Below are 139,756 nucleotides of genomic sequence, written 5' to 3'. Positions count from 1 at the left end.
TGATTGATGAAACACAGACAAACAAAATGCTTTAGACTATGCTATATATAGACCCCATCCCCCAGCTTGTGTAAATTTCAGGCAGAGCATTTTCTCCCTTTTAGGTTCAGAAAGTTATGAGTTATGAAATCAGCCTAATATGTAGTTTAGCTTTTATGTATGTCGCACTACTTTTTTTTGTTACTAATTACACAAATAAAAAACTTTGACACCCGTAATTATACTTCAACAATTAATTATACTCCAACAATAAAGGAGTTGGAGTAACTGTGGGAAATATTGGGTTGCATCCGTGTTTGGGAGAAAAAAAAAAGAGTAATTATACTTCAAATGGAGCGATCGTACTCTTGAAACTATAATTAGAAATTATGTTTAAATGGAATTCGTTAGGATGATGTTAAGGTTTTCCCTCAATTGTTTCCTTGTTTCCGTGGACCGGTCAATTTCAGAGGAAGGATTAGGAGTGTTATTTCTCTTGCATGAGTTTTTGTCCAATCTTGCATATCATCAACGAGATGAATCCTTCCGGTTGGGGTTGGAAGTTCAACTGTTCATATTAATACCTTGTGACTGATCAGGTATTAAAAGAAAATGGAGAAATCCAAATATGGAGGATTGACATGCCTATAGTTAAGAAAATAGAATTAGTGGAAATAATTTGGCAGGAAATAATATGTTGACACGTGGCTAACAAATCCTGATGATAATAATGGAAGGAAGATTTAGTGAAGTGGGGCCGGGTGGTGATAGAGGGAGAGAGCAAGACGCCCGCGTCTCCCGCGCGATATTGTCGTGTTGAGGGGAAAGGAGGGTGAAATGGGTCAATATCAAGCGTCCGATCATGTCTCCCACATCATTCACCGAATGGGGTTTGGTTTGATTGATTGATGATTGGGGAGTAGTCTGTCTGTCAGTCTGTCTAACGTCACTTGTCTTTTCACTTTTAGTTTTTTTTTTTAACATCGATATGACTTGTTTTCTTGACGTTGTTTGCATCACCCACCGGTGGAAGATAAAAAAAAGATTCCTAAATTACCGCACTTTCTTTCTTTGGTGGGTCCCAATCAAAATCATCGGCCCACGCCCTGCCCTGCCCTGCTTGGGCTTAACTTTGAGACATTAAAGCTGAAGCCCAGTCTCATCACTTGTGCTCAATTAGGACAAAAACTAGGCCCAAACAATCAGGCCCCAGGCTGGGCTAACCCAGCCAAAATCATCCAGATTTATTACATTATATTGTAGAAGTAGAACCCATCTTTAGCAAACCCTAAATCACACACCAACCCACATTAATTTAATTGTTCAACTAAATTAAGCATTCAAACGCGTTTGTTACACCAAAACTCATGCTTCAACTGCTAAGAATTGATGATTTTTGTGTGTGTGTGTTCTTGGTGACATTGTTTTATTCCAATCTCGGTGGTTTTTGTAGGAACACAAGACTTGTGTGAAACAAATTAAATAGATGGCTTCCAAGTTTGGATTGAGTGATGATCAAAAGATGAGATTAGACCGTTTACAAGTCAACCATTACACAAAAAAACCCTACATTTGATGAAACAAAAAAAGAGATGCCTTTCCTTGTCAAAGCAAAAAACTAATATTTACTATTAGAGAATGACAAGACAAGAATGTCTATTATTTAATTCAAAACCCCTCACACATCCATCCTGAACTAACAAACAGTTGTTTGTCCTATATATATGTAAGTACAAGAGGTTTTGTTGGGGGGTTTCTTTCAACATTAATTAATTTATAGAAACCTTATTGGTTTCTCCATAAGAAGCAGTCAAGACGTGAGAGAATGGATAAGTGGGAATATATATTATATATATATAGGAGAATTGAATGTGTCACTAATTGGTGAATCAGAGAGGACAAATTAAATTGCTCACTAATTAGAGGCTTTGGACCATGTGATCTGCTAGCTAGCTATTATAATACTCTACTCATTAGTAGTCAATCATATATTTTGTCTTTCTGAATGAGATAAAACTTGAAATCTGCAGTACTACTGGTGACAATAATTTATTCTTTGCATTCCAAACACAATAATCAAACAAATCCAGAGAACAAATCTGTATGACAGGACCAATTTGGTTCATCTAATATTTTACTGCAAATGCGAAGACTTTTGATGTGTATACCTTCAATTGGAATCCACCAACATGAACCAAATTTTCACCTTGAACTCTTCACCGGTAACACTCACGATTGTTAATGTTGGTAACACTTAATCTACCTCTCTCTGACTTAATACATTTTATCACTCATCACTTGATTATCAGGAGGAAGCAGAGATACATACAAAGCTCTTATGCAGATATATCAAAATTGATTGTCACTTGCTTCGATAATTTTTTCCACATCATCCTTGTGTTCTTTTTATACATGATCTGTCTAAAGAGATATGAATTGAAAAACCAATCTTCACAACTAGAGATAAAAACCATTCAGCAGATTTATAGTATATCACCTATCACGATATAGAGAATTTTATATGAGATAACAATAAATTAACACAAGAAGTTTAATCCTCATACAACCGTTGCGACCTACACGATTCTTGTCTCATTTAATCCACAGGATATTTAAGACAACAATTAACTGATAAAAGCAACTCACTATCGTTAGTTAAATAACCAGGTACCATAATCTGCTACTTTTGAAATAACATGTTTCAAAGTTACATTGATGTATTCAGTGCAAATAATGTGAAAATTGTTCAAGAGTAATCTAGTTCAAGGTTACATTGCTACGGGCAGAACAAAAATAAAATAACATAGAGATCATGTACTTCTCATTCAAACATTAGGATTTAAATTTTTACAGATGTAGATGAAGAAAAAGAAGACCATGAATTAAGTTCAATTAATGCACTGAACGGTTGATCCAAGAAAGATTTCAAGGATAGGATATATAAAAGAGGTGTAATGTAACATCAAATCAACATTTAATGTTGTCATGGCAAACTTATCTATCTTTTGTCACTATTATTTTCTCCTCCTAATAAATATTTTCTTACTCATGGGATTAAACATATTTGTAAAGTAGAAACATTCATGGTCAGGATAATGAGGTTCAAGATTCTATTCTCATCAGGGATTGAGATTTGAGTAGTTTTCATCCATTGTGGTGACATTCATACCCTTTGAACATAGCTTAGCGTGTGCGTTGTCTATGAGTCTTTCAAAAAAAAAAGTTGAAGCATTCAAGCATGACTACAAATAGATTGTGTAGCAAAGTAAATAACATTAATGATAAATAGCTAGGGATCAAAGATTGTGGAGCAAATCTGTCCACAACCCTTCAAGTTAAAAAATGGAAGGGGAGGTCCACACAAAAAGGCGGAGTCAGGAGTTAATGTTGAAAGGATTGTTAAAAGTTCACAAGGATCCCGATATAGCGTTCTCGGAATTTTTTTTTAGGACTATTTAAAAGGAGACAACCCTTGTTTTTCTTATCCAATAACCAATTTCATAAAAATTAGCAAAAAAATATATAAAATAAAAAATGGGGGAAAAGCAAACACAAAAGAATTGATCGATAAGAATCAAATTATTATAATGTAGGTACAGGGCTTGCAATACAAGATAAGGAGACAGATACTGTTACATGTTTGTTTGTGCTTGGTTATAATTAAACAACGTGTACATGCCACCACTATATATATTTTATATTTAAATCTTTTAAGTTTGACAAAGCTACCTTGTTCACTAATTCATGACAATTGTATATTTTTTCAATATTTAGTTGGGCAATTTTTCTACCTCCATGTGTTTGGTAGAAAAGGTAAACATCCTACAAGTAATTTTTAAAACTGGCACATTTAAAATGATCCTATATATGTGTGTCAACTAGCTAGCTAGGTAAGAAAAAGTATGCGTAAAATAAACACATGATCATCAACAAAATAACTTTAAAAGTCTCTTCACAAATTATTACATTTGCACTAGAGAGCGAGAGATGTGATGGATTCTTGATGATATTCTCATAAATTCATGTAACCAACCTCATATTTTAAGGATAAAATGAAAATGTGATGTCTTCGGGTGTAAGCAAGTTGACATGATTGAAGCTACACTCCACCTGAAGCATCTTATATTCCTTTATGTGACACTTAACATAAGTGTAATTAAAGGGTTGATTTGATTCTACACCTTAAAGGCTTTTGCTTACATAACTAATCTGTTCATCTTTCAACTCTGTTGGACGTTGCTTCAAGAGGTAATCTTGTTGTTTTTCCTGATTAATTATCCTCACAACTTTAGATCTTTTTTTTTTCCCCTTAATTTCAAAATAATTTAATTAAGAGAAATCTAATTTTATAAATCAGCTTAATTATTTCATAAATCTCTCTCCACAAAACTTGCCTCTCACGTGCAAAAGAAAGGAATCAAAGTTGGAAAATGACAATAATTGAACTAGACAATACAATTATAAATTCCCAAGTTGGCCATTCTCTTAACCAATCAAGAATCAAGATGGTTGGTGCCCTCATGCATGATGCAATCACCATCTTCACCCCTAACCAAACACAGGATCTTCAAACTAGTTAAATTCATACACACACACACACCCACCCAATTGTGCTATATATATATATATCCAATTTCAACTAAACAAAATCATCATCATCACAAACACAGAATTCATGGGGATCAGGTTTAAATGAATTATATATGTGTTAGAGCATAAAAATGTCTCATTCCTTGGAGAGTTTCAAATGATGTGTTATATAAGATGGACTCAATATCTTAACACTTGAGATGCTTTTTAAAGGGAAAAAAAAATCATGTTGATTTTAGGCCTAAAACGAACAATACTCAAATGGATTGGGAGTAACCTTTTTCTCACCTCATCTTCTACTTCTTCTGCTTCTCGCCTCCTTGATCAAATTATAACATTATGAACATAAAAGAAAATTAATGGTAAAACTAGGCTTCCATTGTTCATCCATCACAACACAGCAGGTGAAACACATGATAGTTCAGATCCACATGTCAGCCTTTTTCTTTTTCTTCTTTTTAACATTTAAGTGAAAACAAAAAAAGAAATACTAAAAATAACTGAATATCAATAAAATTGTAAATTAAATTTAGAAAATAAGAAATGAAGTACCCAGCCCAATAAATGTGAATAAAGAAAGGACGCGTGGTCTCCCGTGAATTGCTTTTAAAAGTCTTCAACCTCCCTCTCCGTCTCTCTTCACATCTTATAAGTTATAACCACCATCCCACTTACACCACCACCACCATTTTAAACCCTAAACACTCTCTCTTTCCTCCAATCACCGCCGCCACAGCCACCGCATATTGTATCAATTCCAACGCACAACGGTACAATATCCTATTTTTGGTGCTTAATCAAATTCGCAAGGTATATATGAACCTATACTTGTCTAACAAATCATTATCTCATCATTCTCATTCTTCAGATTCTCATTCTAATTTGGCTTTTCTATTTGTGCAGATTGTTCAATATATTCCAGAGACGTAATCAAGTTATGGAATCGATGATCGCAGACCTGGAATCGAATCATCAGCGGAAGAAGCGGAGAAAAATCGAAGACGATCACAACAACGACGGGAACCAGCAGTTGAAGAGAAGATGGAGGACGAGAAGAGAGCAGCAGATCTACTCCCAGAAGCTTCTGGAGGCTTTAAGGAGAACTCGGCGGGGGACATTGAGAGGCCGAGAGATAAAGGAAACGGCCGACCGAGTCCTGGCCACTTCCGCTAAGGGCACGACTCGGTGGAGTCGGGCGATTCTGACGAGTCGAATCGGTAGGTTGAGGCTAAAGAAACGAAGGCGCACGAGAGTGACGGGCCAGCGCCGGTTGAAGAGGAAGGAGGAGTTTGCCGGAGTGAAGAGGAAGTTGCCGGGTGCGGAGAGGAAAGTGAAGGTTCTTGGGCGGTTGGTTCCTGGTTGCCGGAAATTGTCGTTTACGAGTCTTCTAGATGAAGCCAGCGATTATATTGCAGCTCTGGAGATGCAGGTGCGAGCCATGACTACTCTCACTCAGATTCTCTCTGGCGCGCCGACGAGCCCCCTTCTCCAAGCTGATGGTGAAGCCACGACTCGTTATGAAAGATGTTAATTATTTTATTTTTGATTCTCTATTAACTTGGTTTGTTTTTTTTTTTTCTTCTTTATTTTTGAGTTGATGTACATTACTATTCTATTGCTTATTTCTCTTTGTGCTTCAATTTTTACACTTTTTTCGTCAGGTGGTTAAAATTTATGTATTAATTGAATTGGACTTGGCAACTAATTATCATGTTAAATCGGTAAGTTTAGAGCACATACATTTTAAAAAAAAAAAAAAAATTTATATACAATTATATGGATAATCTATCTAATAAAAATGTGCATAAGATTAAATATCATATTCTCTATTTAATCCCCTAAATGGCACGAAATAAAGAAGTAGAGTTAATATTTTTGAGGTATAAATTGGATATTAGTTGGGCAAAATTGCTTTAAAAGTTATGTCGTGTCCCGTATCCGTGTCAGTGTCGGTGCTTCTTGCCTTCTTGGGTGGATATGTTGGCAAGTAGGATCATCTAATAAGGAGATATGAGAGGTGGATATGTAGGATCATCTAATAAGGAGATATGAGAGGTGGATATGTTGGTAAGTAGGAGATATGAGAGGTAGAGAATATAAAAGTGGGGGGAGGGAGATCCATCCATGTAGTCATCTGGGCAAAAGCTCTAACGTTTCATGTGGGTGGATGGGGCTGTCTCATAACATGTGCCTCGAGGGGCCTACAAGTTTTGAATAGCACAGCATTAGCACCCACCAACCCCTGTACCCATATTGGATTGCATGTGATCGATCATGTGAGCATGAACTCTGAATCCTCCTGAAAATATTAAGATTCACATGCCCGCCGTTCACAAATGAATCAATCATCAATGTTTCTAGCTGCTTGGCTAGCCTAAGCCTAGCATTTAAATATCTTCTTAGATTTAAATAAAAAAAAAAAAAAACATAGGATTAGGAAGGACTGGAGGAGCAGCTTAAGACAAAACTTGAACCAACCCCACTATTTTGGAATATCATATTTAAGGTTTTCTTCTCTGTTTTTGGTTTAATTTTCTGCAAACCATTTTGTATTTTATGAAAATTTAGTTGCGATAAGGACTACTCAATTGCCACATATATATATATCTATTAGGAATTATCCCTTTATTACAAATGGAATTTAGAAAATTTGAACTAGTAGTAATAAGGAAGAAACAACCAAATGAAAGCCACAACTTTTGAGCCGTCAGAATCCGAGCATGATATTCTCTTAGTGCGCCCGAGGAACTGGGTCAACCTTACCTTGGCCCAAAATAAGAGAAAGAGGACAAAAAAATGTGGGTTTTGCTCACATGTGCCGTGCAATAAATGAAACCTATATTTATTTATTTATGATCCCTTGACTTGGACAAACAAACATCTTCAATGTAAAGCTGGTCTCAGTATTTGGTGAAGCGTTCCTACACTCTTTTAAACACCTCAATCATTAGCTTCTGATGATCATGTGCGCTGGGGACTTCAATGAAATCCTCTATGACTTTGAAAAGCAAAGTGGGAATCCTAGACAGGGCAGTTAAATGCAACAGTTCATGATTCTTTGACAGTCTGTAATCTGGATTCGTTGGAGTCCAGTGGCCCTCTTTTCACTTGGTCCATTGGTAGAAAGGCTCCTCATAATATCAGCGTACGGCTAGATAGAGCCGTGGCTAATGTGGAGTGGCGACAGAGTTTTTCTCAGACCATAATCTTGTGGTGATTATTCTATCGGAAGTGTCTCAATCTGCTGCTTATAGGTTTCGAAAGAAGGAGGTTTAGATTTGAAGAACCCTGGACCCGTTCTCCAGATTGTAAGGAAGTAGTCCGCAATGCTTGGGGGTCTAGTCATTCCAGCTTCCTATCTAAGGTGTGAAGTACATGTGCCCAATTATCTTCCTGGAGCAGGGCTACATTTTGGGAAAGGCAACGTAAAATGAAGGCCTTAAACTCAGAGCTGTTAAAGATTCAAGATGCTGCTAACCATGCTGAGTTGTGCGCTAAAGAGAGGGAGCTTAAAAGAGAAATCAATGAGCTTAGCCTTCGAGATGAGATGATTTGGAGACAGCGGTCTCGGGTTGACTGGCCTATATTGGGGGATAAAAAAAAACCTCATTTTCAGGACCTCTTCTCTCGATCAGATAATCTGAATCCGAGTTATGTTACAGATTTTGTTACCCCGGCCATCTCTTAGGCTATAAATGCCGATCTGATCAAGCGCTTCACTGCGGTTGAGATTGAAAAAAGTTTCTTCCAGATGCACCCTTTAAAGGCCCTGGGCCTGATGGCCTTAATGCCTTATTCTATCCAAAACACTGGGATATTGTGAGGCAAGATGTCACAGATTTTTGTTTGGATGTTCTGAATAATAGCAGGCCGATTGACAGACATCAACTTTACCAATATTGTTCTTATTCCGAAGATGGCCAACCCTGAAGACATGACCAGATCATTTAGACCAATAAGCTTGTGTAATGTCATCAGATTATTGCTAAAGCCCTCACGAACCGTTTGAGACGATTCATCCTTCAATTATTTCAAAGTCTCAAAGTGCCTTTGTTCCTAATCGCCTCATCTTGGATAATATTTTGGTGGCGTATGAGCTTTTGCGCCTTAAAGCTTGATATGAGCAAGCGTTATGATAGAGTTGAGTGGAGCTTCATTGAGACAATGATGACCAAGCTTGGGTTTCATCCTTCATGGGTTTCGACTGTTATGAACTGTATCTCATTAGTCCGGTTATCGATGTTGATTAACGGGAGCACTAGATATCCCAACAAAATATATCCTAAATGCATCATAATCTATGTAGCATTGACACATCACTATGTGACATGGAAAATAGGTGTTTTGTCATTTTTTGGGACAAAAATACCAATTTTTTGGTGTAATTTCTTTTTCTTACAAATACTAACATCACATGACGTGCCATTGATTTTTTACTTTCTATTTTTTGAAACAAAAATTCAAAACTATTTATCTATCAAAATACATGTTACATATAAAAAAAAAAATTACATATTTGGAATCAACATTTAATCATCTTTAAAACAAGATCCATTGCCAATATATTTTATCGGATTGTTCTTAATTACATTGTTTTTGAAATAAATGTAATCACTATTTTTCACTATCGGATTGTAATTACATTGTTTTTGAATTACACATACTAGTATTACATAGTTTTCCATTATCACATACTCATCTCAAATAATGTAATTATACTATTTTTCATTATTAGACTGTAATTATACTATTCTTCGAGTTATCCATACAATTATTAAAAAAATAATGAAATTAATATCTGTACTACCAAAAACAATGTAATTACTGTCTAAAATACATAAAATAATGTAATTACATCCAAACTCACTCGAATAATCATAAATACACATTCACATTTTTTTAATAAAAAGACAAGGCCTTTATATTGTTGAACACTTGATGCACTATTGTCCAGATCAATGGTACCCAAAGCATTCACATTTTCTTTTCAAGAAAAAATAAATTCATTTTATGTGAAAAAACAACGATTACGCAACCATAAAATGAGAAAGAAAAACAACAAATTTTTGACATGATGACTTGTCAACAAATAAATCACATCACATAATCTTTACCAGTTTTTACCACGTGAAAGAAGACTTTGGAGGACCAAAAATGCTACTAGTCCTAACAAAATTCATCCCAGCAATCACAATGCCTATGTGACCGCTGACATGGATGAAATATGTGGGTCCCATTTTAACTCAAATTAAGCCCATCCCTCAACCATGGTTTTGTTTAACCTAGCTATCGATTTTATCCCCTTCTTCTTCTTCTTCTTCTGTAGCCACATTGCTCTCAACCTAGGCGCTCTCTCTCAATCCCGACGTTGACGTTGACCACCCCACCAGGTTACAACCCGATGCACTTCTCCTTCCCAATACGAGGTAAGTCCCGACCGAAAAGTGCTTCACATTCTATTCTTCTTCTTTTGTTGGTGTAGCTTCTAAATGAGATAGTCGTTCATTTTCTTGTAGGTAGACGCTCATTTTCTTTCAATTTGAACAATAGTGCTGCTGCTATATGAATTTTTCAATAGAGGTTAGTGTTGCTGGATTTATAAATTATCGAGTTCTTACTCATTCTTCATATGGTTGTGTTCTGGATGAGTAAAATTTGTTGATTAGCCCATGGAAAATTATTTAGGTGGATGCAAAATTATCTGTCAAGTACGAGATGGTGGTCTTCTATCTTTATTTAGAAATGTATTAGAGGTAAATTTTCTTAAAAAGCTCATTTTAGTGGTATGAATTCTCTTGAATGTGAGCAATTTTGCTTACTATCTGATTGTTTATTTTTTAGGTTGGTGAAACTTCAGGGAGTGGAGGGTATCAGTCACTTGGGGATGGAATTGATGAAGATATGTAGCTTGTTTATTAGCTACCTTTGTGATTTTTTGAGGTGCAACTTGTTTATCAGCTACCTTGATGAAGACATGTGACTTTTTTGAGTCGTATTTTTTTTAGTTCAATAGGGGTGAAAATAGAGTTATATTGAATATGATTGAATTTGCAAAGTGACTTGCTAAGTTGATGTATAGCAAATGCCTTATCTAGGAAGGATTGGAATGAATTTTGTTTGTTTATTTGCTCTTCCACCAGCACAAAAAATAAAAGAAGACAATATACAGAACAAAGGGAGCAAATTGGCTCATTCAAAAGAAATTACACTCATTAAATGCATTGTTCTTCAAGTAGGAACAATACACAAAACATAGGGAGCAAATTGGCCCATTCAAAAAAAATTATACTCATTGAATGTCATTCTCCATGTAGAAACAACATGCTATACTACACAACCTGCAATTGCATAACCTGCTATACTGTACACCTTGCTTGCTTCACATACAACACCTTTCATCTACTCAAATGACATTAATTAGTTGAACCAACACAGAACATGTAATTTTACCCTCCATTCTATTGGCTTGCACCAACACCACAAGATTATGAAACTTTGGCTTTTGGTTGAATCTTATTTATATCGCACCAAAACTACGATCGCGTCTTTAATGTTAGCCACAACATTTAATCGCACGTTTTGTGTAAAGCAAAAATTCTGGGTTGAGAGAGATAAGGAGATCGGCGTCTGGGTTGAGAGAGATGAGGAGGCGAGGAGATCACCCTTATCGACATTGGGAGAGAGGAGAAGGGGCTAGGTTAATCTGTGAATGAAAACCATTGCAGCTTGTTGAGGGGGCTGGTCGACGTCGGCGTCAACATCGGGGTTAAGAGAGAGCATCTGGGTTGAGAGCAGATGTGGCTACAGAAGAAGGGGCTAGGTTAAACAAAACCATGGTTGAGGGATGGGGTTAGTTTGAGTTAAAATGGGACCTATATATTTTATCCATTTCAGTTGTCAGGACCAGTAGCTTTTTTGTCGGAAGACTATGCTCTTGGTATCCGAAAAAATAGGTCGTATACTTCATACAGCTATTATGACTGGCGAAGGGCTGGGCTATGTGCTCCTCACCGCGGGGAGTCCAACGTCAATGACGACGTGCAGAGAAGACACTGAAGATGGCTGGATTTGCTGTTTGAAGTAACGGAGGGCCACGATTTTGTAGGCTTTGCGCGATGAAATCCTTCGCCGTTGCTGTTAGTGGAGGGCCAGGGTAGCTTCCCTCTGACTTGGCTCTTTGTTTGGCACGAGCCATGGCCGAACGGTGAAGAAGCCATAGTTGGTTGTGAGGTGAGGTGAGGCGTGAGGGAGGAGGGAGGAGGAATGAGAGAAATAAAGCAAGGGCATGTGGGTAAATTTGGGGAAACATAAAATTTTCTTTTAAATTAATGCCATGCTGACATGCACAGTTAATATGCCATATAGACTAGTACAATGCTGGGATGCAAATTTGCTGGGATATAATATGTTTGAAATTACACAAAAACGTGAAAAGCTCGTTTATGGAGAGAGTTGAGTAGTTCCAAAATATTAAAGTGGATCGTTATACTCTATTTAGTGTTCTTAGAATTCTAACTTGCTAATGGAAATGTTCAGGGGTTGTTTAGTCCAGGTAGAGGGCTACGTCAGGGGACCCTTTATCTCCTTTTCTCTTCCTTATTTTTGCTGAAGGTCTATCGACTCTTCTTGTCGATGCGGAAAGGAAGCATCTTATTAGTGGTGTATCTGCCAGTCGTAATGGGCCTAGAGTTTCCCACCTGTTATTTGTGGATGATAGCTTGCTGTTTTGTAAAGCCAATATTTGAGAATGCTCAAGCTTTCGGTTGCTTTGAATAAATTTTGGTGGAGGAGCAATGAGGACAAAGGTTTTTGCTGGTCTAAGTGGAAGGATTTATGTAAGCCAAAGGCTCTGGGTGGTATGGGCTTTCGTAGCCTAGATTCTTTAAACCTAGCCATGCTAGCAAAGCAAGGCTGGTGGCTGCTGCAAAATAAGAACTCTCTATGCTTTAAAGTTATAAAAGCGAAATACTTCCTTGGATGCGATTTTATAAGAGCTCATGTCTGGTCAAACCTATCTTGGTCTTGGAGAAGCTTATGTGCTAGACGTGAAGTGCTAGATAAATGGCTCATTTGGCGGATTGGTAAGGGTTGTGACATTTCAATGTGGTATGACAAATGGGTGCCCAGGCCTTGGAATTTTAATCTTGTAACTCCAATTAATCCTAGTAATGAATGTTGGAATGAACCCCTTTTGCGGAAGATTTTGTTACCAATTGGTGTCGAGGCCATTTTGGAGATACCGTAGGGTGATGTTAAAGCAGTTAATATTCGAAGATGGAACTTCGATCCCAAAGGCCTCTATTATGTTAAATGTGGTTATAAGGTCTATGAGCAATGACTTAATTTATCTCGTGAGGCCTCTGGCTCTAGTTCTTTATGGGCTTTGTGTGTCAGCACGTGTGTGTGACTCCTAAGAGGGGTACAACGTGTGGTACAAGAGGCATGTCCACTATCCCCATCGGACAATGCTTGAGGGGAATTGCATAATATAATAGGCCAAACTCTAAAACTAGTAACAATTATTTTTTCTTAGAGTGGTGGCACCAAATCCCATAAAAACACCGTAGTTAAATGTGCTTTCGCGTGAGCAATATTGGGATGAGTGACCTCCTGAGAAGACAAAGTCGCGAGGGCCAGTTGGGCCTAAAGTGGACAAAGTATTATTGGACTTAAAGGGGCGGGTTGTTACATTCCTTGTCCGATAAAGATATGTGGTCCTTAATGTGGGCAAGTGAAGTGCCCCCCAAAGTAAAGGCTTTTACTTGGAGGGTGTGCAACAATTTCATTCCCACCTTTGCCAACCTTCAACGGCGAAACATAGAGGTTCATTGTCAATGTTTGTTATCTGAAAATGGTCCTGAATCGTGGAATCACTTGTTGGCTGATTGTCGTTGGATTCGACATGCATTTCTACTGGCAGTGCTTGATTCACTACCTTAGTTCTCTGAGAGAGAGTTCTATATTCAGTGGTTTAGTGAATTATCTCATTCAGTTAGCTCAGTGGTCCTAACTCACATTATGATGTGTGTGTGGCAAGCTTGGGTAATGAGAAACCAAATTCTAAATCATAATGTGATAAGGAGTAAGCCAAAAGAATTGGGCATTCGAGCTGAGCAATTATGGAGTGATTATAAGGAGGCTCAGATAACTCAACCCTGTGGTTATAGGAGGACGACACTATCTCTTAATCCAAAACGATGGTGCCCCCCACCTCCTGTTTTAAAAATCAATTTTGATACGGCTTTGAAGAAGTCTATGCTGGGCATTGGGATGATTGTGGTAGGTATATTACCTTCAAGTTGTGTGTGTAAGTGGCCCTCCTAATCCTCTCTTTGCTGAATGTCTTACTACAAAGGAAGCCCTAGTTCTTGCTAAGGATCTTAACTATCATTCTTTCATCCTGGAAGGCAATTCTCCCTTGGTTATTAAGGCATTAAAGAATAAAAACAGTAACCTTTCTGAAGCTGGGTTATGTCTTGAGAGTGCTAAGGCTTTGTTTCCTCTTTTTGACAATGTTAGTTGTTGTCATGTTAAAAGAGATGCAAACAAAGTAGCTGATACTCTTGCTAAGTGGGGACTCTACTGTTTGGGGACTCGAAATTGGGTGAATATATGCCCTGATTTTCTTGTCCATGTAATTACTGTTGATTGTATCCTTTCTTCTGGTTATTGAGGTCTTCTTTCAGAATGGTCATGCAAAAAAAAGGAATTTTGATGATGAGCGACCAAGAGGGCTTCGTCGAACCTATGGATGATGATGACCCCACGAATAAAGTGAAACAACGAGATCCAGAGATGCAAGAGAAGGTGAATGAGGTGGAGAACCAACATTTAAGTTATCAAGATCTATTACAGAAATGCATGAATGGGGAGGGCAAATTGCTATGGGAGTCATGAAGCAGTCTAGAAAGGAGATATCCAGGTCTGTGCATACGAAGATAAATAAGTTCTCGTGTTATCTAATGGTTTTAAGGAACAATTAAATAAACAATGGGAATAATCTGTTATGGTTAAGCTTTTAGGATGATCCTTGGGCTATAGGATGTTGTGCAACAAAATCAAGATGCTATGGAATCTATTGAACCCGTATCGTGTGATCGACATGGAGAATGGGTTTTATCTAATACAATTTAATTCTATGGCAGATTATAATCATGTTTTGACGGAGGGACCATGGATAATTATGGGCAGTGTACTTTCAGTGCAATCTTGGATGCCTAATTCCCATGCAAACGCGGCCTGTATGACGAAGGCTGTGGCATGGATTAGATTCCCGAATCTCCCAATGCACTTCTATCATCCGTATTTGATTAAGGTCATGGGAGATCTAGTGGGACGTATGATTAAAATTGATAGTATCACAAAGACTGGTGAAAGATGGAAATTTACACAGGTAGCAGTTGAATTTGCTTTGAGCAAACAATTGTGGAGCGTGATTATGGTGAATGAGAATGTTCAGAGGGTGGAGTATGAGGGTATCCCTACCATTGGTTTTGCTTATGGGAGGGTAGGCTAGTCAAATCATGTTTGCCCATATGCTTGTATGTAGGAGGATGTTGATGGTGGTACTGGAGGAAAAACCAGTCATAGTCACGCAACAATGTTAAGCCCTGGTGGGGAGGATGCTAGTTTGTTGTCGGAGAAGGGAGCGCTTGGCCCATGGATGCATGCCCAGACCTGGATTCGAAGACACCCAAATTTTGGTAAGGCAATACCAAAAATTAAGGAGTCTGTTTCGAAATCTAAAGAGAATATGGGTACAAGAAATCGTTTTGATATTTTGGGAGATATGGAAATTGGGGAGATGATCGAGATAATAGCACATTTAAATCCCATTTATCAATAAGAAGGTGTTTTGCATGATGTATCAAACAATCTGAAGCAAGGCTTTAGTCATAGAACACGGCCCACTACTGGGCTCTCTATGGCCCATAAAAAAGATGTTGTGATGAATTTCTCGGGTGGCCCTAGTGAGCCCAAGGAATCTTCAACACAGTATGCATATGGGCATACAGGTAGGCTAGGAAAGGATAACAAAGGGGAAAGGCAAAGTTGTGCCTGCTAAGAGGATTTCTTTGGCTCATATGGCGATAGAAGTTGGTGATAATGATGATTTAATGAGTGAGCCTGTGGATGATGTTTCTAGCCTCAAAGAATTTGTGCCTCACTCACAGGATTGAGGGGAAGAAGGGATCCATGGTTCTGTAACACCTATTGATCATTCATTTGAGCCCCCTGATGGTAATCACCTACTACAACAAAGTGCAAAGTGCCTAAAAAGCCTCTAATCATCCCGATTTTCAATGGTTTACAGAAGGCATCATTACCAGTCAAGAAAAAAGGCTTACTTCAAAATAGCTTCTTCAAAAGATAGTCGTTGAGGATGGGGAAGGTCGTGATGAAGCAGTCAAGGACTCTGTTATGGCCTCTATTTGAAAGGGGAAGAAGATTAATTTTTTGCCTCTGTTTGAAGTTCTAGAGATCTCATAGAGTGGAATGGCATGGTTTTTCTTAGGGAATTTGGATCCTTTGGGATGTTCAAACGTTCAAATGGATATTCTTCAAAATCATAATTAATTTATTCATACAAGAGTGTTGTGTGATGGATGCTTATTTTTATTCACAACAGTCTATGGAAGTCCTAATGCGAGAAATATAGAGCGTCTTTGGAAACATTTGAGGAGACTTAGTCAGCAAAATTCTTTACCTTAGTTATTGGCGGGCGATTTTAATTCTATCATTAGTGTGGATGAAAAGAGAGGAGGAGCCCCTTGTTGGTTGAGAAATAGGTATAGCTTTCAGAGTTGTGTTTTGGATTGTGAGCTGATGGATTTGATTTTTTCTGGCCCAAAATTTACTTGGGTTAGTGGAGGAGTGTGGGAGAGATTGGATAGAGCTTTATGTAATCAAGACTGGCGAATTGCTTTTTCTGAAGCTATGGTATTGCCGCAACCCTTTGAAAAATTGGATCATAGACCTCTGCTTATCAAACTTCATTCGTCTACTACTCCTATACGACCTGTTTTCGTTTCCAACAGACTTGGGTAACAGATGAGTGTTTTGACCCTTTTGTTGCTCAATCTTCGAATCGGGACTTGCCTTTTGGAGATGCCATAAATCAGTTTATGAAACAAGCCAAGATTTGGAATCAGAAGATTTTTAGTAATATCTTTAAACATAAGCGAATATTGTCGGAGAGGCTTGCTGGAGTGCAGCGAGCGATGGATTCGAATGGGGCTGCGAATTTATTTGCTCTTGAGGTGAATTTATAGTCTGAGTTGGAATGCATTCTTTTACAGGAGGAGACTTTTTGGTTTCAAAAATTGCGGTGTGTTGTGAAATTATTCGCAAGCGGACAAATCGCACAAGTAATAAAGGATGAGTAGAGTATCGTTCCCACGAGGATATTTTGGCAAATTCAAATTCAAAGTCAATTCAAACAACTATTACACTAATTGGCAATGCGAATTGTTGATTATAGTTTATGTAATGCTAACAAGTACTTAGAAGATGACTAAGTAAGTAACAATTTTAACAATTAACCAACCACAAATAACAATTTAATTTCCAAGAAGGTTAAGCACTAGGGTTCCTAATTTCACCACCTCTCATCCAATTGAACTCCATTGATTCATTAACTCTCAATTCTCAAATTAGTTGTTGACAATCAATTTCCCACTCTATTCAATGTTCTATTCCTAGATACATCGAATGTGTTTTCAACATAAATCCGGGTTATTCCTAACACTCGGATTAGTACATTGTAAACCCATTAAGATCAATGGAAATCACTTAACAATTGCATAAGTCATAAACCTATATTTCTATGGTTCATTCAACTTATGTTTTCTATGGATTCTTGCAACCTTAGGCCTATCCTTCCGGTCTCAACCCAAGCTAAAAATCATTCAAATGGTGATCAAGCATTTGAAAGCAATAAGTGTATCCATAGAAAATCAACAACAATAAGAGAGATTAAAGACTAACAATCAAGTTCATTCAACATTCATGGAGGGGTTCCATTAGGACCCCTAGTTAGAGGATTAGTTCCTCATAATCATGAAATACAACTTGAAATCCATACTAGCAGTCATTTAATACAAGAAATGAGAAGAATTTAGATGAAACCCCTGAATTTCGAGCTTGAGCTTCCAAGGGCTGCCGTCCAAGCTTGAGAGAATTCTCCAAGGTTCCAACCCCCCAAAACCTACAGGTTTTATGCTTTTATACTCCCAATTAACCCCAGAGTCGTTTATCTCACGCTTCTCTGTCGTTTTGAGTTGGTGTTTTTTGACTTTAGGTTAATTTCGGACAATTAAAGGCCCCAAAATTCACGAGGTTACTTTGGCCGATCGATCGGAAGAAATCCCGATCGATCGGATTTTTTCTCTGACTCATTTCTGATTCAGCAGGGTCCGATCGATCGGGCCTTCTTCTGATCGATCGGATTTCTTCAGTGTCCCTTCTTTCTGGTTATTTCTCCCCAATTTGCTCATTTTCTTCCATGATTGCCCTTACACCTGAATTACAAAATTAAACACTCTTTAGGCAGAATTAATCCAAGACAACTCTAAAACAATGCAAGATTTCATGTAAAATGATGCACAATTATATGAATATAATTGGCATATCACGGTGTCAATGGAACATGCTTGGTGATCGTAATACCAAATTCTTCCATACATGCTTCGACCATTATGAATCGCAAGAAGAATGTTGTGACTTGTATTAAAGATAACAATGTTAATTGGGTCACAGATCAATATGCTCTTATTCAACAAGTTTTGAATTTTTTCTCAAATCTATATTTGGATACTGATGCTATTAATGATACTCAACCATGTGGCATGAACTATCCCTTGATTGATGAAGACTTGATAAAAACTCTTGTTGATACGGTTTCTTTTGATGAGGTGAAAGATGCTCTTTTTGATATGAGTCCTCTAAAGGCTCCTGGTCCTGATGGTCTTCCAATTTTTTTTCTAGGATCAGTGGGGACATGTGGCTGGTTCTTTATATTTGTTTGCCAAAAAGGCTTTTGATATGGAGGAATGGGATGAGAAGATGAATCAGATTGTGTTCGTCCTAATTCCAAAGGTGGATTGTCCTATACGAATGAACCAGTTTAGGCCTATCAGTTTGCGTAATGTGGGGTATAAAGTGCTTACTAAATTAATTGTTAACCGTATTAAGGGTCTGCTTCCAAAATTAGTGGCTCCAACTCAATGCAGCTTTGTTCCGGGCAGGCATATTATAGACAACATAATCATTGCTCAAGAAGTGGTACATACGATGAGGCGCAAGAGACATGGTAAGGGTTTTTGTGCTATTAAAGTGGATTTGGAGAAAGCCTATGATCGCTTACGTTGGAGCTTTATTCATGAGTCTCTTTTGGGGGTCGGGTTCCCTACTAGCCTGGTAGCTGTTATCATGCAGTGCCTATCTACAATCTCAATGCAAGCATGTTGGAATGGAAATCTCTCAGCTAGTTTCAAGCCTGAACGAGGTGTTCGATAAGTGATCCTCTTTCTCCTTATCTTTTTGTTTCATGCTTGGAGCGTCTCGTCTCACATTATTGATGATTTAAAGCTTGTAATGTAGGGTAAAGGCTAGATGAGAAGGGCAAAGGGTATAGAATTTTGAATTAGTGGAGGATCACTATACAAAGAAATGTCATTCAAATTTTTCTCCATACGTCACTAACTTTCCATTCTTCCATCATTCCCTTTCCTTCACAATCAATTCACAAATATAGAGTCACATGCAATTGCAATTGGTTTTTTTTTTTTTTTTTTTTTTTTTTTTACAATAAAATTGCATGCTCCTGTTTCTTCTTTTCTATCAGTCAATACCCCCCCCACACTTCTTCCAAAAGAAACTACAACATCCATCCACACTCCCTTGATGACCAAAATAAATTCAGCATATATCATCCCAATTTTTCATTTAACATAAATAATTCTTTCTCCACAATAAGAAGCAGGGAAATTGGTTATGAATAAAAGGTCAGTGTTTGGCTTCAAAAAGGGTGCAATGGATAGCATGTATAAAATATGATGAAAGGAAAAAAAAAAGTATTTATAGATCCAAAAATGGCCTTACTCTCATCTTTCAAGAACACTATTGAATTTCCCACATGAAAGTGATTTGGATGTAATGTTATGTAATGAGTACTTAGCAAGCAACCGAGATGAAGAATAATGAGATCAAGCAAATATTATAGTGAGCGGAATAAAAACAATAGAGTTGATTTATATCACTCATTGAGAAACGAATGGCTCAAAAACTCACATTGGTTCAAGTCTCCACAATTTGCTAAATAATGGATGTGCACTACCAAAAAGTTTTCAATTTGATCCTTTGGCCACAAGTTTTTGAAAAGCAACAATATCAACTTTCTAAGCCACAATTCATCAATTCATCTCCAATGCAATGAACACATCAATAGTAAGCATCATAGAGGGGAAAAACAACACTAAAAGTTTCCAAAGAAAAAGTTACACTACCATAAAATTCAAAGGTTCTAAAAGAGAAGAAAAACACAATAAAAGGACTAACATAATCTAATAAAAGTTTTCCCTTCCCACCCCCACACTGGATGTGAACACTGTCCTCGGTGTTTCAAACTATGACTACACAGTAGGGAAGAGAGGAACAAAACAACCTGGGCGATCTCAGAAGGAACGACGCCTGGATGGAAAAGAAACAGTGGATGGCCCAGCAGAAGCAGGTGCAGGAGCAGCTGGCGCGGAAGAAGACTGCATGGACAGCTGGCGTAAAAGAGCAACCATCTCCGACTGCTGAGCACGAATAGCAGCCAGCTGGTCACGTGTCTCTATCTGAAACATCTCAATGGCCTCTAACCGCTCCTCAGTAGAGCGAACATGTGATGGATCAGCCGGACTGGACGGGGGACTGGAATCAGCCGGCTCAGCAGCCGGATCAACAGCTGGAGGGAGATGACCATAAATTTTTCTTCATCATATTGTCAATAACCCATAGGTGGGAGGGGATGGAGCCTCTCGTGGCAGCATGCCTATTTCGCTGACGTACCGCCGGATCGGGAGCTAAAGTGTGGAACATGGTAGTGTGATCCACCTCTACCGGAGGGCCGACTGGAAGATCCTCTGAATAAGAAGCAGGATAGCCAAGAGCAACACAAATATCAGCAGTAGTGAACGTATAAGAAACCGCTCCTCTGTCTATCTTGGGTATTCTCACAGTGTAATGCTCGGGGCCGTCGTCGCCCTCGCGGGAATCAACCGTGCGCAAAGTATGGTAAAATGCCCGGATCAAGGTGGGATAAACAACAATCGCGGTCGGAGCATAGTCCCATAAGAAATCTAACCGGGCGCGATGTAAATAATTCCTGGCCCACAAGTTCAGCTGCTGCATCATGATAGCAATATCAATCCTCCAATCTGGCTCAATACGGGCAGAAGCAAAGTTATCCTCCGATGGCCGCGGACGCGGAGGTGCCAAAGTTTTCTTCTTAGTGCCCCGCACCCTCTTGGGGGAGGGTGGTGGTGTGGTGGAACCGGACGCCTCAGCTGCCTTGCGTCGTCCCATTCTGCAAAAGACGAAAACAAATGAGAGCACAATGCAAAAATATGGAAAACACAAGGACAACAAGGTCGGATACATCTAACAAGCTCAAGTTCCCACAGGCATCCATTTCAAAATAGTAATATCATTCAAACAAACCCCGCACTTCAAATGTGGAAGACCTAATCTCACCCAATACCACTCGCATTAGAAACTTTGCGCAAAAATCAATAATGGGCAAATAAACACCAGAATTCCTCAATGCACGACCCAACATGATATATATGTATATAATGGAACACTGGACGTGAGCAGACAAAGAAACGTGTATGAATTTGCAATTTCAAACAAAGAAAAGTTGGTGAGACATTTTACTAAACACGTCATGCATGAAAATGAGAACTTGAGCGCGGGCATATTGCAATAGTGAAGAACAGTTCAAATTGGCAAGAAAACACTCATACAGGTCGCTAGAGCATATCAAAAGTGGAACGTGATAATTGCAAGCACTCAAACATGGTTGAGACATTTCATCGAACACGTTGTGTGCATAATGAATACAAGTCAAGAACAAAGTGCAAAATAGTCATGGCTTCCCTTGTATTCTAGAAAGAATGATTGAATAAGAGCAAACAAAACATGCAGACACTTCGAATCCATGCTCAATCAACCCCCACAGCCAACCTCCAACAACTCTCCAATTAATAAGAAAAATCAATATTTGGCAGCACATAATCTCAAAAGTACAATGCGAGGGAAGAGTAAAGGAATCATACCTGAGATGTAGATTAACCCAAGTGAGGAGAGATGACTGAATGCAAAGAGAATTGAAAGAAAAGTGATGGAAAAAAATAAAATAAAAAAATGGGTGAGGGAACCGGGCTCGGGTGAGAGAACAAGAGAGAAAAAATGAAAGGGGAAGGGGCGCGGCGCGGGCTGGGGTCTTTAAAAACCCTGGCCAGCTCGTCCGATCGATCGGACTGAAAATCCGATCGATCGGATTTTCCCACGGTGCATTTTTTACTTACCCGCTCCGATCGATCGGATTTTGCTACTGTCCATATTTTCACAATTCTGCATATCCTGCACCAAAACACTTCCAATCCAACCCAGGCAGTTTTCAAAACAAGCAAAACAAATATGTACATGAAAATAAAGCAATGCAAAAGAAATTAGGGAACGAAAGTACCCCGGTTGGGTTGCCTCCCAACAAGCGCCTAGTTTATAGTCGATGGCCCGACTATGGCTTGCTCATTGTTGTGGATTTTGGAGAGGAAGAGTGACCTTCCCTCCAGAAAATTCAGCTTCATAATAAGGCTTCAATCTCTGCCCATTCACCTTGAATGAAGTTCCCATTGTTTCATGCTTTATCTCAACGGCGCCATGAGGAAACACCGCGGTAACTAGAAAAGGTCCGGACCATCTCGATTTGAGCTTGCCCGGAAATAGACGGAGTCTTGAATTGAATAACAGCACTTGTTGCCCCACCTTGAACTCCTTCCGAACAATATGACTATCATGCCATTTCTTGGTCCGCTCCTTATAGATTTTTGCATTCTCATAAGCATCAAGGCGAATTTCATCAAGCTCATTCAATTGCAATAACCGTTGTTCTCCCGCACTAGCCATGTCAAAATTCAGAAATTTAATAGCCCAAAAGGCTTTGTGCTCCAATTCAACCGGGAGATGACAAGCTTTCCCAAATACCAAGCGGAAGGGAGACATGCCAATAGGAGTTTTGAAAGCCGTACGGTAAGCCCACAAAGCATCATCTAGCTTTAAAGACCAATCCTTCCTTGAGGCATTGACCGTTTTTTCAAGAATTTTCTTCAACTCTCTATTAGAAATCTCCACTTGGCCACTTGTTTGAGGGTGGTAGGGAGTAGCTACCTTGTGAGTAACGCCATATTTGGCAAGCAAGGAATTGAATTGCCGGTTGCAAAAGTGGGTACCCCCATCACTAATAATCGCCCTCGGGGTACCAAATCTTGTAAAAATGTTCTTCTTCAAAAACTTCAACACCCCTTTTGAATCATTGGTGGGTAACGCCATGACCTCCACCCATTTAGAAACATAGTCAACCGCCACAAGGATGTAGTAATTTCCCAAAGAATTAGGGAATGGCCCCATAAAATCTATACCCCACACATCAAAAAGCTCCACCTCAAGAATATTGGTTAAAGGCATTTGATTTCGATTTGAAATATTCCCGGTACGTTGACATTCATCACAAGCAAGAACAAATGAATGGGCATCTCTAAACAAAGTAGGCCAATAAAAACCGGATTGCAAGACTTTAGCCGCCGTTTTGTTACCGCCAAAATGACCACACATTGCTTCCATAAGAAAGGCTCCTCCCAATAATAAAACTGAACGAGATAATGGAATCTCTTCCTTTGTGAGTGAGATAAATCCGGAGGAAGGATCTCCTTGGCCAAATAATTTCCAAAATCAGCATACCAAGGAGTTGTAGAGGAGTGAATAGCAAACAATTGTTCATCCGGAAATGTTTCTTTGATAGGAATGGTGGCTTCTTCCCGACCCTCTAATAATCTAGACAAGTGATCCGCCACAACATTTTCGGATCCCTTTTTATCTCGAATTTCCAAGTCAAATTCTTGTAATAGAAGAATCCATCGAATCAACCTCGGCTTGGCTTCCTTCTTCATCAATAAATAGCGCAAGGCTGCATGATCAGTGTATACAATGACTTTAGAACCAATCAAGTATGATCGGAACTTGTCAAGAGCAAAGACAACCGCTAAAAGTTCTTTCTCCGTTGTTGTGTAATTGAGTTGAGCATCATTTAGAGTACGGCTAGCATAGTGAATAACATACAGAATTTTATTCTTCCTTTGACCGAGAACGGCTCCCATAGCGTAGTCACTAGCATCACACATGAGCTCAAATGGAATGTTCCAATCCGGAGAAGTGATAATAGGGGCTGTAGTAAGCCTTTCCTTGAGAGTGGTATAGGCTTCCAAGCACTCCTTTGTAAAATGAAACTTAACATCTTTCAACAATAATTCACACAAAGGCTTTGTGATTTTTGAAAAATCCTTGATGAAACGCCTATAGAAGCCCGCATGCCCCAAGAAACTTCTCACCTCTTTGACCGAAGTTGGTGGAGGGAGTTTCTCAATAAGTTCAATCTTAGCTCTATCCACTTCAATGCCCTTTTGAGAAATTCGATGCCCTAATACTATCCCTTCTTGCACCATGAAATGGCATTTCTCCCAATTGAGCACTAAATTAGTCTCTTCACATCTTTGGAGCACCATAGATAAATTTTTCAAACAAGAGTCAAATGATGAGCCAAAAACAGAAAAATCATCCATGAATACCTCAATTGTGTGCTCCACCATATCACTGAAAATACTCATCATACACCGTTGAAAGGTGGCCGGCGCATTGCATAAGCCGAAGGGCATCCTTTTATAAGCAAAAGTGCCAAAAGGACAAGTGAAAGTAGTCTTTTCTTGGTCTTCCGGAGCAATGGGGATTTGATTGTACCCTGAATAACCATCCAAGAAGCAATAATAAGAATATCCCGCAAGCCTCTCTAGCATTTGATCAATAAAGGGCAAAGGAAAGTGATCTTTCCTAGTGGCATTGTTGAGCTTCCTGTAATCAATGCAAACTCGCCAACCGGTAGTAGTCCGGGTGGGAATCAATTCATTCTTCTCATTCTTCACGACCGTGATTCCACCTTTTTTGGGGACTACTTGCACCGGACTTACCCAAGAGCTATCCGAAATAGGGTAAATAATTCCTGCATCAAGAAGTTTTAAAATTTCAGCTTTTACCACATCTTTCATATTGGGATTCAATCGGCGTTGATGTTCCACTGAAGACTTGTAATCCTCCTCCATTAGAATGCGATGCATACACATAGTGGGGCTGATTCCCCGAATATCCGCTATTGTCCACCCCAAAGCCATTTTGTGCTCCCTCAATACTCTTAAAAGTTTGTCCTCTTCTTCCGTATTCAAATTCGAAGAGATAATAACCGGCAAGGTAGTAGAATTTCCCAAGTAAGCATACCGAAGATGAGATGGAAGAGGTTTCAAAGTGAGTGTTGGAGCTTCTACAATACTTGGTTGTGGTCTTGAAGGCAAGACACCAAGCGGTTCAAATCTCTGGAATCTTCTTGGTTTAGCCTCTTGCATCGATTCTAACCAATTCATAAACTCCACCATTTCATGATCGCCATATTCGAGAGCATCTCTATTCACCAAACAAGACTCAAGAGGGTCCTGGCAAGAATTTATGGAATAGGTGTGAGCCAAGATATGATCCACCGAGTCTATGCAAAGACAAGATTCCTCGTCGTCCGGGTACTTGGTAGTGTCAAACACTTTGAACGTGACTTCTTCATCCGTAATTCTCAATACCAAAGTACCTTTTTCCACATCAATAAGAGTCCTCCCCGTACGCAAGAAAGGTCTCCCCAAAATAATTGGAGTATTAGAATCCTCCTCCATATCAAGAATTACAAAATCCACCGGAAAAACCAATTTGTCTACTTTGACAAGAACATCCTCAATGATACCACTAGGATGTTTAATAGATCGATCCGCCATGATAAGAGACATTGTAGTGGGGCTGATTTCATGCAAGCCAATGAGCTTGGCTATCGATAGTGGCATTAAATTGATACTAGCTCCCAAATCACATAGTGCCCTTTCAATCACTGTACTGCCAATAGTGCAAGGAATGGTGAAACTTCCTGGATCTTTCTTCTTAATTGGAAGCTTTTGCTGCACTATTGCACTACACTCCTCCGTCAACTGGACACTCTCATAATCCCTCAACCTCCGCTTCTTAGAAAGAATCTCCTTCATAAACTTGGCATAGCTGGGCATCTGCTCCAAAGCCTCTGCAAAAGGTATGTTTATCTGTAATTTCTTGAACACATCAAGGAATTTTGAGAATTGAGAATCCTTCTTGGTGTTTTTCAACCTTTGTGGGAAGGGAATTGGAGGTACATATGCTTTAACTGGAGGTGCTGGCAATGAACTATCAGGCCAATCCAGTTCGACTGCATACCGGGATTGCACATCCTTGCTTTTCTGCATTTTTTCAACACTTTCATTTTGGTCTGCAGTGGTCCGATCGATCGGAATTGTGGCCGATCGATCGGAATTGTGTCCTGTCTCATTTTCAACATTAGCTCGAATAGAGCTCCGATCGATCGGGTATGAGGTCCGATCGATCGGATTTGAACTCTGTTCTTCCTCAACTGCATTTTTCTGCAATTCTGCATCTTTCAATTTTTCCGCTTTTTCAGCATCTAGATCAGCAGCAGTTTTCACTAGATTCCCATTCCGTAAGGTAATAGCGTAACAATGATCTTTACCTTTCGGATTCACTTCCGTTTGGCTAGGGAGTCCCCCTTTTTCTCTTGATGATAAAGCATTAGCTAGTTGCCCCACTTGTATCTCAAGATTTCTAATGGATGCCCCTTGATTCTGAATCAGTGATGCTTGAGTTTGTAGTGCAGAATCAGTTTTGCTAATGAAATTGTTGGTGTTGTTGGCTAATGCCTCCATACTTCCGGCCATTTTAGCAAACATTTCATCGATGTCCCTCTTTTTCTCTTGTGGCTGAATTTGTTGAGGGGGAGGGTTTTGCACATTTTGATTGTTGCTCCAAGAGAAGTTTGGATGATTCCGAAACCCCGGATTATAGAAATTTGAGTATGGATCATTTCTTGGCCGATTGTAATATCCACCTCCAATAGCATTAGCTTGCTCACTTTGAGACGAAGATGCATTAGTAATCAAGCATTCTCCGGTTTGATGGTTAGCACCACAATACTCACAAGATACAAATGGCATTCCTTGAACTGCATGAACTCCTTGGCGTGAATTCACTGCTAAAGCATCAATCTTTTTAGCCATAGTGGCCAAAGCGGTCATCACATCAGCATCTCTCAAATTTCCTTGCCTTTGTGGTAGCCTCTCCGTAGGCCAAGAAGTATTTGTCCTGGCAACTTTCTCCAGCAAATCTCGAGCCTCGTCCTGAGATTTAGTCATAAAAGAACCACCTACAGCTGCATCTAATATTTGCCTCATTGACATGCTTAATCCAGAATAAAAAGCTTGATAAACAATCCACTCCGCAAGTCCATGATTAGGACAACTCCTCAAGATAGCTTTGAACCTCTCCCAAGCTTCATGGAAAGATTCAAGATCAAATTGGGAAAAGGTCATGATATCATTCCGATTTTGAACCGCTTTCGCTGGAGGGAAAATTTTTGATAAGAATTGCTCCGAAAGCTCATCCCATGTAGTAATGGAATTGGGGGGAAGGGACATCAACCATGCCTTAGCTTTATCCCTCAATGAAAATGGGAATAATCTCAAAAGAATTGCATCACGAGAAACACCTTGAATATCAAATGTAGCACAAATATGCAAGAATGAAGCCATATGCACATTTGGCTCTTCATGAGGAAAACCATGGAACACGACGGAATTGGAGATCATGGTGATAATAGCCGGTTTGATCTCAAAGTGAGTGGAGTTGATAGGTGGATACTGGATACTAGAGGGAGTGGTATCCCAAGTTGGTCGAGCACATTCCTCCAAAGAACGAGGATCAATTTGTCTTTGAGGTCCATCCGCCTCATTGACTCCGTTTCCACCATTGGCTCCCACACCATTCCTTCCTTCTAAATTGTCTCCCATGCCTTCAACTTGATTATTATATTGCTCCCGTATACGCCTACGAAACGTTCTCTCAATCTCCGGATCCAAACCAATCACACTCGAGCGAAGAGCACGTCTTCCTAAGCTCATACAAGAGAAAGAATTTCTCTGCAGAAAATTAAAAACCAAATTAGCACAAAAATTACTTAAATTGACACAAAAATGAAAATTTTTCCTCAATCCCCGGCAACGGCGCCAAAAACTTGTTGTGAAATTATTCGCAAGCGGACAAATCGCACAAGTAATAAAGGATGAGTAGAGTATCGTTCCCACGAGGATATTTTGGTAAATTCAAATTCAAAGTCAATTCAAACAACTATTACACTAATTGGCAATGCGAATTGTTGATTATAGTTTATGTAATGCTAACAAGTACTTAAAAGATGACTAAGTAAGTAACAATTTTAACAATTAACCAACCACAAATAACAATTTAATTTCCAAGAAGGTTAAGCACTAGGGTTCCTAATTTCACCACCTCTCATCCAATTGAACTCCATTGATTCATTAACTCTCAATTCTCAAATTAGTTGTTGACAATCAATTTCCCACTCTATTCAATGTTCTATTCCTAGATACATCGAATGTGTTTTCAACATAAATCCGGGTTATTCCTAACACTCGGATTAGTACATTGTAAACCCATTAAGATCAATGGAAATCACTTAACAATTGCATAAGTCATAAACCTATATTTCTATGGTTCATTCAACTTATGTTTTCTATGGATTCTTGCAACCTTAGGCCTATCCTTCCGGTCTCAACCCAAGCTAAAAATCATTCAAATGGTGATCAAGCATTTGAAAGCAATAAGTGTATCCATAGAAAATCAACAACAATAAGAGAGATTAAAGACTAACAATCAAGTTCATTCAACATTCATGGAGGGGTTCCATTAGGACCCCTAGTTAGAGGATTAGTTCCTCATAATCACGAAATACAACTTGAAATCCATACTAGCAGTCATTTAATACAAGAAATGAGAAGAATTTAGATGAAACCCCTGAATTTCGAGCTTGAGCTTCCAAGGGCTGCCGTCCAAGCTTGAGAGAATTCTCCAAGGTTCCAACCCCCCAAAACCTACAGATTTTATGCTTTTATACTCCCAATTAACCCCAGAGTCGTTTATCTCACGCTTCTCTGTCGTTTTGAGTTGGTCTTTTTTGACTTTAGGTTAATTTCGGACAATTAAAGGCCCCAAAATTAGCGAGGTTACTCTGGCCGATCGATCGGAAGAAATCCCGATCGATCGGATTTTTTCTCTGACTCATTTATGATTCAGCAGGGTCCGATCGATCGGGCCTTCTTATGATCGATCGGATTTCTTCAGTGTCCCTTCTTCCTGGTTCTTTCTCCCCAATTTGCTCATTTTCTTCCATGATTGCCCTTACACCTGAATTACAAAATTAAACACTCTTTAGGCAGAATTAATCCAAGACAACTCTAAAACAATGCAAGATTTCATGTAAAATGATGCACAATTATATGAATATAATTGGCATATCACGGTGTCAATGGAACATGCTTGGTGATCGTAATACCAAATTCTTCCATACATGCTTCGACCATTATGAATCGCAAGAAGAATGTTGTGACTTGTATTAAAGATAACAATGTTAATTGGGTCACAGATCAATATGCTCTTATTCAACAAGTTTTGAATTTTTTCTCAAATCTATATTTGGATACTGATGCTATTAATGATACTCAACCATGTGGCATGAACTATCCCTTGATTGATGAAGACTTGATAAAAACTCTTGTTGATACGGTTTCTTTTGATGAGGTGAAAGATGCTCTTTTTGATATGAGTCCTCTAAAGGCTCCTGGTCCTGATGGTCTTCCAATTTTTTTTCTAGGATCAGTGGGGACATGTGGCTGGTTCTTTATATTTGTTTGCCAAAAAGGCTTTTGATATGGAGGAATGGGATGAGAAGATGAATCAGATTGTGTTCGTCCTAATTCCAAAGGTGGATTGTCCTATACGAATGAACCAGTTTAGGCCTATCAGTTTGCGTAATGTGGGGTATAAAGTGCTTACTAAATTAATTGTTAACCGTATTAAGGGTCTGCTTCCAAAATTAGTGGCTCCAACTCAATGCAGCTTTGTTCCGGGCAGGCATATTATAGACAACATAATCATTGCTCAAGAAGTGGTACATACGATGAGGCGCAAGAGACATGGTAAGGGTTTTTATGCTATTAAAGTGGATTTGGAGAAAGCCTATGATCGCTTACGTTGGAGCTTTATTCATGAGTCTCTTTTGGGGGTCGGGTTCCCTACTAGCCTGGTAGCTGTTATCATGCAGTGCCTATCTACAATCTCAATGCAAGCATGTTGGAATGGAAATCTCTCAACTAGTTTCAAGCCTGAACGAGGTGTTCGATAAGTGATCCTCTTTCTCCTTATCTTTTTGTTTCATGCTTGGAGCGTCTCGTCTCACATTATTGATGATTTGATTGCTTCGGGGGCTTGGAAGCCCATTCATTTCTCTCGAAAAGGACCTCCAATTTCCCATTTATTTTTTATTGATGATCTTTTCTTATTTATGGAAGCTAGTTTGGACCGAGTTGCAGTTGTTAATTCTTGCCTTAATAGCTTTTGTGCGGCTTCTAGGCAGAAAGTCAATCAAGAGAAAATGGTCATGTATTGCTCTCGTAGTGTCTCAGATTGCAAGGCCAGAGAACTAAGTCGGGCTTTTGGCTTTAAGTTGACAGACAATTTAGGGAGGTATCTTGGAGTTCCCCTTTTTCATGAAAAAATTGGATCTCATCCTTTTCAATATATGGTAGATAAAAGTTAAAGGGCAACTAAGCAATTGGAAAGCTTTTAGTGTATCTTTAGCGGGAAGGACTACTCTTGCCCAAAGTGTGCTAGCTGCTATGCCAATTTATACAGTGTAAACAGTCAAGCTTCCGATTGCTGTTTGCAAGAGTCTGGAGCAATGTCGCCGCCAATTCATTTGGGCTTCCCATGGAGATACAAAGAGGCCTCATTTAATTAAATGGGATATGGTTTGTAGCGACCGTAAGGTGGGTGGGCTCGGTATTAAGAGGTTAATTGACCAAAATGATGCTTTGTTGTTAAAGCATGGTTGGGCGTTGCTAACTAATGTGGATTCGCTTTGGGTCCAGATTGTTCGACATAAATATGGTATGGGGAACGAGAGGCTTCCCAAGGTGCTTCTCGGATATGCTGGTTCTAATCTTTAGAGAGGGCTTCAGCGTGCTTGGCCTCGATTGATAGTAGGTATTCAATGGGCCAGGGAATTGGGGATGGAAGGCTTGTGAAGTTTTGGGAGGATAAGTGGATTGATGATGATGTGGTCTTAGCAAATTTTGTAACCAGTCCATTGTCGGAAAGTGATTCTCAGAAAGTTGTTGCTAATTTTGTTAATAATGACGGTATGTGGAACTGGCCGGTGATGATTGCTAGAATCTCTAATGATTTGTGTGCAAGGATTGCGGCTATTCTCCTCCTTGTGATAGTGTTGGTCCGGATTATTTTTTTTTTAGTGGTGATACTTCTGGTAAGTATACGTGTAAGTCTGGGTATAGGATGTTAACCCAGATTAATACCGACACTTATGAGCGTGTTTGGGATAAGATTTGGGAGTGGGAAGGCCCTCAGAGGATTCGTAGTTTCCTTTGGTTGTTAACCCATGAGAGATTTTTCACTAACAGCGAGAGACAAAGGCGAAGTATGGACACTGATGGTGCTTGTTTTAGATGTTTGAAACCTGTTTACATGTTGTCCGGGACTGTGTTTGGGCTATGTCTGTTTGGAACAGTTTTGGGGGGCATGGGATTGATGATTTCTTTGGTATTAGCAACTTGAAGGACTGAATTTATAAGAACCTTTCTTCTCCCCTTATTACCCCTTCAGGTGTCTCTTGGACAATGGTTTTTGGGGTGACTTGTTGGATAATGTGGAGTTGGAGGAATCGGTGCCTTTTTGAGGAAGGGTTTATTGTCCCTCCCAACCCTTTGCATGTTATTGTGCAGAAAATTGACCATTTCATGTGTACTGCTGATGTTGTTGGTAGATTGGTAGGTCAAAGAAGGATTAAGTTTGAGAAATTGGTTCGGTGGATTCCTCCGGAGGTTGGGTGGATTAAAGTGAATACGGAGGGAGTTGTTCGGGCCACAATGAAATGAGCTACAGTTGGAGGCATTATTAGAGATAGCTCTGGAAGGTGGTTGGCAAGTTCTGCTATAAACATAGGTTTATGTTCTGTACCTTGCGCTGAGATGTGGGGAGTTCTTATTGGTTTGAAGCAAGCTTGGGATTTGGGCTACAGAAAAGTAGCAGTGGAGGTGGACTCTAAATTGGTTGCAGATATTCTTACTAGTTCTTTTTCTCCTGCTAATGCTCTGATGCATCTTGTGAACGGTATTCAAGGGTTTCTAAGCAAGCCGGAGTGGCAGGTAGTGATGGGTCATGTTTATCGGGAGGTTAATCAACATGCTGATAATCTTGTGTCTCATGCTTTTAGCTTACCTATGGGCATTCATCATCTTACAACTCTCCCTTCTTCTTATTGTAATGATCTCATTCGGGTTGATATTGTAGGGATTGCCTATCCTAGAATGTTCTGAATAAAGTTGATCGTACTTTCCATTAAAAAAAATGAATTCTTCTTTCTTCTCAAAAAAAAAAAAACACACCTCAAATCAATAATACTTTACATACTTGTTGCCTTATTATTAAGAATCAAGATAGGAGAGAATTCTAAGGGTAGCAACTAGCAAGTGTGGTATAGGTGATGTCTGTGCATGTTCTGTTGCTAGAAGAAGCAAGCTCCTGGAAATACCTTTGATCAATGGACTATTTTCGCTTAATTACTTAATTATAATATCTTATGTAGGATTTGGGATTGGAATCTTATGAGATAGGTAACATATATATTCACTTTTACAGATGTAGCTGGTTTGTGCTTACTTCTTTCCTTATCAACCATTAATGCTGTCAAATTTTCTTCTATAACAATCATAGCAAGGAGCTGGACTGTTATTATATGATACTAAGTTAAACACTGTCGAAGAAGTAAAATTAACTTGCAATATGAGTAATAACTTAAGGTTTATCTAATCACATTCTCATAAAATTCCACATGTTATTTGAGATAATTAACACAACAATGTGCACAGCTACAATACTAAACTAACCGGTTTGCTTGGCTAAACTTATCACAAACTGCATTAACTCTGACCTAAAGTACTCAAATGCTATACTTCTAAACAGAAATCTCCATCGGTGACACTATCAGACTTGGTCTCGGTGCTCTAAGCACAAGCTGCTCAAACTTTTCACGCTTTCACCGGTTCAGCTCTAGGCCTCCATAGTCCCAGTCTATATTTGTGGGTGTATTTCAACATCAGCTTTCTCTGCAATAACAAAATCAGGGATTATATATTCTAAAAGAATTAAGGCCATGGAGAGAACTTAATATAGTCATTATGGATCACACTTGATAACAGAACTTAACTTATAATTCTTAAATTCAATAGCAAGTTTTGAAAAGTATGGATATGCCCTGTGGTACGTTGAACTACATCAATGGGTTCAAAACTTCAAATACTTGACAGTAGTGGCAGTAAAGCAGTAAAATCATATCCCATCCAGTACAAACTAATATCACAAAGAAGTAACCATAAACTCATAGATATGCAAAATTCCAAGTGATTTTTACATTGATATTTTCGAAGAAAGAGGATTACAACACAAGCCTTGCAAACCTAAATCATGGGGGATCATTTTTGGGGGGGGATCAGCAAAATCCATATATTATTAACCAGAGCTAAGATACGAGAGAGAGACCAAAATTTTAGCAGAATTATACATTCAAACAGGAAAATGCTCAAATGAAAACACATGAAGCCAGAAGAGACTAGAAGAATGAAATATTACATGCTTGCAGGGGATGCCAAGTTTCTTGAGTTTAAGTGTACGAGTAACAAGCAGCTTCTGAAGGTCTCCAATCTCAGATTCAAGCTTGGCCACATGGGCTTCAACCCCTCCCCCTATTCCATTCAGAAATTCTGGTATTCCAACTTTGACTGCATATACAAAAATGTTAGGCTCTAAAAACCAGTATATTCCAAAACTGCAGGCATAACAATGACAACAAGAATCATCGAAACAAAAATAACGGTGACAACTCGCAAACAATTACTACAAATAAATGGCTGACTTTAGGTGGTTCTTGTTCTTCAATTTTTGCAAATCTAACTATCTAAGCAGCAGTGAGAACAAGATTGAAACCCCTATCATCCTCTTTTCCTTGCTTCAATTCAACAGCAACCCAACAAGTATTAATACTCTATTAGCTCGCTAAAAAAATTAGCATACATAAGAAAATCCAAGCCTGAAAAGTGAAAACCATATGATTCATTATCTACAATAGCAAAAATGCAGGAAGTTTCCTGCTTAAATTAACCCCAAACACCCATGTTAGATTGATAATGAGATATGTCATTGCTTAAATCATAAGATGCAAAAATTCAGTTTCTCATAGCTAAATGTACACAACATATTAACTAATGTGAGCAAACGTTTCCCATTACTTCCTACTAAATTATTTTTCAGGAAATCAAACACACAGCCAAAGTTTAGTCATTCGGTATGTTTCATTCAACTCACGCCTATTCAACTATTCACATCTCTTTCATCGAGTATAGTTTCTCATCCTGGAAATTAGTATTATCTCCAAATCGCATTACTTGTTCAATTATAATTCAGGAAACCAAAAAGAGAGCCAAAATCAACTCATGAAAATATTCAGTTGAACTCAACGCTTTACAGTTATTTGCATATCATAATCTTAGCTACTGTCATTGTCTAATCCCGTATCACAAGGTAAACAGAATCCCCAAAACTTTTCCTTTAGTTTACGTTCCCAAAAACCCGATTCGGAGCCAAAGATTGAATAAAACAAAAAACCCTAAAAGAAATGCAATGGCGACGTTTACCTATATACGGAGTTGTGGACTTGGAGAAGAATCTAAGAAACCCAGGAGTCGATTGTGGCGATTGTGGAAGGATTGGAAATGGTCTTGCTTTGCAGATTATTTGCCTCCATGCCATCTCCAAGCTTGCTTACACTCGCAGCCTCTCTCTGTTTCAGGGTGTCCGAGGGGCTTTGTGGGGGCACCTTCAGAGTTTTGTTGATACGGAGTCGTTTGCTTGGGTTCACAAGCAGCTATTCACCTGCCTGCCAAATAAACGGTCTGGATTTACTTATCTTGTCCAAGTAATTGGGGAGTTTAGGGTTGTCCTAGTAATTACGGAGTTGTTACAGACTTACAGTTTGTTAATATATTTTTTTTTTGAATGACCCACAAGTCACACACATGCTAAGCCATGCCCGAAAGGCATAAATGTCACCACAGCGGATGAAAAACTACCCAAATCTCAAACCCCCGTTAAGCCATGCCTGAGGAGCATAAAGGCCACCATAGCGGATGGAAAACTACCCAAATCTCAAACCCCCTGATGAGAATAGAACCCTGGACCTCAAAGTCCTGGATAGACAACCTAACCAACCAGACTATTTACCATTCTCACAGTTTGTTAATATCTAGGTGTACACCCACGTGTTGCGCAGTCCGTGTTAAGAACTTTACTATTGAGATGGTCCATGTTAAAACTTTACATTCTCACATAAATCAACATAAGGAACATATAAGCACTGTTTAAAAAGTAACAGGCTATAAAAAGGATAATAGTATTTTATTAACAGCACCAATTAACAAATAATACCAAGGCTCAAGCCCTCACATAAGAAACTGTTTTCGGATCCTAGAATTGGTTAACCAAATTACCAGTAAGACAAATGTTAAATTTAATATTGTGGAAAAGTTTATTTTACGCTACTTCAATAGAGTTGGGACATCACGTTGTTAAAACTGTGATTAAGAACTCCGTTTTCATAGTGGCTGCACATTTTACCAGGCTGTTCCGGGAAGCTCAAGTCACTCCAATTAGATGGGAAGGGTTACCATTCAAGTCTTTATCTTATGAGATGTCTAATAGTCTCGAAACCCCTGTCCTAAAGGAGGAGATCAAAGAAGCAATATGGAACTGCGAAGGCTCAAAAGCCCCTGGACCAGATGGCTTTAATTTCAATTTTCTAAAGAAAAGCTGGAGTATTATAGAGAATGATGTCTGCAGTATGGTTCATCTTTTCTATACTACTGGGAAACTCCCTGCAGGTGTAAATTCCTCTTTCATCACTCTGATTCCAAAAATCAAAGGATCGTGCAAGTTAAAAGACTACAGGCCTATAAGCCTGGTAAGCAGCTTGTATAAAATAGTTTCGAAGGTATTAGCAACAAGGCTAAAAAAGGTGCTTTCGTTGGTTATAAGTGAGACTCAATCAGCCTTCTGCAAAGGAAGGCAAATCATGGATAGCATTTTAGTTGCAAATGAGATAGTCCATCGAATGAAGAAAAGAAGAAAAAAGGGCTTATTGCTGAAGCTGGATATGGAGAAAGCTTTTGACTCAGTCAATTGGAACTATCTAGACAAAGTTATGCTGGAAATGGGCTTTGGTGCAAGGTGGAGGAACTGGATAAGAGAATGTATTTCATCTGCAAAGGTATCAGTGCTGGTAAATGGGTCACCAACCAAAGAATTCTCCATGGAAAAAGGAATAAGACAAGGGGACCCCCTCTCTCCATTTCTGTTCAATTTAGCAGCTGAAGGACTACATCAGTTGCTGGAAAAAGCAGAAATGTCTGGCTTGATAAAAGGGATTGCTGTGAGGAAGAATGGGCTCAGAATTTCACATCTACAATATGCTGATGATACCCTCATCTTTCTTCAGGCGAAAGAGAAATATATTCAGGTGGCAAAGAGAATTTTAAGATGCTATGAAGTAATGTCAGGTTTGAAGATAAACTTTCATAAAAGCTCTCTAGTGGGTATTGGCGTGAATAAGGTATGGGCAGAATCACTAGCAGTCAGATATTACTGCAAGTATGAATCCTTACCTGTTAAATGTCTTGGAATGCCACTGGGTGCAAACTTTAATTTAGCAAAGACTTGGAAACCAGTATTAGAGAAATTTCAGGACAGACTAGCAAGCTGGAAAGGTAGGCAACTTTCAGTTGGGGGAAGACTCACGCTCATCAAATCTGCTTTGTCAAACTTACCCATATACTTCATGTCCCTCTTCAGAATGCCTTCATCGATTGCCAGGAAAATTGAACAGATGCAAAGGAATTTTTTGTGGGGTGATTCTGATGAAAAAAGGAAAATTCACAATGTAAGCTGGCAGCAGGTAATCAAAGCCAAAAAATTGGGAGGTCTTGGAATTGGTGATATCCTAATAAAAAATCAAGCACTATTATGCAAATGGTTGTGGAGGTTTTTAACTGAGGAAAATGCTCTATGGAAGAAAGTCATTCAGGAAAAATACCATCACAGAGATCATGGACTAATACCTTTCCCAATCTCAGCCTCATCCCCTCTGTGGAGGAATGTTCATAAATGCATGTCAGATACCGAGTCACAGATGGGTAGAATTGTGAATGCAGGGCTTAAGTTTTCCTTAGGAAATGGCAGGAAAATAAGATTTTGGCTCGATAAATGGGTAGGTGATGTAACCTTAAAAGAGAAATATCCGAGGTTGTTTAACTTATCCTTACAACAATCTGAAACAGTATGGACAATGGGATATTTAGAAAACTAAACATGGTTTTGGTCCTTTCAATGGAGAAGAAGATTGTTCATTTGGGAGGAGACACTAGTAACAGAGTTGAGATCACAACTTGCTCCTTGCATCTTATGTCCCAGAAAAGCGGATAGGGTAATCTGGAGTTATGACTCAAGAGGAATCTTCTCAGTTAAATCACTCTATTATAAATTGCAAGAAGATGCCTTTCCCACAGATGGTTCAGTGTGCTATCAAGATATATGGAATGGTTACTGCCCACCAAAAGTAGAATTCTTTGTCTGGACATTGCTACAAAAGAAGATAAATACAAGAGACAAACTGACTCACTTGAGAATCATCCAACCAGCTGATAATATTTGCCCTTTCTGTTCTACAGAACCAGAATCAGTAAATCATGTATTCCTTCAGTGTGTTGTGCCAAAGTCAATGTGGTATCAGTTTGTGTCTTGGTGGGGACTAGATTGGTGCCCCAATGGTGATATCAGTGCATTCTTCCAACAATGGAAAGGGCTGGTAAGGGGAGGCCTCCAGGAGAAATTATGGACAATATTGTTCTTTGTCATTGTTTGGTCGATATGGAGGGAAAGAAATGAAACTATCTTCAGGGGCAAATCAGTGGAGTGGAATAATGTGTATTTGATTATCTTTGTTAGATTGCACCATTGGTTAACAATTTTGGTGCCAAAATTTCCTTACACAAGTTCACAAATGTTACAATGCGCATCTACCTTAAAATCATGTTTTGATGCCCTAAAGAGGAACCGCAGGGAAGAACTACATTGGCTGCCTCCCTTAAGTGGTCATTTGAAATGGAATGTGGATGGTTCTGCATTAGGAAAGCCTGGTCCTGCTGGAATAGGTGGAGTTCTTAGATCAAATGATGGCACAATAATATGCCTTTTCTCCTGTCCTATTGGCATTTGTGAATCAAATGAGGCTGAAATAAAAGCAATCAAAAAGGCACTAGAGATCACAATATCCTCAGGAAATTTGTCACAGATTTGCATTACATTGGAAACAGATTCAGCAAATGGTTTCAAGTGGATTGTGGATAGTGGTATGATGCCCTGGAGACTAGAGCAAATTGGTAACGCAATACAAAATGCCAAAGAGCAAATCCCCAATCTGTCTGTGAAGCAAATTGTGAGGGAACAAAATGGTATGGCTGATATCTTGGCAAAGGAAGCTGTAAGAAGGAACTATGATTTTATATCGTGGTTCTGAAGTATTGGGTGAAACGATCAATATCAATGTGGACTATGGTGTGTTTATCTGTGCGGGGGCAAAAGTGCGTTTTTTTTTTTTTTTTTTTTTTTTTTTTAGTAAGTGTGGGCAAACACTGGTGTGTGTGTGTGTTTTCAGGGGGTTGGGGGAAGTGATGTGAAGTGGTATTTGTGCGGCGATTATCTTGAGTGAGTATATACTGGGTGTGTGTGTAAACACTATTGGGGTGGGGTATTTAGGTCCTATGAGAGATTTGGGTGTTGTGTGCCCTCTAACTAGTTTTGTGGGTTTGGGGCAACTTTATAAGTGTACTTTGGGTGTGTCTTAATCACTGGGTGTGTTATGTTATTGGGTGTGTTTTGGCTCTTTGGGTGTGTGCGCTTCGGTTGCTCTCACGGTTAGTGGTTTTTCTCCCTCCTCTCTTTGTTTCTTTTGGCCTTCTCCTCTTTGTGGGTGTTTTCTATCTAGTGGTTAAAAGTCTATTGTGAGCAGCCGAGTACTGGGGTGTTGACCTTCTGTCTTCTCCCCCTAGGGTCTGTGAGTCTTCTTCTTTTTTTCTGAGTGCTTTTTGGGCTGAAGGCTTTATGTTTTCTCCCCTCGGGTGTGTGAGTTTTTCTCCTCCTTGGTGTGTTCTCTTGTTGTGGTTAAAAGTCCCATGTGAGCTGCTGGGTTTTTGGGCTGAAGCCCTTATGTTTCTCCCCCCTTGGGTGTGTGTGCTTTCTTCTTCTGTGTGTGTATTTTTGTTGTGGTTAAAAGTCTCCTGTGAGCAATTGGGATTGGGGTTGAAGTCCTTATGTCTTCTTCCCCTTGTGTGTGCGTGTTTTCTTCTTTTGTGAGTACACTATCTTGTTGAGGTTAAAGTCTGGGTTTTGGGTTGAAGACCTTCTGTTTTCGCCCTCTTGGGTGGGTGTGTCTTTTCTTCTGTGTGGGTGTGTTTTTGTTTGTGGTTTTAAAAGTCTCTTGTGAGCAGCGGGGTTTGGGGCTGAAGACCTATGTTTTCTTCCCTTTGGGTGTGTGTGTTTTTCTTCTTCTGTGTGTGTGCTCTCTTGATGTGGTTAAAGTCTCCTGTGAGCTGCTGGTGTGTGTTTTCTTCTGTCTGTGTGTGTGCCTCTATGGGACAAAGGATGAAATTGATGGGATTAACAGCACTCTTGGAAAGTGGAGATTGTGTCTCAGGAGGTTTTGAAATCTCATGGACCGAGATATACGTATGAAGAAGATATCTCAAAGGATAGTGACCAGCTGTGCTGGTCATCATTCATCATTTGCAGACTTTTATATCTCATATGCAAAAAAGGAGGGCAAACTAATAAGTCTATATGTATACTCATGTACCGAGTCATCTTCACCTTTTTTTTTTTTTTTTGGTCATATTTTTATCTTTTATCTTGTATTTTGGATTCTGGATTTGGGGACTGTCCCTTTTCCTCTGTTTAGGCCATCACCTGAGATGTCCTTTTGTTTTCTCTTTATTTTGTTTTAATATATCGTGGTTTATCAAAAAAAAAAAAAAAGAACTCCGTTTTCATGTTGGATACTTGGTTTGTAGTAAGTAAGGCATCACAATCGTATCAATATCCCAAGGTGGGACGATCAGAGAATTGCACCAAAAATGCAAGAATCAATGAACCTGCAAGTTTCACTTTCATTTTTTTGAAGCCAGGCTTTACCCCATTGCACTCCCAAAAGTGCTTAGCCGTCCAACACTGAGCACTCTAGGCCATGAATCCGTTAATCAAACAGTTCCTATTATTCCTCCCTGAAGAATCATAAATACCCCCGTTGTTCAAAGAATGCCTCGCAAGCAGGTTGTTATATATGTATATGAGACTCAATCAGGTAATCTATGCAACTCCTCACGGACAAAAAGTCAATATGATAAGCCAATGGTTGATAACAAATATATTTATATAATAAATGATGCAGGAAAGATACTTGATGTTAAACCAATACTATAAAAAGCCCAGCCCCATAACAAAATAGCTCTCTGAACCTGACTTACCAAAAAAACACTTGTAAAACGGATCCCAAGTAGTTGTTGGAAGTGGCATAACAAAAAGTGGAAAACAGCAAACAAAACAAAACTTGCTTAATTTTATCACTGTGTTCTTTTTCTTTATTTGTATCCTATCATTGTATGGCATAGCAAATACGAGAAATTATCAGTTTCATTATGGTCATAAGTGATCAAGTTAACTTGTATTTTAACTGGCTTAAGCATCCGTCAAAAAAAAGGAAAGTCAAACAAAGGGAAAGTCTATTATGCAGAAAAAACCAAGATGAAATGCAGTATTTAAAAATCAACTCAAAAAAAACAATAGGTGAAACGAATGGGATGGAAAATTTTGATTGCCCTCGTGAAGAATCCCAATAAGAAGAGTTTCAGTGGCACAACACCTTGAGATGCCATTGCTGTACTCTCGAAGCATTCACAAACTCATTAATTGATGCAGGGAATAACAACCGAAAATCCTAATATGAGATATAATCCCACTACACCAAGATAGATGGCCTTGCCGACAACTCTATCTGCTCCAACATCGTCGTTAGAGCCAAATGCTGTTCGAAAGCGGAACTGACACACGAACACTAATAACATATCCGATCCCGACGACGTTCAGTTCGCCATAGCTCGTACCGTGATTGGAAATTTAAAATACAGAGGGACATAAGAGAGGAGGTATTGTAGTCCCCAGAATCAAAAACTCAGAAGATGATCTGGCCTAGTTTTCAATCCACTAACCCCTTAAATATTGATTGAAGATGAACCTAGACTAATCTTGAATCATCATGTCCTTCCCAAACAAAAAGAATGTAATGACTGTATGCGTGAATCAAAGAAGACTAACCTAAATGGATGTGAATCTCTATTAAAATCGATACATGCACAGTAGCAACAGTGGCAGATCTACCGTTGGGTTAAGGTGGGTTTGAGCCCGTGTGAAAAAAATCAAAAAAATTTAGCAAATATACTTAAACCCACTAACTTGCCACTAAGGTGGGCTGGCTCAAGAGAGGTTGATTTGGTTCCCAATTCCCATTCACCACACCTTCATCATCATCTCAACTGATCTCATCGAGATTCGCGACGACGAGAAGAATTTCTTCGTTTCTTCGACTCTGTGTCTAGGACCAGCCATCCAGCGTTTGTGAATCATTGATTCTCCAGGGCCAAGCTCCAGTCGTCCAGCTTCTGTGATTCTCTAGAGTCTAGGCTCCAGCCGTCCAGATCTCCGATTTTGTCTCTAGGACCAGGTACTGCCCTCATCGCAGCCCCTCACTGATTTGAGTGATTTTGAAATACTGACATACTCTGCAACTCGTTTCGCCTGGCTTGAAAGTTGAATATGATAATTAGGTCTTTATTTCACAGAATCACAATGGTTGTTTCAAGATCATTCTCAATTTCTCTTCAAATGCAATCCTTGGGCAGTCTTTGAGTTTTTTTTAATTCACAAAATCACAATGGTTGTTTACTTGTTTCTTGTTACTTTCTATTTTATTAGGATGGAAAATCGAGGACGGAAAAAGGGAAAACTATTATCTCCTTCTTCAACAAGAAACGTGGAGAAGAAACATCAACAATTGGAACATCAACAATTGTCGATATTCCTATGATTACTACAGAATCTCAACCTCAAGCCAAGGTTCCTATGATTACTACGTATTCCAATATGGATTCATCCGGTTTATAATAAAGATGAAGTTAGACGTGCTTATATCAAATGGGGATCAAATCAACCTGTCTTGGCAAAGTATCCAAGGACTAAAAGCGGAGGTCAAAACCGACGATTTCAACAAAGTTGGTTCATAAAATTTCCATGGTTAGAGTACTCTATTTCAAAGGATGCATCATTTTGCTTTCCATGCTTTGTTTTTCAAGATCGTGAACCTCTACATCCTGCTTTTACTGTTAATGGTTTCACTAGTTGGAAGAGAGTGAACAATGGGGCCAGATGTGTATTCTTAGCACATATGGGAGGTCCTACTTCCCCCACACAATAATGCAGTGAGAAATGTTGAGGCGTTGAAGAATATATCTCGGCATATCGATAAAGTCATGAATGTTCGAAGTTTGGAAAATGTTGAGAAAAATTGGTTGTGTCTTAAGACTACCATTGATAGTGTTCGGTGGCTTACTTTACAAGGATGCGCTTTGAGAGGTCATGATGAATCTTTAACGTCAAAGAACCGTGATATCTAGTTGAGTTGATTAGTTTGATGGGAAAGTTGAATGTTGAGATTGATGATGTTGTCTTACTTTAGAGATTCTAACGTGAATGCTCAAATCCTCATGTTACATGTTACGCATAAAAAATAAAAAAAATAAAACAAGTCCATCAAATGAATCATTACATAAAGTCAAACGACATGAGATCGTAGAAAGGATGCTCGGGAATGAGATGACAAATGAGGTCCAGTGCTTTTGTGAAGAATGTGTTGTTAGCAAACAACATTGAGATGTTGTTCCAAAAAGGATATCATGGAGGGCTAAGAAGATGCTGGAACTAGTGCATTCTAACTTGTGTGGGCCAATTACACCAACTTCAAATGGAGGCAAACGATATTTTATATCGTTTATTGATGATTTTAGTAGGAAAACCCCGGTTTATTTTTTACAGAAAAAGGTCAGAGGCTTTCTCTGCCTTTCAAAGGTTTTAAAGCATTGGTTGAAAAAGAAATCGACAACCCAATGAAATTTTGTACACCGACCGTGATGGATGTTGACGTGATGTTAAATTAGAAGAGATTAAATCTTTAATAATTTAGTAACCAAATATTTATTTATTACCATACTTAAAGTATTTATTACTTTATTTAAACTTAACTATTAAAACTTATGTAACTCATGAAGACATTAACTACTAACCCACCTATATAAACCTTTCTACCCCGAGTTTCATAACACACACAACTCAAAAAGCTCTCTTCTCTCTTAAAAAAGTTGTCATCTCTAATGTTCTCTGGGCAGAGAAAAAGGGTGTTCTTGTTGGGGCTTCGAGCTAACCAATTGAGTGCAGGTCCGAATTAGTTACACGACCGAGTCAGGCTGTTGTATCCTAGAGAGGTCCAGCCAAGACAATTCTAATGCATCGATTCTGACGAAAAAAAGAATTGTAGAGGGCTCGAATCTCCTTGGAGAGAGCGAGATACCCGTGTCTCAATCCGCTACGATTGATTTTCATTTTTTCTGTAATTTTATATTATTTTTTGAACTACCAACAGTGGAGAATACAACTCACAAGAATTTAAACATTTTTTGATAAGAGTGGAATTAAAAGGCAGCTGACTACATCTTATACACCTTAACAAAATGGTGTGTGTGAGAGGAAAAATCGTACTATTCTTAATATGCTACGAAGCCTTCTACGAAGAAGTGAATGTCCTAAAAGTTTATGGGTTGAAGCTGTACGTTGAAGTGTTTATATTTTGAATAGATGTCCCACACTTGTGGTTCCAAATGTAACTCCCGAAGAAGCATGGAGTGGGCATAGGCCAACTGTGGATCATTTTTGAGTGTTTGCGTGTATAGCATACGCCCATGTTCCAGATGAAAAAGAAGAAAGTAAGACTCACTTTGTGTGCTTGGTGTAGTGCTTAATTTGTGAAATTGATATAAGGGGATTCCTATTCGGAAATTGTGACCCCCCTCTTGTGAAACCTAGGTCCAACAGCCTTCTCATGTGAGAAGAAGAATAAGATGTATCAAAGATTTAACAATCTAGAAGACAAAAAAGCACATCTGGATAAGTCTTTATGTTGCGATCTGTAGCTGTTTCGTCGTCATCAAAGAAGTAGCCACTAGTCACTCTGTCAACAATAGAAGTTGAGTTTGTTGTTTGTTGTTTTTTTTTTTTGCAGCAGCTTCTTGTGCTTGTAAACGCTTTCAATTCGCTGAGGAGAATTCTTGAAGAACTTCAGTTCAAGCAACTAGACTCTACTCAAATTTTTTGTCATAACAATTAATCTCTTAAAAAATCATGTTTTTCATGGAAGTTGCAAGCAATATAGAAAAGAGGTATCATTTCTTGCGTGATCTCATATAAGGATGAAGTTACTGATCTTGTTTATTGCACAAGTGAAGATTAAGTTGCTGATAATTAAAAGAAAGACTGCAAAAATAACTAAGAAACACATGAGAAATTAAGGAATCAACGAAGAAAATTAAAAGAACGCAAATGAGCAATAATTATTTTTTCTTGGAAGAAAAGAGAAAACACCTAGACAACTTTCCGATGCTGGAGAAACCTCGTCAAGAGATAATCGAACAAAATACGGAACCCAAAGTATAGAAGGCCCATATCGCACCACTGGAACCGTTTGTAGATCCGCTGCACCAAACACACTGGATTATATAGATTTAGCTTCTTTCTTCCTTCATTCTTTGCCGAATTGTTTTTTGTTGCATCCAATGGTCCCTGTAATTGCAAATAATCCCTCACTGTTTACTTGGGCTATAAGGTAAGATTCATCCATATAGGATTTGTATATAGCAAGATGTTAATAATTATTTCAGTAATGCTAGGTAGCTCATCAGAGTCCAAGTCTCTTAAACAAAATTTTAAAATGCTTTAAATCTCAAAATACATGTTAGATTTAAAAAAAAATTATATATTCAAAATCAACGCATAAAGCTCTTTCTAACAAGATCCGTTGTCAGATAAGTTTTATCAGGTAAATCTCAATTCCATTGTTTTTTCAAAAACAATGAATTTAGAACTAAAACAATGAATTCTAAATTGTGTTTTAAAAACAATGGAGTCTATATTAAAACAATAAATTTTAGACAATGCATTCTAGGATAAAAGAACTGAATAAAGCTATTCACCTGTTGGGCTACCAAACTGATGAATGGGTTACATGTCATTTTCGTAATTGTTTTATTAATTAAAGAGATTTGGATTAGTTTTGGCCCCATCTGAAGTGACAAAGGTTTCACGACATGTGCAAATTTGTCTGTCTTAGATTGATAGATGAACTATAACAATTAATTTATGCCATCCTGGATTGCATAATTATCATTTAGATCAAGTAAAGTTCTAGTGAAGGTTCCATAATACTATAATAGGCCTAAACTAAAAACAAAAGGAAATTCACTAGTCTGTGTCAATGATCATTCATTGCATCCTACATCAATAAGGGGTTAAAATATTATATATGTCCTTAAACTATCACATTTTTCTAGATTATGTCTTTAAACTATTTTTTTTCTTTGTTCTATCCTTGAACTATTGTTTTCCACATGGTTTCTATCCTGAATCAACTTTCCAGTGTTGACTCCGACGAAAATGCTAACGTGTCATCTAAACTCCGACGAGATTGACATGTGGATTTATTTTTTAATTGATTTAACTCCACATGTGATCTTAAATTTAAAAAAAATAAAAAGAAAACGAACCAAAATGAAAATGAAAATTGAAATCAAAGGGTTTAGAAAGAAAATTGAAATCAAAACAACCCAATCAATCTTCACTACCAGAAGCCACCAATCTCAATATAGTCACCCTCTCACTCCACTGTCAGGATGATGAATCATCACTACTTTTGCGACTTTGCCGCAATCTCGTCGGTTATAGTCTCCGCAATCTCGTCGGTTATAGTCTCCAACCCAGGTGTAGTCGAAAACGCCGCACAGGTCGCATCAGTCACCACCACCAGTGCCCTTCTCTACAGCTCATCCCTTTCTCCATCTTTCTCTGCAACCAGATCTATGTTTACAAGCACTTCTTCCAGATCTATGTTCATATTGGGCATCGACAGTGGATCTCAACAATGTCCCTGCTGTTGAGCCGGAGTCTGCTGTTGAGCAAGAAATGGGTTTGTTTAAAATCCTCCACTCCACTGCCTCACACCCTCACGTTGATCCCAAGCAGGAGATGGGTTTGTTTCAAGGTTTTGTGCAGGTCATTTTCCACTTTGTCGGCAAGCACTGAAGTAGAAAGGTCTTCGTCTTTCCAAGATAAATCTTGTTTTAAACAGATCTTGTTCTAACAGATCTTCATAGATAATTTGGAACTTCTTTTTTGTTTTTTTTTTTTAACTTTCATGGGTGGAAAGAGAAACGAATTAAAAAATTACACTAAAGCAGGTTTTAATTTTATTTTTAATTAATTATACACGTGTTAAACGAAAATTAGTTTTTATTTTTATTTTATAATCACGTGAATGCCACATCAGCATTTTCTTCGGAGTCAACACCGGAAAGCTGACTCAGGATTCAAACCTTGTGGAAAACAATAGTTTGAGGATAGAATGAAGAAAAAAAATAATTTAAGGACATAATCGAGAAAGATGATACTCTAAGGACATATATAATATTTTAGCCCATCAACAAGGTGTGGAGTGTGGGACTAAATTTCAAGGTCAAATTCTAATTGATTCTTTTTTCTTTTTTCTTTTTTTGATAAAACCATAGCCTTCATTGAAAATCAAGGAACAGGGATACTGTCATGAATAACAGCAGACAAGATGAAATCGGGACATTCCCCTATCCACCGCATAGGGCAATCAAAGTTGATAGAATTCCTAGCAAGCTTATGTGCCACTCTATTACATAAACGACGAGTATAACGCAAAGAAACACTCCCTATACATGAAATAAGGGATCGTATATCATCCAAAATGTGCCCAAAAGGAGCTAATTCATACGCTTCAGACCTAATAGCATTCACCAGGACATGAGAATCCGATTCAATAATCAAGTTCGACACACCCATATGGATGGCTAATTGGGTACCCTTCATTAAAGCATAAGCCTTTACGACTTGGGGACCAAAAGCACCAGCCATACATTCTGATAAAGCTGCACATACTTGACCATTATGGTCCCGAATAACAGCCCCAACTCCTATAGCATGTGCCTCATTGAAAACAGCCCTATCAACACTAAGTTTGATCGTCCCCGAGCTCGGAGGAGCCCACTTGACTGCCTCTTGCACACTCTGCTCCGGCCTTGGCAGGTTCCTTGAAGCCCGGGCTTGGTCATATTCCGCCATGTAATACTCAACAAAGTTGATAGTGCTCGTGGCTGACCGCCACTTCCCTTCAAAAATAAAAGAGTTCTTGTTGGTCCAAACGGCCCAAGCATAATACATCACTCTCTTCGCAACCTCTCCCTCACCCCCAAGGAGGACTTGAGATAACCAGTCTTCAAAAGAAAGGTCCCTCTCTTTACTCTGATAAGCCACACACCCAGCCTCTTGCCAGACCACAGATGCCCATTTACACTCCAAAAGGGCATGAGATACATTCTCCATACATCTCCCACACAAAGAACAAGTCCCTTCCTGGATAATTTACCTCTTCATTAATACATAATTACAAGGGAGGATGTTGTGAATAGCTCTCCAAACAAAGTGAATAATCTTACTAGGCATATTCAGCTTCCACAATCTGTTCCAAGGGAACGCATTCACGGAAGAAGAAGAGTTACCTATCATGCGCTCTTCGGATCGAAGATGACAAGCGATATGATACGCACTCCGCACCGAGAAATTACCACAAGCCTCCCAATGCCAAGTTAGACGATCCACAGAGGAACCCTTGCTAATGGGAATGTCCAGAATAAAATCACAATCACAAGGGAGAAAGATTGACCGATTTTTAGCTTCGTCCCACGATCTAGAGTTCTGGTCAATTAAATATGAAACTTTCGTAAACTTTTGACCCTTGGTAAGGCAAGAAATAGGCTTGAAATAAAGGGGTCTTGGCAACCATGGATCAAGACCAATATAAACCTTCTGCCCATTACCAATCCTCCACTTGGCCCCTCTCGCTACTACTGTTTTGGCCATAAGGATACTTCGCCATGCATAAGAAGGGGAAGAGCCAAGGCTAGCAGATAAAAAATCAGAATGAGGAAAATAACGTGCCTTGTAAACCTTTGCAAACAGAGAACCAGGATTAGACATCAACCTCCAGCCCTGCTTAGCAAGGAGAGCCAAGTTGAAGGCATGTAGATCGCGAAACCCCACACCGCCTTGGTTCTTCAGAAAACAAAGGTGGTCCCAAGACCACCAATGAATGCCCCGCTTATCAACAGAGTTAGTCCACCAAAACCTGGCTATAGACTGTGTGATCTCATTGCACAAAGAAGTAGGAAGCTTGAAGCAAGACATAGCATACGTGGGAGCTGCTTGAGCAACTGCTTTAATTAGGACTTCCTTGCCCCCTTTAGAGAGACATCTCTCCTTCCACCCTTTCAGCTTAGACTCAATCTTGTTCTTGATGGTGTAAAAGATGTTCTTCTTAGAGCGCCCAATCAAGGAAGGGAGACCCAAATATTTATCATGGGGAGCGGAGATAGGAATGGCCAGAATATTAGATAACCTCCCCCTGGTAGCTCTCGGGATAGAAGGGCTAAAAAATATATGTGACTTCCCCAAATTTACCTTCTGACCCGAGGCCTGTTTGTACACTGAGAGGATGCGGGCTACAGTCGAACATTCATTTGCATCAGCCCTACAGAATAAGAGGCTGTCATCGGCAAAGAAGAGATGTGAGATAGGAGGACACCCTCTCGCCAGATTACAACCCATGATAGACCCGCAGCTATTAGCTTTGGACAGCAAAGCAGACAAACCCTCTGCACACAATAGAAAGAGGTATGGGGAGAGCGGATCACCCTGGCGAAGACCGCGGGAAGGAAGAAGCTTGCCTCTGGGAACCCCATTAACTACCACATAATAAGAGACAGATTGAACACAAGCCATAATAAGGTCCACCCATCGAGCATCAAACCCCATTTTAAGCATGATTTCCTGAAGGAAAGACCACTCCACCCTATCATAAACCTTACTCATATCAAGTTTGATTGCCATTGATCCCAAATTGCCTCTTTGCCTTGAATGAATGTGGTGCATAGCTTCAAAAGCAACAAGAACATTATCAGAAATTAAGCGCCCAGGGATAAAAGCACTTTGATTTTCGGAGATAATGGTAGGGAGAAATTTCTTAAGACGATTTGCTAGAACTTTGGAAATGATTTTGTAACTGACATTGCATAGACTAATAGGCCAAAAATCAGACACCCTTTTAGGAGTAGCAACCTTCGGTATTAGCACTATATTTGTATGATTTATCTGATCTGGCAATGACTTAGTGGCAAAGAAATCCTTCACCATAGAAACCACATCAATACTCACAGTGCAGAAATGTTGGTAAAAGAGGGCAGGCATACCATCAGGGCCTGGAGCCTTAGTGGGGGCCATATTACCAACCGCTGCAAAAATCTCCTCCTTTCGAGGCTCACCCAGCAGAATACGATTCATATCATCAGTCACACGACACTCTACCGGATCAATAACATTCGCAATAGAATTAGGATGCGAAGAAGAAAAGATAGAGTTAAAATAATCCAAACAACACCTCTCAATCAAAGGCAAATCACTCAGCCACGCCCCATGATCATCCTCTATACCCAAGATATGATTTTTCCTTTTACGGTGAGAGGATTGACGATGGAAAAAGGAAGTGTTGCGATCCCCCGCTTGGAGCCACGAGACTCTAGAGCGTTGCCTCCACATAGTTTCCTCTCTCTCTAAAAGCTCATTAACCTCCAACCTAAGCTTTCGGATAGTTTGGCTTGTCTCCTCAGTTTTCACCCTCCCTTCGGCAACCTGTAGCTCCAACATTTTCTTTTTTAAGGTCTGCTGGACATGGCCAAAAGTGGTTTTATTCCACAACCTTAGCGCCATCTGGCAGTGATTTAATTTCGAGGAGATTGGGGATAATCTCGGATTGTGAAACCAAGCTTCCTTCACCACATCAGAACACTGCTCATGTCTAATCCACATAGCCTCGAAGCGAAAGCACTTCTTTGGATGCCTAGCAAAATGGACAAGTTCAATTGTGCTCAGCGCAATAGGGACATGGTCGGACACAGAGGAAACCAAATGAGAGACACTAGCATTAGGAAACAAACGCATCCAATCCAAAGAGGCCACAGCTCGGTCCAACCGTTCCTGAATAAGAAGATCCCCCTGGCGATGATTAGACCAAGTGAATTTGTTTCCTCTATAGCCCAGATCATGTAAACCACAAGAGGAAAGGGCATCCCGAAACTTCTCTATCGGAGAGTTAAGCCGGGGTCGACCCCCCTTTTTCTTCCCACCACCCAAAATCTCATTGAAATCCCCCATAACCACCTAGGGCAAAGCCGATCTTCGGTTCAAAGCACACAACAAATCCCAGGACTCCTTCCGGCGGTGGGTTTCAGGACGCCCATAGAACCTGGTAAAACGCCAATCAGCACCACAAGAGTCATTATCAGCCCCAACGACAACATCAATATGCGAGGAAGAAAAACATTGAAGCCTCACATCTAGATTGTCCTGCCAGAGCAAAGCAATACCACCCCCATAATAATCATTCTGGACATCAATACAACAGTAGGAACCCAAACGATTTGCTAAATTCTTCATACGCTTACTTGAAAGTCTTGTCTCCATGAGAAACAACACCTGGGGAACTTTACACTTGACCAAGTAGATCAGTGCTTGAACTGCCTGATGGTTCCCAAGCCCTCGACAGTTCCAAGCTAAGCATTTCATTGCTCCCGGCAGTGCTGCCTAGCAGCCACCGTCGATATTATATCTTGAGAAATTAGAGCATCATCAAGAGGAGATTGAATCTTAGCTTTCTTATTGTCCACAGTTTCTACTACAGCAGGATTTGAGGTTTCCACAAGAGATTTCCTTTTATGGGGCATTTGGGCTAGAGTACCCCCATCCGAAGTGTCTCCCATGGTAAGATGAATCTCACGGGCCAGACGTTTCCAGTGAGGATGAGGAATAGGGGAACTGTTGATAAGGGTGTCCTCATCCATAGCATTTGGACGGGGGTAGGCCATACCTCCTGGGTCACTAGAAAGATCCTTAGAGGAGCAATTGTCACTAGAAATTTTCTGTTTGTCCCTCTTTGGAACCGCCTCTTTAGCTACCCTCTCTTTTGGGTCCCTACCGATTGGTACCACTGTAGTTTCCACTCCTTCGAACATGACTTTCGGAGCTTCAGAAATTGCATCCCGTCCGACCCCCTCCGTTGGAGCCTCCGAGGAGGAAACCAGAGAAACCTTTAGTGTGTTATCATCAGATTTGTTATGCCCAGACGAGCTCTCTCCACTACGCCTAGGCTCGCTAGATCTAGGCACCTGAGCTCTCAGGAAAGCTCCATATTCGGACTTCGCTATGCCCCCATTCCTCCTCTGTTGGATAGCAGTATTACAGTCAGACTCGCCATGCCCCAGGCAACCACAACAAAAGCAAAAATCAGCCAATTTCTCATAGCGAAAAGGTATCCATAAATCATCCCGACCCCCAATCGAGACAATCTTCCCTCTCAAGAGAGACTTCCCAATATCCACTAACACCCTGACACGCAGAAACATCCCACTTCCTGATCTTTCTGTTCTGGCATCTACCTCCATCACCTTCCCCATGAAGCCCCCAATCAGATGCCCAATCTTTTCAGTAATAGCATTGAGGGGTAGATCATGGAGTTGCACCCAAAAAGAGGATTTCGTCATCTCTACCTTTGAAAGTTGTTCATCCCCTCGTATTTCTTTGAGGAGAACTAACTGTCTATCAAAATTCCACGGGCTATTCCACATAACCCTGTCTCTGGTGTTTCGTGACCCAAACTGGAATAGAAAGAGGTTTTCCCCCAGATCTTGGACAGAGAACCCGTCCCCAGGGTTCCAAACCCTCTTCATTGTGGTTTTGAAAGCTTCCTTATTGTACGATCTGGATGTAATAAGCTTACCCAGAAGACAGGTATTATTCCCACGAGGCGGTGACGCGAGATCGTCCGAATCCAAGGGTAACCTTGTTGCCTCCTCCTCCGTCAAAGTTAACTTGGTGCATAAATCAGACAAATCCTCTACCATAGCAGACACGAGGAGGATCCGAGGTTGTTCACCGTCAGCAAAATAACTATGAACTAGGGCAGGGATATCGTAGAGAATAACAAGGAAGACCCTCCTAGGAAACCTAGAGGGGGAAAACTCGTACAAAACCAGGGAGAAAGCACCTACAGAGCGATGCTCAGAGGAGAGATTTTTTTTTGTTAATTGATTCTTGAAAGCTTGATCTAATGGTCGAAGCATATTACATATGAGGTTGAGTTTGGTATTGTTTATACTTTTATTGTTACCCTTTTTTTGCAGGGGTACAATTTAGAGGTTAAGTTTCGACTTTTGAAAACAATCTTTTGACATATTTTGTTAGGATAAAATCTGCATATATTTTGCCTGTCTCAAATCTTGTCCACGGAAACTTTATTATACACGGGAGTTGTTTACATTTGGGATAAGTATCGTAAAAGTCATTTTACTTATCAAAAAAGGTCAATTGAGCCCTTATACTTTCTTTTTTTTCATGTCAAACCAACCCTTCAACTTCAAGAAATGGATCACGTTGCTCTTCACACTCTTTTCTTTACGGCAAAATGATACTTTTCATCCCTCAACTATTGGTCGGATTTCATTTTCGTCCCTTAGCTTTTTTCTCCCTTTTTCATCCCCAACTACGGGAAAATAGTAAAGTACCCCGTTTGTCCCTCAACTAAATCCGTAAATGGAAAAATCTAACGTGACATCCTATTTATCTAAAATCCCTAATTATAGTCAAAATGGAGAAACTATTTTTTTTCCAAATTATGATCGAAACTTTCAAATACATTCTTACAGAGACAAATCTTGCATATACACATGGATAAATTTGATAAATTTCGGAAAATCGAATTTGGCCTTGTTCTTCAAACCCCATTCCATAGCGATGGTGTATGTGGATTCGACATCCACCAGCGATTTCTCCAAGAATCACCGAAATCAGTGCACGTACATGTATGATATGAACGCAAGTGTGTTCCGTTAATTGTTGCTTAGTTGGCTAACGTCTGTTAGTTAGTTGTTAGCTTAAGTTGGTGTAACAAAATATTAATAAAAAAAGTAACGTATTTTCAGGTGGAATATTAATTAAACAAAAAAATTACATGTCATCAGTTGACGGCCACGTCATCTCTATTATGACAGAAAAGTGGTTGAAAGGTTTTTTTGAACCATTGCTTAAAGTTGAGGGGCTGATTTGCTCCGGAAAAAAATTCAACAAAACAAGAAGTAATGGATCAGTGATAAAGGGTTTTTAATGTTGTTATGGACAGCAAAGCCAGGTGAACTAATTGATGCAAGCCATATTACCACCCGTTGAAGACATACGCTGTCTGTGTCAAATAAAAAGAAAATCCAACCACTTTTTAATTGCAGACGACAGACGTTGTGAAGTCATATGTTGAGTAGTTTCCAGTTTTGTGCAAATCAAGTCGCATGCGTCTGTGGAACTCTTGCCTCTTTTTCCCTTGTAACTCTTCAACACAACAAGAGAAATAAAAAAAAAGAAAAGAAGAGGATACAAGTCAGATACAATGTTTTTATGGCATCTTTGCACCTAACTTGGTTAATGCTATGCTCATGAACGTATTAATCAAGTCCTTATTGAGCTGTAATCTTCCAATCTTTTCCACAAAAATGTGTGAATTCATAATAAATGGGTTGCTCCTTGCCCCAACTAAATCATTATTTTTTTTTTGGTAGACTGTGATCTGCCACCCCCCAACCCACTGCAACCCCTTTTAATTAAATTCTGCCATAAATGTTTTCAACTGCATTATGAATGTTTTCCCATGTTTTACTTTTACGGCTCCAGCAGAAGCTAGATGTGCCCATTTTTGTGTCATATTTATACAAGAGGAAATTACGCAATAACACTGATCACTTTTTTAAAACCTAAAAGTAACTTTTAATACACCTCACAAACCCTCGAAATTGAGGGTTATAAAATTTTGAGTTGAAGAGTTCAGTGAGAGGGAATTTCCTCCCTCTTTCGTCCCACTTAACTCTCTCTCCAAGCATCCAAACAATGTGAAGTTTCTCCTTAACCCTCCTCACTTAACTCTATAAAACACCAATCCAAACAAACCCCCTAAAAGTAACTTCTAATACGCATTCTACTGGCATTTAACAAGATGGTTGGAAAAACAGGGGCAAATACCACTGCTATTATAGCAGGCCACATTTCACAAGTATAGCGACAGAAATCACACAATGATGTAGCTTAACTAACACCGACCCCTTTCTATAACTGCAATATTAATGTGGTGGTCATTCTGTAGATTTTACCAAAAAGAGAGGCAAATGGATATAGAAACAACTATATCAACACCATCCTAGTTCCATGATCTTCCAAACACTCAAATCAATCATCATACATTGCTAAACAAGAAAGTAACAAAGAAAAAGGCAGAGCCAGTTGAAGAAAATGTCTCTAGTCACAGAGGAGATCAAGGCCAAGGCTGAGTATTACTCTGGAGATGAAATCTGCCAACTGAAATCAAAGGAATTGCTGATTGAGATAGGGATGCCAAATGGGTTGCTACCTTTGAGGGATATTGAAGAGTGTGGGTATGTGAGGGAGACAGGATTTGTATGGCTCAAGCAAAAGAATAGCATAACCCACAAATTTGAGAAGATTGGGAGGTACACCACCTATGGAACAGAGGTCACAGCAACTGTTGAGCAGCACAAGATCAAGAAGCTGACTGGTGTGAAGAGCAAGGAGCTCTTGATTTGGCTCACTATTGGTGACATCTATATTGATGATCCAGCCAGTGGTAAGATCACTTTCAAGACTCCTGCAGGTCTCAGCAGGACTTTTCCAGTGTCTGCCTTTCAGGTTGAAGAGGAAGTTAAGGATGGAAAGGAAGCCAATGAAGTGAAGGAAGTGAATGCAGCTGTTGAGGTGAAGGATGCCTAAGTTTAGATTTCATCTTTTACTAGTAGCACTAAAACTGCTTGTCTGTGCTTTCTTTGTATGTGCTGGATCTACTGGCCTTGAAACTTCTATTACCTGCAATAAAAAAAATAGACTCACTTTTCCTTAACAGCTTCGTTGTTCAATCTTTTTTTGGGGATATTTTTTATTGCTAAAGAAAATTGGAACTTATTAGATAGGAAAATAAAAGAAAGTTTTTGTTGTAAATTCGATATGTGATCTTCATCTAGGATCATTTAGCCACCAAAGATTAATAATGAAATGTATACATATGTATATCTGGATTTCAAAATGGCAGTAAGAGGAAGCCAACGATGGTACATGTTTAAGGATACAAGGTTACAGGTTATAGTTCAAGAGCGGATTCATGTGACAAACTGGAAAAAAAAAAGGTGGAAAAGCAAGCAACAACTTAACTATACTACGAAAGAAATTTCAGTGGGCCATCCAAACAATTATGTGAGTTCATGTGCTCCTATCATCGTTGATGATAGGAGCACATGAACTCACATAATATATCATCAATGAGGATAGGAGCATATGAACTATAAAATAATTCCAGGCCACCAGCGGGTAGGGCCTACCAATCAAAGCCTATTTTCAGTCAGTCACTGACCTCTGCCTAATTCATTACATTAGCTTTAATCAAACAGGTAAAGCCTTTTGTAGAGTTCAGTTGGACTTCCCTCTTTCAGTATCTCACTTAAGTCCCTAATCTCAAGCCTCAATGGATCTGAGTCACAAATTCAGATAAAAGACTGCATTTGACGTTTCATCTCAATAATTGCCATCCAACTCCTCAAAATAAACAATACAAAACTGTGGAGTGTATTGGGTGTAATTTTGTTTGAATGGTTAGAAACTCAACAGAATTCAGAACCCCTGAAATGAGCAGGGTAAAACTTTGGCTCACAAGAGCAACCTGATAACATTAGAGCTTTAAGAGCCATAGGGGCGCATTAGAATAACCAAGAATCATACCGTGGATGCCATAGCTCATTTGCTATCAATTCATTCCTGGTGTAGCCTTAACTCAGAGTCTCCAAACTCCATCTCCTCAGTAGTGGTCTTGAAGTAAACAACGTATTTGTTGCATTAATTTCTAGCAATCACATTTACACCTACCCACCAACCATTATCATAGAGAGCATCAGCCTCATTGAGCAACTTGAAACGATAAACCATTTTAATTTCTAGCGGAGAAGGCCTAATGTGCAGAATATCAACCTCCTCTCCTAGAAAGGCTTTGCCATCTTCAGTTTTCAAAGTCTGGTACTCGATAAGGAACTTGTCCTTTCCCAATGGTTCAATAACAGTTGCAGCAAACCAAGCACCTTCAAAACCTTTTTCATCACTCCTAACTTCAACATGTGTTCCTTTGCTACTATACATATGCTCTTTTGCTGCTTCACTAGGTTTGGCATTCTCCAAAAGTGGCAAATTCTGCAATTCAAGATAAAAAAAGGAAACAAATAAGCCAGATAAGAATATTAAGATGCTATACAGCTACAGGAAAGACAAATCACTTTCCAAAACAAATAAACCTTAAAACAAATTCAGTTCTAGTGTTCTACAGCCCTCATGTTCTAAGGACTTTGTGGCCAAAAGCCCATTGCCATATACTGTAAAAGCAACATTCCTTTCAAGAAATCCATGTACTATTATCATCAGGGCAATGTGTCTACAAGGTATAAACTTCCCTTTCTTTACCCCAAGTTCTCCCAAATCGAAAGCAGCCATAACAGAACCTATTCCCTCATTCTCGTTGACTCTTCTCACACCTCTCTATCTCACAAAAGAATCAATCAAAACACAAAATATTTTCTTTCTTATTCCTTCCCTCTTCTTCCCTTTTGTACTTGCCAACCATCAAAAGAACCCTAATAAAACCCAGTTACAAAATCCCATTGCCATTCCCAGCAACTTCTTTCCCTCTTGCTTTCAGTTTTAGGTAAAACAAGAAAAATAAAGAAAAGAAGAATGACACTTCAACAAAGTCCGTTAGTAACAAAACAATGCAAATATTTCCGGACCAAATGAACCATATAAATTAAATAGCAAAAATTTAACAAATGGGAAAATTTAATTCAAAAAAGAATAAGAAAATCCCACCTCCACCTTCTCTTGGTTCAGCTTCACGTTCTCCTCCTCAAAAGGAGGTTTCCAAGCCCCATTTGCCCACTCTCTATGCAGCCTCAACCGTTCCTTCCCGAACTCCATCTCCTCCCTTGATCTCCTGAAATACACCGTAAACCTCCCCTCCCCTCCCCTTTCTCCTTCGTTGTCACGCCCTCCCACCACCCGTACGAATGGAAAGCATCCACTTACTCGCTGAACTTGAACTCGCGCTCCTTCTCCGGTGGAGGCACGGGCCTTAACATCACCACATCCACAATCTCCCTCACAGGGGCGATCCCCTCTTCATCCACGAAAAGGGATGTGTACTCCACTTGCTGTCTTTATTAATTTAAACTTAATTCCGTTAATTAAAAAAGCATGTATTTTTTTACTTAAAAATTAAACTTAATCAAATAAAACACATCCTTTTTTAGTTTTACCGGGAACAGGTCCGTCTAGTGGATCCCTTAAATGGAGAACTTCGCGAAACTTGTCCGTCTCTCCACACCCCCTTTCAATCTGAAACCCAGCTTCAAACCAACCATAACTCTCGCAATCTTAGAGACCCACTTGCGCCAATGCCAAAGTTTCAAGGTTTTCCATCAGATTCTCTCTCAGATGATCCTTACTGGCTTCATCAAAGACACTTACGCCGCAAGCAGAGTCCTCAAGTTCTCCACCGGCTCTCCTTTCATTTCCATCGACCACTCTCTCCAAATCTTTACTCATATCGCGAACCCAAATGGTTTCATCTATAACACCCTCGCCAGAGCGTATATACGGAGAAACTCTCCTCAAGAAGCTATGTACTTGTATAAATTGATGATGAAGAATAATGTGGGTCCTGATAACCATACATACCCAATTCTAGTTCAAGCTTGTGCTCTTCGGTTTGTCGAGTTTGAAGGAAAATTGATACATGGTCATGTTTTGCAAATTGGTTTTGAATCGGATGTTTATGTACAGAACACATTGATTAACATGTATAGTGTTTGTGGGAATGTGATTGATGCTCATAAATTGTTTGATGAAAGTCCCGTGCTGGACTTGGTTTCATGGAATTCCATATTGGCTGGGTATGTTCGTGTTGGAGATGTGGATGAGGCGAAGTATATATATGACCGGATGCCTGAAAGAAATGTTATTGCTTCTAATTCGATGATTGTTTTGTTTGGTAGCAAGGGTTGTGTTACCGAGGCTTGCAGGTTGTTCGAGAATATGCCTAAGAAAGATTTGGTGTCGTGGAGTGCTATGATTTCTTGTTTTGAGCAAAATGAAAAATATGATGCAGCATTGGTTAAGTTTATTGAAATGATTGGTTATGGAATTGCAGCAGATGAGGTGGTGGTGGTCAGTGTTCTTTCAGCATGTGCACATTTGGAGGCTGCTGAGGCAGGGAAGTTGATCCATGGATTAGTTGTGAAAGTTGGGGTTGATTCATATGTTAATCTTCAAAATGCTTTAATTCATATGTATTCAAGGTGTGGGGAAATAATGGCTGCTGAATGTCTGTTTAACGGAGGTTACCTTTTGGACCAAATATCTTGGAATTCTATGATCTCTGGGTACATGAAATGCGGGTCATTAGAGAAAGCCAAGGCATTATTTGATTCAATGCCTGAAAAAGACATTGTGTCTTGGAGTGCAATTATATCTGGTTACTCTCAACATGATCGATTTTTAGAGACTTTGTCTTTGTTCCAAGAGATGCAACTCAGCCGAATTAGTCCTGACGAAACAACTTTGGTCAGTGTGATATCAGCTTGTACCCACTTGGCTGCTCTTGATCAAGGTAAATGGATACATGTTTATTTAAGGAAATATGGCCTAAAGATTAATGTCATACTGGGTACAACTCTCATAGACATGTATATGAAATGTGGGTGTGTGGAAAATGCATTGGGTGTTTTTGATGGGATGGAGGAAAAGGGGATTTCTACTTGGAATGCTCTTATTCGTGGCTTGGCAATGAATGGATTGGTATACAAGTCACTCCACTTGTTTTCCGAGATGAAGAAGCATGCCATAGTGCCTAATGAGATAACCTTCATGGCGGTGCTCGATGCTTGTCGACAAATGGGATTAGTTGACGAGGGGCGTCGTCATTTTAAGTCCATGATTGAAGAGTTGAGGATGAAACCTAACGTTAAGCACTATGGATGCATGGTTGATCTACTAGGACGTGCAGGCTTGCTAAAGGAAGCAGAGGAACTCATTGAGAGTATGCCTATGTTGCCAGATGTGGCAACTTGGGGTGCACTACTTGGGGCTTGTAGAAAACATGGTGATAATGAGATGGGGGAGAGGGTTGGAAGAAAGCTCGTGGAGCTTCAGCCTGATCACGATGGCTTCCATGTTTTATTGTCCAACATATGTGCTTCAAAAGGTAATTGGAATGATGTACTCGAGATTAGGGGCATGATGATGCAAAATAGGGTGGTGAAGACACCAGGTTGTAGTATGATTGAAGCGAATGGAACAATTCATGAGTTCTTGGCTGGAGATAAGGCTCATCCTCAGATAAAGGAAATGGAGCATATGTTGGATGAGATTGCTAGCAGATTGAAAATGGAAGGTTATGCTCCAGACACACATGCAGTTCCCCTCGACATTGATGAAGAAGAGAAAGAAACTACCCTCTTTAGACATAGTGAAAAGCTTGCCATTGTGTTTGGGCTTATCACTCTTGCACCGCCTACCCCAATAAGGATAATGAAGAATCTGCGAATCTGTAATGATTGTCATACAGTGGCGAAATTCATTTCTAGGGTTTATAATCGTGACATTGTGGTGAGAGATCGACATCTCTTTCACCACTTCAAGCAGGGTTATTGTTCATGCAGGGATTACTGGTAGCAGACTATACAAACAGGCAAACGCAGTTGGGAGGGCAAATTAATATACTTCTGCAGCCACTAAGTAATGCAGCTGTGGCTCTAATTGTTAGCTGCAATTTCAATGGGGGCTATAAATAGTTGAATGTTTTATTTGCTGCTGTTGATGTATGTCTTTTGCACCGTATAACGCTTTGATGCAAAATGCCACCTTACTTGTATGCAAGAATCAAATTATTTTACGGAGATCTTTGATATCTTTATATCAGCTCATAAAAAGCTTTATTCTAAGTCATATCTTCTAGATCATACATGTGTAGCATAGAATTCATGATAGCTAGGGAGATTGGATTCAAACCCATATGTTTCATTACGTCTGCATGTATTTGCTTGCCAACAGTATAACCATACGAGCCAATTTAGGTGCAATTTCTGACTGCAATTCGAGCCAATTGAGGTACAAGCTCTGATAAAGCAGGTTTCTAAGTGAAAATCATGCTATCCCATGTTCAAATGTTAAGAAACACTTTATTATGACTTGAGGTTCAGACATGGGCACAAATATGTACAACCATATTACTGTTTCGCCAGAAACAGAGGATCCAAAAAGATGTATGTTCTTTCATTCAGCCAAAAACATACATATAAATAAAAATATCCTGATTTAATCATATGGCATCACAATCTCTGCCCAATACAACAACAAAAAAATGAATTAGGGCCAAACCCCAATTAAGGTACATATAGGTAACCGGGAGTGTAGCCTTAGTAAAAGCATTAAGACCGATCAATACTAAACGATTAACTCTTGTTAATCGGAAGAGCAGCCTATGTTTATTTTACAGTTATGAGAAAGAATGTTGTGTGTTACATTTTCTGAGGTATCAAACTCTTTATTTACCTACCCTAAACTTGAAGCTGTACAGTAGAGAGGCATTTTGGTCTTCTAAAGAGCGGCGAGTCTTCAAACAAGAATCTGAGACTTAGCAGCAACACGGGAACATTTCTTCCGGCCACTCTTGCTAAGTGCACAAACACATATCTCAAGAAGGTCATAATCCTCCTCCCAGAATAACAAGGCTGCCTTCTCTGGATTCTCCAACAGCAATCTGGATGTCAGGAATCCAGCAATGGTCCATGTTTGGAACAAACGAGATTGCTTCCCAATGAACCTCCCACTTCGGGTGTCATAATACTCAGGCCAGCGGTCAGCAGATAGCCTCTTCTCTGCTAAAGCAACTGCCTTTTCGGCTAGTTCCAATCTACCCAGCTTAATACATGCCAGTGTGAACTGAAAAGAAATAAATATACAAAAGAGTATTTTGAGGGCAAAGTTAAACTTATACAGCTCAAGGTATACCCAAGGCACGTATACCATGAAGATTCACAATCATAGTAAAAATTATAAAATAATTTCACAAACAAACTATAAAATAACAATATTCAGGGTGTAAGTCTTTACTTTTCAAATTTTCTTTCCCTATCAGTTTTAAAATATTTCGTAAAAAAAGTGAGCATAGCAAATAAGCTTGAAATGGCTACTTTCACCGTCCCATTTCCAGGTTCTTTCAAGCAATGGGGAGATAAACATTTTTGGCCAATTTAAAGAGCTGCATCCACATTATCTAGAGAAATGTCAGATCAATCTTGTCTGTTCCAATTCAAAATTTGTAGGTTGGATAGTTTTGGAGTCACTAATAATTAATAAACCAGTCCAACGGTTGTATCAAGAAATGAATCTTGACATGATTCCATAAAGATCCTCAATCATTAAGCATTCCAAAATTGTAAAGATGTACAATGAATCTAAGCTTTACCTGCCACAGAAGTGTTGGCCATGATCCTCCATTGTGATATGACCAGGGCCTGTAACAGTCAATCAATGAAATAAGTCAATGGAGACAAATACCTCACCCAATCAACAACAAATCTAGTTGTGGCTATATACCATAAAAATTCACATGATAGAAGGATAACATTAGAACAACTTAACAAACGAGTGCACAAGAGCCTGTAGAAACTGTAACAGTGTAGAAAGGGAAAATAAAGCGAGCTTACGTATTCTTTGGGTCACTGCCTGTGATGATACGCCACTCTTCATACTCTAAAGCAGGGTAACATATCTTAAGAGGCATGTGTCCCACAAGTTCATCCCATTTGGCATCAATCAGATTTAAAATAGCAGTATTTTGTTTCGGTGTACCCAGAGATGAAACAACAGACCAAAGATTTCCAAGTGTGAAGAACCTAAAATCCATATTTGCTGGCTGAAGATTGCCAATCATGTAGCCACCTTCTTCTGGAATCCAATCCATAAGCCATGCAGGAATCTGTTCAGGGTAAATATTAAATTTGTTTGTGGCATCCATGGAATACTCTTCTGTTTTATACCGGTAAATCTCATTGATCTTTTTCATGTCCACCCAATAATATTCACGAATGTGGAATGACAGTGCACTAAGTCTATTATTTATAGCCGCCACCAAATTTTTAGAACCATCATTTACGGCAAGCATCTCACGGGAGCACCGTAATGCTGAGTAAAACAATGCCTGCAAAATCGAAGTTACGATAAGTAACATGATCCAAAAGGTAAGGTAGCATGTAGAAAATAAACTAACAATTAAGAAAGAAAAGAAGCACATAAAACTTGCAAAATGCTAGCAAAAAACGCAAACTCAAATACATTGACAAGATAAAGTCACTCACTGTCCATGTCAAAAAAAACACCTAATACACAATAAAAACACAATTCAAAGCAACTTGAAAACTATTGATATTGAACTCACTTGGATCTCCAAGGGGTGACCATGAATACCCATTCGCCGGTCTATCATGCAAGAGCCATCAGTGACTAGCAGAGAAGGGAACATATCAAAACCATCAGTTAAGCACAAGTTTAGTATCAGTTTAATGCCTGTCTGAACGTCAACCCTTTCCTGTAATCCATAGTCACCGGTGATCTTTCCATATGCCCTTAAAAGAATAATCCACCACAGCCCTATAAAATATAGTCAAAGTGCCAAGAACTCAGTCATTTAGTGCTATTACAAGAGACGGAGAGAGTTTCTTTTGAAGATATGATTCTTGATAACGTATAAAAATACTAACCAGAATCTACAGGTGCAACACGGCCAATAGCTGATTCTCCAAAATCAGGATCAAGTACTTCTTCAAATTTATCGTTATCAAGCGGCACATGTCTCACTTTAAAACTTGCAGGCATCAATCCCTGCCCTGGACTATAGCAGTCCACTGTTTTCTCCCAACTCTAAGTTAAAAGATAAGAAACCAACCATGAAAATTGAAAAAATAATGGCTACACATGAAAATTGACAAAATAATGGCTACACTTTACAAGTATTAAAAGCAACGAACATCTCGCAAATAAATGGAATTGGACTATTGGATTTTAAAACAACAAAAAGGATAAAAGGAATGTGAATCATTACCTGCAATTGCAGTGTATGGAGTAGGAAATTCCTCACAATCTCTCCTTCTCCCCTAAGCAAGAATGCAAGGGCTGAAGGCACAAAATCACGAATAAAGACCTGATCATAATTCAATGGCTGCTTATCCGCGGGATCATTTGCAGCCATCGTTCCCACAGGACTCCCACAATACCTAACAACTGCATCATTCAACAATCTCCAACCCTCCTTCTCAAGTTCAGTCTCCTCCCTCTTAAGACTACCGATCTCGGCTTTCACACCCTCTAAACTCTCTCCATTCAGCTTTTCTCCACCAGTACCAACTTCTATCCTGGACTCCTCTCCCACAACATTTTCATCTTTATCAATCCTCTCAACCACGAGTTGCTTAACACCAATCCCATTATGCACGTAGATTCTCTCAAAGTTGTTCTCATTCACCCTCGTCTCAACAGAAGTTGAATAATCACGAACCTTGGACACAGCACTCACAACGACAGGAATACCCCTATTGATCGTATTATTATCAAAGGGCCTTGAAACAACTCTCCACAGGCCAAAACTTGAATTTGGTTTGCAAAAACACTTCTGGGTATTGTGGATTACGCGTTGAAAGCCCGAAATTCGCGAAGGGTTTGAGGAAAAATCCCTTCTTGTGTCAAAATGGAATCCAGATTTAAATACTCCGTCACGTAAGCCATGTTGGTCGGGGTGGCATTTTGAAGATGAGAAACCCAGAAAGGCATGGTTTCGACGACATATGAGGAATCTAAAAGAGGGTTTCATGGTGGAATTACCAAGGAATATAATCGTATTCATTACAACAAAAGATGGGAGGAAACGGCAAAACTAAACAAAAGAACATCAAAATCTTTGTGGCTTTAATAATCAAAAAAAAAAAAGGACAATCGATCAAATAAAGTTATCAATATATGAACAAATAAGAAAAGGGAATTTAGGATATCGGTTGATCTTACAAAAATGGAGAGATCTAAGATGCGAAGTGATTTGCTTTGATGAAAAACAAAATTGGTGTCTGAAACAAATGATGTCCCGTAAAGAAAGGAGAGGCCTTTTCTAATGTAGGCGGCGAACTGGCGAAAGCAGCCTCATTCATTCATTGTTTGCTATACACACCGTTTTGCTTCTTTCTTTTTTTCTTTGGTGTTTTTCTTCTCAACTTCCTTTCTTCTATATTCAAAATTTTTAATTTGCTAAACTTTATAGTTTATTGTATATTTTTTTGGTAATCTAATTCTGTTACCATAATTAAATATCCAAACCCAAAAAAAAAAAAAAAAACCAATACCAATATACCGTTTTCAGTAAAGTTGTTGCTTGCTTGAAGGTTAGGAAATAGAAAATGTGTTCCTCTTATTAAGATATGCGTGTAATTGTAGACTAAAAAGTAAATATTTTATAAGATTTTCCGCATATATTATTATTGCACGTCTCTTATTGGTAGTTTTTTGTGTGGATGCCCCATTATGAAAATATTGCACGCGGAAGGCATGTGACCATGGATGGTGCGGAGAGAGATAAGACTTGATGATGTGTACCTGAAGATGTCCTTTGGGATCTTCATTTCTCTTCCACAAGAAGAGGACTTTTCTCACTTTTGGGATATTCATGCCACGTCCGAGAAGTGTTGAAGAGAATTGCAAACCAATCGTGTAATGACTTCTTATCTACAACCACAAATGAGTTGGCTTGTTATAAGTCAACGAAACCCTAGTAATTTGTGATGCAATTATGATAGGGATCTCATAAGTTAATATCTCAGTTATCTCAATGATATTATCAAAATATTCTCGCTAATAGAAAAATGCCACGTGGCATGTAAGTGCCAGCTGAACTTGAAGTAGCGAATTACTTACTCTATGTATACCGACGTGTTTACTTTGGTCCCATGCAAACCCATACCAAAGTCCGACCTTGGTAATGTCTCTACATAACCAAAGTAGGTATAGACCAGGTCTAATAAGGAAGAGTCTCAATAGGACACCAACTCTCAATAGAGTCCAACTCCCCTTTGAAGAGGGATACGGATGGAATTTATCCTCCGAGAAACCCTCTAGAAGACCAATCAGAGAGAGTCTGACTCCTACTACAACTCAAACACTTCAAACTCATATAAAAGGGGAACCTTTGCCCTCAGATAAATATTCTAACTCCTGCACTTTGAATTACTTACTGAGCAAGAGGCAATGCTTGAAGCAACGAGCCATCCTCCCAAGTTTAGTATTGTATTGACTTGAGCATCGGAGAGATCCCCCGATAGACCCTCGGGACTCTACTAAAGCTTACGTTCACTTCTTGTGCAGGAAGGAAGGAAGTAAGCACGTACCTACAAGGAAGAGATCTACTGTTCTAGCTCAGTCTGACTTGGCTGATTCGTCTGATAAGGCAGACCTGTTTTAGACCTCATCACCCAACAACTGAGTTGTATTCACAAGATTTTATGTGCATAATGTGGGACATGTGGGGTCCACAAATTTACTTGAATCATATGTGCATCCAATTCAACAATTGAGATACCCTTCAAACTCTTCACATGTGCGTCTAATTCAGCAACTGAGATACCCTTCACATGTGGAGCCCTCATCTGAAATGATGGCGGTAAGGTCAACGGTTGAAGGAGGAACATCCTCATTTTCGGGATACCCTTCAAACTCTGCTTCGGAGTCCTCCTCCTCCTCGTCCTCCTCAGCATCCTGTCTCTTTTTTCTCTTTAGCTTGGGCAAGTTCAACATATATTTCCTTCTTCGACTCCTCAAAACTGTCCTTCCCAATCAGGATAGGGCAAAGCTTGTCAAGAACACTGGGATCTAGTCCAGCATCGATCATGGCCCTTCTAGACATCTTGAAGGTACCTTGGCCATTGAAGTAACCTTCTTGACGTAGGTCCAGCTTGAACTCCTCTGAAGCCTTGAAGGTTTCCACTCCAATAACCTTGCCTTCAGCATGAGCTTTAACCCTCTCGACCTCAGCAGCTTGAGAAAGCCTAGCGACCTCACCCTCCAACATTGATTTTTCTTTGCGATACTTCAGCTTCTTAACATTTGCTGAAGCTAGGGCTTCAGTCTTCTCAGCCAGCTCAATTCGAAGTGTCTCTAGTTTAGCTTCGGCCTTCTAAAGCCTCAGTCTCATTGTGTGCTAAGTTCGCAATGTCACCAGGAAGCGTGGCAAGGACCAAAGCAACCTACACAAGAAGAAGGATGCACATTACCATACTAGAAAAATTTTCAAAACAAAAAATTCTCGAAGTAATGAAAATCGAACCGAAGTGGTGTAACAACCGAAGTCAATCAGATTGGCTGAAGTGAAGTGAAGCTTCACGTACCTTCATTGCAGCAACGTTAAGTTTGAAAACTTTGTTTGATAAAGATAGCGCTTCATAGCGACTGAAGTTTGTAAGAGTAGGTGCATTCAACACCATTCGACCAGCAACAATCGGATTATTGGCCGAGTCACTAACCAAGACCTCCCAATTCGACTAATGAACAGTAAGGTCTTCAATGACCATCCTTCGTGAAGGTTGTGTCACTGAGAGATGCACATTAGTGTACTCCAAAGTCCGAGATAGATTTGAACTCAGCTAGGTCATCCAGACTGAACTAGTGACAACAGTAGAAGCATTAAGAATGGTCGCCACGGTCGAAATCTCCCCAGAGTTACTCTTCTTGGACCGCTTCTATTGGGCTTCCTTCGATTCCCCTTATCGATGCCATGCTTCTTGCCCTTGGCAGTACCAGCACTGAACATGTTCACGTAATCTTTCATGGTCGCCATGTTTGCAAAGGAAGATACCGAACTTATCAGTAAGGAAATAACAAATAGAAAAGTTAAAATTTTTCTAAGTATAAAAGTCCGATCGAAGCACACCTTTCTGAAGAATAAACGAAGGGTACGCATAAGTGGAGTCAACTTTATTGAAGGTTAAGGAGACCGAAGGGTTGGGGGAAGGAAAGACTTTAATCTATCTAACAAGACTTTATCCGCTTAAAGCTTAAGTTTGAGAGGATTATTGAAGAAAGAAACGAAAGGAATTCTAAAGTTAGTTCGGAAAAGAAGTTGCTTCTGATAGGTATGTAAATACCTATCATTTTGGTAGTTAATCATCTCTCTTAAGCCTCTATTTATAATAAATTTAGTATGTTTATGGATGTTATGCTTTTTGTAGGGAAAATTCGGGTTGGCTAAAAAGCGGCGAAAAAGGGGCTGAATTGGAGAAAATGTCCACCGACCTTCGTGTGTTCAAATGGTCATAACTTTCTGTAAAGTTACTGGAATCGAGCAAAATAAAAGGCATTGGAAACTAGACATCTCAATCTTTCCGTAGTCTCTAGAAACACTCAAAATCGGAGGTTATATGAAGAAGTTATGGTTGTTTGAAGTTTCTCAGGGCAGATCCAAAGATTTTGGTGAAGAAGTGTGCTTAGGCTCACACCTAGGCGCAACATTTAGGCATGCCCAAAATAATTTCATCAGCCCAGTCCAGAGAGCATCAACTTGAAAATAACCAAAAATATGAGCTTGCACCTAGGCAGGATTACAACACACCTAGGCGCGTCGTGTAGTTTTCTGGGCCAGCTTTTATAAGTGATTTGCCTTAGCCGCACGACACTTTGGACAGAGACGAACAGACTTTGTGGAGAGTGAAAACAGAGGGGAAAGGTGATTCTTGGAGCTAGGAGGAGAGATTCTTCAGCCCAATTTGGATCTTCTCAACTCATTGGGTTTATTCATGCTTTTCTCATCTCTCTTCTTGTGTTTTTCTCTCCCTATGTGTAACTAAACTACTTTTGCCAAGGCTAGGTGAAGCCTTGGGTTCGATGACTTTGTGTATGACTTGATTTACATATATATGAGTTGATTTGGATATAAATCTTGTGTTTCTATGTTTGATTGCAATTTCTTCATGTTTGTTGTGTTAGAACAACACTTTAGGTTTTTGGATGAAATTGTTTGAAGAATTTGCTTAGACGGTAATATGTCATGTAGATTATGCCTCTTGAAATTCTTGATTATGAATGTGTCTCCCTTTAATTAGGTGACAATTTGTATGAATCCTAATCTCCATGGAACTTCATGAATTCTGATGCATGTTTAGACCAATAAGATGGCTAGAATGTATTTAGGAACATCCAACCTAGACCAATAAGATGGCTAGTAATCGATTTTAGGGAGATTTGGCTTAAGTGCGCTAAAACCGACTTAGGTACGGATTCGTTATGCCCGAATTAACAAATATGTGTGTGAATTTGTCTCTTTGCAAGTCAATTCCCAAGGGGGATTCCAAGGCCTTGGTGTTCATCTCATATTCATTAACTCATCTCATTCATATTAGTTGCATTAGTGATAGTTTACATTAGCGTAATTTGCATCCTTATTCCAAAAAAATACCATGAACACTTTACTATTTCCTTGTCTTTAGTTCAGTTGCTAAACCAAACAAACTTGAGTGGAACTTTACCCTTTTGCATTGTCCATACATACATACGAGTATACATTTGGATTAGACATAACTCCATCCCTGTGGATTCGACCCTTGTTTATCATTGTGCTGTAATCGCCAACTAGTACACTTGCTAGTAAGGTTAATTTAGACCCAACAGCTTCCCAAGCCAAAGGGGGTCTTCACAAAGAAGTAACCCTTCTTCCAATCCTTAATGGAAGGTTGATACCGAGGAGCTTCAATTGGAGGCTGAAATTGGAAGTAGTGCAGTCCAGCCTCCCTACCGTGGCGGCTCAATCTAAGAACATGTTGGACAACAAATGAATTGAATGGTATTTTGTACTTAGCACAATGATTGACAACAGTGTTAAGGAAAAGCCCAGAAGTTTAGGGTAAGAAGGGTCGGACAAATGCTGAAGATACGGAAGAAGGTGGTCAATGTAGGTGGATAAGGAATCCTAGCACCATACTTCAAGGAATATAAATATACAGCGAGCTCTCCTTCCTTGGGATGAAGGGGGTGTTCGTCCGGAAGGATGCAACGACATGGCCAAGGGATACCGTACTCCCTTTTGATATTGGCCACCCCATGATAATCCAATCTCGAACCAGACAGACAGGTCGAGATTTTAAATACCTGGAGTGTCAATCTGGAAAAAACAGGAAAAACAGAAGACTAATCACCAGAATGAAAAGAGCTCCTATTGGAATGAAATGAAAAACAACGCATTGCTGGAATGCATTAGGATCTTCAATGAAAAGGGATGCATCCTGGGATGTAAGCATGCTTTACAAGCTTAAACTAAAATATAACCACGGGAGCTTTTGCAAATGTAAATCTAAGTACTAGTTGGCATGGAGCCATGCTAAATAAAAAGATAAGTGACCAGAGCCATGCTTAAGAAAGCAATAAAGGATTGAGGACGCTAGGTCTATGTTTGACGCAGGGTGGTTTGTTGTTTCTTCTTCTTTTATAGTACTAAGAGATGAGCACTTCTTCTATTTTTCTTCAAGGATATGTCGTGGGACATCATGAAAATCGTGGTAAAGACCACTCTCTTACTACTTGCTGGAGTAACTGGGTTAGTAGGCTTTGTAACCGCAACCTTCTCCTGAATATGAGAATGATAACAACATCTCTCTAGTCATACTTCTTCTTTATGGAGGAAATGAATTCTCCTGGATGTCATGATAGTCTTTGCTTCACGAGTCTTCAGGCTTTATGGTCGAAAATATGGGAACATGGTTCATATCGATCATTTCGTTGCTGCTTTTGCATGAAAGATCGTGTAAAAATATGAACTTCTGAGTTGTGCAGGACGAATGTGGTTTGAGCCTCGTGGAATCGTGCTTCAGCTAGAAACATGTTTGAGAGAAAACTGGGTTGTTCAGCTAACATAATTTCGTTTCTCTAGGACTCTATTTGATGTAATTTTGCTAAAATCTCGGTAGTTATCCAACAAACCACATTTGAGAAGAATCTATCTGTTAATACCAAGACTCCCTGAATTGTAGCCTTTTGGACAGCAAATCTTGGACAGTCTTGATTTCTAGGAACTAATCCCTGGATTTCAAGCCAGCAACCAATTAGAAACCTATAAAATGAACACCGGTTAGTAAATAATTCTCATTGCCTCCACCACGTGTCACTAGGAGATTGACCACTTTTTATGCATTGTGGGTCCCGCCTTGTCACGTGTCAGCTAACTTGTAGGATTTGTTTTTGGTACAAACAACAACACAACCAATTTTGTAGAATTTTTTGGACAATAATGAATAATGTCACTTTACAAAATGACTAAAAAGCATATAAATTTTAATATAAAAAAGTATTTGATGTTGTTAAATTCAATCCTAAAGAGTTCCACTACCACCAATGAAGAGTCCCGTCTCCATTGAAATTCTATATTGCATGCCGTTGTTGTATGTTCGTCTAGCAAATGCCATAATGGCAATGAATTTAAGCCACCTTCCCTGATGTATTAACTTCAGTACCACGAAATACAGCCTCGGCTTCTCTACGTATCTATCCTCTCCCCATCGCCATGTCAAAGAAGCATACCCGAGTACCATTCAAGAAAAAATTTCCCATATGGTGTACTCCAATATCCATCTTAATTTACTACTAAAAAATTCAGTTTTGCATCTTCTGGCACTGATAGGACCCCCCATGTTCCCATTCAAGCATCCAAATAGCCGGAGCACTAGCATTAATGGATGCTAGCATATACTGTTGAAGAGTCATAAGAAACAAAATAAGATAAATTTGGAGACTAATAGGAGGACATCTCTTCTAAGCACGAATGATCCATCTATAAACATTATATATATACGAAAGCCAATGTTGTATTTAACAAAAATGGTTATGTATGTGTGGGTGTGTTTTAATCCAAATACTTAAGGGTATAATAATAAATTTGGGGTAGTGTATTTATAAAAACATATATATTTTAAATTGAAGTTACGGTATATTATTTAACAAAAATATCGGTGTATTTAACCATGCCCTTTTGTTAATCATGTAAACATCCATCTTTACCAGTTGAAACAATTTTCTCTAACTGTCATGCTTTCCCAAGAATAATATTTGGAGTAATTTTCCTTGAGACACAAACTTAGCATAAGATATTACAGACTGAAAGTTCCAGACAAAATAACAAATCCCTGTTTCGATCATATTTCTCATGCAAATGCAACAACCAGAAGACCTTAATAGTCCAAACCAACTTCACTAACATCAACTTCTTTATTCTTTTAGTAATGATGAAATAGACCAATGGATTAAGCACGAGTTTTCTTCTCTCTTAAACACTGTCGGTCTACCATATACAATAACTTAAAACAAATATATTTGACCAATTGATTCATGAAGCCTGGGCCTTAACCCATCCTGACCCCATCCACTTTTAGTAAAGGCCCATTCACAGAAAAGAAAAGTAGAGGCCCATTCAAAGGTTAGGCCTTGTTGGGCTTGTCATTTTGGGTATAATTGAATTGAAGAGAAGAGTCCAAAGAGCTGAGCAGGGAAGGAGAGTAATTCCCGATTATGAGAATGAAGAAGCTGTGGATGTAAGTACCCAAGTGGAGGGTCATTGTCTTATCCAAATTGTTAGAGCATGGAGAAAGTAGAAATCCTTTCAAATTTCTGTTTTAACCAGCAACCATCTTTATCAAAAAAAAAAAAACCAGCAACCAAATTTCTGATGTGACATTGTTGGATTGATTGAAAATCCCATGATCTTGCCGAGGCTTTTGTTCAGGTTCTTGGTAATGAAAAAACCAGCAAGCAAGTGTTTTAACATCTCCGATGAAAAGTATGTGACTTTCAATGGATTGGCAAGAGCATGCACATTGGTAACTCTGAGCTGCACATTGCTGTATGAAATATTGTTTTGTGTATGAAGAAATTGAAGTCTTCAGACTCGTAATTTTCTCGTTTGCATTTCGCTCTTAAGGCTGCAGAATTTTCCAAGCCTGAGATCTTTCACTATAATCCCAAAGAGTTTGCATTTCGCTCTCGTTTGCATTTTCCGTTGACAAAGCAAAGCACCTCTGCTCGGATGGAAACCAGAATTCGACCTGGTGGAAGGTCTTGCCGACTCCTATAACCTGGATTTTGGAAGGGGTACATACAGGAAAGAAGCTGATTTCTCTACAGATGACATGATTCTTGGAAAAAGCCTTGTTCTTCAGGCATAAAAGCTTTTGTTTAAAAGCTTCTGTTCTCCTCGTTTTGTATTACTGTCCCTCAAGTTTGGTATCTATACGGATTTCAGGTCTTGTGGTTGTTAAAATAACAACAGAAAGTATCATTTCCTTGTGACATTGTGATCCCGAGGGGGGGGGGTTACCAAGAAGCAGCCTCTCTGCAAACATAAAGAAAGTTACATAACTTCGACACTAACTGATGGCAGTAGTCTTTTATTTGACTAATCAACAGTGGGAAGAATTCAAAAAACATGTGGAGCATGGTCGAGGCCCAGGACAGAAGTGCAATTATCTGGCCCACTAGTACTTGGAGTCTCTCTGGGCCTCGACTAGCCCAAACCCATATCCATGGCAATATTATATTTGATATGTGGCTCTAGAGTTTAGATTAATCAAATGTACAGCTCCGCTTTGCTACCAAAATAAATTAGCTTATAAGCTGTGAAAAATAAACTAACTTATAAGCTGTGAGATAAGATGTCAGGTGTTTGGCAAAATTTATAGCATAAGTTAACTTATAAATTTTAAAAAAGTCTATTTAAATTTAATTTAAAACGTAAAATACAAAATTATATTATATTATATATAATGTTATTTTAATAAAAAAAGAAGAACCAAAAAAATGAAAAAAAAAAAACATAAGCTCTAAAATAAGCTTTCAATTTGAATCTTTTTTTTGGAGCTTATAAGTTAGCTTATATGGGTTGTTTGACAAAGCTTATTTTGAAGCTCATAAGCTAGCTTATAAACTCCAAAATATGCTCTACCAAACAGGCTATAATAATTGGGATCTTAATCCGATTAATCAATAATAATCCTGCCATTCGAGATCCTTTTAAAAAGAGGGTATTAATGAAAGATGAATCAATGGCCAAATTAAGGTAAGAGAAAGAGAGACGCAATTTGATGTGGAGCAGGCAGCAGTTCTTTTCATGGAGAAGTTTGAGCGCATGAATATATGATTCTGTTTCAGTTACTCTGTTTGTGTTTGCTTTCATCTGTAGTTTGTTTTGTCCTAGCCTTATATTGGGCTTTGTTGTTAGTTGTTGTCTACCCGTTTGGGCTTTTGTGTTCGTTGGGCTGGTTGTTGTTTGTAAGCCCATGACTTTAGGGTTTTCCTATGTTGTTGCTCAGGGAAGATCAGATATTGCAGAAGTAAATTTGAGAAGCTTTTCTCGCCGTTTCCCTAATCCTTGGCATTCTATGTGAATCAACAAGGCTTAGAACTGTATTCACTGCACTAATTCCTGGCATTCATTGTGAATCAACGTGTTTTAGGGTTGTGTTTACATTAGTTGGTATCAGAGGTTCTTGGATCTGCCGACGTTGGAGGTCAGCTACTTGGAAAGCATGCCGCCAAGAAAACGTAATAGTAAGGAGGAAGACAAAGGTGACAGTAGTAATGTGACCCGGTTGACAGAGCAGGTGGCTGCCATAACTCAACAAGTTGTCTGCATTACAGCGGCATTACACGACATGCGAGTGGACCAACCCATTCCAGACTTGGAGGAGACGTTGACCGAAGGATATGATGAGGATCTTAACAATCCGTTCGCTACAGATAGGGTTGAAGTTCCGCAGCGAGGTTCACATAGACCTGCGAATACAAGCCGATGGGAGTCAGGTATTCGTGTTGATGTACCAGAATTTGCTGGCGGGTTATGCGCGGAGGAGTTCATTGATTGGTTGTACACAGTAGATGAAGTTCTTGCGTTTAAGGAAGTGCCACTCAACAAACGTGTGCCACTAGTTGAAACCAGGTTGCGGGGTCACGCGGCTGCGTGGTGGCAACAACACAAACTAGGTCGTATGAGGCAAGGAAAGAAGAAAGTGGATTCTTGGGAAAAGATGAAGAAATATATGCGAGCCTCCTTCTTACCCCATAATTATGTTCGCACATTAATCAGAGATTGCAAAATTTACGAATGAGTACTCGTAGTGTGGATGAGTATACCACCGAATTTTACCAACTTGTAGCAAGAAATGACTTGCAAAAACAGATGATCAGCTTGTTTCTCGGTATATTGGAGGGATGCGTGCTCAGTATCAAGATGTGTTGAATATGTTCGATTTGTTCACAGTAGCAGAGGCTTATCAGAGGGCCAAACAATTGGAAACTAGGTGGAATAAAAAGGGGTTCGAACCTGTGTGGGGGAGTAACAGCTCAGGGCGCGGTGATGGGGGAGATCCTAGTAACAAACCAGGAGGCAGTCACTCCTTACCTCCTGTATCCAGCATTCCACCGAATAGGCCAACTTCCACTAATTTTAAGTGTTTCAAATGTGGAGAACCCTGACATGGAGCAGCTGAGTGTCGTAAGAGTGGTTAGTGGAGAAGGGTCATATCCGGGAGAGCCTTAGTCCTTGTGCGGTTCCCGCATTGCTAACGCCAAAGAAGGATGGCTCTTGGCGTATGTGTATTGATAGTCGGGCAATCAATAAGATTACAACTAAGTACCGATTCCCCATTCCTAGATTGGACGACTTATTAGATCAACTCACAGGAGCTGCGGTCTTTAGCAAATTGGATTTAAAAAGTGGATATCATCAAATCCGCATTCGTTCGGGGGATGAATGGAAGACCGCCTTCAAAACTCGAGAGGGCCTATATGAGTGGTTAGTGATGCCGTTTGGCTTGTCGAACACCCCGAGCACATTCATGAGATTTATGAACCAAATACTTCGGCCTTTTATTGGGAAGTTCGTCGTCGTTTATTTCGACGACATTTTAATCTATAGTGCGGATCGTACCTTACATCTTCAACACCTCCGGGAGGTCTTACTTATCTTATGAAAGGAGAGGTTGTTTGGGGGTCTTCAGAATTGCTCATTCATGGAGGATCAGATCCTGTTTTTGGGTTATCTTATCTCGGCTAATGGTATTGAAGTAGATGACACTAAAGTAGCTGCAATTCGAGACTGGCCTATACCCACCACACTGTCTGCAGTGCGTAGCTTTCATGGGTTAGCTTCCTTTTATCGACGATTTATTGCCAACTTCAGCTCGATTATGACCCCCATTACTGATTGTATGAAGGGTACCAAATTCATGTGGATAGCAGCAGCTACTACAGCCTTTACTGCCATCAAATGTGCGCTCACACAGGCCCCTATTTTAGCACTTCCAAACTTCACCCAACCATTTGCTTTGCATTGTGATGCTTCCAAAATTGGCATAGGTGCTGTTTTGAGTCAACATGGTAGACCGGTGGCCTTCTTTAGTGAGAAACTTTCTGACACGAAGTTGAACTATAGTGTTTATGACGTGGAATTTTATGCTATTATTCAAGCATTACGTCATTGGTATTGATATCTTATACATGAAGATTTTGTGCTCTATTCTGATCATGAAGCCTTGAAGCATATTAACAATGAAGCCAAGTTGTCATTTCGTCATGCAAACTGGGTTAACTTTTTACAGCGCTTCACTTTTACCGTTACCCACACTGCTGGTTCCATGAATAGGGTGGCTGATGCATTGAGTCGTCGAGCTTCTTTTTAGACACTTGTATCCGCTGGATTCGTATTTCAGTGCTATTTTAGACACTTTAACATCTCGGGAACCTTCTGAGTTTCACTTGCAGGAGGGTTTTATATTCCGTGGGAACTAGCTTTGCATCCCAACTAGCTGCATGCGTCTCCAGATTGTTAAAGAAACACATAATGGCTATCATATGGGTCAGGCTAAGTCCTTTGATGTCGTGGCTGCTTCCTATTTCTGGCCTGCAATGAGGCATGATATTTATCATTTTGTTGATGGGTGCCGCATTTGCCAGGTCTCCAAGGGCACGGCCACCAATGCTAGTTTATACATGCCTATTCCTATTCCCTCTCAACCATGGACTGATGTGAGTATGGATTTCGTCATGGGTCTCCCGCGCACCCAACGCGACCATGATGCTATTTATGTGGTGGTTGATAGGTTCTCTAAAATGGCACATTTCTTACTTTGCAAGAAGACCACGAATGCTAGCCATGTTGCTGAGTTATATTTTTGGGATGTCTACCGATTGCATGGTTTACCTCTCTCTATTGTTTCAAATCGTGATACTCTTTTCTTATCCCATTTCTGGAGGAGTTTGTGGAAACTTACTCATACGGAGCTGAAGTTCAGTAGCTCCTACCATCCACAAACTGACGGGCAAATGGAGGTCATTAATCATACGTTGGGTAATCTATTGCTGAGTTTGGATGGGGATCATCTCAAATGTTGGGATCACCGTTTGTGCCAAGCTGAGTTTGCACTTAATCATACGGTTAATCGTAGCACAGGGTTCAGCCCTTTCTATATTGTCTATGGGCACACTCTCCGCACTCCTTTGGATTTTATCTCTCCCCCAGACCTGACTCGTCTTCATGGTAAAGCTCAGGATTTCATACAGCAGCTGCAGCAGGTCCATCAAGCCACCCACCAGTAGCTCCTTGAATCCACCGCCAAATACAAGCACTCTGCGGATAAGAAACGTCGGCCTCTTGAATTTGATGTGGGCTATTTTGTGTGGGCCATTCTAACCAAAGATCGTTTTTCTCCAGGTGCAAATAATAAACTTGTGTCCAGAAAAGTTGGTCCTTTGGAAATCATTGCTAAGATAAACTCCAATGCCTATCGCCTTAAACTTCCTAGCCATATGCGCACTAGCGATGTGTTCAATGTTAAACATCTCATTCCTTTTGTGGGCGACTTGTCGGATGATGACAACTGTAATTCGAGGGTGAATTTTTCCTCACCCCGCGAGGATGATGTGGAGCAGGCAGCAGTTCTTTTCATGGAGAAGTTTGAGCGCATGAATATATGATTCTGTTTCAGTTACTCTGTTTGTGTTTGCTTTCATCTGTAGTTTATTTTGTCCTAGCCTTATATTGGGCTTTGTTGTTAGTTGTTGTCTACCCGTTTGGGATTTTGTGTTCGTTGGGCTGATTGTTGTTTGTAAGCCCATGACTTTAGGGTTTTCCTGTGTTGTTGCTTAGGGAAGATCAGATATTGCATAAGTAAATTTGAGAAGCTTTTCTCGTCGTTTCCCTAATCCTTGGCATTCTGTGTGAATCAACAAGGCTTAGAACTGTATTCACTTCACTAATTCCTGGCATTCATTGTGAATCAACGTGTTTTAGGGTTGTGTTTACATCACAATTGATCTAAGAAATCTTGAGAAATCACTAGTCTTAATTTCACTATAATTTAGTAATTAAAGATTATCTCATAACTTGGTTTAAGGACATTTTGGAAAGTAGGTATGAATTAGTGGCCACAATTAAGTTTTAAGAAAAGACTTGAAAAGTAATCTAAGAAATCATGACTCATTGATTATTAGTGTTGAGAATCCAGTATTTAATGATAATTATATATATAATACAGAAGGACAAAAAAGGAAATCAAGAGTAGTATAGACTATTCTCCAGATTGAAATTTAACTAGATTGCCCGAAAGTCGAAACTTTATCTTATAAATTAGTTAAAAGTCCAAGAAAGTTATCCTAAAAATACACAAAGTCGGTCCATTGAAGAATGTCCACCCAATTACCCTATTATAATTTATAATCTTTAAATTAATCAATGGGGCCCAATTTGAACCAACTAACATAACTAATTTACGGTTGGTGCCGGGAACATGGGTCATGCCCACGTGTCCCGTCATATTACCCCGAGAAGTAGTAAGCTACCCGCGCAAAAGCCACGTAATGGATAAAAAATTCAAGGCCCCACAAGACTTGATTGTAGAATTCTTCCAAAGCAACCACGTAATCACCTTAGTCGCAAGGTGGCTAGATAATGTGGGATCCACTTGACCGTGTAAAAGAGACAGACGTAAACAAGGGGACTTTCGTGTGTGGTGGTTAACTACCACTCGGTCCTAGTCGCCGGTCGGCCAAAGCATGGCGGTAGTGGCTAAACCAGTTTGATATATGGTTCTTTCACCTACTTTACCCTTTATTTTATTTTTTTAATATTTTTTTCCCTTTCAGTTTATGACCCAATACAAGAATCCTGAGAATATTGGCTTTCCTGTCTTTGAAATCTTTTTATTATTATTTTTTCTATAAAACCTTTTAATATCAAAGGAATTAAGGACGATTAGATTATTTGCAAGTAGGAATTACGTACATATCAAAGGAATTAAGGATGATTAGATTATTTGCAAGTAGGAATTACGTACAGATGATTAGCTAGGTTATTTGAAAGTAGTTTCTTCTTATTATTTTTTGAACACAGGGGAGGCTCGAGTCGAGATGAGATCTTTATAAGATATCACACACATAAGTGTCATCTGAGCTACTCGAAAGTATATCCATTTGTTTAATTGAATTGATATTAATGTCATTTCCGTTATAGTTATAATCATATAATTAGTGTTCCTTAATTTTCGATTTAACTGTCGAGACATTATAAAATCTCTCGTCAAAAATAAATCAGCGGGAAAAGGGGGTGCTTTTCCACATTCTAAACCGATGAATAAAGGAAAATTAATTACCGAGCATATTCTGGTATATTCTCCCAAGCGACACTTAATTCACTTATCCATCACCGTCCAATTGCAGGATTTTCTCTCCACCGTCGGATCAAATCTTAACAGCAGGGAACGATCAAGATGTCCTTGTGATTCTTTTCTCAAGTAACGTATGCAAGTCAAACAGAAAACAGACCGACGTCGTTTCAAGGAAATGAGAAAGATCGTTTCTCTCGTTGATTTTCGTCATTACTTTATTTTTCCCATTTTAAATTAAAGAATGATTCTTTCACCACCAGTTCTTGTATATATACCCCCATTGTCTCCATAATCTCCTCATTCAAAACCTCTAACTTTCTTGCTTACAAATTCAGCTTTTCTTTCAAAACAGACATAACTTTTTCACTACCCATTTGAAACCCAGAAGACCAAACCATCTTTAAACACAAAAAGACTCGAGCTTTATTGCAAAAAATGGCTCCTGATATTATTACCACTACCACAACTACCTTAACCAAGAGGGCTAGCATATCTAGCTGTGCATATGTGACTTTCTTGGCAGGGGATGGTGACTATGTGAAGGGAGTGGTTGGGCTGGCCAAGGGCTTGAGGAAGGCGAAGAGCAAGTACCCACTCGTGGTGGCCATCTTGCCTGATGTCCCAGAGGAGCACAGGAAGATACTGGTAGATCAGGGCTGCACAGTCAGGGAGATCGAGCCTGTTTACCCTCCCCAGAACCAGACCCAGTTCGCTATGGCTTACTATGTCATCAACTACTCCAAGCTTCGTATTTGGGAGGTAATTTCCTTTTTGCTTGCTTTTTCTCCTATTATTTTTGTTTTGATTTCATGGGTTATTGACTTGTAGTTTAACTGTGGGGGTTATTTTCGTCATCTTCTATAAAGGAGCTAGTTTTTGCCTTTTTGGCTTCTTTTTTTTTTTAATAAAAAATGCATTATTTGTTTTTTTGGGAAACACATCCTGGTTTATGAGTTTATCAGTATCAAAATCTGAACTTCCCTTTCAAAAAGTTTTTTTTTATTATACATATTGACTGTTGGATGGTTTTCGCAGTTTGTGGAGTATAGTAAGATGATATATTTGGACGGAGACATCCAAGTGTTTGAGAACATAGACCATCTGTTTGACATGCAAGACGGCTACTTTTATGCTGTGATGGACTGCTTCTGTGAAAAAACATGGAGCCACACTCCCCAATACAAGATTGGGTACTGCCAACAGTGCCCAAACAAGGTCCAATGGCATCAACAGTTGGGCCCTAAGCCCCCTCTTTATTTCAATGCTGGCATGTTTGTGTATGAGCCAAGCCTGTCCGTCTATGTTGACCTCTTGGAAACCCTCAAAGTCAGCTCTCCCACTCCCTTTGCCGAGCAGGTAATTTTGCTTTACTTTTACCAACAATTGATTTGAAACTTCCGGACTTCTTGAAATAAACAAATTAAACTAAAAAAAATGTTGGGTATGGCAGGACTTCTTGAACATGTACTTCAGGGAGATATACAGGCCAATCCCACCAATTTACAATCTTGTTCTTGCCATGTTATGGCGCCACCCTGACAACATTCAACTTGACAAAGTCAAAGTGGTGCACTACTGTGCTGCTGTGAGTATCCAATTCATTAACTACCTTTAATTAATTTTGATCATCTATGACTATACATATCTGAGTCCTTTATGATCGATATATAATTGAAGGTTTCAACTGTGGTATTAATTAACTGAGATTTAACTATATATTATAGGGGTCTAAGCCATGGAGGTACACAGGGAAAGAAGAGAACATGGAGAGGGAAGACATAAAGATGGTGGTGAAGAAATGGTGGGACATATACAAAGATGAGACCCTGGACTATAAGAACGTAGTGGGTCATGATGCAGTTGAACCAGCTGAGTCGGACCAGGTTAGTCTGCAGCCATTCTTGGCTGCGCTGTCTGAGGCTGGTGTTGTCCACCACATAAGCGCCCCATCGGCCGCATAGTTCTCTGCTCTCTTTCAAAGCTTGATCTACATGCATCGTAATATGGATCGGAGGACTTCATATAATAGGGGTGGTTCAGGTCTCTGTATAGGAGTTTGTTTTTTTATTTTATTTTATTTTATTATTTAGTCTCCTATTAATAATGCGAAAGATGGGAAATGTTTTATTTTATTTTATTTTTCATATATGGATTTATTATTGGGCATATGGAATTATTATTTAGGTCGTATTGAGGATGTATTTTAAGTCCTCCTGGTTTTGTACATGCTGAATTAATATATATTACTAACTAATCTAGCAACTATAAATGAAAAGGCCACATCTTGTTTGCATGCATATACAATCAAAAATGGGTTTATCTCATGGTGTTATCCATCCCTCTTTTCCTTGTATTTTGATAAACCATGTCTCAAGTGACCAAAGATCGATCGGATTAATGATAAGTTTGTAAAGCAAACAGAGGATTGTGGGTTTTGCGACAGGGTATTTAATTGGGTTGGTCTGACCCAGATCACAATCGATCAAGTTATACTAATTCTGTTATCCTCAAAAGCACAGCACATCAAGTGCATATCTGACTAGTGTTGCGATCTTTTGATGAATACCCACACCGGCTCATAAGGCCTAAAGTAGAACTACAACCCAGAAAACCAACTTACCAGGTGAGGGTGCCTTGGATCCTTATAAACTAGAGTTGGTAGTCCTATTTTTTCCATGTGGGATACTCATCATCTTTCAAGCACATGTCAACTGCATATATGCGTGAAGAGCTTTAACAACCCAACAAGTCCCCCCAAAACCTCTTTTACAGAGAGAGGAACAACCAAAAAGGGATTCTCCTTGGAATTTGATTAAACTATTTCTAAAAAAGAATAAGTATCCCTTAAGAGAAGTTGCAGTTGTTTTTGCCCTAATAATCAGTAAGTTGCACTTGTTTGTTACAAAAAGGGGTAAAATTTTGCGGAGCTAGGATGGTAATATACAGAGTCCCACATATATATATTGTTTAAAGTGGGCTTATAATATGATATAAATTATACATCTTTCTAAAAAATACATGCGTTTCACTTCACAACCCCTTGGATTTTTGGAAATTTTTCTTACACTATATACAATGTATATATAATATAAACTAGTTATATTTTTTTCTAAAAATGATATAATATGTATGGTTAACATAAATAATCAAACATGAAAAATTGTCTAGCACAAATTAAGTGATTGTTTTTTGTTATTTTAAACATTTTATGCTTTAATTTATGATTTGTAATTTAATGATTATATATATATTTACTTATTCCCGATCACTTTTCAATAAATACTCTCAAAAAATTTTAAGACTGCTGCACCATAACCCCCGTGAACCTTTACCCCCATAGGAGCGGAGAGGATCTGGCCGAAAAGCTTTAGCGGGGGTTCGGAGGTAGCTCTTCTGGATTTTTTTTAGAACTATTTACAATAACACAATTATTTGAAATCATATTGTCGATGAACATATATGTTGTTTATTATATTTGTTAAAGTGAACAATTATTTCAAAAAATTCATAACCTAGTGAATTCATTAATGTCAGTTGCCTAAAATTATAAAATATTTTTATGTGGACCTGTCCTATTATATTTGTCATTTCCATCTACAATTCACAAAATCCATTGGTCAGCCCCATAAAAGTTGTGGACCTGTAGGGTTGAAATGGAATCAAGAATTGAATCAAAAATTATAAAGGAAGCATTCAATTAAAGTGCAATGGCGGAATCGTAAATTGACGAAACTTGAGAATAAAATAATCTTTTGACAAGGTTTTTTTTAAAAAAAAGGATAAATCATGTGTGGCTTCCAAGTATGAATGGCAATTTGTCCCCGATTAGCGCATATTTTTCTTGATCCGAGACTTATGCGAGGCAGGGACGAGGCAAAAAATCTCTACCCGCATGTGGAGCGGGGTGGGGACGAGTCTGCCTCCCAACCCAAACAATTGGACAACAAAAAAATCAAACTCTAAGGACTACACCAGCAACTGTGGAAGAAAATAATTATGCATATATATATATATATAAATTCTCCTATGTGGAAAATAATTATGCATATATATATATATATATATAAATTCTCCTATGTGAATCAACTTTGTGAACCTACTTTTCAACCATAGATATGACGGGTCCCACAAAAAACATCACATATATTGTTCATTATTTTTGCGAGACACTAACACTTATGACCTTTTGATCCACGTACATTCACACATACAGTACTTGTTCCTTCACATAGACACACACCCACACAACGGAGTAACGTTAAGGTTTACAAAACACACATTAGATACACCCAACTAGTAGTACAACATTAGCTAGTTAATGAATCACACCTATGACCTAACCTAGCTAGCACATTAATTGTTGTTTACAATATCCCTTGAGCGCTCAAACCTGTCCAAGACACTATCATCCACGTCTCCCATGCCACTTCCTTGCTGTTGGTAATCTTCTTCCTCTTCTCCTTCATTCAAATCACTGAAAACTCCTTCGAAATCATTATCCACGAATTCGCTTTGATCATCCGATTCAAGTAGCATCCTTGGTCGATTTGGATACGACGTCGTCCAAACTTTCTCAAAGCAACAATAAGTGCATTTATGTCTCCCACAGGTAATCTGAGTGCAGAACTAACCATGTCAAGAAGATCATTAGCCCTGTCAAGCTCTCTCCACAATCCATAATCCTGCTTTGTAATATTATCATTATAGGCAGAGGCATAGGAGGACCAGTTATTATTGTCCCCACTGTTGTCGAGTGTCCAGCCTCTAATTTGACAAACCTCCTCAATGGGTTTCAAGTCCCAGTGGCACCCAAAAGAGACTAAATCCCTATTGAAATGATATCAATTGATAGAGATTAGATGAACATCGTTGTAGGCATAGATTTGATACCTGGAATGATTGATGCAACCACGGCGAATGGCAAAGCGAGCGTACCTATCACCAGTCCTCCCACATAGACACATTTTTATTACCCAGTCACCCTTACCCCTATCATTTTGTTGTTAACCAAGGTAGCAGCTCCTTTATAGCAAAACAAAACAGGCTTGTTAGTGTAATATATATTATTATTACTGATAGAAAATTAATATAAAATTATCTTCATTCATACATAGCCTGTTTTTTGTAGGCATCAATTGTTAATTGTTTTCCTTTCTCTCCTGAACATCTATATTCTGATAAATTAGTAAGAGTTTCAATATGGTGATTTCTTGTTGGGGCATGGGTAATGTATGGAGATTTGTATTTTGTTGATGTGATTATATTGGGGGATGTGTTTTGTTGACTACTGATCAAAGGCAAATTATAGTGTCATCACTGTAAAAGGTTTGGACACATTCAAAAGAATTACAGACTAAAGTCTGGAGTAAAGCTAACTTTGATGAGTTTACCTCTGACCAAGAAGAAAAATTGTTTTATGCAACACAGTCTGGTACTTCTCACAACACAAATGTGTGCTATCTAGACAGTGGTTGTAGTAATCATATGTTTGGCAATAAAGATTTTTTTTATTTTATTCAATTTGGTGTTTCCTCAAACATACGTCTGGGGAATGGTGAAGTGGTTGAGTCAAAAGGCAAAGGAAGAGTGAAGATTATCACTGATGGAGGCATGAAATTTATAAACAATGTATTGTTTGTTCCTTCACTTAGACACAACTTGCTAAGTGTAGGACATATGATAGAAAATGGATACAAACTTGTGTTTAAAGGTAGTGGCTATTTGATCTATGAGCGGGAATGTGATGAAAATGAGTTGATGTTTATACAAATAAAGAATCATATGAATTTCATGGTGGATTTTAAGAGTGAGGAATTAATGGCTCTAAAGAATGATTTTGTGAAAGATGGAGATGCACAGTTATGGCATAGGAGGTTCTGTCATTTGAACTGTGTAGATCTGAAACAACTACAACAAAAAGAGATGATAGTTAGCCTTCCACCAATTACAGACTCAGTTGGTGTGTGTGAAGAATGCATCAAGGGAAAATAGCATAAGACTCTTTTTCCTAGGCAAGCCACATAGAGAGCATGAACAATTTTAGAACTCATTTATTCTGACCTGTGTGGACCCATAAAGGTTCAATCCTTAAATCACTACAATTTTTTTAACTTTCATAGATGATTTTTCAAGGAATATATGGGTATATTTTTTGAAAAAGAATTCTGACACCTTTTTTACATTCTAATGGTTCAAAAATTTTGTTGAAAAGGAAAGTGGGAGGCAGATAAAGAAGCTTATGAGTGATGATAGAGGTGGAGAATATACCTCTAATAAATTTGTGTATTTTTGCCTGGATGAGAGAATCACTATATAACTCACTATAGGATTTAGTCCCCAACAAAATGGGGTGGAATAAAAAACAAATAGAACAATTATGGAGATGGCAAGGGCAATACTGACAGAGAAAAATTTACCTAAGGTTTATTGGTTTGAGGCAATGAATACTGCTATGTACATCCTGAATCTCTATCCTACCAAAATTGTGAAAGATATGACACCTTTAGAGGCTTGGTAAGTGGTGAAAGTTTCTATTGAACATTTCAGAATATTTGACAGTTTATGCTACGTGCATATTCTTATAGAAAAAAGAACTAAGCTGGATAACAAAAACAAGAAATAGTTTTTAGTTGGGTACAATACTCAGTCCAAGGCTTATAGAGTAATTGATGTGGAGACAAACAAGCTAATAATAAGTAGGGATGTGATTTTTGATGAAGACTCATCATTGAAGCTTTGAAGATTTTACAATTAAGAATCAATCTCAGATAAGTTCTGTGACAGAAGGGGAGAGTTGCTTGGGTTACCAAATGGTCTACAAACTCTACCACAGTTCCTATTCCAACTCAACATGACGTTAATGATGTTGCTATAACTCATACTGAGGTTACTGGTGTTATTGCTCATATTGATGCTTTTAGTAGTGATGAAGATGATGAATAAGATTCTCCACCATTGAAGATGAGAAATTTGACTAAATTATATGAAGTGTGCGACTTGGTTGTGAAAGAACTAGAGAAATTCAATGAGGCTAATGAAGATCCTCTATAGTCTAAAGCTATGCAATAGGAAATCAACATGATAGTGACGAATGACACATGGGAATTGGTGCCTAGACCTACTGATAGAGACATTGTGGGGGTAAAATGGGTGTACAAGATCAAATTAAATCCGTATGATAGTGTACAAAAATATAAGGCAATGCTTGTTGCAAGTAGATTTACTAAGAAACCAAGCATGGATTTTCAAGAAATTTTTGCTTATGGGGAAATTGAAGGAGGAAGTTTATGTAGCACAACTTGAGGGGTTTTTGGTGGCTGGGGGAGAAGATAAAGTGTACAAGCTTAAAAAGACCCCATATGGGCTGAAGTAGTCTCCAAGAGCACGGTATTCAAAGGTGGAAAGATTTTTTCAAAACAAAGGTCTCCAAAGAGCATGAGTGAAAAGTTGATTCAAAACTTTAAGAAGAGCATGATGGAAACATATGAGATGAATGATCTAGGGTATTTGAGGTATTTTATGGGAATTGAAGTTGATCAATGCAAAAAAAACATATTCATTTCTCAAAGTGGATATGCAAAGTTTCAGCTTGAGAAGAATAATATGTTGGGATATAATTCAGTTGTGATTCCCTTAATAGTAAATGAAAAATTACACAAAGAAGAAGGTTCAAAGAAAGTGGATGATGTAGCTTATAGAAGCCTTGTTGGAAGCTTATTGTATTTGACCACTACCAGACTAGATTTGATGTATGTTATCAGTCTATTATTCAAGTTCATACAGGATCCTAGCCAGATACATCTTGGTACTGCTAAGAGGGTTCTTAGGTATGTGCAAGGGACTATAGATTATGGTATCTGGTATGGTGCTGAAAATAAAGTGAAACTCAGAGATTTTGTGACCATGATTAAGCTGGGAGCCTAGATGATTTGAGAAGTACTTCAAGTTGTCTTTTTAGCTTGGGCTCAAGAGTTTGTACATAGGACTCCAGGAAAGAGAAGTCAGTGGAATTGTCTTCAATAGAGGCTAAATATGTTGCTGCATCAAAGACAACAGCTCAAGCAATCTGGATCAAAAAAGTACAATATGATATTGGAGTTGTGGAGGAGGATCCTATTGAAATTCTATGCGATAGAAAATCTACAATTGTTATTGCAAATAATCCAGTAGATCAAAAACTAACCAAACATATTGCTATCATATATCAATTTGTCAGAGACAACATTGATGCAGGAGTGAGGAGTGAGGAGTAGTGGCCAAGAAACTAGTTCTGCTACCTGAGGGCTCTTCTTGGGGTTGTTCCAAAAATGCAAGTCAGGGAGAGTGTTAGTTGATTTGCATTTGTGGTTAATTTAGTTAACTTATGTTTTTTATGCTATTACTGTTTTTTCCTTGGGTCTAGGGACATTTTAGCCTTTCTATTTTGTTGTATAAGATTAGGTTTTATACTATTTTGATGTAGGGTAGCCTTATTTTTATTATTATTGATGAATTATTGAAAGTTTGAATGAAAAACCCTAGATCTGCTATGCTAGATTGATAGGGCAAAATCTATTGTGTGTATTGAGATTTTGGTTTATTGTTGCTATTCTTAAACCCTACATACTTGTCTGAAGCCATGGTATTGGTATAGATGTTTCAATATACATTGTGTTATGACTCAAAGTTCCACATCGGTTAGGACTCTACCAACCAAGTGGTTTATGTGGGTAAATCTCACCCCTAACGTGAAGCAATGTCTTTTCTTAGCCCAAGTGAATTGGACTTTGACCCATAGTAGGTAGCTGGGCATTAATCTAGTGAGTTGGACTAGTATGTATTTAAAGTGTGAACGAAAAAGATATATCCATGTGTTTGTAATAAAACAAATGACCCAGCAAAATTGTTCTATGCCATTGAGCAAGCCCCCATAAAGTTGAATTCTTTTCTCTTTACTTTCAATGTATTGAACATCACTTATGTAGTATGAAACTACAAAGTTGAGAATTTTCATTTTTTTCTTGCTTCCCCACTATTTCCTAGTAATGAAAGAGTCCATCTAGCAAAGTTTACTGCTTTAAAAAAAAGGCAGAGTAGTTTACTACTCACAGGATAGCTATAGCAGACAGATAATGAACAACAGTGGAAGACGAGGTTTCTGGCGTATTGATTGAAGAATCCGTAAAAGATATTGAATTACGTGAAAAAGAAAGTGACACCATCTATCATGATTAATTTTTTGCAAATTATTAATCACGTCAAAAGTTGGTTGCAATATGTGGTGATAGGTAATGTTGTCTTTCTCTGGCGAGAACGAGGCGTCCACGGGGCAATCGCCTGAGATAGGTAGTATGATGACTTGACTAGTTTTTTGAACTCTGAAAGCATAATCAATGTTGCTTCTAAAATGAAAGGACGTGCAGAAGTGCGGTTACGTAACCAAACAAATAACAATGTTGTGTTCATAGCGAATCTCAGTCAAACAATATGACAACAACAAATAATTAAAAAAAAGCACGGTAATATCAAAAACGACAAATGTTAGGCATATGTGTGCCTAATGTTCGATTTCAATAAAAAACCTATGTCTCAATAGTATTTCAAAAAAGAAAACAACAAATGTTTGGGTAAACAAATACAACAACAACGACAAAATGTAGTCCGAATGATGTGCTCTCCAATAGTAAATACTCTTGCAGAGCACATCATTTCAGACTACATTTGTAGATACAATGTAATCGGTCTATCTTATCTACGTCCATGATTAACATTGTCAACATACAAAAAGTCCATAATTAACACGTGCAATGCAAATATATACACAAGGCATCATAGTTAGTATTTTTATGCATTGATGATTAGATGAGTATTATTGCAAAGCCCACCGCGAGCGATGAGTCAGTGAATGAATAAAACAGATATGTAGCAACAAATAATGCTCCGTAGATGTATGTGCATGTATGGTAGTTTTGTCATTTGTGTTGGCTGGATCAGATGTGTGACCCCTCCACTACGATTTTCATTTTTATATTAAGTTTTTCTATTTTCTTTACATATTCATTATTCTCATCCCATCCTCTCTCCATCTTAATCTGGCGGACTCTTAATCAGTTTAGAGCTAAATCAACTTTAGACAGATAAGACTGGTGCCTGAGTCGTCTCTCCTCTCGCTCTCTCTCTCTCTCTAGGAGATTACTGGTAAGAATACAAAAGCAGGGAGATGTCCAGTTGTTGTTTTTTTCCCTCCTTTTTTCTTGTTTCTCTACGTTAATTTTTATGAGTTATTGGAAATTTGAAGACTCTGTTACTCTGAGGTAGATTTTCTCGGATTTTCCTTTCTGGTTTATTGGATACTTGCATTATCTGGCTGTTTGATCGCTTTGATGTTTTGGGTTCCGGTGATTTAAATCTAATTCTCTCATTAAAGGGGACGTTTTAAAAGACTATAGTTTGTCATCAGATGGGTTGTGCGATCTGATTGTTTGATTTGTCTAATTTTTGTCCTCGCACTGAATGTTACTAAAAGAAGAAGAAGAAATTAAAAGTCTATTTCTTTTAGTGTTTTTACATTACGTCCAAGCAAATATTGAGAAAAAGTTGGGGGCTTTCGGATGCATTGGTGTTGTATTTGTGGTGGATTGTTGTTTTGTTGTTTGTTGTGGTACAGCAACCATCATTAAGTACTTGATAGTCTATATTAGTCCTGGAGAGTACCATAACATTTGGTATAATTTTGAATAGTAGGTTCACCAATTTCAGGAACTGTGAAAAGAACCACATAGAGCTTTCAAGTTAGTTGCTCCAGATCCTTGATATTTTTTGTTTCTAAACATATCAATTAGCTGATGCTTAAATAACAGATGGACGGAAACTTCTTATTACTCTATGCAGGTGTTGAAATTTTATTCAAAATTTGATGCTATAACCGCTGACGATTTAATCTCGATAACATTCTAGTCATGGGGTCTGAAGGGCCTCCAGCAATAACAATCCATGTGACAGGGTTTAAGAAGTTTCATGGAGTTTCAGAGAATCCAACTGAGATCATTGTCCGCAACCTTAAAGAGTACATGACTAAGAAGGGTTTGCCAAAAGGCGTAATTCTTGGGAGTTGCTGCATCCTTGAGACTGCTGGCCAAGGAGCCCTTGTTCCCTTATATCAGACATTGCAATCTTCTATAAGTTCGAAAGAATCAGAATCTTTGAGTCCTGGAAGAGTTATTTGGGTTAGTTGCTCGTGTGTCTGTCTTGTTTCTATGTGATGCATAATGCTCTTTTGCCCTTGGTAAAGTGGTAGGGGTGCAACTTAGAGGTTACATGTTCAATTCCTAGAAACGGCCTCTCCACATATTTTGTAGGCTCAAGGTCGTGTACATCCTACATATCTCCAACCCTACCCACTGCGGGGCCTTGTGCATGGAAGTTGTTTATCTTTTTTATTGAAGCTCACTTTACCTTTTCCTATTGCGGTGTCTTTGAAATGAAAGAATTAAGCTTGTGAATAGTCCTGCCATGTTTTTGTTAAACTTGCATGTCCCATTATCAACTTAGGTGGGAAATGCTGAGAAAGTGTAGTGGCATATCAAAACTCTGGCTCTTTCTGCACTGCACTTCTCGTCGTTCGTGATATTGGATACTTTAAAATATGTACTTTATTGAAAGTCGACTGAAATTGTTTCTATTATTCACTGCATGCACACAAACATACCGAATGTTCTGGCATTATATAATTGCAATCTTTATGAAGTGTATTGCAGTTCAAACTTGACCTCTTTATTTTTCTTTTTAGTTTTGGCTTTTCAACTATGTGAATAAATGGGGACACAGATTTTCTCTTTTGGCGCTCTGATCACTTAGTGTGAGAATGGGATTCATAATTGGTCCATTTACTGGTACTACTATGGTTTCACAGGAATTCATAAAACTCTAGATAAGCGGTTGAACTTGCAGTGTTCATTCAAGATCCTAAGCGAATGCAGTCCTATAAACATGTTTGTAGTGCACTTTGCAGTTAATAGTCACGCAAGAAGATTTGCTGAACCCTAAGCATAGTTTTCCTTATGCATCATATTTCTTTCTTCCTCTGATAAACTTCTCTTCAGGTGCACTTTGGAGTTAATAGTGGCGCAACAAGATTTGCTATTGAGCATCAAGCTGTTAATGAAGCTACTTTCCGTTGTCCTGATGAGATGGGATGGAAACCTCAGGTTTGATATATCCCAAAAGTCTTTTCTGTGGTGCATGTTAAATAATCATCATATTCATCTTTCATAATTGTTGGAGTTTTATTGTAGCTATTTTATATTTTGCAGAAGGTACCAATTATTCCTGCAGAGGGAGTTTCACGAATAAGAGAGGTAAAATGGGTCTCATATTCTTGTATCATAATTTTCTTTGGTTTTGAGCAAGTTTACCTCCTTTTTATGGTGTTTTTGTGATCTCGAAATGCTTTTTGAACTCATCATATGTGATAGTTGTGGCATACCTGGTCTGAATTATTGGCTATCATTTGCGTGCTGGTTGTTCAGTTTCAAGGTTCTAAATGTATTTGAAGGCATGTTATTTTATTCCTAGAGGTAGAGGAGTTACTTCCATGCTTTTGATTACGGTAGGTTGAGCGTTGTTCGGCTTGATAATTGATGAGGATCCCATTGCCTGCTTTCCCTACGGTTTTCTGACAGTTTTTAATATATATATATATATTTTTTTTTTGCTCACTAAGGCTTTTGATAGGAACTTTTTTTGGTCCCGTCCATCATTCCTACCTATGCCTTGTACTATAGGTTTGTCTATATGAATCCTTAGTTTCAATTTCATCATGCTCAAAATTAACCAAACTCATCTGTCAAATTTCTTAGTCTGCTAAATTCTGGAATTCAAAGATTCACTGGTCATATAAGTAAGGCACCCTTTATATGCGCTCACATAGTCATGATGCTATTATTTGATTTTCGTCCTCCAATTCATGGCCATGACAACAATTTCTTGTTCTTTTTTTTTCCTAACTTCATACAGACTTCTCTTCCTGTTGAGGATATCACCAAGGCCTTGGCAAAGCAGGGTTACGCAGTGATGACCTCTGATGATGCTGGCCGTTTTGTATGCAATTATGTTTACTACCATTCCCTTCGCTTCGCTTCGCAGAGTGGAACCAAATCACTCTTTGTACATGTACCTCTCTTCATGACCATAGACAAAGAAACCCAAATGGGATTTGTTGCTTCCTTGCTGGAGGTGATTGCTTCTTTACAGTAGCTATCTACACCTCGTCTGCTGACATATCATGTCCAGAAGCTTAATGCAGTACTGCTGTTTACCGTGTTTGAGTTGGCGGGTGAGTTATTGAAATTGAAATGCTTTAGTAAACGGATGAGTGTATGTCAATGGAAAATTGTATTTTGTGGCACATTCTTGTCATCTATTTTGATGTTTCTGGAATGGTTTCCGCCACTTCTTGAAAGGTCTTGAAATCGTCCTTGTTAATATATGAATAATGCTCCAGTTTCTTTTGTCTCAAACGACATTGCTCCTTCATTTCGGTTTTTTTTTTAAACTCGTTAGCATTGTGAACTTTTAGAATTTCTGCTCAAGTTTTTTTCTTTGATCGATTGAAGTACTAAATGAGAGTTAAGGTAGAAGATTTGGTTACTTTACTTGAAAGAAAAGTTTTAAGTGTTGATGAGTGATGATACCCCCCAATCATTCACTGTTCTTTGCAGTTTAAAGTAGCTTAGCCCACTATGCCATATTGCCATCAGCAGTCTCACTGTCACATCGTCGAAAAAACTCTTATTGCCTGTGTACTCTCATGTATTCTCATTTTGGAGCTGCGTCTCTGTTCAATCATTGTCTGTTCGTCTAGAATATGAGTAACATGTTTTTACAGCCACCATTGGTGTAGAAGTTGTTTGCTGGTCTACTTCTTGTGGTATCTGGCATGCCAAAAGTGCAATTGATGCCTTAACTGTGGGGAGTTATGAGCATATTGGAACTTTTGGTATAGCAGTAGAAGTTTCATTAACTCTATGTTCCCTGTATCATGGGGAAGTACCTACTGTTTAAATAGTATTTAGGGTGAAAATTTCCAACCCAACAAAATCAGGCTTCATATTAACTTGCTGAGTTGAAAGCAACAGTAGCATTAATCACTTTGATTTAGTTTCATAGAACTGAAGCCTCTTAAGTCTTATCTTATGTGATAGACAGTTAAAGCTTTTCCTAATTGTAGTTACATAGAAATTGGGGTGTCAACACTGATTAACATCGGTCTGGTCTACCAGTTGAGGATTTCCCCACAAGAAGCAATCAACTGGTGGAATGGTGAGTGTCTGAATAGTTCCATAAGCATTCCAGCAAAATGGGTTTGCGACAATTTGACCTTGAGCTGGAAGCAGCTCTATATCGGACAATACAAGGTTATTGCATGGAACTGAATCACTGCAGGCTATATGCATAGGTGGGCTCCTCACATCATATGTTCCCTTTATGTTCGTGTAAGAAATATCAGAAATGAGAACTGCACTGGTTTGGTTACTGCACTTCTTGGTGAGGCAGTAATATTGGTCTATCATAATTGGGTTACGAACTGTGTCAACATGGATGTTGTCAAATGTGATCCTGGACACCATGCCTGATCCTCCTTGCCATGTTTTGATTCGAACACCGTTATCCGAGTGCTTGATGACCGAGTCTGTCACCGTGATGTTGGACACACAAGCTCGAGAGTTATGAATCCCAAGGCTACCAATACTGCAACATAGAAAAAGAAAGCTTTATAACATTCATAGATAGATAGATATTAATGTATAGAGGGCATTCATAGCACTAGCAGAGTTAGTAAACTTAAAAAGAGTTTAGGGAATAGGCAACTTTTTAGAGTTGCCTAACTCCATTACCACCTGCTCTTCTGAAAAATGAAGATCATATGAGTGAATGAATGAGTTTTATTTACCTTATTCCGTGACTTGGACCGCATGTTATGTTCCTTATATCCACATTATAACTGCCTGCTCCAATTGATACACAGTCATCCCCTGAAGATCAAACACCATAATCCATCAACTTGATGAAAAAGAATGAGTGAAGAATGGGTTTCTGTTGCAATTACCATTGGAGATGAGTGAATTATAGATCTGCACATTGTTTGTGTTCTCTATGTGAATTCCGTCAGTATTGGGACTCTCAGCAGGGGATTTTATGCTGAGCGATTCTACATGAACATTTTGACAGTTATCGAATCGAAAATGGAATTGAGGGCTGTTCTTGATTTTGAGTCCTTTGACTGTTAAATTCGAGCTCATGAAAAACCTTATGGCCTGCATTGCATTTAAGGTTGAATTAGTATATGGAAATGGATATTAGAAAATTTACTTGTGCTTTTGACTTACAACAGGGCTATCACAAGGACTGGATGGTGTGCTTCCTTTTCCTCCCTATTTAATTGGCATAGAAAATGTTAGTTAAAGCTATCACAAAACTTTAAACCAAGTAGAATTTGGAAGTGGCTTTACTTTGTGAGGCTTGCAGGGTAGGTTCCACCATTTCTCCCCTCTACCATCCACAACACCTCCTCCTTGCATTGACATTTCACTGATCCTATAGAAAACAAGCCATTGTCGCTTGCTGCTATTTCGCGGCCATGAATCAGGTCCTTCTGGTGCCATTACTGTTCCATCAATCTTCTTGTTACCAAGTCAGGATAACCAACAAAAAGAAAACCATCAGTCCTTTCAACCCCAAAACAGAAGGAAAAAAAAAGGGGGAAATATTGTGTACTTGTTGTTTTACCTGTAACACAAGGCCACTTTTACATGGTCCAGTAAATATGGTAGGTTGTACAATGAAGGAATGACCGCCAGGAACAAGGAGAACGGCTAAGTCAGCTTGGCAAGCAGTGTCCCAAGCCATCTTGAACGCTTTAGTATCGTCCGAAACACCATCACCAGCAGCACCAAATGATACTACATTGAAAACCCTGGTGGTGTAAGGATTTATTACATTATAACTAGGACTAGAAGCCTCTGGTGCAGGGGAAGGTGGCAATGAAATTTGAGAAATTGAGTCCAACAAATGCCTTTGGTTTGTAATTGTGTGACCATGAATGGGGGTAGACAAGCAGAATAAGGAGATAAAGAAGAGCAGATGAAAAGGAAAAACTTGAGAGAATGTCATGGTGAGTTGACGGATTTCAGTGCTTGGAACAGGACAGAATATTGGAAGAATAAAGAATATCAGGATACTTATAGAACAAAGAGTCTATGACTGACTGTACATAATCCTATACTGGGCCTTTTTTTTTACTAGGTGTAGCCACCACTTCTACTCCCACTCCCCATTTGAAGTTGAAGGCCATTACCATTTTTGACGGCTAGAAATGGGACGGAAAGAAAGAACCCACAAAGACTTAAAACCAGTTTTTATGTGACCACTTGAGCACTAGAAGGAGAACAATTAACAAACAACTTGCAAGAGAAACTCAAGTAGATAAAGTCATTTTTCTTCTTTTACACTACTAGGAAACTAATCCTTTGTGGAAGGCTACTTTTGGTATTATTTATTATGTAATGGCATGAGACTGACCAGTTGCAATGTAGGGGGCTTAGAGTGGGTCTCTGCATATGGACATCCATATTCTTCCCATTAGTTTCAGTTCCATTTTTGTGCACAGCCCTGCTTGTTTTAGAATTTGGTGGCTTACGCTTCAGTTTTCTTTTCAACATGATTACACATCCACTTCAGACTGCTGCAGGAGGCTCAGTAGCTAAAATAAAGTGCACAAGGTCCTAGTGATTTTGACTTCATAGAGCTTTCCCAATTTCATGAAAAATATATTCCTCCTTTTCTTTTGGAGTGGTTAGTTTTGATAGGAGGAGGAGGAGAAGGGTGGTTACAAGTTAAAATCAGACTCTGATTTGGTTTTAAGCTGACAACTCGCTTGGGACATTCAGTTTGGACAACCCTTCCCTTTGAAGCAATACAATCCTACAACTACAAGAGTGTGTAGTGGGCCAGTTTCTGTGGTAGGGGAAATATTTTGGGCCTGTGCCAGCCCATTAGCATAAGCTCGGAGTAACGCAACCACAGAATGTATACAATGATATACTTCTTCAAAGAAATAATGGCCTACAATACGACAAGGAATCAATGGGAATTTGTTAAAATCTTATGAATGCATGCATGCATCTGGTACAGTGAAGGAAAAGATGATCGATCTTATAACAGGTTTCAGCAATATCACAGGGCGTGCTACACCTCAGAAAATGATTTTACTACATTAAGTGGTTCATGAAAAACTAAAGCCAATCTCCTCGGCCTCAATGCCTGGCAGGAAGGTTCCTCCAATGGCTAACAATACAAGTCACAACAATGCACAAGTACAAGTAAAAAAGGGCTAACCACACCAGGCAGAAAGACCTGGACTTCACTTCCAATGGCCGAGTTAAGCCAGCCAGATAGAAGACATTCACAGCCAAGAAAACCAATATTCATTCCATCTATAATCATAAACAGGACCATATCCCTCTTTCTCAAATACCAATACAGATGAGACATTTTGATAAATGTATCTTTGCCTGCTATGAGAAGTTATAATCTTTGATTACACATAGGAACAACACGACAACAATACCCGTAGAGGCAAAGCCAATCATTCAGTAGTAGCATGTCTGTATAATTCTACTTACACAAGACATGGCAATACAACGGATACATATAACAGGAAGACAAACATTTTTTTTTTTTTTTTTTTGCATAAATAGAGTGGACAAACGTTGATTCCATATCAGAACAACAATAGCTGGTTTGTTACATCATTTTCACATCATATTCATGAACCAAGAAAGGGACACTGTTTTCTTGCATGCTCCGGTATTAATTTCACCAAAATCTCCACCGGCACTCCCTTCGATTCTGTATCAACAGCAGTAGAGGCAAACAACATTGTGTGAAAAGGCATGGGGGCCATAAACCTTGCTAACAACTAGTGCTTTTAAAATGATTCTCACCATGGGATTTAAAGTTAAAAAGTGGTGGAAGGAAACGACCATTCGGCAGGCGGGTGTTCGGGTCACGTAGCTCATCAAAGAAAGGATGGGTCAAAGCATCTAACTGCATCAAAATCAACATATAAAGTTAATTCGAAATCGAGTCAACAAGGAGAAGCCTCAGCTACGGGTCCCATCGAAATTGTTTGCCTTATAACTTTCACGTAGTGGCTCCAAAGACAATAAGGAGAAGCATTAAACTCAATTAAGAAGCACCAAATTTTTTAGCCAGTACCTCAAAATCAGCTACAAGGCAAAACACATCAATGGTACTAGTAGCTAATATGCAACAATGAAAAACATCCAGCAATAAGATGGGTACAACTGATATTAAGTTGAAACAAATCAGACAAACAAACTTCTCTTGAAAATTCACGAAATATATGTTCACAAAATCATGAAGCCATCTGAACTAAGTGATAGACAACCAGAAGTGCAGTGAAAGGATATAGCAAATTATAGTCCTTAAGTCGTTAAAAAAACTCCCATGCCATAAAGGCACTAGGAGAAAGGAAAGTCTCCAGAAAATGACAACATTCATCAACACCGCATATACCTATTCCCTTGAGGACCAGAACATACTCAGTATTTTTTTGAAGGAAATACTCGGGTATAATTAATTGTGCACAATGTCAGAAGATGAGGGTATTCCCTCTCTCACCAGTGAGTGGCGAGGTTCAGGTTCTTCAAATAACACTGATATTCATAGTACACCCCAAATGTGAGCCCACAATATACTAAAAAAATAAGATCAAGAATGCATTAAATCAGAAGATGACGGCATTCCCTCTTCCACCAATGAGTGGGGAGGTTCCTGTCCTTAAAATACCACTTATATTCAGAATGAATCCCACCAGCAAGGAAATGCTATACAAGAAGAAAACAAAGGCTAGCAGCAATAATGAGTTATAGATGCTGATACTCACAGCAGTGCACCGTAGGTTAGGGGAGTACTGCAGCAGTCTTGAAACAAGATCAACAGCTTCAGGAGGCATGCGCTTGTGGAATATCTAATAATACAAAACAAATATATGTCAGTGAATGATAACTTAGTCAAATAAAACAAAAGGATCCTGCTTTTATTCATAATACCTTGTGCCATGGGTGAGCTTTAATCTGAGGGAATTTAAACTCGGTATAATTTGGGTTCATGCACTTAATTTCCTCCCTTGTTGGAGTACCCAGAACCTGTAAAACAACCACATTTTATTAGTTATAAATAGGAATTTTCCAAGATTCAAACTAAAGAAAAGCTTCCACTCAATTATGATGATAACATTTTTTAAGCGAAACACATTTCAGTATCTACAAATACCTTGATTATCTCAACAACCTGGTCTACTCCACTCTCTCCAGGAAACAAGGGCTGACCAACAAATGATAGGCATTATTAGTTAGCTTGTTGTAATGAAAAGAAACTGGAAATGCGAACAATATCTTGAACATATCAACTATCCTACCTGCCCAAGTAGTAGTTCAGCAAGAACACAGCCAGCAGACCAGATATCAATAGCTGAAGTATACTCAGTAGCCCCAAAAATAAGTTCCGGTGCTCTGTAGTACCTTGAGCATATGTACGATATATTTGGCTCTCCTTTCACCTTATTCGTCAAACATCCATCAGTATCAGACAATAGACAATAGACAATAGACAATAGACGATTTTGATTATTAAAACAGAAGAAAATCTGAAACATACCAAAACTTTTGCACTTCCAAAATCACATAATTTAACCTGGTGAGTATGTGGATTAACCTGGATAGAAAAACACATTAATTACGAACTTTTAATTCACATGCTATTTCAAAAGATAACGTCCAACAGGATTAAGTATTATGTCTCTATATCACCACAAAGATTTGATAAGTAAAGTAGTTTTAGACCAAGTCAACTTTACTAGTGATTAGTTAGGCCCCTTCTTGTGGCTGGGCCTGGGTTGGGTTTTGGGTTTTCCCATGCCATGTGCTGGGCCCATTTGTGCGGGCCTGTGTCGGTCTGTTGACTCCCCTTGGGCTTGTGCAGTTACGCTGCATCAGTTTGGTATCGGAGCCCAGGTTCGCGTGAGGGTCTGTGTGACCATGGCACAGTGCCTGTGGTCAGGCTGGGTTGTGCGCGTGAACGCGCTTGTTCTAAGTGGGAGGGATTGATACGGAAAGAATCCCACATCGGTTGTGGATGGACTCCCCCGCCTAGTTTATAAGCGTGGACAAACCTAACATTGACAAGCCGGTTTTCCAGTGATTAGTTAGGCCCATTCTTGTGGTTGGGCCTAGGTTGGGTTTTCCAATGCCATGTGTCGGGCCCGTGTCGGTCCAACAGTTACGCTGCATCAACTAGCCCAACAAATATAGCTAAAAAGAGTTTTGGCATACCAAGAGATTTTGAGGTTTAATGTCTCGGTGGCACACTCCAATGGCACGGTGAATGTACGACAATGCCCGGAAGATCTGTAAGGTATTAGAAAAATAATTTGTCAATATCACATAAATTAAATTCAGACAGTCAAGACGATACAATTCCCTAAGTTACGGGGAAACTATCTTATATTCCCTAACTTACAATGAAACTATTTTTATAAGAAATGTAAAGCTTCATGCACAAGGCTTCCACAGTGAGGCAAGGTCGTGAAAGGGAAAGATTAGGTGCCTTGAGGCTCTTTCCAAGATTTGAACATTGGACCCTAAGGTCAGGGCAACGCAACTTACCACTAGGCCACATGCTCGCCTTTATCATTAGCTTTACACAGCCAACAAAATTGATGAAAGAAAGTGGAACAACCACCTTACTCATAAGAGACGAAGAAATAACTTCACACTCCAAGCTTATAAGCAATCTTCCACAATTTGCACAGTGAAAATTGACCAAAAATCAATGAGAGGACACTTAAATCGGCAATTATTTTCCTTCTTAGGCAAATATTACACCAAAACTTTGTATAGAGTTCTGCATTTTTATTTCATGAGGACATCAAAAAAATGATGCAGTTTCATTTAAGTTCATCAAAAGGTTCAAATGAATAGACCTGTATAAAACTTATACTACGCAAATACTACACAAAAGCAAGTGGCTCGGCCAGAGCTTGCAGAAACACGTGAACCGGAATAAAGAAAAAACTTCTTCAAGTGCATCTGTACATACCTGGTAAGTATAAAGTTTCACATATATCAGTGGCATCCTCTGGTTCAACTTGTTGTAGTGCTTGATCACACGATGAACAGTTTCAGGAACATACTCAAGCACCAGATTAAGATAAAGTTCATCCTTCTCGGTCGTTGAGAAGAAGCAGTGCTTCAATGCAACAACATTTGGGTGGTCAAAAAGACGCATAGTTTGAAGCTCCCGGTTCTTGTACCTTTTATCTTGAAGAACCTTCTTAATAGCCACAGTTTCACCGGTCTCTAAGCACTTTGCCTAAAATTTTGAACCAAAAGAGCGAATTGGAAAGTGATTTACCAGCGCAGGAGTAAAATATAACAAATGAAACCTAAGATCATTCTCAACCTAGCAAAATTTCATACCTGGAATACAACTCCAAATGATCCATGACCAACAACACGCTCAGCCATGTAGCTTATAGTCTGTAATTTACGTATATAGAAATTCCTTAGAAGAATGTAGAACACATAAAAATTCAAAGAAATAAATAGAATTCTTGGCATATTAACTATTAATTCTTTGAAAACTTTATATTTATTGCATGCCCAACATATCTGGAGGGGCTTCATCAGTTGTCAGGAGAATGACGGGACAAGGTTCCCCCCGGTTGGTACCCATTGACTGGATAGTGCTACCAAGCACTTTCCGACCCTTTGGCCAGACCAAAATGATATTGGACAAAGAGCACAACGACAGGTAGAACTTCACCAGGACAGGAGATGAGCCTCCTCGTTCCGCACCTTTCACTTTTGACCGTGGCACAAAGGGAAGGAGGGTGTAACAGTAAACTTCCCCAATCCTTGAATCAAATTGATCCTTTAAAAACTTTACAGCTGTGAACGAGTAAAACAGTAACTACTATGAATTGGCAAAGACACAGCTATACCTGCTTTGGCTGGCCATTTCTACCACCAATAGTTGTCACTATTATGTGGCCTGTCTCAGTACCATTACCATCAATTACTGTTGCTTCCATTTCCTGCACATTTAACGAAACTATGAACATCTGGACTATGGTAGCATGTATCTGAAAATACTAATGCCAAGAAAAAGCTAGAAAAATGATAAAAAGAAAGGTGGTAGTGCTAAACAAGAGCCTACGTACTTTGTCATCCCGAATTTTCATGTCATTCATCTCCTCAGGTAACCTATCAACACCAGCTGTAGATTCTCGCAAACCAGAAGTAGGCGCCACGCCTACTGAAGCCATTTGATAGAGAGAAGTCCTGTTCTCACTAGTTTTCAACCTCAACAATTCCAATCATTTGCCTGGAATAATTCAAAACACTTATAAACATAAATTAGTGGTCACAGGCAGCATCAAAATCTACATGTGAATTGTTAACTAAAAGGTAAAAAGAAAAAAAGTTAAAAAGGTGAAACAAACGTAAATTAAACTCAAAAACTGGCTAGTGTATCATCTAAAACATCAAATAAAATGTTCTGCCCCTATGGCTATGTAGGTACGAACCGGTGAGGCAAAATACCATATATATCAATGCTCAAACTGAAGCTCCAAGAACAAATTATGTGTCTTTTAAAGTTTTAGCCAATGAAAAGTCAACATCCATTAAAATATACTTACCCTCCCAAATAAACCAAACATTGGGGCAATTACAAGCCATATTCTGATACTCAATACAAATAGAATCAATAAAACTCCTCAGTCCTCCATCAAACTACATCGCATGTTACTGTAGAGAACCCAATATATGATCACTATGTGTCATGATTTAGCACACCCACATCAAACAAGGTAAACGTAAGTTATCAGAAGATGCCCATCTCACAAAAATCACCAACAACCATGCATTCTTTGTGTGCAAGCAAAAGAACTAACCACATTTACCCAAAAGGAAAATGCTTTTTTTTTTAACCCAACAGCACAATTAACAAAGCAAAACCAAGTACTAGCATTCCATACACAACTTGCTCTAGCGTTCAACAATAAAATTTACTTTCACATAAAACACACAAGTTAAAGGGGACTCTAGGCACATTAATAAACTAGCTTCATCGGAAACTGCATCACAGCTTAAACACGGATAGAGCCAGTCCATTAAAGGCGTGCAAGCAAAAAGAGCTAACATATGCAAAATATCCAACAAGGAACTTAATTTTTTTAGGGAAAATGTTAAAATTACAAAAGCAATCGAACAATTGAACCCGAATCCCTAGAAAAGCGAAATTTGACATCAACGTCGAAGCTTCAAAATAATTGAAAAGCCAAAAAAGCCAAACAAAAAAACAGAAAACTGCGGAAACGACAAAACGGGAAGACCAAGAGATCCCGAGCAGCTACCCTGTTAAATTCAACCCGATCCAGATCCCAAAATGAAACCTTCCAACAAAATCCATGTATGAACCCCAAAAAAAATGGATGCTTTCTCTACACTACTAAACTGGAGATCAGAAGGTTACGAGTGTACCGTTGGGAACAGAAAACCTACAACGACGAAACAAGTAAAGCCGTGGTCGACGTCCGGGAGTTCAGAAGGCGGAGAGCATGGAGGAGGACGACGACAGATCCATTTTATGCAGTTTCTTCGTTTTTATTTTTGTATTTTTGCGGCCTTTTTTGTTTGCGTCGGGTGCTATAATGCGCTGGAGACAGTCAAAGTAGAAGTACGAACACTAAAATAATTATTTTAATATTCATTTTAAAATTAAAATGAATTTTACTGGTTTGACCATTAAAATTTAAAACCAATACCCTTATAGAATGGTCTACTTTTTGTTGAAAGCATGTGTATAACCACCTTTCGCGCGTCATGTATGAATATTAAGATGATAATTCACATATGGTTAAATGGAAGTAAAAATAGTTTTACATAATTAATGTAATACCTAACTAGAGAGAGCCCCAACTTATGCGTAGGGAGCTTCTATTATTGTGTAGGGAGCTTAATGAGATCAGTACAAACAATTCTAATCCTTGGATCACGTAGATGGAACTTTCACATCTTGTTCGCATATGTAAGGGCATAATACATGCTTAAGGATTTTACAAAACCTATATGATCTTAATCATACATGCTTATATAAAAGGAAAATGACAAAGAGCAAAAACTTGGTAGCTCAAAGAGCCTAAATCTAGGTTACTCCTATGTGACAGTGTCATGTCACTTGTCAAGCTGTAAAGTTTTTAAATTTCAAAATTTTCGTTAAGTTTTTGAGGTTCTCGTGCAGCTCGTCCCATGATTGCTGTGGCAGCATTTTTACGTTTTCATATTAGGTTTCCAATTGTTGGTAGCCCAGCTCCTCTCTATAGCAACTTCGCACTTCAACTAGGAACGAAACAAGAGAAAGTATCCACATATCGTCATTGTTAATCACATAGAAGATCTTCGACTAGTTTGTTGTAATTAGTTTCGAACCAGAGGCAGATAATGGAGAGGTTAGGTTATGACATTGTCTTTCGTACGTTGTGTTTGGTTTTAGGATGGGTAAATAGATTTTGTTGTGGTGTATTTTTTTAATATACATTCTTGTTCAATGGTGTTAGTTTGAGGACGAAAAACTCAGGGAAAAAGCATGGAATCAATGAAATAATGGAATGTAATAGTTATTACATTGATTGTGCTAGTTATTTTGTTATGTCATTGATTGTTCTGGCCATTATATTGATCACGAAGATATAAATAGTGTAATATGGTGTTTAAATAGTTGAATCATGAGTTCCATTGATTTAAATCAATGGAGTTTATCATTTCATTGAATATGTTTCAGGTACAAGAATTTGGATAATGAGCAAAACAGTAATTTCAGAGATAAGGAAGTTATTGATATCAACTACCAGAGCCTTGATGTTGTTGGTACTCATTAGGGTAGTGTGGAAGAATACTTTAAAGACACTATGCCTGTGCATGTAATGTTATTTGAAGGTGAGGAGGAAATGTTTGATTTCTACAAGAGATTTGGGGAGGTAAATGGATTTTCTGTGAAGCGTAGAACATCAAATAAGGACAAAGTTGGCATGTGCAAATATTTGATATTTGTTTGTGGTAGAGTAGGTGTGTTTTAAATAAATAGAATATGTAAATTATTTTGGATGGTTGAATGTATTAGTTTCTCACTGATATGATATTGTACTTTTACATGTGGATGATAAGGTAGGTTAATTAGTCGGACCAAGAATGTCATAAATCATCATTCAACCCAAAAAGATGGATGCAAGGCTCGGTTAAAAGCTCAATTATCTTGTGAAGGTAAATGGGAGATTACTTCGTTCAAGGATCATCACAATCATGTATTAAGTCCCAGGCAGTCAAGATATTTTCTATGCAATCGGAAAATTAACCCACATGTTCAAAGACAGTTAGAGATTAACGACATTGTTGGGATTATGCCAAACAAGAGTAACAATGCACAAGTCATTGGAGTGGGGGCCATTAAAATTTGACGTTCTTGCAAAGGATATGTTGAGTGTGGAGCGAATTTTTGCTATTTTGGTCACGCCCCATCCTAGGAACATGATTTAAATAGTTGAATCATGAGTTCCATTGATTTAAATCAATGGAGTTTATCATTTCATTGAATATGTTTCAGGCACGAGAATTTGGATAATGAGCAAAACAGTAATTTCAGAGATAAGGAAGTTATTGATATCAACTACCAGAGCCTTGATATTGTTGGTACTCATTAGGGTAGTGTGGAAGAATACTTTAAAGATACTATGCCTGTGCGTGGAATGTTATTTGAAGGTGAGGAGGAAATGTTTGATTTCTACAAGAGATTTAGGGAGGTGAATGGATTTTCTGTGAAGCGTAGAACATCAAATAAGGACAAAGATGGCATGTGCAAATATTTGATATTTATTTGTTGTAGAGCAGGTGTGTTTTAAATAAATAGAATATGTAAATTATTTTCGATGGTTGAATTTATTAGTTATTTCACTGATATGATATTGTACTTTTACTTGTAGATGATAAGGTAGGTTAATTAGTCAGGCCAAGAATGTCATAAATCATCATTCGACCCAAAAAGATGGATGCAAGGCTCGGTTAAAAGCTCGATTATCTTGTGAAGGTAAATGGGAGATTACTTCGTTCAAGGATCATCACAATCATGTATTGAGTCCCAGGCAGTCAAGATATTTTCTATGCAATCGGAAAATTAACCCACATGTTCAAAGACAGTTAGAGATTAACGACATTGTTGGGATTATGCCAAACAAGACTCACATTGCACAAGTCATTGGAGTGGGGGGCCATGAAAATTTGACGTTCTTGCAAAAGGATATGTTGAGTGTGGAGCAAATTTTTGCTATTTTGGTCACGCCCCGTCCCAATAACGTGATTTATTGACAACACTTGTGTACACCCACGTACTGCCACCTATATAAGAATTCAAAACTAAATCAACTCACAATTTAAACACAATAAAATTTAAACTAAAATCTGACAGCATCTCCCCATATTTCGGAGAATGCTTCATGAATCAAATATATCAAACTAAACAAATTCCCACCATGACATTCAATCTCAAACACATCATAAAACACCAAATAATGGTAACTCCGATCCAACAATTCAGTCAACCAGGGACTCAGGCCATAACCATCCAGATCCGTCAAATAACATATATTTAACATTCTTTTAACACATAACATATCCAAAACACTAAAATATCCAATACTTCTCCATAAAACATTAAACAAGTACCACATATCACACCAACTAATAAAAACACCACTCTAGACCACAAATCCAAACCAACCACATCATGCGTCACCTCGCTGATCCGTAGTCGGGGCACCGAAACTGGTACCTATCTCACCAGGGAGGGAAAAATAAAACAGTGAACTGGAGGCCCAGTAGGGATAACAAAAGAAAGCATGAATGAAGGGATAATGGCTGGATAAGAATAAAAGTATAACAATGCATCAAAATGCCATGATGAATCAAATAATGCACTCGGTCAGTCTCACCATACCTCCCACCTCCCAATGAATTCTCAAGCATCATCACAATGTTACCATACCAATCTCATAATGCCACACTAGCACCGCTACGTAGTTTTCTAGTATCTGACAATCACATAAAGCCCCACTAGAGCCGCCACGTAGTTCTCTAGTACCGAGCAATCACATAAGACCCCACTAGAGCCGCCGCACAGTTCTCTAGTTACGAGTCATTTCCCCATATCTCCAACACCATGCAATTAATACATATCATGCAACTAATGCATATCATGTCACATACAAACTATGCAAAACATAAATCTCGCGCAATTTCATTCAAAATACATGTCAAGATTACTGACCACTCGATAGAAGATTGAGCGCCAAAATGGTTAAATGCATCAAACACAAGCACCCAACAATAATTGTATTTCATACACAATAACATACATACAAAGGGTTTGTTCCCCCTTGAACAATAAGGTGAAAACGAATGAATCTAAACATGATTCGGGTAGCTAATAGTGTTTTGAAATTGAGGATTAAGAAAATCCCTACCTCGTTTGAGCAAGTCACCCAAATCCTTGTTATCACGTCTCCAAATTCAACCAACCTAAACCATACACATGTACCACTCATTCCCTTCCCACAATATCAATTACAACACATAACTTCACAATAAAGCACTTACCTTAACCAATTTGTCAAATCCTTACTCAATCACTTCTTGGCCAACTCCCAATCTCGAACCAAGCTCAAATCTAGAATCAATATACATAATCTATGGTTAATCATCAAGCATTTACCCCCAAAACCCCAATTTCACGAAATCAAACCAAACCCATAAACCTTAGTTTGAAACCCATGGAAATCTTACCTCAATCTTGAAGAAATCTTGGAATTCAAGCCTATGGAAGTTCCAAACTCTTGATTCAATCTTCTTTCTCCTTTATCTCCTTCAAAAATCACATTCTCTCTTCACAAACTCCCTTTCTCTCTCATGGTTCCTCACTCTCTCACGAACTTCTTCTTCTTTTTTTTCTTTGTTTTATTTTTTTTTTCTTTTGTCTCTAGGGTTGCCGACAACATTTCTTAGTCTTATTTTATTTATTATTTTATATTTTTTTTAACTCCTCAATTATTTCTTCTTTTGTATTTTTGACCACAAGATTTCTATTGATATTCAATTCAGTCCTTGAGATACTTATTTCTTACCCTACAATTTTATTATGTTTCATATAAAATCCCTATATTATTTTTCTTTTCTTATTTTATTTATCAACTCAATTGTTTTTCTGAACGGGGTATTACAATTTTGGCCTCAAAATAGTGCAAGTCTGGCGTTGCCGTCCATACAGATGCTTGAGGTGTCCGGATGGCTAAGGTGCTTAAATAAAGTACGCAGTTTTACAGATTGCCCTCATTGGATCCCCTTACTAGAGAGTCTTCCTCGAGGAAGCCTTTGGTGGAGAATGGACATATTGCCCTTACTAGATGTAATACCCTATCCAGAAAAGTAAACCTGAATCAAAATAAAAGTAATTAAGAATGTAAAAAAAAAATCTATAAATAGATTGAGGAATTTGATTGTGGAAGTGTCGGTTTAAAAATGGTGTGAATCGGATTTAAATCGGACCCGAAATCTAATCTTAAACGTATTAGAAAAACTAATTAAAAGTCAAATAGCATAATCGTAAATACATTGCTGGTAATTTTGCAAATGAAACAGGCGATGGGGGTATTTTCGAAACTTCATAATTGAGTGGCAACTGTGAAATTAAAGCTTGGTTATTTTGATATATGTTTAAATAGGTGGGGGCAATGATGGTATTTTCTCGTATTTGTAAAAATTAATAAAAGACAAGAAGAATGAAAAATTACAAAAGGAACCCAAGCTCTTTCTTCTTCCTTTCACGTGCAAACCACTGGCGAACCACCAAACTTTGCTGTCCGATCACCGTTTCAGACGGCCGACCTACCAAAGAGCTTCTCCCGACCCTCACGAGCATAACCCAACTAACCTTGCCTCAAACCGTCGCTCGTAGCCACTGGAATCATGCTTGGAACCTCGCGGCCACTGTGAAGAGAAAAGCTCCGATCCGACCAACTCCGGCCATGGTTCAGCATGCCGTTACGGCCATTCACGTCACCGAGCTAAGGAGCACCTAGCCCAACCAACTTTCGGCCAAACAACCCCGGATGCTGGATATCTGACTTTGACCTGAATTGGGTCTTTTTGACCCGACTGAAACTAAACTTTCTGACGACTCCAAAGCTCTATTCCGAGTTGTTCGCTGCTCTGAACGCGTTGGTGATGATTTCGGATCCATACCAACATCTTTGGAGCATCCTGAGAGATACATCACATATACGCATATACGTACAATATACGTGGGGGTATAATACGAAACCAAAATATAGTTTTCATTAATTGGAGAATATTATATTAATTGAATGAATATTTTATATAAATTATGGTAATACAGAGAGATCATAGTTGGTTTATAAAAATGTATTGTTATTTAAATAAGTTTAGTAAAGTTACAATGGTTGATCGAGAGTGCATGGAAACTTTGACTCATCGTACCAATTCGTACAGTCGATGTTGGACCACGTCGATGTTGGACCACTAAATCACCACCATAATAATCACGGCTACGATATGATCACAATTGTATCACGATGATGCCATTAGTTGCTGACGTATGAATAGTATGAATATTGACCAAGTTGGTGATCGGGTTGCATGCATGCAACTCAATGAAATAAGCGAGTGGTATTTTTTGATAATTTTAATCAAGGTTAATGTGGTAATATTGATAAAAGGGTAAAATGGTAATTGCACTTCCAATGGTAAAATGATAATATGGACTAGTATCATTTTAAACATATATATTCAACATATATATGATCAAGCATGCATTTGTAATCACTTAAACGTATATATTCAACATAGTTGTAGACTGTCCAGGCCGTGGGTCTGTTGGGCTCGACTCAAGACTCTCATGAGTCTTGCTAAGCTTGACTAAAGCTCTTGTGAGCCTAATTATCAATGGAACTTAGGCCGTGGGCCCTGTTGAGTATGTTTGTAGACGAAATTTTAGCCCATAAAAGTGGTAGTGAGTGCCGGAAGGAAATGAATAGAGTTCATCTCCATCCACGGTAGACAAATCAAAACTTAATTATAACAAAGAATTAAACCACAAACTCGTACTCAACAAAAGCAACAAACAAGTAGAAAAAACAGAGCAGGTTTGAAAGAAATTAAGAGAAATAGAAAGCTTCCAACCAACCAAATGTGACAACATTCACAACATTGAAATCCTCTCCACCGGTAAGATCAATAGTCGCAAATTTTTTTTTATTTGAACACAATCATCATTACACATTTTAAACCAGGTTTGCCTCGGAATATAATGATGCATGTGTGAGCTGTACCTAGCCAGCACATTTTAAACAACTCAACTCCTTGAAAATTTCTTCTTAAACCACAAATTCATCATTAATTGCACTTGCAGCTTTCAAAATTAGATCCCCATGGCATCAAGTCTGCCGCCTGCTAACACTAATGCTAACAATTGAGGGAATGGCTACTTCTTCTGAAAGGATGATCACAGCTTTATCAAATAAAGACATGGATGATCAACCAGGAAAACGGGTTATGGAGGTTACAAAACTTGGAGCTTTCGAAAGTGGTGATACTTTCCTACAGAATTGTATCGAGTATATTGACGAGGATAGTCTTGAATTGCCGCAGAATATTCGAAAAAGAAGAGAAAAGTAAGCAGAATTTTCCACAACTCCATCCACTAAATCATATAGTATTGTATGCAGAATTCTACTACTTCTGAGTGAGAAATATATATAGGCAATGCTCACCATTCTGTCCAACGATAAATTGCTGCTATTTGTCATTTTTTCATTCATTCATTCATAGATGCATTGATTTGATGTTCTTTTCCCTAGGGTTGGTGTGAAATTTCCATCGGTAGAGGTGAGGTATAAGAACCTGAATGTGGAGGCAGAGTGTACGGTTGTTCATGGCAAGCCCATTCCTACGCTGTGGAATTCTGCTAAAAGCGCACTTTCTGTAAGTGTTAATTCTAAAAGCAAGAGTGAACTTAAGAAACATTTTATTTTATACAATCAGATATGATGAGATTATCTATTTCCATATATTCATTTTCTTTTTATATTGAAGATCTTCGCTAAGATATGGGATTCCAGGTCAAGGATGGCCAAGATTAGGATTCTTAAAGATGTTAGTGGTATCATAAAGCCAGGAAGGTAGGCTAGCTGTGGAATCATGTTTTCGGGACAAGTTTTGATATGTAATATAAACCAATTGGATTGTTCATCATTTTAAAGTCAAAATTGAGCCAGAAATGCAGACTACTAATCATTCTTGCAGGATGACTCTATTGCTTGGTCCCCCAGGATGTGGTAAGACCACCCTTTTGAGAGCACTCTCCAGAAATCTAAACCAATCTCTCAAGGTATTACCGCTTTCTATATTTGAGAGAGAGGAAGAAAATGGGAAGACAGATGAACATGTGACTCAATGCTAAAGTTGCATAGAGGTCACAAGTTCAATTACTGGAAACAAACTCACAATGAGAAGTCTAAATGGAAAATTTTTCATTGAAAATAGAAATGTAGAGGAACTTCCATCTAATTTTGTTTTGGCATGGCCACTTCTTCAATCAGGTCACAGGGGAAATTTCTTACAATGGACACAAGCCAGAAGAGTGTGTCCCCCAGAAAACATCTGTTTATATAAGCCAGGATGACATACACATCCCCGAGATGACTGTGAGGGAAACCCTTGCTTTTTCCGCACGTTGCCAGGGTGTTGGAAGCCTAGCAGGTAGGTTTTGGACCAATCACTCTTAACAGTTATCATGTGGGCAACCATATCAACCAAAGATATATTTCTTTTTCTGCCTTTTGAAGAGATTCTTTTGGAGGTCAGTAGGAGAGAGAATGAGGCAGAAATTTTTCCAGGCGTCCATACTTTCAAGAAGGTATATATACCTAACATTGAAGCTGTGTGTTTAAGGGATGTCTTGAGTGGCAGAAGATAATCCAATTGAACAAACATTTCTAGGAATATATGAGTAAATATATAGCACTGATCTAGAAAGTCGAGCCTTTTTACTTTTTTTTTGCCACGGTGTTCTTCTTTAATAGGCAATTTCTGCAAACAAATTGGAGAGAACCCTTCAAACGGACTGCATCTTAAGAGTTATTTTCCTAATCCTAACCTCATTGAAAATCATTCTTCTTTGTATTCATATCTCTAGAAATCCTTAATCAGGCACATTTGATTTCTTGTCTTCCTCAGATTCTTGGACTTGATACTTGTGCAGACACAATGGTTGGCAGTGCCAACAGAAGAGGAATATCTGGTGGTCAGAAGAAGAGACTAACAACAGGTAATGATGCACAGCAATAACTATTGCTAATTATACTTGGCAAAAGTAATGATTAAATTTCTCCTCAAATTTTTCAGGAGAGATGCTTGTAGGTTCAACAAATACTTTGTTTATGGATGAAATAACAAATGGCCTAGACAGTTCCACTGCATTTCAGATTGTTTCTTGCATTCAGCAGCTAGCACATATCTCAAATGTCACAGTGCTGGTTTCACTTCTTCAGCCAGCACCTGAAGCTTTCGATCTCTTCGACGACATTATTTTGATGGCTGAAGGTAAGATCATCTATCATGGACCGCGAGAAAATGTTCCAGCTTTTTTGGAGAATTGTGGCTTTAAGTGCCCTGAGAGGAAAGCATTTGCAGAGTTTCTTCATGAGGTACGTTTAGCATTTTCATATTGATGCTTTTAGTTCTTCATATTGAACTACTTTACCGGTTTACCCTTGCAGGTTATCTCAAAGAAAGATCAAGAGCAGTACTGGTACCATACTGAACTCCCTTACAGTTATTTCACGGCTGATATGTTTTCTAGACAATTCAAGGAAACAAGATTAGCAAAGAAGCTGGATAAGGAGCTCGCAGAACCATATTACAAATCTGAAACCCACCAGAGCGCTGTTTCCTACAATGTGAACTCTGTTTCTAAATGGGAACTCTTTAAAGCATGCATGTCAAGAGAATTTCTTCTGATGAAGAGGAATTCTTTTATTCATGTATTCAAAACTATTCAGGTTGTGACTTGTACTTAATGCCTTCGTTAAATTGAAATGTCCAAGCCCTAAGAAGTTAGAACTTTCTAAAGCTTTGGTCTATTCTGCAGCTCATAGTCGTTGCAATTGTCACAATGACAACATTTTTGAGGACTCAGATGGATATTGATGTTCTTCATGGAAACTACTACATGGGTGCTTCCTTTTTTGCACTCTCTGCTCTCTTTTTCAATGCAATACCAGAGTTGTCAATGACTGTTGCAAGACTTCCAGTGTTCTACAAACAGAAAGAGTTGCATTTCTATCCGTCTTGGATTTACGTGATTGTGTCTGCTATTCTGAAGATTCCTCTTTCCTTAATGACATCTCTTATCTGGACATCTCTCACTTATTATGCCATTGGATACAGCCCTGAGATCTCAAGGTATAAAGAAAACTATATTAAGTACCAATTACACCCAAAAGACACATAAATTGTTTCATGTCTTGGCTTAAATTTTGTGCTGTGATTTTAGGTTCTTTTGCCAGTGCATTCTATTTTTTTCCTTTCACTTCATGTCATTATCATTGTTCCGTCTCGTGGCCTCAATCTTCCCAACCCCAGTTGCTTCTTCGGCTGTTGGTAATAGTGCAGTATTTTTGCTCTTATTGTTCAGTGGTTTCATTATTGTAAAACGTAAGGCTATCTACACCACGTCCCTTTCATCTTAAGTTAATCAATATGATTCCAAAATCTAAGCCTCGGTGATTCCTATGGTAGCTTCAATGCCATCTTGGTTGAAGTGGGGTTTCTGGGCTTCTCCTGTGTCATACGGAGAAATAGCATTGTCTGTGAATGAATTTCACGCTCCTCGATGGCAGAAGGTGAGTCTTTTAACCTAGAAGTTTCTTTATTTTCCATCCTTCCAACGCTTATATCCATTTTGCATTGATTTACTTAGATGATCACGCAGCATTAAGGCTATCCGTTCACTTGTATTTGCAGCTGTTAGACACAAACAAGAGTATAGGGCAAGAAATATTGGAAAGCCATGGACTAAACTTTGAGGAACATTATTTCTGGATAGCCATTGGTGCCTTATTTGGATTTGCTTTAATTTTCAACCTTGGTTATGCCCTCGCCTTGACTTTCTTAAAGTGTGAGGCTCCCCTTAATTTCTTGCAATTTGTATGCTAAAGTAGGATAAAACTAAGTGGTACAAATATATTCACCTCTATCTAATGTACATTCAGGTCCAGGATCACGTCATGCTATTATTTCCAAGGACAAGCTTTCCCGAAAACATCAAAACGAAGATGCCTCTGATCAGTCAAATGTAGAAGAAAAGTCTAGGAGATCTACTTCCAAGTCCAACAGTAATAAGGGATTCAAGAAAGGTTAATCTATTTCGTAAATAATTATCATTATCCTTTGGGTGTTTTCCTTTTGAAAACTTGTTCTTTATGCAGTCAGTTTTCATTCCTTCTAAATAGTTATCATTGATTCATATTCTTAACAGAGGCAATGGACTTACCTTTTGAACCCTTCACCTTAACATTTGAGAATGTGCAGTACTATGTCGAATCCCCATTGGTAATAATATATTTGTTGCAGATGTGTTCATTCCACGCCTATGTATTATTCAACATCAACTCTTTCTCCTCTGATTTGTTTTCAGAAAATGAGAGAAGGGAAGTTTGCTTCAAAGAAAGTGCAACTTCTATCTGGTGTTACAGGGGTATTCATGCCTGGTGTGCTTACAGCATTGATGGGTGTAAGCGGAGCCGGAAAAACAACCCTTTTGGATGTTCTTGCAGGAAGGAAAACCTCCGGCTATATCGAGGGGAACATTAAAATCAACGGATACCCTAAAGCTCAAGAAACGTTTGCTAGGATTTCAGGTTACTGTGAACAAACTGACATACACTCACCACAAATCACAGTCGAAGAATCTCTTATGTTCTCTGCCTGGCTACGTCTAGATCCTCAAATTAACTCAAAAACCAAAGTTGTAAGACCTGAAACTTACTATAGACCTTAGAATCAATCCTTCTACAGCTATAAATGTATTCTAATGCCGTCCAAATGTGTTTCTGACAGGAATTTGTGAATAAAGTAATTGAGACCATTGAGCTTGAGGGAATTAAGGACACATTAGTTGGCACACCTGGCGTTAATGGCCTTTCGACAGAACAACGTAGGCGACTTACTATAGCTGTGGAGCTGGTAGCCAATCCCTCCATTATGTTCATGGATGAGCCTACAACCAGTTTGAATGCAAGAGCAGCTGCAATTGTCATGAGAGCTATAAAGAATATAGCTGATATCGGAAGGACAATTGCATGCACCATCCACCAACCAAGTATTGACATTTTCGAATCATTTGATGAGGTATAACATTCTTTTTTGAACTAATCTAAGATGGAACTGGCCAGATGATGAACTGGGTGTTTGAGTACTATGGAAACTCTTATGCTAGGAGGGAACACTTCTGATTAAGATAATATAGAACCAGCTAACGAAATTACTGTTGAGAAAAACAATAAGATCTTAAAGAAGTCTCTTCAGTTTTCAAATTCTTTGTTTCTTCCAATTGCTTAGAAGCTCCACTTATGTGTAACTAACAGGAATCTTATACAGTGGTTTGCAAAGTTAAGTTCCTAAATCTTGAATATAAAATATGAAGTTACTGATCTACTTTTTTAAATTACATTCAGCTTATTCTCATTAAACCTGGAGGGAATGTAATCTACTCCGGACCATTGGGACAACGTTCAAGAACAGTCATAGAATATTTTGAGGTTTGTTTGCATCAGAGTTACCATAAAATTTATAATATCAATTGCTTGTAGCCAACAATTTTTTATTAATTTTACTTTCACTTGCAGGGTATCTCTGGAGTGCCAAAAATTCAAAATAATTGTAATCCAGCAACATGGATGTTAGTAGTTACCTCAGAATCTTCAGAGGCTGAACTAGGAGTGGATTTCGCCAAAATATACAGAAACTCTCCTTTATACCGGTAAGATCAGCTATAGCATTCAATGTTGTGTTTGTTTTACAAACTTCCTGATGTCTCCTCTGCATCATTTTTTTTTCCTAAAGGGATAACATGGAGCTTATGCAAAAGTTGAGTAATCCACATCCTCTGTCGAGCGATCTGCATTTTCCAAGCCGATTTTCACAAAATGGGTGGAGACAGTTCAAATATTGCCTATGGAAACAGCACTTATCTTATTGGAGAAGCCCTTCGTACAACTTGGTCCGAATTGGGTGCACATTTCTGGCATCTTTGCTATTTGGTTTACTGTATTGGAGGCAAGGAAAGAAAATGTAAGTTCTCTATTGAACTTTGTTATAAATCTACCTTCTCTCTTCAATGAAGCAGAGAGAAAATATGCCAAGAAGGAGATTCCTAGAAAAACTACATTTGGGATGCATAAATCACTTCATTTCAACTAGGTGGCTTTGAAAATAATCTTCATGACAACTAAAACAATGCCAAAAATCTCCAAAAGAACAAATTTGACCGTTGGGATTTTTTTTGAATACGTCTTTAATAGTTCTTAAGAATCAACGATGACCGTCAAATCGACTATTATAATAACCGGTCATCTCTTGATCCCACTTCCACCTTATATTTGCAAGAAATGGTATACTTTATAAAATTTGTAATGGCAATTCTGCAGATTTTAATTCTTTTTCTTTGATCTACCTGCCAGTGATAACCAGCAAGATTTATTCAATATATTGGGCTCAATGTATGCTTCTATTTTCTTTATGGGCACAATAAACTGCAACTTAGTGCTGCCGTATGTTGCGACAGAGAGAAGTGTAATGTACCGGGAAAAGTTGGCAGGGATGTACTCTCCATGGGCCTATTCACTTGCACAGGTGAAGTTTGCTGGTGCTAAGCAAATACTAGCAACAAACATGCATGCTCCTTCTGCCATATAATATAATATAATGCTTCATAAATTAACTTGAGATGAAAATTTTCATACTTGTGTTTTGCAGGCGACAATCGAGATTCCTTACTCATTTATTCAAGCTGTAGTATTTGTGCTGATTGTGTATCCAATGACTGGATATTACCTATCAGCATACAAGATTTTGTGGTACTTGCACTCAATATTCTCTTCACTTCTGTTTTTCAACTATATGGGAATGCTTCTTGTGTCGCTGACACCAAATGTCACATTAGCAGTAACTCTGTCCTCAGTCTTCTTCACCACGTTCAATCTTTTTTCAGGGTTTTTGATTCCACAACCGGTAAGAGCAAGCCACTACTCTTTCTCTACGAAAGAAATTAAAAGCCTATATACTATACATACTGTGAAAAGTAAACCCTTTTTCTTGTTCAGAGATTGAATTAACGAACATGTACATTGTTCCTCTTTGACTGACAGCACATTACAAAATGGTGGATCTGGTTGTATTATCTAACTCCCACGTCTTGGGCACTAAATGGTTTGATTGCATCACAATATGGAGATATAGAGAAATATATCTCAGTGTTTGAAGAAACCAAAACAGTAGCAGTTTTCTTAAAAGATTACTATGGATTTCACTACCACCAGTTGCCTATCACTGCAATTGTTCTTATTGCATTTCCACTCGCTTATGCTCATCTTTTCGCATTTTTCATAGCAAAGTTGAACTTCCATACAAGATAAAAAAAAAAAAAAAAATATCTCTTCGTAATATGCTGTGTGACTATTCATAAAATGTAACCAAATCACAGATTCAATGACGACTGGGAATTAGTAGAAACAAAATGCGTTTCAACAAGGAAGCCAAGCAGTTGTCATGTTTCAATAATTGGAGCGCAAAGCCAGACGTATATTGCAAAACCAAACAACAAGTCTTATCATAAATGATTCAAAGGTAGCACCTCAAAAATACAAATTAGATAAGTAAAGAAAAGGGAAGGAAAAGGGGTACAAGTGGCCTCGCGTTTATAGTTTCTTTCTTTTCATTGAATTGATTGACTGCACAAAGGCTAGCTCTAAATTTGTATTGATCATCAGCGTGATGAAAACATTATGTAGTAATGCTAGTATGCACTTATACAAGGAGAGATTTCTCCTTTGGAAGTTCAACTTTCCAATACAAAATGCAAAAAGAAATGCATAAGCTAGTGGGAAGGCCATGAGTGTGACAGTAGTAATAGCTAAATGCTCATGATGAAAGCCATGGTAATCTTTCAAGAAAGCAGTAACTGTTTTGAACACCATTTCTATATTTTTAAAAAGGAAAATGGAAAATGCTCAAACCAAACAACCTCTTATTGTCGTAGGAAGTTCAACCTTCCTATAAAACATGCAAAAAGAGTGGCAAAAACTAGTGGAAAGGCAATGAGAACAACCCCCGTAATCGCTAAGCGATCGTGATGAAACCCATAGTAATCTTTCAAGAATTCAGCCACTGCTTTAGTTTCCCCAAATACTACAAGCTCTTTCTCTATATCTCCATATTGTGAAGTGAACAAACCATTAAGCGTCCAAGATGTTGGGACTAGATAATACAACCAGATCCACCACTTCGGAATTCTCTGCAAAAAAAAAAAGAAAAGAAAAGAAAAGAATTTACAAGCAATGTGAATTTCTGAATTATGAACTGCTAAGTTATTTCCTTTATGGAGCTAGAGAGTAGTAGTAGTAGCAGCTTACTGGTTGAGGAATCAAGAAACCAGAAAAAAGATTGAAAAATGTGTAGAAGACTGAGGATAGAATTCCAGCCACCATGAAATTTGGCGTCAGCGACACGAGCATCATTCCCAAGTAGTTGAAGTACAGCAACGTACAAAACATTGCATAGAAGTACCAAAAAACCTTATATGCTGACCCATAATACCCCATCATAGGATAGGTGATGATCACAAATATAACAGTTTCCACAAACAGATAGGGAACCTCCACAATCACCTACAATATACCAGTAAGCAACTTGCATGAGAAGTTAAAAAAAAAAAAACCCGATAAGAATAAACTAATTGAAGTTCCAAAAAGGAAAACAAAAGCTGTACCTGAGCCAGTGAATAAGCCCATGAAGAGTACATCCCTGCAAATCTTTCTCGATACATAACAGTACGCTCAGTGGCAACATAAGGTAAAACTGATCCACAGTTGTTTATGCCCAAGAATATCACAGCAGAATACATTGCTCCAAGAATATTGAATAAATTCTGCTGGTTATCACTGACAGGGTAAGGAAAAAGAAATATTGAAGTTAGAAATCCATCAATTCCTAATAGCATAGACAGAGAATAATGCAAATGAATTACATTTTCTTTCCTTGATTCCAGAACAGTAAACCAAATATCAAAGACGATGCAATTGTGTGCACAATTCGCATCAAGTTGTAGGAAGGACTTCTCCAATATGATAAGTGTTGTTTCCATAAGCAGGATTTGAACTGTCCCCAGCTATTCTGTGAAAATAGGGTTGGAAACTTAAGATCTCTTGAACCAGGTGTCGGAGTACTCAACTGCCTTACCAGCTCCATGTTCTTCCTGCAGATTTAAGTCACTTATTTGATGGATTGAAGTCCAAGGTTTCTAAGTACCATAAAAAGAGTATCTCATTTTTGCCTCTTACATTGATGTTGATTTAGACCATGAAAGTTAAAAAGTCTTTTGGCAGAGACTACTCTTCTGTGAGAAAACTTACTCATATAAAGAAGAATCCTTGTATATTTGGGCAAAATCTACACCAAGTTCAGCTTCTGCAGATCCTGAAGTGACCTCTAGCATCCATGTTGCTGGGTTATAATTGTTTCTTATCTTTGGCACTCCAGTGGTTGCCTGTCAGTAAAAACGGATCAGGTTAATCAACAAAAATGCACCATAAAATTTAGGTGGAGATCTAATATTTGCAAATAGTTCCAAGAACACTAACCTCAAAGTACTCTCTTACTGTATTTGAGTGATGACCCAATTCTCCAGAGTAGATCATACGTCCACCAGTTTTCAATAGGATCAGCTGCAATGAAATAAAGGGTAGTGAGGTCAAGCATATAAACGAATTAATTTTCAGCAATTATATGTTTTCATATATAGATACCAGTAGATGATAGTGAATCAATCAATGTAATAATTGTAAGAGTAAGACGACTCCTAACAATCAAACTATTATTCAACTCACAGATTAAGTACCATTTTATTTTTTAAGTTCATTTTACATTGGCACGAGAAAAAATGCTTTACCTCATCAAATGATTCGAATATGTCAATACTGGGTTGATGGATGGTGCAGACAATTGTTCTTCCAGTGTCAACTACATTCTTTACAGCTCGCATTACAATTGCAGCTGCCCTTGCATCCAGACCAGTTGTTGGTTCATCCATGAATATAATGGAGGGATTGGCAACAAGCTCCACAGCTATAGTAAGACGTTTACGTTGCTCCGTTGATAGACCGCTAACACCAGGAGCGCCAACCAGTTCATCCTTGATTCCATCAAGCTCAATGGTTTCAAGGACTTCGTTCACAAACTCCTGTTAGAAAACACTTTAATGAGCATCGATGTCATGAATCTAACATCTATAGATATAGGACTTACAGCTTTAGTTTTTGACTCAATCTGGGGAGCTAGTCGCAGCCAAGCAGAAAACATCACAGATTCCTCTACAGTTATCTGTGGAGAATGTACGTCGGATTGCTCACAATAACCCGAGATTCTAGCAAAAGTTTCCTGAACCTTTGGATACCCGCCAATTGTAATCTCCCCTTCAACATAGCCACTAGTTTTTCTTCCTGCGAGAACATCCAGAAGAGTTGTTTTTCCAGCTCCACTGACACCCATCAATGCTGTCAGAACACCAGGTCGGAAAGCGCCAGAGATTCCTGATAGAAGTTGAAGTTTTCTCTGTGTGAAGCCATGCTCTCTCATTTCCTAGAGCAAAAGAGGGGAACAAAAGTAGTCCTAATCAATATCAACATCTATTTATATATACTGAAACAACCTGCACTTTAATTTAATGGAAAGGCTGATATGATTACCAAGGGTGTGTCGACATAGTATTGCACATCCTGAAATGCCACTGTGAAGGGTTCAAAAGGTAAGACCATCCTGCCTGTTGTCGACAAGCCAACTGTTAATATATTGAAAATATAGGGAGTCAAATACGATATCCGAAGAACAACTACAGGAGAGAGAAAGTAACTTAACCTTTGTTGGATTCTTTGGTAGTATTCAGAGAAGGAAATTTAGACTTTTTCTCTGCAAGTGCATCAGAACTAGAATCTTCACTACCACGCATCTGGGAGAGCTTTTCATATGAAATAATGGCACGAGAAAATCCTGGAGCTGAATGTTAGCAAATGGGTAAGAAGTTAGAATAAATTTTTGTAGCTTCAAGTCTATTTATTCTAGGACAAGTGACAATTGATAAAAGTAGGGAGGGTAGATTACACTTCAAGAAACTTAAGGCTAATGTGTAACCAACGTTGAATAATAGAGCAAAGCCAAATAAGGCACCAAGCGATATCCAGTACATATATCCATCGAAGTTCAGTCCTCGGCTTTCAAGTGTTTGTCGTCCTATTGTAGTATTTGCAGACAGTAACTGCAAAGAAGATTAAAAAGCATAAACTAAATTGGAGTTAGGGATTGAAATAAAGCCGATAAATGAGCCTTAGGAGAGTCACCTTTTGCCACCTTGGAGCAAGAAATTCATTTACAGAAAGTCCTATCTCTCCATATGTAATAGGCGAAACCCAAAATCCCCATCTCAACCAATATGGCATGGAGGCTGCAGAAGACAATATGTCTTAGTTGTATATCCTTCATTCAAATCGAAGAGACAAGTAGATGGTCTTACCTTTAGTGATTACAAAGCCGCCAAATAACAAGAGCAACAAGATTGCAAAGCTACCAGCAGTCATAGCGACAACACTAGTCTGGAAAATTGCAGCCAGGAAACGGAACATGGATATTGATGTAAAGTGAACTGCGAAAAGCAGAATGAACTGGCGAAGGAACCTAACAGTACAACGGGATATCAAATTTTACGGCATAACCTGAAGAAACTGACATTGGTTCATGTGCAAAAGCTGTAATTCTAAGTCCTTTCAGGGGAACTTACCTTGTGAACTCAGGGGTATATCCGATGACATAATATGTAAGAGACGTCCAAGCAAGAGATTCCACGAATGAAATAGGAATTTTCAAAATGGCTGCCGGAATGGCATAAGCCCAAGCTGGGTAGAAATAAAGATCTTTCTGTTTGTAGAAAACTTCCAGTCTTGCAACAGTCATAGCCAGCTCCGGAATTCCATCAACAAGAAGTATGATGAGTGCAAAAAATAAGGCACCCATGAAGTAGTTTGCATGAGAGATGTCAATAATCATCCTAGTTCGCAAAAATACAGTCATTGTGACGGATGCAGTGATAATCAGCTGCAGGTAAAATAAATCTTCATGATTTTCAATCGTATGAAGGCATTATAAATGGCATATTAATGACTGACAATATTTACAGTATCTTTTTTTTCGAGAACAGATACTCATAGTTAGTGAAAAGGCTTCACCTGAGTTGTTTTGAATACATAGACAAAAGAATTCCTCCTCATAAGAAGAAACTCCCTTGACATGCAAGCTCTAAAAAGTTCCCAATTCGGAAGAGAATACACTCTGAAAGAAAGAGCATTCCTATGGCTTTGGGATTTTTCATATGGATTAGAGAGCTCCTCATCCAGCTTCTTCCCTAGAGGAGATGCCTTGAACAATCTAGAGAATGTATCAACAGAAAAGTAACTATAATGTACTTCAGCGTTGTTCCAGTACTGAGCCTGATCATTCTGGGAGATAACCTGCATTACAGGAAGCGAAGTACTTGAGATTCTATGACAATATATGGAAAATAGAAATGATGAGCATTACCTCCTGGAGGAAATCAGCAACTCCTTTCCTATCAGGACACTTGAATCCACAATCCTCAAAGAAGTCAAGAACACAGCTGCGTGGCCCGTGATACACAATTTTCCCTTCTGCCATCAGAATAATGTCATCAAATAGTTCAAAAGTTTCTGGCGCTGGCTGAAGAAGGGAAGCCAGTACAGTAGCATCTGTGATATGCACCAACTGCTGAAGACAAGCGACAACTTGAAATGCTGTGGAACTGTCTAAGCCATTCGTTATCTCATCCATGAACAAAGCCTTTGTTGGACCCACAATCATCTCTCCTGCATAAGTTAATTTCACTCCCTTGAATTAAGATATAATCTAAGAAATAAAATTCCTTTTATATACACTACATACCTGTTGTCAACCTTTTCTTCTGGCCTCCAGAGATACCTCTCCTCATGGCATCTCCGAAACATGTGTCAGCACAAATATCAAGTCCAAGGATCTGTGGAGCAACATTAGCGGTAGAATTCATTATCTGATTAAGCTTTGACACAAAGATGGTTTACAAAAGATTTCTGTTGTAATAAAGAGAACTTACTTCAAGAATGTAGTCTGTTTGAAGGGTTCTTTTTAGTCCCTTTACAGAAATTGCCTGTTCAAAGTTGAAACCAACAATACATGTATGAGAAGGCAAGTGCAATGGAATATAAGGCCTGAGATGATCCTGCTACCTTCATGTAGGTATCTATATCAGGATCCGGAACAATCCCTCTATCTTTTTCCCTTCTTGTGACCTCCATCATGATCTCTTTAAAAGAAGCAAACACATAGAACCCATGTCATCATCTCTGATAGGATATGGCAACTGTGTTTATCTTGAGCATAGGATTACCTACCTGCCCGACTCCCAACACCCTGACAACGAGCTGAAAAATCAATGGTTTCTCTCACAGTCATCTCCGGAATGTGCACATCATATTGGCCGATATAAGCAGAACTCTTTTGGGGGACTAGTTCTTCTAAGTCAAACCCGTTGTAAGAAACTTCCCCTGTAAGCTAGAGGAGAAAAAAAGACGAAAAAAAAATTAAGGGCAGATTGTAAAACATAGCTCTGACCGAAGGAGATCAAATGCTTGCACTAAAGCATTTGGATGGAATGGATACACTCAGTTTGTATTCAGAAAACAACATCTCAGAATCAGAAAAGATTAAACTGTAATGAAACATTTCAAAGCTCAACATAACACAATCATGTGCAGCCTTAAACGATGGAGATGAGGTTCACAAAATACAATGTCTACAAGAAGATTCTATTCCAGAGATTCTAGTAGTTCGTGGTGGAAGCTAGAATTCAAGTCCGCAATGACTTTGTGTATTGTAAAAGACAAAGTATGAAAAGAAAGTGAGAAACCTTGAGAGATTGGTATAGATTGCCTGAGAGTGCCTTTAAGAGTGTGGTCTTCCCACATCCTGGGGGACCAAGTAGTAGAGTCATCCTGCAACAACTGTAAGCCTACATAAATGCGTACAGGTAAGTAAATTTAACCTAATTTATCCAACATTTGGATACCTTCCAGGTTTTATGACACCACTGACATCATTAATAATTTCTATCTTGGCCTCTCTTGACTTCGAACCTGTCAGCCTTGCAATATTCTGTACAACAGAGTTCACCTATTGAAGCTCACGAAGATAATGAAAATCCAAAAGCTGTAGAACTTCTCTAGAGACGAAAATGTACTCACAGAAAGCAAGCTTTTAAGAGAATTCCATAGAGTTGGAAGGGGCTTTCCATGAACCACCTCACACTTGGCTTCAACACAGAGATTTTTGTATCGAACTTCCACTGTCGGTAATTTTACATCAACTCTGCAAAACCCAGTTGAAATGATGTTTATACCATCACGGGATGTGAAAAAAAAAATTGAACACACAAAAGTCTTCATATTTTTGTATGTAGGAAGACTTACTTGTCGATTCTACTTCGTATTTTCTGCAACAATTGAAGGTTGTCTTTCTCGATGTGCTTGATGAGTTTCTTGATGAACATATGCCGTTCTAGAGCTCCGAGCTTGGTAACATCAATGACCCGCTTTCCTTTATCCTTGGCAGGTTTAGTATCATCTTCTTCATCAAACAAAGATGACTTCAGCCGTTCAAATGTAGGCAGTCTCTCAATTGCAGCCCATTGAAAAGCATATTCATCTCCAACATCATCCTTCCTTGAGCTCAATCCCAAACTATTTCGAAAACTTGAAGAATCATGTCCAAATGATGATCTAATGCTACTTCCTCCTATCTCTGCAAGCTCAACTTTCATAGACTCTGCCTCATCTACACCAACTATCTGAGCCATATTTGGATACTATAGAGAGGATCAAACACTAAAAGCAGTAGTTATATATAGATTTTTGCCCGCTTGTGGTCACGTTTAAAATATGAAGATTGATGAAGTAAGGCAATACATCATTCTCATACGTAACACCCAGGGAAGAAGTTGAAATATAATCTGTTTAAAATAAACAAGTAATACTTTCAACACATTATAGTACTGCAACTTGAAAGGGTGAAACTTTGCTTGCAGAAGCACAACTTCAATAACAAATAAATTGTATATAGAAGTAAGTCAACTCACGCTTACAAGTCTGTATTTTAGTCCTTGGCAGGAGGGTTACTAGTAAGTAAACTTTAATTTGCTTGCAGAAGCACAAACTTCTAAGTCAAATCCCTTGCAATAGTAGCCCTGTAATCTTGTTGAGCAGAGCATATTCAAAGTTAGAATTCTGAATTATTATACCCAGCATGACAAAATACCACTTATAAAATTGAGTAACTTGATCATCAAGTTAAGGTATGCATGACTAAGCTTAGTCTCATTTCATGTACACACATGGTTGAACTTGAACCACTTGCACGGGTTTTCCGAATCCTTAGTTAATAAATTAATAATAATAGTTAATGCTTAATTAGATAAGCCGGCCGTTTATCAAAGTCAATAATACTAATTTATTTCAGAAAAGCATTAGAGCATTCACATTGGTATCTCTTAACATATTCTCTATTTTATCTACAAAATACCACTTTTTGATAGTTTACAGATTCTCTATTTAACAAACACTGCATCAGTATATCTATTATAAATCTCTATAGTATTAAAATATTAGTTTTATCTTATTTTATTATTTCTTATGTGTATTATATGATTTCAAGTAAGGATTAAAATGTTTATGAAATTTAATCTAGTTTATATATTAATTTTAGACAAAATAATTAATATTAATTAAAAATAAAAATATATTAGTAAAAAAAATTTATTTCAAGTTTATCTTATTATTTAAAAATTAAATAATTCGGTTTCATGAATAATTCTAAAAATATATAAATGACAAAATATAATTATATCAAAAAAAAATTTTAAAAAAATCGGTAACATGTGAGTATGTGAGTCATGTGGCTGTGTCATGTGTGAATGCGGGGGTCAAAATATCTTCAGTGTTCATCATCAAATATTGGCTTTTAAAGGAATCAATATTTTATAATATTTTATTCCTTACAGACTCGGTACAGAGTCCACAACTCTAGCGACGCGATAAGAATGTCGAGATTTTACCGCACGTTTACAGATACCATTGCAGGGGGTATTTTATACACATCTCCATGTTTGGTTATCTATTTTATCTATAATATACACACTTTAGAGACACCATTGCAAGTGCTCTTAGTCTACAAGGAGCATGCAATCAACCCAAAGCCACAGACCAACTGACTAAACTTCACAATCGTTGAAACTGTGAAGGTCAAAAAATGTGTTAGCTGAGAGCATTCCAAGTTCAACACTCAGCAAATTTTATTCAGGTAAATATATTATAGCCAAAATATATACTTATACTTTGTTATTGGGATTGGCAATAGCCATTTCAAAGAGAACAGTACCAGCCAGCAGTCATAAAAACCACTTTTCATCAAAACATTCTTAAAGAGCTACTCAACTCTATACAACACCTCCCAAATGATTTGGGTTCTTCGGAAGTATCAGTTTCTCAAACAAATCATCTCTCCATCTAGAAACCAAAATGTAAGAATAACAAAAATACAAGAAAAAATAGTAATGAAAACATCATCTTCCTCCCCTCCCCTCCCCTCTCCTAAAAGATCCAAAACACCTACATATTGTCATATTGACAGACTTATACTTAGAAGCGAACCCAAGACAATTAATGCTTTTTTTTAAAAAAAAAATCGTTAAGAATTACCCCTTCCCATCTGAAAATGGACACCCAACTCGTAAATTCTTTAGATTATCCAAATGAATCGATTGTTTTGTTATGCTAGTCTGCTCTCTTGATCTATACCCTGGATTATCACTCTTATCAGTGTCAGAATTTTCCTTCTGTGATGCAATCTCTGTGCTACCTCCATGTGTTCTTTGTTGCCGGCGATCCTGAAAGTTACAAGTTTCACCTCAGAATTAAATGAAAAGTGTATCCCTTGAAACATATTATTCAGAATGATGACAAGTAACAAATCCAGATCAATTGCAAGAACTTTAAGCTGGCAAGTTATTAGTATCAAGCTCAATAACCCAGTAACATCAGACCATATAAAGTAGTTCTCAAACTATATAAAAGATGATTGAAAAAGTGGACATGCAACACAAAAAAAGAAAGATACTCGAGTAATTAGTTTCACTCAGATGAAGTACGATTGCACGTGTTTGATATTAACCATTTAATTTCAGCTCAACTGTTTAGGAAAGCTTTTATAAAAGCAAAGCAAGGAACACAAAGAGAAGAAATATACGAATGCCCCCATGATGAGATAAAGATATGATATCAATCCAGAGAAGTACCAAAACTGTGGTATATTGCTTTTGCAGTGCAAACAAATTTAGACCCATAAAATACTATTGTAATCATCATCAAAACCTTAACCAATAGCTGTGCAACTAGTAAATAATCCGAGCTTGCCCAAGAAAGGAGGATTCCTTTTCATTCTAATCATTTAGATTCAAGCATAAATTTTAACCAGAGCCTATAAGAAATACTTTTGTACTGTTCAAGTCAAGTCAGACACTATCCTCTCTATAGGATATCCCTCGGACTCAAGCATACGAAAAACTTGGCCCATCTTAGGTCTTTATTCAGAATCCGGATCAACACACCTCAGGCAGTCAAAAGGGCTCGCTTTAGAGCTCTTGTTGATGGCCTTGCCTTAATATTTGGGTCAACCACTTCTTCAGATCGCCTGCTACCAACCATCATTTTCTGCCAATCAACAAGGTTTACCTGTAAAAAAAATGACTTCTTGTCAATGTAATACCCAGAACAGGTAACATGCAATACCAGATAAAGTGAATTGTTATGATAGAGCTACTCAGGGTTGATTCAAGTCCTTAAAAATTTTCAGAGTATAATTGACACTGCCAACAATTATAATGCAGTAGCAAAGTTCTAGTTTCATCAATGACTGTTAGTAGCTTTACTACATTAACGCCTTGTCAGCCAATTAACAAACCATATGTAATAGTTATTGCATACGTCATGGGCAGGACGGCCATAGTTCGCAGAATCTCTTCCGTAGGCTTCCAAAAGAACAACACCAAAGCTATAAACATCGCTCTTTTCATTAAGGCCGATATTAGCATATTCAGGAGCCACATATCCGAAAAAAGACACGAAATTGCGAGATGGGAAAGAGAGATATTTAAGGAATATTATAGGTATGCAATGCAATTGAGAAAATACTTACTCAAATTTTCCCATAACTCGAGTTGTGACATGGCTCTTTCCAGCACCCAACAACTTGGCTAGGCCAAAGTCAGAAACTTTTGCATTGAATGTATCATCAACTAATATATTGCTTGATTTAATATCTCGATGCACCACCTATGGCTCAATTGCTTCATGCCAGTAAGCAACACTGCAAGGAATAGATTATGAAAAATGAGAACTAGATCACGACAGAGGAAGGAGCAAAAGAATCAACTTACGCCTTAGCTGTGCCAAGAAGAACCTTCATACGGGCCTCCCAAGTAAGATAAACATGCTGACGCATAGCACCATGAAGCCATTATTCTGAATTTCCCTTGTTGACATACTCATAGACCAACATCCTGTGATAAATATTACTAATCATATGAGACCATATACTTGTCTTATCACCAAACCCCAGACTAGGTGCAATTGGGCCACAACTCATATTTCCTTTTGAAGATGTGTTACCCCTAGTTCAAAATAATTTATTTAAGTGACCAAATCAAACATCAAAAGCTTCCTGAACAGTATATAAATCACACCTACGTGTTCCTTCAATGCAGTATCCCAGAAGACGAACCAAATTCTTGTGGCCTACATGCCCAATAGCTTCAACCTCCACTCTAAACTCTTTCTCTGCTTGGCCCCTGGGAAAAATAAAAAATTAAGAGCTGAACAAAATTAAAACTTCAACAACTAAAACAATGAAGTAATCAATGACAACTACATTTTACTAAGTTAATAATACAGGCAGATCAATAAAAGAAAAGAAGATCGTAAATCAAACCAACGTTTGATAAAAAGACGCACTGGAATCCACCAGAATTTGAGAGAAACTCTCTAGGGTTTTCATATATTTGGTAGAATAAAAGATAATGACCTCTAGGGCCGGCTACATCCTAATATGAAGCAAAACACCAAATATAAAAAGTTACAAAAACACCCCTAAAAACAGAAATCACTTAATTTGAGGCCCTAAACGATTGAATTTGGCAAAACTAGGGTGGGGCCAGGGGCCAAAGGCCCCTGGTTCGGTTCAGAACGCCGTTTCGCTTCAGCCGGTCAAATTTCATCGAAAACGGACAACGTTTGCAAATTTTCCAGTTCTGCAGCCACACCCTCAAAATGATTTCTACTAGCTGATAAAATTTGTAATTAACTCCAACTTTCTGTTTGTCACAAAACAGCTCCAAATCAACTCAAATCAACTTCAAAACAACTCAAAATCAGCTCCTATATCAGTCCCTTCCACCTCAAAAGAGCTCGACCCGAGCGAACTTCAAAGCAAAGCTCCCTCGTCGGAATGAAATGCATACAAATCAGCCACATTGAAAGTGTTGGACATCCCCATATGAGCTGGAAGATCCACCACATAAGCTTTGTCATTAATCTTCTTCAAAACCTTGAAAGGACCATATTTCTTCGGTTTCAACTTGTTGTAGGTTCCAACCGGGAAACGTTCCTTACGCAAGAAAACCATAACCAGATCACCCTCCTTAAAAAACTTCACACGCCTATGCTTATCCGCAGCAGCTTTGTATTTTGCATTAGTAGCCTCAAGCTTTTTCTTGACTTCAGCTTGGATCGACTGAGATTCTTCAGCAAAATTGCCTGCAGCAGCACTAACCCCAGGGGTAATCAGTAGCCTCACCAAGTCCACTGCATGCCTAGGAACCTGCGTGTAAACTAGTGCAAAAGGAGACTTACCAGTAGCACTATGGACAGCGCTATTGTAAGCAAACTCGACCTGAGCAAGTGCATGGTCCCACTGCTTTGGTCTGTCACCACAAATACTACGAATCAGATTGCCAAGTGACCGATTCACCACCTCAGTTTGTCCATCAGTCTGAGGATGCGCCGTGCTACTGAAGTTTAAAGATGTATCAAACCGTTTCCACAAAGTGAGCCAAAAATGGCTAAGGAATTTTGAGTCACGATCGGATGTAATAGTCAAAGGAACTCCATGTAGGCGCACAATCTCCCTAAAAAACAACCGTGCGATATGGGATGCATCGGAAGTCTTCCGACATGGCAGAAAATGGACCATCTTTGAAAACCTGTCAACCACTACAAAAACAGAATCAACACCACGCTGAGTTCGTGGTAATCCAAGTACAAAATCCATAGAAAGATCCTCCCAAATGCCATTCGGAACAGGCAGCGGCATGTACAAGCCAGTATTCTGAGATTGCCCTTTGGTAGTCTGACAAATAAAACACTTCTGCACAAAATTCCTCACATCGCGTCTTAACTGTGGCCAATAATACCTCTCCTCCACACTAGCCATGGTCTTATCTCTACCCAAATGCCCACTAAGACCACCGCCATGCAAGTCTTTGATTAACTTCTCACGCAAAGAAGTACGGGGAACACAAAGTCTATTGACAAAGAACAGGTAACCATCATGAATGTAAAAATCCCCCATGGAATTTTGCCGCAATTGACATCTCTCCCAAATCCCCTTAAAATCATTGTCATCCGCATATAACTCCTTCTGCAGCTCAAACCCAACACTTCATGGCTAACTGAAACCAACAATGCTGCTCGTCGACTTAATGCATCAGCTACACGGTTAAGAACTCCAGATTTATGCTTGATGACAAATGGAAATTTCTGTAAAAACGCAGTCCATCTTGCATGTCTACTCTCCACCTGCTTTTGACTATTAATGAACTTCAAAGCTTGATGGTCCGTATACAAAACAAACTCAGCCTGCATCAAATATGGCTCCCAATGCTTCAATGCCCGCACCACAGAATAGAACTCCTGGTCATAGGTGCTTCATTTCATCCTGCCTTCACTCAACTTCTCACTAAAGAAAGCAATTGGTCTACCACTTTGAGAAAGAACAGCTCCAACTCCTGTACCGCTAGCATCACACTCCACCTCAAATGGCTTCTCAAAGTTAGGCAAGGCTAACACTGGTGCAGTACACAATTTCTCCTTGATCAAGGCAAAAGCCTTTTCAGCCTCAGTTCCCCAATTAAACTTGCCCTTCTTCAAGCACTCCGTAAGAGGGCTAGTAATGGTGCTGAAATTTCTGATAAACCTCCTATAAAATGTGGCAAGTCCATGAAAACTGCGGACCTCGCTAACATTTTTAGGAACTGACCACTCTCTAATTGCTTTGACCTTGTCTTCATCCACATGAACACCTTCTGAACTGATCACAAATCCCAGGAAGATCAACTTATCTGTCATAAAACTACACTTCTTCAAGTTCACAAACAGTTTGTTCTCCTGCAATACAGCCAAGACAGCCCGCAAATGTAGCAAGTGCTCCTCCTCTGTCTTGCTATAAATCAGTATATCATCAAAGTAAACAACCACAAACTTAGTCACAAAAGGTCTCAATACCTGATTCATAACACGCATGAACGTGCTAGGAGCATTGGAGAGACCAAATGGCATAACCATCCACTCGTACAAACCATCCCGAGTTTTGAAAGCTGTTTTCCACTCATCTCCCTTACGAATGCGAATCTGGTGATAACCACTATGAAGATCAATTTTCGAAAACACCTTTGAACCCCATAATTGATCAAGCATATCATCCAACCGTGGAATAGGAAAACGGTACTTAACCGTGATCCGATTAATGGCACGACTATCCACACACATCCTCCAACTTCCATCTTTCTTAGGCACCAATAACGCTGGAACGGCACAAGGACTCATACTCTCCCTTATAAATCCTTTCCGTAGCAAATCCTCAACCTTCTCTCTTAGAATGTCATTCTCCTTTGGACTCAATCTGTAGTGAGGCAGATTAGGCAGATTAGCCCCAGGAATGAAATCAATCTGGTGTTGAATGTCCCTCATGGATGGAAGGCGATCTGGTAAATCATTCGAAAACAGAACACCAAACTCAGCTAACAGTGGTTGTATTGCCTCTGGACACCCTATATACTCCTCTTCATTCTCCGACTGACTCACCACCAATGCCTTCACCACTAATGCATGCATTTCTCCCACACTCTTGTACTCTGTAGCAATGTCATGTTCAGAACAAGCAATAGTAAGAAAGGAACTCCCTTCCACCTTAACAGCCTTAGGTAATGGAATAGAACGCTCCTTGGAAGGAATTATCGCCACCTTGTGATCACCCCATTTAAATAGGCAAATATTGTCCCTTCCCTTATAAGTCATATCCACATCAAACTGCCAAGGCCTACCTAAAAGCACATGACTAGCATCCATGTCTATAACATCACATCACACAAAACCTCATCACGATACTGTTTGTCAATAGAAAGAGGGATATGACACACCTCTTCGACCTTCACTGTAGGACCCTTCTGAATCCACCCAATAGCATAAGGGTGGGGATGCTTCCTTGTAGGCAATTTCAGATGCTCCACTAGCTTCCTGGACACAAAATTCTCACAACTGCCACTATCAATAATAAGATCACACACCTTCTGGTTAATAGTGCAATACGATCTGAAAATACTATAACGCTGTGAGGTATCCTCCTGCTTGGGAGATAACAGAATCCTCTGCACCACACAATTTACTCGCTCACCTTCCTCCTCAGCAAACTCAGCACCCTCATACTCTTCATCCTCACCAGCCCCTTGCTCATCCTCCTCTTCTTCATACTCTGCTACATTAACTGGCCTTCTATCAGGACACTCATTGGACTTATGCCCTGGTTTGTTACATCGATAGCACTTAATTGGGGCTGCCTTCGCATAGGGGTTTGGATTAGGATTGGTATTTCTCGCTCCACCTTGAACCCTGCTACTTCCTCCTTCTCCACTCCGGGTTCTCTGTGTTGGAGGCATTGTATTACGTTCAGGCACCCGCGTTGGACTAGTCGCTGGTGCCTGTGAGCTTCGTCCCTTGTAGGAAGAATAAGAGGATTCTGCAATACTGCGCCTCTGGTTCATATTCCTCATGGTTTTCTCCATCAACTCAGCCTTCAAGGCTAGATTGAAAGCCTCATCAACAGTCCATATAACTTGCAGCCCAATCTTCTCCCTCAAAGATGGTCTTAACCCATTTAAATACCTAGCCACCCTCTGCATCTCAGATTCAGCCAAGTTGTTGCGCGTAGACAATCTATTAAATTCAACATTATATTCAAAAACAGGTCTGTTACCTTGATAACAATTCTGGTAGAGTTGAAACAAGTATTGTTCATAATCTGGTGGTAAGAACCTGGCCATCATCAGCTGCTTCATCTTCCTCCAAACCCTAACAATAGCCTTTCCTTGCCTCCTCCTATTAATCTGCAATTGATCCCACCAAACAGCTGCACTTCCCTTCAATCGGAACGCTACTAATTTCACCATTCGTTCCTCAGGAACCTCCATCGTATCAAAGAATCTCTCCACTTCAAAGATCCAATCCAGAAACTCCTCAATCTGTAGATTTCCGTTGAAAGTAGGAATATCTGCCTTAAGCCTATATTCCTCAAAAGGCCTCTGTTGCCTAGCAGCTTGGTAACCAGCATAACCCCCAAAATCTTCACCATCTTCCGAATCTGAATCATCTGGTAAGGGTTGTTGGTACTGTTGAACAGGAACACGACCACCACGACCCTTACCACCGCGTCCTCTACCACCACGGATAGGTCTAGCCACTGGTTCTACTACCGGCTCCTCCTCAGCAGGGACATCACGGTCATCATGTCCAGGTCGCACAGGTTGTGCGGGTTGGACCTAAATCATGAATCTGTGAAGCATATCGCGCAACTCCTCCATCTGTTTCCGTTGAGCCTCAATCGCCGCCCAAACGGCATCGATCCCGCGCTCTCTAACAATTTGGTTCTGACCTCTTCCTTCATTGTTAGCCATTGATCCAAGGCAAACTCCTCAGCTCCGATACCAACTAATACAGGCAGATCAATAAAGGAAAAGAAGATCGTAAATCAAACCAACGTTTGATAAAAAGACACACTGGAATCCACCAGAATTTGAGAGAAACTCTCTAGGGTTTTCATATATTTGGTAGAATAAAAGATAATGACCTCTAGGGCCGGCTACATCCTAATATGAAGCAAAACACCAAATATAAAAAGTTGCAAAAACACCCCTAAAAATAGAAATCACTTAATTTGAGGCCCTAAACGATTGAATTTGGCAAAACTAGGGTGGGGCCAAGGACCAACCCTGGTTCGGTTCAGAACGACGTTTCGCTTCAGTCGGTCAAATTTCATCGAAAACAGACAACGTTTGCAAATTTTCCAGTTCTGCAGCCACACCCTCAAAATGATTTCTACTAGCTGGTAAAATTGGTAATTAACTCCAACTTTCTGTTTGTCACAAAACAGCTCCAAATCAACTCAAATCAACTTCAAAACAACTCAAAATCAGCTTCTATATCAGTATGATGCGGAATCCCACATCGGGTAAGAATAGGTTCAAACCGCAGTATATAGTAAGGAGCAATCCTTACTCTAGTAGCCAAGGTTTTCAGGGGGATTTCCCCTCTGGGCCTTGGTTACAGCCGGCCCATGCTCGCATGGGTGTCGGTTGGGCTTTGACAGCTGTTGTTTGGGCTGGGCTGGTTTGCCAGTTCCCTCTGGTGTGGGCCTGCTCAGACTTTGTGGATTGCCACCCTTCGCTTGGGCTCGTGGCGTGCGTGTGTCGTGCTGCATCAGTTGGTATCGAAGCCTAGGTTCGTCCCGTGGACTCGGGAGGCCTCCATCCGTCGACTCGGGTGGGTTGTTGGCAGTACGGTCGCACGTGGATGCTTGAGTTCTAAGTGGGGGAGTATGATGCGGAATCCCACATTGGGTAAGAATAGGTTCAAACCGCAGTATATAATAAGGAGCAATCCTTACTCTAGTAGCCAAGGTTTTCAGGGGGATTTGCCCTCTGGGCCTTGGTTACAGCCGGCCCATGCTCCCATGGGTGTCGGTTGGGCTTTGACGGCTGTTGTTTGGACTGGGCTGGTTTGCCAGTTCCCTCTGGTGTGGGCCTGCTCAGACTTTGTGGATTGCCACCCTTCGCTTGGGCTCGTGGCGTGCGTGTGTTGTACTACATCAGTTAATAGATTCCCGTAAGGAAAATTTTCAACTCACAGGATATTGAGGATCTTCTTAACTGCCACTGGAGTTCCATTGATCATATGTCCCTGATAAACAACTCCATATCCACCCTCGCCAAGTACATTTTCCTTAGAAAACCAGTTTGTTGCAAGTTCAAGATCCCTCATTGTAAACCAGTGATCACCCAAGTGAGAGAACTCGGACAGCCCGGAAAGAGGAGAAGGAGAAGAAGAAAGCTTGTATGCAGTTACTTTGCCGGAACTTCCTTCTTCACCTGACTGGGATCCATCGTCTTTTTCTAAGTGATGAAATGAACCTGATTGACTGCTATTATCTCCATTCTTCAATTTGCCCATACTCAGATGAACCATCACCTTAGAGAATCTTTATCACTAGACTTGTTATGAATTGTTAGAATAATCCCATCCCGAGGAACAAAATCACTTGTTGGCACTTGCTCCACCCAGACTTCCTTGATTTCCTTCGAAACAGTAGAGATTTGGCTAATGGGAGAACCTTGTTTCTGGAAACTCTAGATTTCTTCCTCGAACTTAAACAGAACGACAACACAGCAAGAATGAGTAGGACAAATAATGCAACAACAATCCCAATTACTTCCTAGACCCTGAGGCCAAAGATGGGAGTATTTTTGGATAACTCTGCATTAAGATCAGTGGCCATGTTTTGTTCTACTTTGAAATGACAAAGACCTAAATTAATGGCTCAAGAGATTCAAGAATATGAAATATTGTTGACGCAAAATTGGCATGAAGAATAATATCCCCACATATAAACATGGTCATATATATTTCACTAATCCTACGCATTTTCAACTTTCACGTCAATTTATCAAAACACATTAGAACATACATACTGCAATAGAATCAATCATTAAAACCAGAACTAGAAGATAGAAGGCGAAGAAGAAGCAGAAAAGCAAGACGAGAAGTCAAAAATCACTTAAAATGAGCAAATAAGGAGATCCGAAAACGCAGGGAACTGGGATTAAAAAAAAAGAAAAGAAAAAGCAGATACCAAATTTCCATTCATCAAACAAAATTTGTTCATTAACAAGACAAAAATTTCCATTCATCTTCGTCTATCTTGATTGTCTACTGTAATGGATTTACAGATTCTTGCGATGATCTCCCCTAACAAATTAAATTTGTGTTTGTTTAACTGAACCTTATTTCCTCCTCTCTTTTGGTAGGTGAAGAGGGTTTTCCTTCACATTCACGAATGGAATTTGATGTGCTAATTAATTACTTAATAGAAGTTCCAGAAATATGTTGTGGTATGGGTGGGGTCTGAGTGCATGCATTTGTGAATCTACGTAAGGAAGTTGTTAATCGGAGACTTGATAGCCTACTATGTGATATCTTAACAAAGTGATATGATATTCTGTGTGCATTCAATTTTTAAAACTACCTGTTATGCAAAGCAAAGAATATCATTGTGATCGTATGTTACGTGATAAACCTGCTTTTACAATTGTTACTTATTAACAGCATTGAATCAAATTGTTACTTATTATTCATAGCAGTGCACAAATTATTACGCAGGTTTTCTCTTTTGTTGTTAAAAGACACCAGCCGTATCTAAATATGATTGTCTTTTCGGTTTGCAATTAGCTTCCTCGGTTTATTATATAAGGTTCTTCGATTTACCATCAAATCTACAAAATATGTCTTGCCATGGTAAGTATCTTATTATTGGATGGGTTCTGGGCATTCTGTCTATTTTTAGTCCCATTTGAGATCATTGAATTTGGCCTTTTTTATTTACGCTTCATAGTGTGCTTGGGTCAGTATTGAGTGTATTCATGATTTACAGTTTTAATATATAAAAAGTTTCGGTTCCAATCAATTCCATTGGTGAGTTTTCTTCCTAATTTTTAGTGCTATATTTTTTTTCATATATGATTTTGGTAAAGATGGATCTCTTCATGGTTAATTGTTCGCATAGAAGCTAATCATATGTTCCAAGTAATCCCTCTATTGTTACTAGGTTTGGTAGGGTTTAAGTGGTCAATTTTGGCTTTTATGATGGGTTGTTTGATAGGAGTTTTTCTTTATTTGTTTTTGTTTTTTCTGCAATTTATTTTGGCTCTGCTATATTTGAGTCTTTGGTGAATGTAATTTCTCAATTAGATGGTCTAAATTGTGCTTACAAAGTCTATTGATTGAAGTAATTTTCGTTGGCGTTTACCAGTAGGAAGAGTCACTAATGATTAAATTGGTCATCCTTTTACTTAGATTACCTATGTCTACTTCATATATGTGGATGCTTAATATGTATGTGTGTATTTTGTTTTGTCTGATTATGTTAAGCATTCATGAAGTATTTCAATGCCTTATTTTGTATGCTTTGTATCTATGAAAGTGGGCGCTTTGATGGTGAAAGTGAGCAGTTTCTCTTGCATTGGTAATACTTTTATGGTCTAAGAGCATCCACAATAACTCTTGTATATCTACTGTTTCCGCTATTTTACAGGATCAAGCTCAAAAAAACTAAAAAATACTGCTCCCAACAGCTCTGCTTAGCTGGCAAATTTTTTTAGCGGAGCTACAGTGGTCCACTTGATGTAACAGACCACTGTAGCTCCGCTACAACTTTTTTATTAATAAAACGTTTGAATCGGCCCACAACCGTTTAGCACTACCAATCAGCTCAATACTTCAATACATTTTTTTTTCGTTTCTTTATTTGTGTTATCTCTTGTTATTGTTATTTCTTTAAATTTTGTAATCTTCTGTTATTTCTGTATTTGTTTCCAATTATTGCTAAATATTTAATTTTCTTTTATTTATATTTTATCTTAAAATAGCCAAAAATTTTGATAATTAAAATAACAACATAAACTATATTTTTATTGAATAAACTTAAAACTACATTAAAATTACATAAGAAGATAATTAAAAAGTACAAATAGTACAAATTATGATTTACTATAAATATTCCATAAATGCTCAATAAGATAACTTTGGAGCTAAGAATGAACTTGTCTATGTCTGATTTGAAAGTGTTGATCTATGAAATCCTGAAGTTCATACGCATGTTCTTCTGGCACTTCTATTGGTGGAGGACTTTCATCGATTTGATCATATATGAAGGACATATTTGGTTGAAGGTGTAGAAGTCACTCATCTTCAACGATCATGTTATGCAATATAGTACATGCAACATAATCTCTTTAAGTGTTTCAGTCTCAAAATAACGAGCAAGTCCTCATACAATCGCGAATCGAGATTGTAGCACTCCAAATGCACGTTCCACATCTTTTCTGACACCTTCTTGACACCTTACAAAATGTTTGGTCTTCATAGTTTGTGGCAGTGGGATTGATTTCACGAAAGTAGTCCATGAAAGATATGTACCATCGGCTAGGTAGTATCCCATTGATTGAATAATTAACTATAGGGGCACGCCCTTGAGTTAGTTCAGAAAAAACTTGGGATCGTTCTAACACATTGATGCCGTTATAAGACCCTGGTAGTCCAAAAAATGAATGTCATATCCATAGATCATATGATGCAACAACTTCTAAAATAATTGTTGGTTGATGACAACATCCAGTGTACATACCTTTCCATGCAGTTGGACAATTCTTCCACTTCCAATGCATACATCAATACTTCCTAGCATCCCAGAAAATCCACGAGTTTTGTTTAATGCTAACAGTATTTCAACGTCGTTGCTATTGGGAGACCTCAAATACTCAAGACCAAAGATAGAAATAACTGTTGTGGAGTTCTTGGATTTTAAAAGTGATTGGAGAAATGAATATTTTAAGTTATAGAAGATGGTTTAGAGGAGTTGTTGTGGAGTGCTGTTGAATTGTGATTCTTTAAAATGACTCATTTTATCGTATTTTAGAGAATCTGTTAAGAAGAGCTAATGTGGATGCTCTAAGTCCGCTTATAATATGAAATTTATTTGGCTTGAATGCTAATAACCTATTCGGTGAGACTAACCATAATTTCTTTGCTTGAAAAGTTTATGTTTTAAACTCATAAGTTGAATCATTTTTGGCATTTGGTAAGTTTTTCTTTCTTATTTTCTCCAGAGACAAAAAAGTTTGTAGGTTTATTTAAGCAATAATAATCAAAATCTTCATACCTGCCTACCATCAAAAATTTTGCTTATTTATAATCGTACCCTTTACAAAATCTAACCTAAATCGCGAACTAAAGCTGCGTCTCTCTCATCTGCGCCTTTTCAACTAGAGCTTTATGTCTCAAGTTTGATCTTTTCTTCACCAAATCTCTCTTATTTTGTCAAATGCTTATCTTGTTCACCATATCTGCTCAATTTGTAAGGATGCATGTCATTGCGATTTGCTACATAGGTGTGTGCAGG

General features: G+C 38.6%; 16 protein-coding genes, 1 long non-coding RNA gene, 1 other non-coding gene and 1 pseudogene across 27 annotated transcripts in view; 10 read left to right on the top strand and 9 right to left on the bottom strand.

Annotated features, from left to right (window-relative positions):
- Positions 1–212, top strand: part of LOC119999842 (RING finger protein B-like) — a 3,713-nt gene extending 3,501 nt beyond the window's left edge. Inside the window, exon 9 of the mRNA XM_038847608.1 lies at positions 1–212. This exon is cut by the window's left edge and continues 276 nt beyond it. Within this exon, the coding sequence (XP_038703536.1) occupies positions 1–3 (3 nt within the window). The 3' untranslated portion in view covers positions 4–212.
- Positions 213–5,233: 5,021 nt separating this feature from the next.
- On the top strand, positions 5,234–6,209 carry LOC120000559 (transcription factor bHLH149-like). The gene is made up of 2 exons (XM_038848686.1): positions 5,234–5,379; positions 5,473–6,209. Exon 2 carries the CDS (start codon positions 5,507–5,509, stop codon positions 6,098–6,100), a length of 594 nt encoding a protein of 197 aa, XP_038704614.1. The 5' UTR covers positions 5,234–5,379; positions 5,473–5,506; the 3' UTR covers positions 6,101–6,209.
- A 21,031-nt stretch (positions 6,210–27,240) lies between these two features.
- LOC120001163 lies at positions 27,241–27,346 on the top strand. Its single transcript, XR_005468765.1, has one exon. It is a non-coding gene; the product is annotated as a small nucleolar RNA R71 (small nucleolar RNA).
- Positions 27,347–32,893: 5,547 nt separating this feature from the next.
- LOC120000800 lies at positions 32,894–35,010 on the bottom strand. The gene is made up of 3 exons (XM_038848937.1): positions 34,800–35,010; positions 33,739–33,887; positions 32,894–33,215 (listed from the first exon to the last, which is right to left on the bottom strand). The coding sequence occupies exons 1-3, from the start codon at positions 34,912–34,914 to the stop codon at positions 33,138–33,140; spliced, it is 342 nt and encodes a 113-aa protein (XP_038704865.1). The 5' UTR covers positions 34,915–35,010; the 3' UTR covers positions 32,894–33,137.
- Positions 35,011–35,662: 652 nt separating this feature from the next.
- Positions 35,663–42,935, top strand: LOC120000673. Its single transcript, XM_038848799.1, has 5 exons — positions 35,663–37,458; positions 37,627–38,724; positions 41,901–41,986; positions 42,238–42,537; positions 42,742–42,935. Exons 1-5 carry the CDS (start codon positions 35,663–35,665, stop codon positions 42,933–42,935), a joined length of 3,474 nt encoding a protein of 1,157 aa, XP_038704727.1.
- Positions 42,936–47,160: 4,225 nt separating this feature from the next.
- LOC120000672 lies at positions 47,161–47,988 on the bottom strand. The gene has a single exon (XM_038848798.1). The coding sequence runs from the start codon at positions 47,986–47,988 to the stop codon at positions 47,161–47,163; it is 828 nt and encodes a 275-aa protein (XP_038704726.1).
- Positions 47,989–54,908: 6,920 nt separating this feature from the next.
- On the top strand, positions 54,909–55,668 carry LOC119999453. Its single transcript, XM_038847021.1, has one exon. The coding sequence runs from the start codon at positions 55,045–55,047 to the stop codon at positions 55,537–55,539; it is 495 nt and encodes a 164-aa protein (XP_038702949.1). The 5' UTR covers positions 54,909–55,044; the 3' UTR covers positions 55,540–55,668.
- On the bottom strand, positions 55,498–57,965 carry LOC119999454 (protein AGENET DOMAIN (AGD)-CONTAINING P1-like). 2 transcript variants are annotated; one of them, XR_005468419.1, is made up of 3 exons: positions 57,670–57,965; positions 56,539–57,000; positions 55,498–55,632 (listed from the first exon to the last, which is right to left on the bottom strand). XR_005468419.1 is itself a non-coding variant. In XM_038847022.1 (2 exons), exons 1-2 carry the CDS (start codon positions 57,775–57,777, stop codon positions 56,653–56,655), a joined length of 456 nt encoding a protein of 151 aa, XP_038702950.1. In that variant the 5' UTR covers positions 57,778–57,965; the 3' UTR covers positions 56,364–56,652. The 2 variants fall into 2 exon arrangements, 1 of the variants encoding a protein (XP_038702950.1); XM_038847022.1 differs by lacking the exon at positions 55,498–55,632 and having other exon boundaries at positions 56,364–57,000.
- Positions 57,966–58,035: 70 nt separating this feature from the next.
- On the top strand, positions 58,036–60,755 carry LOC119999451 (pentatricopeptide repeat-containing protein At3g62890-like). Its single transcript, XM_038847020.1, has one exon. The coding sequence runs from the start codon at positions 58,147–58,149 to the stop codon at positions 60,529–60,531; it is 2,385 nt and encodes a 794-aa protein (XP_038702948.1). The 5' UTR covers positions 58,036–58,146; the 3' UTR covers positions 60,532–60,755.
- Positions 60,756–61,105: 350 nt separating this feature from the next.
- Positions 61,106–65,061, bottom strand: LOC120000511 (alkaline/neutral invertase A, mitochondrial-like). Its single transcript, XM_038848616.1, has 6 exons — positions 63,962–65,061; positions 63,621–63,780; positions 63,299–63,510; positions 62,568–63,061; positions 62,327–62,375; positions 61,106–61,800 (listed from the first exon to the last, which is right to left on the bottom strand). The coding sequence occupies exons 1-6, from the start codon at positions 64,757–64,759 to the stop codon at positions 61,474–61,476; spliced, it is 2,040 nt and encodes a 679-aa protein (XP_038704544.1). The 5' UTR covers positions 64,760–65,061; the 3' UTR covers positions 61,106–61,473.
- A 14,715-nt stretch (positions 65,062–79,776) lies between these two features.
- LOC119999847 (galactinol synthase 2-like) lies at positions 79,777–81,755 on the top strand. The gene is made up of 4 exons (XM_038847613.1): positions 79,777–80,348; positions 80,625–80,945; positions 81,040–81,174; positions 81,314–81,755. The coding sequence occupies exons 1-4, from the start codon at positions 80,025–80,027 to the stop codon at positions 81,548–81,550; spliced, it is 1,017 nt and encodes a 338-aa protein (XP_038703541.1). The 5' UTR covers positions 79,777–80,024; the 3' UTR covers positions 81,551–81,755.
- Positions 81,756–84,809: 3,054 nt separating this feature from the next.
- Positions 84,810–85,580, top strand: LOC120000671. Its single transcript, XM_038848796.1, has 2 exons — positions 84,810–84,813; positions 84,934–85,580. The coding sequence occupies exons 1-2, from the start codon at positions 84,810–84,812 to the stop codon at positions 85,578–85,580; spliced, it is 651 nt and encodes a 216-aa protein (XP_038704724.1).
- A 3,890-nt stretch (positions 85,581–89,470) lies between these two features.
- LOC119999951 (pyrrolidone-carboxylate peptidase-like) lies at positions 89,471–93,099 on the top strand. 4 transcript variants are annotated; one of them, XM_038847789.1, is made up of 6 exons: positions 89,471–89,765; positions 90,312–90,358; positions 90,459–90,793; positions 91,670–91,774; positions 91,880–91,924; positions 92,583–93,099. In XM_038847789.1, exons 3-6 carry the CDS (start codon positions 90,527–90,529, stop codon positions 92,820–92,822), a joined length of 657 nt encoding a protein of 218 aa, XP_038703717.1. In that variant the 5' UTR covers positions 89,471–89,765; positions 90,312–90,358; positions 90,459–90,526; the 3' UTR covers positions 92,823–93,099. The 4 variants fall into 4 exon arrangements, with proteins under 4 accessions (XP_038703717.1, XP_038703716.1, XP_038703715.1 ...); XM_038847788.1 differs by having other exon boundaries at positions 90,309–90,358; XM_038847787.1 differs by lacking the exon at positions 90,312–90,358.
- A 682-nt stretch (positions 93,100–93,781) lies between these two features.
- On the bottom strand, positions 93,782–95,752 carry LOC119999952 (polygalacturonase At1g48100-like). Its single transcript, XM_038847791.1, has 6 exons — positions 95,355–95,752; positions 95,078–95,245; positions 94,955–94,999; positions 94,675–94,882; positions 94,519–94,600; positions 93,782–94,316 (listed from the first exon to the last, which is right to left on the bottom strand). Exons 1-6 carry the CDS (start codon positions 95,736–95,738, stop codon positions 93,815–93,817), a joined length of 1,389 nt encoding a protein of 462 aa, XP_038703719.1. The 5' UTR covers positions 95,739–95,752; the 3' UTR covers positions 93,782–93,814.
- Positions 95,753–97,142: 1,390 nt separating this feature from the next.
- LOC119999950 (shaggy-related protein kinase alpha-like) lies at positions 97,143–103,356 on the bottom strand. 3 transcript variants are annotated; one of them, XM_038847785.1, is made up of 13 exons: positions 103,217–103,356; positions 101,872–102,035; positions 101,653–101,745; positions 101,129–101,188; positions 100,749–101,021; positions 99,983–100,057; positions 99,309–99,365; positions 99,070–99,210; positions 98,925–98,975; positions 98,702–98,797; positions 98,536–98,619; positions 97,571–97,673; positions 97,143–97,475 (listed from the first exon to the last, which is right to left on the bottom strand). In XM_038847785.1, the coding sequence occupies exons 2-13, from the start codon at positions 101,974–101,976 to the stop codon at positions 97,393–97,395; spliced, it is 1,221 nt and encodes a 406-aa protein (XP_038703713.1). In that variant the 5' UTR covers positions 101,977–102,035; positions 103,217–103,356; the 3' UTR covers positions 97,143–97,392. The 3 variants fall into 3 exon arrangements, with proteins under 3 accessions (XP_038703713.1, XP_038703712.1, XP_038703714.1); XM_038847784.1 differs by having other exon boundaries at positions 103,196–103,354; XM_038847786.1 differs by lacking the exon at positions 103,217–103,356 and adding an exon at positions 101,276–101,565 and having other exon boundaries at positions 101,872–101,886.
- A 3,868-nt stretch (positions 103,357–107,224) lies between these two features.
- LOC120000801 lies at positions 107,225–107,948 on the bottom strand. Its single transcript, XR_005468660.1, has 3 exons — positions 107,546–107,948; positions 107,360–107,429; positions 107,225–107,281 (listed from the first exon to the last, which is right to left on the bottom strand). It is a non-coding gene; the product is annotated as an uncharacterized LOC120000801 (long non-coding RNA).
- Positions 107,949–110,291: 2,343 nt separating this feature from the next.
- On the top strand, positions 110,292–117,504 carry LOC119999386 (pleiotropic drug resistance protein 3-like). Its single transcript, XM_038846912.1, has 24 exons — positions 110,292–110,448; positions 110,635–110,758; positions 110,870–110,955; positions 111,080–111,164; positions 111,376–111,535; positions 111,622–111,692; positions 111,859–111,912; positions 112,013–112,103; positions 112,181–112,482; positions 112,555–112,836; positions 112,926–113,239; positions 113,331–113,491; positions 113,576–113,679; positions 113,801–113,954; positions 114,049–114,171; positions 114,315–114,388; positions 114,474–114,806; positions 114,896–115,186; positions 115,513–115,596; positions 115,684–115,817; positions 115,901–116,128; positions 116,518–116,689; positions 116,813–117,067; positions 117,205–117,504. The coding sequence occupies exons 1-24, from the start codon at positions 110,303–110,305 to the stop codon at positions 117,469–117,471; spliced, it is 4,095 nt and encodes a 1,364-aa protein (XP_038702840.1). The 5' UTR covers positions 110,292–110,302; the 3' UTR covers positions 117,472–117,504.
- A 108-nt stretch (positions 117,505–117,612) lies between these two features.
- LOC119999385 (pleiotropic drug resistance protein 3-like) lies at positions 117,613–125,060 on the bottom strand. 4 transcript variants are annotated; one of them, XM_038846911.1, is made up of 25 exons: positions 124,618–125,060; positions 124,393–124,516; positions 124,218–124,303; positions 124,059–124,143; positions 123,544–123,703; positions 123,379–123,455; positions 123,246–123,299; positions 123,059–123,149; positions 122,681–122,982; positions 122,329–122,610; positions 121,884–122,197; positions 121,620–121,780; positions 121,447–121,550; positions 121,211–121,364; positions 120,968–121,105; positions 120,799–120,890; positions 120,359–120,691; positions 120,003–120,293; positions 119,695–119,778; positions 119,467–119,600; positions 119,082–119,309; positions 118,824–118,995; positions 118,468–118,722; positions 118,164–118,349; positions 117,613–117,975 (listed from the first exon to the last, which is right to left on the bottom strand). In XM_038846911.1, the coding sequence occupies exons 1-25, from the start codon at positions 125,001–125,003 to the stop codon at positions 117,754–117,756; spliced, it is 4,515 nt and encodes a 1,504-aa protein (XP_038702839.1). In that variant the 5' UTR covers positions 125,004–125,060; the 3' UTR covers positions 117,613–117,753. The 4 variants fall into 4 exon arrangements, with proteins under 4 accessions (XP_038702839.1, XP_038702836.1, XP_038702837.1 ...); XM_038846908.1 differs by having other exon boundaries at positions 117,738–118,349; positions 124,059–124,152; positions 124,618–125,056; XM_038846909.1 differs by having other exon boundaries at positions 117,738–118,349; positions 124,618–125,003.
- A 1,488-nt stretch (positions 125,061–126,548) lies between these two features.
- LOC119999840 lies at positions 126,549–136,530 on the bottom strand (annotated as a pseudogene).
- Between the last annotated feature and the right edge of the window lie 3,226 nt (positions 136,531–139,756).

This window comes from Tripterygium wilfordii, chromosome 6 (genome assembly GCF_013401445.1).
Source record: "Tripterygium wilfordii isolate XIE 37 chromosome 6, ASM1340144v1, whole genome shotgun sequence".
Lineage (NCBI taxonomy): Eukaryota > Viridiplantae > Streptophyta > Magnoliopsida > Celastrales > Celastraceae > Tripterygium > Tripterygium wilfordii.
The sequence above is the reverse complement of the archived record's forward strand: the minus strand, read 5'-3'. Positions and strand labels throughout refer to the sequence as shown.

What these genes read in the sequence shown, in the direction of transcription:
- LOC120000559 (XM_038848686.1), top strand. Translation starts at nt 5,507, where the DNA reads ATGGAATCGATGATCGCAGACCTGGAATCGAATCATCAGCGGAAGAAG.
- LOC120000800 (XM_038848937.1), bottom strand. Translation starts at nt 34,914, where the DNA reads ATGGCATGGAGGCAAATAATCTGCAAAGCAAGACCATTTCCAATCCTT. An exon ending in GTCCACAACTCCGTATATAG is followed by an intron (nt 33,888 to 34,799) that starts GTAAACGTCGCC and finishes TTGTATATGCAG; the next exon opens with TCAAAGTTGGAATACCAGAA. An exon ending in TTGGCATCCCCTGCAAGCAT is followed by an intron (nt 33,216 to 33,738) that starts GTAATATTTCAT and finishes TTGTTATTGCAG; the next exon opens with AGAAAGCTGATGTTGAAATA.
- LOC120000673 (XM_038848799.1), top strand. Translation starts at nt 35,663, where the DNA reads ATGTTAAATTTAATATTGTGGAAAAGTTTATTTTACGCTACTTCAATA. An exon ending in TTAAAAGAGAAATATCCGAG is followed by an intron (nt 37,459 to 37,626) that starts GTTGTTTAACTT and finishes CTTATGTCCCAG; the next exon opens with AAAAGCGGATAGGGTAATCT. An exon ending in AACTATGATTTTATATCGTG is followed by an intron (nt 38,725 to 41,900) that starts GTTCTGAAGTAT and finishes TTGATTCTCCAG; the next exon opens with GGCCAAGCTCCAGTCGTCCA.
- LOC120000672 (XM_038848798.1), bottom strand. Translation starts at nt 47,988, where the DNA reads ATGGAGAATGTATCTCATGCCCTTTTGGAGTGTAAATGGGCATCTGTG.
- LOC119999453 (XM_038847021.1), top strand. Translation starts at nt 55,045, where the DNA reads ATGTCTCTAGTCACAGAGGAGATCAAGGCCAAGGCTGAGTATTACTCT.
- LOC119999454 (XM_038847022.1), bottom strand. Translation starts at nt 57,777, where the DNA reads ATGGAGTTCGGGAAGGAACGGTTGAGGCTGCATAGAGAGTGGGCAAAT. An exon ending in TGAACCAAGAGAAGGTGGAG is followed by an intron (nt 57,001 to 57,669) that starts GTGGGATTTTCT and finishes CTTGAATTGCAG; the next exon opens with AATTTGCCACTTTTGGAGAA.
- LOC119999451 (XM_038847020.1), top strand. Translation starts at nt 58,147, where the DNA reads ATGGAGAACTTCGCGAAACTTGTCCGTCTCTCCACACCCCCTTTCAAT.
- LOC120000511 (XM_038848616.1), bottom strand. Translation starts at nt 64,759, where the DNA reads ATGAATACGATTATATTCCTTGGTAATTCCACCATGAAACCCTCTTTT. An exon ending in TCCATACACTGCAATTGCAG is followed by an intron (nt 63,781 to 63,961) that starts GTAATGATTCAC and finishes CTTTTAACTTAG; the next exon opens with AGTTGGGAGAAAACAGTGGA. An exon ending in GGCAGTGACCCAAAGAATAC is followed by an intron (nt 62,376 to 62,567) that starts GTAAGCTCGCTT and finishes TGACTGTTACAG; the next exon opens with GCCCTGGTCATATCACAATG.
- LOC119999847 (XM_038847613.1), top strand. Translation starts at nt 80,025, where the DNA reads ATGGCTCCTGATATTATTACCACTACCACAACTACCTTAACCAAGAGG. An exon ending in CCAAGCTTCGTATTTGGGAG is followed by an intron (nt 80,349 to 80,624) that starts GTAATTTCCTTT and finishes TGGTTTTCGCAG; the next exon opens with TTTGTGGAGTATAGTAAGAT. An exon ending in TGGTGCACTACTGTGCTGCT is followed by an intron (nt 81,175 to 81,313) that starts GTGAGTATCCAA and finishes TATATATTATAG; the next exon opens with GGGTCTAAGCCATGGAGGTA.
- LOC119999951 (XM_038847787.1), top strand. Translation starts at nt 90,527, where the DNA reads ATGGGGTCTGAAGGGCCTCCAGCAATAACAATCCATGTGACAGGGTTT. An exon ending in GTCCTGGAAGAGTTATTTGG is followed by an intron (nt 90,794 to 91,669) that starts GTTAGTTGCTCG and finishes ACTTCTCTTCAG; the next exon opens with GTGCACTTTGGAGTTAATAG. An exon ending in GAGTTTCACGAATAAGAGAG is followed by an intron (nt 91,925 to 92,582) that starts GTAAAATGGGTC and finishes AACTTCATACAG; the next exon opens with ACTTCTCTTCCTGTTGAGGA.
- LOC119999952 (XM_038847791.1), bottom strand. Translation starts at nt 95,738, where the DNA reads ATGACATTCTCTCAAGTTTTTCCTTTTCATCTGCTCTTCTTTATCTCC. An exon ending in GTCCTTGTGATAGCCCTGTT is followed by an intron (nt 94,883 to 94,954) that starts GTAAGTCAAAAG and finishes AATGCAATGCAG; the next exon opens with GCCATAAGGTTTTTCATGAG. An exon ending in GGTCCAAGTCACGGAATAAG is followed by an intron (nt 94,317 to 94,518) that starts GTAAATAAAACT and finishes TCTATGTTGCAG; the next exon opens with TATTGGTAGCCTTGGGATTC.
- LOC119999950 (XM_038847785.1), bottom strand. Translation starts at nt 101,976, where the DNA reads ATGGCTTCAGTAGGCGTGGCGCCTACTTCTGGTTTGCGAGAATCTACA. An exon ending in TGAAACTTTATACTTACCAG is followed by an intron (nt 100,058 to 100,748) that starts GTATGTACAGAT and finishes AATACCTTACAG; the next exon opens with ATCTTCCGGGCATTGTCGTA. An exon ending in AAGCTCACCCATGGCACAAG is followed by an intron (nt 98,620 to 98,701) that starts GTATTATGAATA and finishes TTGTATTATTAG; the next exon opens with ATATTCCACAAGCGCATGCC.
- LOC119999386 (XM_038846912.1), top strand. Translation starts at nt 110,303, where the DNA reads ATGGATGATCAACCAGGAAAACGGGTTATGGAGGTTACAAAACTTGGA. An exon ending in AAACGGACTGCATCTTAAGA is followed by an intron (nt 111,913 to 112,012) that starts GTTATTTTCCTA and finishes TGTCTTCCTCAG; the next exon opens with ATTCTTGGACTTGATACTTG. An exon ending in GAAGAAGAGACTAACAACAG is followed by an intron (nt 112,104 to 112,180) that starts GTAATGATGCAC and finishes CAAATTTTTCAG; the next exon opens with GAGAGATGCTTGTAGGTTCA.
- LOC119999385 (XM_038846911.1), bottom strand. Translation starts at nt 125,003, where the DNA reads ATGGCTCAGATAGTTGGTGTAGATGAGGCAGAGTCTATGAAAGTTGAG. An exon ending in TTGCTGATTTCCTCCAGGAG is followed by an intron (nt 122,611 to 122,680) that starts GTAATGCTCATC and finishes CCTGTAATGCAG; the next exon opens with GTTATCTCCCAGAATGATCA. An exon ending in TATTCGAATCATTTGATGAG is followed by an intron (nt 119,779 to 120,002) that starts GTAAAGCATTTT and finishes ATTTCATTGCAG; the next exon opens with CTGATCCTATTGAAAACTGG.